This window comes from Xenopus laevis, chromosome 8S, assembly GCF_017654675.1.
Source record: "Xenopus laevis strain J_2021 chromosome 8S, Xenopus_laevis_v10.1, whole genome shotgun sequence".
NCBI lineage: Eukaryota > Metazoa > Chordata > Amphibia > Anura > Pipidae > Xenopus > Xenopus laevis.
In genome coordinates this window covers 32,950,721-33,086,396 of record NC_054386.1, presented here as the reverse complement: position 1 = coordinate 33,086,396, position 135,676 = coordinate 32,950,721, and the positions used below count along the sequence as shown (strand labels likewise).

The 135,676-nt window shown below is 42.9% G+C and overlaps 3 protein-coding genes across 23 annotated transcripts; all 3 read right to left on the bottom strand.

Moving 5' to 3' along the window:
- Nucleotides 1–15,081: 15,081 nt before the first annotated feature.
- Nucleotides 15,082–20,827, bottom strand: LOC108699946 (torsin-1A). The gene is made up of 5 exons (XM_018232693.2): nt 20,490–20,827; nt 19,106–19,371; nt 17,314–17,489; nt 17,027–17,154; nt 15,082–16,813 (listed from the first exon to the last, which is right to left on the bottom strand). The coding sequence occupies exons 1-5, from the start codon at nt 20,698–20,700 to the stop codon at nt 16,569–16,571; spliced, it is 1,026 nt and encodes a 341-aa protein (XP_018088182.1). The 5' UTR covers nt 20,701–20,827; the 3' UTR covers nt 15,082–16,568.
- A 4,269-nt stretch (nt 20,828–25,096) lies between these two features.
- On the bottom strand, nt 25,097–32,762 carry tor1a.S (torsin family 1, member A (torsin A) S homeolog). Its single transcript, XM_018232692.2, has 5 exons — nt 32,322–32,762; nt 29,784–30,049; nt 28,472–28,647; nt 27,375–27,502; nt 25,097–25,746 (listed from the first exon to the last, which is right to left on the bottom strand). Exons 1-5 carry the CDS (start codon nt 32,659–32,661, stop codon nt 25,502–25,504), a joined length of 1,155 nt encoding a protein of 384 aa, XP_018088181.1. The 5' UTR covers nt 32,662–32,762; the 3' UTR covers nt 25,097–25,501.
- Nucleotides 32,763–48,356: 15,594 nt separating this feature from the next.
- LOC108699944 (formin-binding protein 1 homolog) lies at nt 48,357–135,044 on the bottom strand. Of its 21 annotated transcripts, XM_041574785.1 has the most exons (20): nt 134,569–135,042; nt 120,080–120,250; nt 106,239–106,354; nt 102,690–102,746; nt 101,577–101,724; nt 89,818–89,880; nt 86,002–86,106; nt 72,396–72,524; nt 68,374–68,520; nt 66,496–66,687; nt 66,148–66,225; nt 65,032–65,208; nt 63,532–63,627; nt 56,913–56,927; nt 55,076–55,185; nt 54,835–54,967; nt 54,068–54,189; nt 53,696–53,835; nt 53,439–53,597; nt 48,357–51,932 (listed from the first exon to the last, which is right to left on the bottom strand). In XM_041574785.1, the coding sequence occupies exons 2-20, from the start codon at nt 120,128–120,130 to the stop codon at nt 51,925–51,927; spliced, it is 2,046 nt and encodes a 681-aa protein (XP_041430719.1). In that variant the 5' UTR covers nt 120,131–120,250; nt 134,569–135,042; the 3' UTR covers nt 48,357–51,924. The 21 variants fall into 21 exon arrangements, with proteins under 21 accessions (XP_041430719.1, XP_041430715.1, XP_041430716.1 ...); XM_041574781.1 differs by lacking the exon at nt 48,357–51,932 and having other exon boundaries at nt 52,540–53,597; nt 55,076–55,203; nt 134,569–135,044; XM_041574782.1 differs by lacking the exon at nt 48,357–51,932 and having other exon boundaries at nt 52,540–53,597; nt 134,569–135,043.
- Nucleotides 135,045–135,676: the final 632 nt, after the last annotated feature.

Here is a 135,676-nt window from a genome sequence, read left to right as displayed (position 1 = left end):
TTGAAATGCACTACTGGTGCTGACTCCCAAAACAATGTAGCAGATGCCATTCGTTTTACAGACCAGGAGTAGAACAGGAGTTCTGTAACAGTCAGAGCTCAAGAACAGAAAGGGAAACAAACAAACAAACAAACAAACAAACACTGCTTTCACTGGCAAATTAATTTACAAATCAGTATAAAACAAGTGGGAATGTATAATGCATGTATATTGAGTTAAGTTTGTTAGAATTATATTTTATTTCATTATGCAAAAACACTTGAATGGAGTTCCCCTTTAAATTACTTTATAGCTTTAAAGCTTATACTAGGGCCCCAGAGGAGAAGCTAAAGAGGAGCAAAGTGTTTACACAACCATAAAGTGAGGGGGGACAAGAGGAACATACACTTACAACAGCACTAATTTAAGGGCTCTGGCGTCAGTACCACTGTGCTGGTAAGCAAAGCTGCCATTAACCTGACTGCAAGAATGTAATTAGTGGAATCACTGGAGTGCTGCCTATATGGACTTGTCTCAGGTGGGACACACAATGTATAGTGATGTCTGTGATTTGGAATCTAAGCGGGAGAATGAGGCAGGTTGTTCATACATGATGATGATGATGATGACGTTACACCTACTGATACGCAACTTGGGAACTTGCTCAACAGCCTAAGCATAATGTATGTGTTACCTATAGCTATACCTTTCTTTATACCTCTTTTATTATTTTCTCAATGTAGTTCTTTCATGAATGTATGTCTATGTATTTATTTTCCTTTTCAACAATATTCCCATGCTTCTGCAATGCAGTCCTTTTCTCCCTGGCAGGCTTGGCCACAGCCCTCCTGTTGTTCCCTTGCTTTATTAAAAAAAAACAGATGAGGGTCTGGAACCACAACCCAGGGGAGAAATATGATGACATTGGGGGTATGGCAACTTACATGGCAGGATTAGAGAGATACCATAAAACTATACCAGCAGAATCCTAACGTCACGGATCAAAGCATGTATAGAGATATACATACCATACATCTTTGCCACAAAATCAATTTCCTTTTAGTAAGCCTGAAGGAACAGATCCCTAGGTTTGTAACAGCTTGTATAGTGGGATACAAAGTAACCTTCCAAGCAGACAGCAACAACCCCTTAATATTGCTCATAGCTGGTACATAGAGCCATACTATTAATCTATGTCTGCACAGGTATTCCTAATTCTAAAGGAACAGCCCACATACTGTACCGAAAGATACAATACACTTATGGCAGCATAGGTATTTTCAGTACTAAAATACCACCCCTTAAATTTGCTTACAGTCATATACAGAGGAAATATATTACTATGTTAGCAAATGTATGTATTCAACTGTTTAAAGCATGATTCTGCAGGAGAAGTCCCCTCGATTTGCTCATAGCCTATACAGAAAGATACCATACCAACTAAGCCAGCAAAGGTATTACACTAAACACAATTCTTTAGGTGATAATGCCCTACGTTGGGCAGATATTCATAAAATATTACAAGAGACATGAGAGACTATCATGTCTCTTGTAATATTTTATGAATATCTGCCCAACGTAGGGCATTATCACCTAAACAATTGGTGATTCACGACTCCTATTATATGTATAACATATAATAGGAGTCGTGCATTGCCCCAGATGGGTCATGTACAGCCAATCACACTGCAAAGAATTGACAGGCCTCGATTATGTCACCAGGACACTAAGGGCTGACACTAAGTCAGAGTTTCCTGGCCTTTTATCTAATTTTACGCAGATTAAGTCTAAGGTTCAGCATGACGACCCAAGAATTGGTCTGAAATTAATAATGCACTACATGTTAATTATTATTTTGCTTTGCTGGAATACGGTTCACTGTTTTTAACGGATGATGGAAACCCTCAAGAGCTGGGGGACCCAAACGTTAGTCAAACTTGACACACAGAATTATGTGCTTATGGCACATGAATGAAAACTTTCCGCCTGTTTCAGAGAATGCCAACATTTGCAATTCTGCCGTCTGAACGTATGAAGCAGGCAAGTTATTGTGCGCCACTGCGGCTGCTTGTGCTTCTCAAGCTTATCACAAGAAACAAGTGCTAAAGATGACTAACATCACTAACTGCTATTTGTGCTTTCTTAGAAAGACTCATATCATCTTAGCTATAATCCCTCTCAAGTGCCCATTTAAGAGCAAAGGTAGAGCTGCTGGCACGGAATTTCACGCCCTTCTTCACAACAAAACACCCTATGAAATTGTATTTTAAATCCACCGTGTCAGACTCAAAATATACACAAGGCTCATACTATGATGACGGCAGATATACGTACACATTTCTGGTTTCTGTGTGAAGACTGCTGCTCTCTGATACACAGGGCCGGATTTCAAGATGCTGCGCCCCTAGGCCCCTGACCATTCACACCTGGCTCCCCCAGTTCGGACCCCCTCCCCTTGTACCCCTCAATCCCACAGCATACAATCTTCACACCAACCTGCTTAATTCGCCAAATTTTTTCTGGTCCATTGTAGTTTCTTCCACTGGGGACTGGGTATTCTCAAATTGGCTCCTGATAAAAGCAAATCTAGTAAGGAAAATTAGCTTGTGAGCTCTGCTGGGCCAGGGACACAGAGGAATGTCATCAGGAATTATGAAAAGAGCACTGACCTGGTGGATCAGATAAGTGATTAGAATCACTGAAGGGTTCCTAAAATTTGGCAACCCCCCCAGTGACTGAAACCTTTCTTTCTCCTTTAAACATTCTTTGAAAATAATTGCCTTATATGTCATTGCTATACAAAAAAAATAATAATGAAGATCAGCAGCTCTTTCATCATCCTCAGAGGTGATCCCTGCATGGCCTGAGGTGGGATTATTCTCTAATCCGACCATTGCAAACAAGTTTGTCATGAATGCTTACTGCTTTTCAGATAGGGCTGGTAAAGTAGTCCTGGAGGTACTCTGGAGCAGGAATACAACTGTCATAGGGCCAAATAGTTTATATGTCAGACGTTACGACTTTTTAAATTAAACCAGTTTATATCTGATAATCAGAAAAGAACAAGGTACTTGAGCTTGAGGAATTTGTTATTTATTATGTAGGGTTATGTATCGAAAACAATAAAGATCCCTTACCAATGTCGGACTGGCCCACCGGGATACCAGGAAAACTCCCGGTGGTCCCAGGTGGGGCCCTCATGCTGCTAAACATTTGGCCTATTTCATGGTCATTCAATATTTCTAGGAGGAAAAAGAGGCTAAATAGATGGAATAATAGATTATAGTGTGTAAACAAACGTAACAAGGAGAATAAGAGGTATTACTGAGAGTGGGCTAGTGGTCTAAGGTTTTTTGGTGGGCCCCTGGTGTCCCAGTCCGACACTGTCCCTTACTAATACAAAGACATGCTCTAGGCACATAGCAATTCTGCTTCTGGTGACAATGGTAACTGGGGATTATAACTGGGGATTTAACCCCCTATGGTCCTGATTTACCCAAATGGTCAAAAAATAAAGGAAACTGGGAGGACTTGTGGTGATATATGCTGAGAAATGTTGATGGTTCATACAGCAATACAATACAATACAATTCTCATTAACTGTGCAAGGAGTGGGATCATTAAAGGCCTGGTTTTGACCAACTGCAAATTCATGTGACATTCCTCTTTAAAATATATCTGTGTGTGTGTGTGTATTGTGTTCCATTAAATTAAAAAAAAAAAAGTCGAGGACACTCCAGTGTACAGTTACCTGATTAAGCTCTGGAAGGGAAAGTATGAAATAACCAACAGAAGAGACTAGTTGGTACAAGCCTAAAGGTAATTGCGCAGTAGTTAAAAAATAGAAACCTCCAAACACACATAAAGAGCTTTCAATCAATCATTAACTTACTGTAAGTGGTGGAGCATTTCCTCCAGGGTTAATTGCCATAAAACACAAACGTGGTCACAGAAATGTGTGGAAGATGCAATAAAATCGCTGTAGCACATCGGAACTCAGATTTTATACGGGGAGACACATAAAAGTTACTTCAATAAGGACAAAAATTTGGGACTTCGACCATGCGAGAGCTGTTGACGTCAGTGCCAACTCCACAGAGAAGGCATGCGACTTGCTGTGTTCCACCTGCATTCCAGCACAGTGTGTACAGCCACCATTGGAAAGAATGGGCTCCATTAACTGAAGTTCCCTTGTAGAATTCACCACAAGGAGACACATGATGAAACTGTGGCTTGTCTATAAGATGCCAGAGGGACAACCATGAGAAGTTTCTCTTAAAAGGTAGCACTTGTTTCAGTCTCACCTGGTTTGCACAAAACCTCGCCCACAGCAAGATTCCTCACCATATCAATTTAGGCATTGCATGAATATTAGGCCCTACTATAGGGGCCTATATCTGGGAAGGCATTGCAGTCATACTTATTTCAATACACAGTTAGGAACCCAAGTTTTAATGTGTAAGTGCCTATTCCTCCTCCTTTCTTTGCCTCCTCATTTAGTGTGCTTCTCTAACCCTTTATTTTTTACTTACTCAATGAGCATGTTGACTTGAAACCCACAAGACCCAAGGATTTGCCCATGGGTTGACTGGGTTTTCGGCAAGAAGCTGAGCCCCAACTTCAAGCAGGGACCCTCCTCTTTGTTGACATAATAATGCTGATATCCCCCAGGCGCAGACTGGTATTCAAAATAGGCCCTGGCATTCCAAATAAACAGAGGCCCAAACAGCCCTCCACCAGACCACTAGTAGTGACTGTTTAAAGCATCTTACAGCAACCCCGCATTCACCAGAGGGGCAGTCCAGGCCTGCTAACTACTCTCATATGGTGGCCAATCCCATCCACATATGAGGCATCAGAGATTAGTCAGGTTGGGTGAACCTCATAAAAAAGATGATTTGGGCTGGGTGACAGTTGGCAAATAGTAGTTAGTGTTGAATTCTGGCTGAAAATTTCTGACCCATTCATGACAGTTTCACTTGTGCCTTAATTCTTACCAATTTTCCCTTCCGCTCTTCTGCTGTCTTGCTTGTTCCCTTTACATTCTGATTTTGTCCTTTACCGTGTTTGCCTTTTCTCTTCCCTTTATAGTGGAAATCCATGGTACAGTGAATGTTATCCTAAAACATTAACAATGAAATATTTAATTATTTTCAATACATGTCTGTTTTTGAGTCCCTAACTTAACCTTTTTCTCAGGAGACCCAAATTAAGAAAACCCCGGAATACTGGATACAACAAGAAAGCCAAAAGGAGATTGGTTAATTGTGACAGAAATTCAATTTCCTGTCCAGATCTTTGGTAGCTTGCATCTGTAAAAAAAATGAGTGTAAAACCCCTGCAAACCTGACACTAGGTTTTGAGTTTGCACAGGAGAACTTTCATGCAAGCTGGGACATACCAGACCGGTGTAGTTGAGAACCAGGAGCCAAAGATAAGCGTTTAAAAGAATTCATGTTTATTTTCCATTATTATAAAAACAAAAGCCTTACGCGTTTCGTGTCTCCAAAGGACACTTGAATGTGCAACTGACAAAGAAAGGAAGGAAGGCTGGTTTTTGGGTGTAGTTTCCCTTGCTTCAGGCATTGCTAATTCACAATCTATGAAGTCTGTGAAGCTTGTATAGTAAATGAATAATGCTAACTAACCCGCCAATGTTTCCTGGGCAAACAGACTGTCTACATACTGTATTTGATATAACAGTATTAAGAATGCATTGGTTTACATTCCCCTTTTAAGGTCCAATATTTGAGCAGGAGTCACTAAACTCAAAATAAGGGTAAAGATATATGAGAGTTTTGAGAACCATGTTTTATAAGCCAGTCGGCCATAGTTTCAAGAATATGTAGGGCAGTAAATATATATTTACCTCATATCATAACTCACCTTCAGTCTGAGCTAAAAACTCTTCCTAATTGGCCTTTACACAGATCCCTACCAGTCACCATTTCAGGGCCGCCAGTGGGGATCAACAGACATATTGGTATATAGCATTAACTGCAGCACACTTTGGAGAATATTAAATTTGGCAACAGGAGGGGTGGCTAAGTTGTAACAGTTCTATTAGCTGCACTCACCAATTTCAAGACAGTATTTTTTGAAGCCCTGGGATTGCCAGTCAAGAAATACCAGGGTACTGTTTACCAACTGCTACACATTTTCTGTACTTCTCAGTGATTTTACCTTTCTTTCTCACCTTCAGTCACCCTGCTTAAGAAAAATTAGCCATAAATCTTTAGGGGGAAAACTTGTGCCAGTTACACAGTCCGTTAGTTACCCCAGGTACCCATATTTAGTTTCAGTTTCATGCAACCTTACAGGACCCTAGATTAAAGGAACAGTAACACCAAAAACTGAAAGTGTTTTAAAGGAATGACAATAAAATGTAATATAATGTACTTTTGCCCTGCACTGGTAAAACTGGTGTGTTTGCTTCAGAAACACAACTATAGTTTATATAAAAAAAGCAACGGTGTAGATACAGTATGGGGGCAGCCATTCAATAACAGATACATTCTCAAGCAGCATAAATTCAGTGACATACAGCATTGCAAAATTCTTGGCTAACATCTTAGCCCCGTTGGTAGGCAATACAGTGCATCATATCCAGAATGCCAAAGAGTTTGTAACCAAGATTCACCGTGTTACACTAGAGGCAGAAGAAACAATGGTGTCAAATGATAGAAAATACTTCAGCAGCACTCCGATTATGGTGAAAAAATTGGTACTTTATTCGTGCCTCAAGCTAAGCGACGTTTCGAGCTTTTCCAGCCCTCTATCAAGCACTTCTTTGTGAATGGTGTCATATGATGTCACTTCATTGTTCACATGTATACTTGCGACAGAGGCGATTGAGACTGTAAAAAATCGACTGCAACATGATAACACCCTCAGCAGCAGAATGAAGCTCAGTCCCAACCAAGTTTGTTTGTTGCTAGATTTGTCTTAACATATAACTTTTTTATAGACAGAAACATGGCTGTGCAATGGGTTCTCCAGTCTCTCCCATTGTAGCAAACTTGTACATGGAGGAAGTGGAATGGAGGGCCTTACTTACTTTCCAGGGAACTACACCGACTCACTGGTTCAGGTTTGTGGATGATACTTGGGTTAAAATCAGATCCAATGAAGTGGCGGCCTTTACAGAACACATTAACTCAGTGGACAATAACATCAAGTTCACAAGGGAAGATGTCCACGAGAACAAACTTGCTTTTTTGGACTGTTTGATATGTATCCAAGAGGGGAGTAACTTGAAGACGGAAGTATACAGGAAACCCACTCATACGGATCAATATCTGTTGTTTGATTCCCACCATCCACTGGAACACAAACTGGGTGTCATTCGAACCCTGCACCATCGGGCAGAATGTGTGGCAACTGATACAGAGTCCAAAGACAAAGAGCAAAAACATCTCAGAGGAGCTTTGAAAGCATGTGGCTACCCAGAATGGGCCTTTGTCAAAACAGCAGCAACCAAGCCCAACAGGAACACCAAAGAAATAACCGGAGACACATAGTAGGCGAAACATAGTCATCCCGTATGTAGCTGGAGTGTCAGAGAAACTCAGGAGGATTTTCAACAAACACCATGTCCCTGTGTTTTTCAAACCTAGCAACACACTGAGACAAAAACTGGTACACCCAAAGGATCCAACACCAAAAGAAAAACAAAGCAATGTGGTATACGGAGTCCAGTGTAGCGAGGAGTGCACAGATCTATACACTGGGGAGACAAAACAACTGCTCTCCAAGCGAATGGCTCAGCATAGGAGGGAGAACTCTACGGGGCAGCTGTCTTTCTACACTTAAAAGACAAGGGACACTCCTTTGAAGATAGCAAGGTCCAAATCTTAGATAAAGAAGACCGCTGGTTTGAACGAGGCGTGAAAGAGGCGATTCATGTCAAGGTGGAGAAACCATCTCTGAACAGAGGCGGGGGCCTTCGACACCACCTGTCTGCTACATACAATGCTGTTTTAACATCTGTACCCCGGCGGATTCAGAACACTTCACACGTCCATTCATGCAATTCCCACAAGTAACACCTCTTTCTAGGAGTTGCATGACACATTGGATAATCCTATCACAGTAACTACACTGAATCAACACCTCTTTGAATTTCTTCAGATGTCACCTCTTTGAAGAGTTACAATGTGGCATTGCTATGTATACTTGAAAATACTTAATAAAAAATTATTGTAACCGTAAATGGATTAGTGGAAGAGTTTATATGCCGAAAACTTCCCACACCAGTCAGTTGAACTGAAGAAGCTGCTCGGATGAGTAGTGAAACGTCTTCATTGATTACTCAGCAAGTCCAGTTGTTTTTAGATTGACCTATATTAGATATACTACATAGCTTTCCTGTTATCAGTTGTGTATCCTTTGCCTTTTCTCCTTTTTCAGATTAAAAATGGCTGCCCCCATGGCTACACTGCAGCTTATTTATATAAACTATAGGTATGTTTCTGAAGCAAACACTTCAGTTTTACCAGTGCAGCACAACAGTACATTATATTTTGTTTACTTTAAGACTTTTAATTTTTTGGTGTGACTGTTCCTTTAAGCAAAGCCCGATAAAAAGACTGTACTATGCACCCCAACTTTAAATGAGAGGTCAATGAGTATGTATGAGCATCCGCACAAGTCAGTGACAGAATCGTTATTAAAAGGCATTTAGAATTGGACTTCTGCCTGGTGCAGCAGGGAGAGATATCAGGACTGTAAAACTGTCTCAGCATCCCGTGGAGGAGGGAGAACAAACAGACCGGTCACTTAGCCCTCTTTTCCTGTAATAAGAATAAAACAAAGCAAAGGCTTGCTGCTCCATAGATGGACATGTAGTTATATGTACAAATAGGGGTTTTGCTGGAATTTAAAAATACTATGTCCAAAAAGAATGTGAGTATCTCCAATAATGAGAAAACAAATATAAAAAGTAGAAAAATTTATTAGGACATAAAACCTTTTGCTGGAATTTCCCTTTAATGCACATTTTCAGATACACAATCTATTTCTATCAATACTAATTTGACAGCTTGGTTGACAGCTTCTGCTGACACATAACACAGAGGATGATGTATCCCCTCAGTGGGGAGTAACGTAATATCAGTATGTTTTATTATTGGCAATACAAGTCTCTGAGAAGTATCGTGAACTTATAAAGGCATGACTGTGTAAGCCAAGTGCTTTTTAAAAAAATATATAACTCCTAGATGATCTCTTATATTATTATATGAATTCAGTAAAAACATCTCTAAGTGTCAAATATAACTCAATTATAGACCTCACCAATAATTGACTATATAGTGAATAATGCACTCCCTATAGTTACAGAGTAGTACCATATAAAGGCATGAGGCCTTTATAAGGATATAATTTACGGACTATTCATGGATCTCGTGTACTAAAAATTATTATTGGTATCTCATGTGTATTATCATGTGTATTATCACAAGTCAATAAGGAGTTCCTGGACTCAGCCTGCAGCCTTGTGCCTTTATATGGTCACAGAACCCCCTCAGAGACTTCTAATATCCTTATCATTTACAGTAGGGGGTATATTATCCCTTATAGTTCATGAGTGATACTCAGAGTTCCCTGTATAACTGAGCCTGCAGCCCTGTGTCTTTATATGGTCACAGAACCCCCGCAATGACCTTTAATATCCTTATAATTTACAGTAGGGGTACATTATCCCTTATAATACATGAGTGATACTCAGAGTTCCCTGTATAACTGAGCCTGCAGTCTTGTGCCTTTATATGGTCACAGAACCCCTCAGTGACTTCTAATATCCTTATCATTTACAGTAGGGGGTAGATTATACCTTATAATACATGAGTGATACTCAGAGTTCCCTGTATAACTCAGCCTGCAGCCCTGTGTCTTTATATGGTCACAGAACCCCTCAGCGACTTCTAATAGCCTTATCATTTACAGTAGGGGGTACACTATCACTTTATGTTAATGTAAAAGCCAATGCTATATACAGGGATGCCTCTGTGATAGCACTTTTGCCTTTAATACGACAAAGGAATATATAATCCCTACCTCCAAGGCGTTCATTAGAGAAGTGTGGCCCCTATTACTGCAGACAGACATGGGGCCCACATTGAGACACATACTGTATAACTGAGATACAACTAACCTATGACCCCTCAGTGCTGCACTGCAGCTGCTATTGGCTGAGGAACTGCTCTAATATTTAACCTTCTAAAGAGCCTGTAACAGCTCACTTTAATGGATATTTGTTATAGGGGTGAAGATTCCTACTTTGCTGGACATATGGTCGAATGATTTTCTGTTTGTCCCCTGGCACCCAACATGACATTTTAAAGCTCAGAATACATGTCTGGGGTCCATTAGCTAGAATTTCTGGGACCTGAGGTTTGCTGGATAAAGGGTTCATTGCTTTAATTTGGATCACGATACCTCACCATAAGACTATTAAACATTACAACCTTTAATCAATCCCATACCGTTACCATCATGCACAAGGTACCACTGCTTTATTAATACAGAGAAAAGGGAATAACTGGAAAATTATTATTTGCTTAAAGGGGTGGTTCACCTTTAAGTTAGCTTTTAGTATGTTATAGAACGGCCAATTCTAAGCAACTTTTCAATTGGTCTTCATTATTTGTTTTTTTTTTAATAGTTTTTTAATTATTTGCCTTCTTATTTGCCTTTTTGCCTTCCTCTGGAACAACTAGTATTTATGGAGTTTATATATAGACTTAAAAGATTGGATTTGGCAGGCCACATACCTCCTAACTGGCCTGTTTTCTACAGGACATTTCCACAGCTCATCCCGCAGTCCCGGGTTTCTTACTGAATTGTATCTGTTCGAGTCCTATGATAGACCCTAACAAAATGTGGCATTGCATGGACCGCACTGACTTCCATGTTCCCAACCAATAGCCAGCTAACACCACAAAGAAAAGTGTTTGTCATTCATGATGGGAAGCACATTACCCAGTGCATTAAGGTCCTTTCATCTCAATGGTTCTCCCAGAGACGACTGCAGCAATCCCAAACAGCCGTGTGCCAATAGCCCAATATATAAATATACAAACACAACATGGACACATTGATGTAGCAGCATCTCTGTAGCTTCAACAGAGTATACTTATTTCTACAGGAATTGCTCTATCGCTGCTGCTGTCTGAGGAGCATCTCCCCTGCAGTCAGCAATACCTAGCCCCAATAATAATAGGTCTCATGGGCCTCCATTTAAAGAATTGCAGCCTTCTTTGTCATTAAATAACACAATACAGGCCTTGCCCAAGGTGAAACGATGTTCCTAGGGCAGACCTCATTGTGACCAGCTTTCAGAGGACTTTTTCATATCTGCATGAAGTTATCACCTGGGCCCGTTTTTAACAATTTCTTTCCCTTTTCATATACCCCCAATTCCCCTTATTAATGTAACCACCAGTCTCTGTGTTCTGAATCTCTGTGTTCCAGACTCAGAGCAACAGATTTATACTTTACAACCCTCACCGGCTCACATTGATGCTATAGATATGTCTATTACAGCAATTCCTAGATCAGGGATAGTGCAAACAACCCAGCACAGCTACACTGGGGGGGGGGGGACATCTTCAGAAATTCTGTATGGTTTAAGGTGTAAGATCTAGAGTTCTGAAAGTTTACCAATTCTAGTCTGCTATCAGCTAAAGGTCCATCTCTCACAGTCTGATTAAAATTAGACATTGCATGATAATATTTCATATTGAAAAAAAATCAAACAATTTGTTTTCTTGTTCCCCTATTCTTATTCATTTTAAGACTGGCGCATACAGAGGAACTAGAACTGCAGTTAAAGGTCAGTAATTGGGTTGAGCGATAGAGATATTCACTTCAAGCTTGGTCCATGAGACACCTCTCCAGCCAATCGGTGTAGAGCACATGCTGGATAAACAAAGCTCTCAGGTGGGTGGGACTGTTGGAAAGAGAGGGCGTTATGGAGAATTTTATTAAAAAGCGAAAGAGATTAGCTACCCCTGACAGCCAGGAGGGAAGGCATTATGACCATCGGTGCTACAAATTTACCAAGTATGAGAGCAACCGGCAAGGGACATGCAGAAGTGCATTTGCACTGGATCCATGGAGCACCTTTGGAAACCGGATACTCTGCAGACCTTCAAGGATTATGGAGAGATGTGCTACATGTTTAATAAGAGTCTGGAAGAGAATTACTGTGCACAGGGCCTTTAGACTGGACTTTGAGACCCTGCGTCTCGCTGTCAACTATCTGGAAAAGTTTCTGGCCTGCATTTTACCTATAATCTGCCAGCCTGAAGGTCATAGGTGCGACTTGTCTTTATTTGGCCTGCAAGGTAATGGAGAAAAGTCTCCCTAAAATGGACAAGTTTCTAATGGTGTTCTGTGAAGATGGATTCACAGCTCCCTTAATGTCCTATTAAGGAGGTTGTATTTCCGTAAACCTTTCCAGAGTTGGTTCCACCACCAACCAAGAATCCCAGTAAAGCAAACATGTAAGAAAGAGGCTCTTCCCAAAAGTCATCAGATGGCAGGAGATCAGTGGCAGTAACATGGAGAGGAAGCAGCTCATGGTGCTTGGAGGCGGCAGTGGCTTTGAGATCTGGTCAGCTCAGGAGTTAGCAGGTGGGAGTATTGTCATGTTACATTTATCCTTAAATACACTAACAATAGCATCAGGTATCTGCTGGCTCACTTCTGGTCTATTTGACCCTCACTGTAAAACCAGTTCCCATATTCACTCCTATGTATCAGAGGAGACCGGTGCAGGTTGAAAAAAAAAAGCAGTGGCTGATGTCAGAGATGCACCCATTTGTTACAGATATTTGTCGGAAGATCGGCCAACAAGATCAACACAGGAAGAACAGCACCCAGTGGAACAGCATCTTCCCAATGTAACATCTACAGAGCACCCAAGATGTTTTCCAGTTGGCAGGGTGATATGACAGGGTGTTACACACACTTCCCCTACATCCACACTCACAGCACATCATACAGGCGGACAGACACACACAAACACACACAGAGTGACTTCTTAAGCAGACACACAGGACTGCTATGACTGACTTATAACCTGATAGACTTCTTTTCCCCCAGTACAGGTACATTTATCATCAGATGGCATATGTACATAAGCCTTACAGCCACTAGGAGGCCTATGTATTCCTCTCCCGTCCATTTGTCGGGCAGCAGGTGCGGGGGTCTGCAGGTCACCGGGGAGGCAAATGGAGCTGAGAGGAATGCAAAGGACACCAAGCGGCTGGAAAGCTCATGTGCATGCAGCCATATTCTTGTGCAGCAAGATTAGAGCCATTAATCCTGGGAGCAAATCTGATTGCCGTTAAGGGGTCAGGAAGGAATTTTTCCCTCTAGTGAAGCAGTTTGGGCCGAGCTTCTCAGGTTTTTTTTTTGCCTTCCTCAGGATCAAAGGGCTCACTACCCAGCTGTGGCTTTCAGGGAAAGGACATAGCGGCCCCTCTCCCAAACTAAGCTCTGCCTTTGTGCAGCCCCTCCATCAAGAGTTTATTTGGGAGACGCAGGTGGGAGGGAACTCATTTACAGACCCCACTTTATCTTATTAATAAATCTGTGATTTCACAGGTTAAGTCTAAACCAGTTGTCTGTGTAATTTTTCTGGGGTTCAAGGGATTGTGGGTACAGTTTTTAATTCATTACACTGTTGGGGTCCCAAGGCTGATGTTAGAACACTTGGTTGGCCATCTTAATTTTGGAAAAGTAATGGGCAGTATTATATGCGGAATGTTAAAGCGTAAGTCATTCTGCAAGAAGCTGAGAAAATGTGCAACTGTTGTAAAAAAAGAGACAAGGCAGAAAGGAAAAATCTTAATGGCACAACTGGACAATAAAGGGCTTATGGGGAGAAAGGACAGGAAGGGGAAAACCAATATGTACAGGGCTAGTGATGAGGTCTCTGGAGTACATACGGATCAACTTGATCTGATTGCTGGGGGGAAGTAGAGGGATAGGTACATGGCTGCTGGGGGGCAGAGGGATAGGTACATGGGGGGCAGAGGGATAGGTACAGGGCTGCTGGGATATGGTTCAAGGAATAGTCTTTGCATGTATAGCCATTTGCCATATCGGAGCACTTTTTCCAGAATTCAGATTCAATTGAATCCTAATTATACAGCAGAACTAAATTTGAACAGCTCTAGACAAATTAAATATACAATTTTGTTCAAAATGCAGTTTTTTTAATAAATTGTTTCAAATTTGCATGTGCAAATGACAGATGTAGGATTTAGCATACGGTTGAATTCAAAAAAATGATTTGGTGCATCCCTAGTCCTTAAGGGATAACAAAGCATTTAATTTTTTTTTGGCGGGGGGTTCCCCTAGTGAAACAAATCTATAAATATATTTTCCCTCAGGCTGGTTCTCAGAGAAAACTATTAGAGGAGAAAACTAAGTTAGGAGGTGACATTTATTCACCTTCTATTCGTCCTCCCTTGGGCACATGCACATGGGCAGTAGAGTAGAACTTCTGGATTGCGAGAATATGACTCAGCGCTTGGGACACCTGGAACACTGGGAAAATGGAAAGGAAAATGTTAATGCAGCGCTTAGATTGTTTAGCACAGGCTGCTGCAGTTTTCTACAAAGAGGAGGGGGGCTCACATTTTGTCTAATCTGGTAAATTTTAAAGATTTATTTTTTCTTTTAACTCTCTTACACCTAAATTAAGACACATAATTGGGGTGCCAATTTGTTACTCACCTTTAGGAACTTTGGACACTGGCCTGATATTCTTCTATTCATCCCAGGATACTTTCCAGTAGCGCCAAACTGCCATATTTGTCTATAATCCCAATGTTTCCTTGCACCGCCCTTGGACCTCTACTAGTGCAATACAGTAAAATTAGCAAATTCACTACTCTGTGCATGCAATGACCTAGAGTAGTGCAAGGAAACACTGGGAACACAGACCCCATCCATCTTCCCAATGAATTGGCCTCCTGATGCCCTTTAATGCAACTTCTTTCCAAACGTAACATACTGAAACCAGTAATGATGTACGCTCAATGGTTTTTGTTCTGTGCTGTATTCTACAGCTGCAATAATAGTAGAAAATAATGAAAAAGGATTATGTTTTAATAACTAGAAAAGCAGAAAAATACTAACATTTATTTTAATCTGAAGAAAAACATGCCCAAATACCCCCTCCCCCCTTCAATTTACAATCATTTATTAAGTACCATATTTCTTTTAAAAATAAGCTTCCTTCCTTGGACTTGCTGCTTTACCATGTTAAATGCAATGCCCAAACTGACTGGCAGTTTTCCTCTTTCCTTATGAATAGGAAAACCACTGCCTACAATAGACCCTAACAATACAGTATGTGGCATTGTTTGGCCCGTGCTGTCTTCAATGTTAGCCAGCTAATACCACAAGGAAAAGTGTTTGTCGTGATTGGAAGCACCTTCCCCAGTACAATAAGGTCCTTTGATCTCAGTGGTTCTCCCAGAGATGACTACAGCAATCCCAAACAGCCGTGTGCCAACAGCCCAATATATAAACATACAAACACAACATGGACACACTTATGCAGCAGAATCTCTGTGGCTTCAACAGGGTATACTAGAACTTCTACTGGGGTTGAAATCAGTTCCTATGCATTCACTTTAATGTTCTGAGTTTAGCTACATGTAAGCAGCCACAAGGCACTATGGGAGAGTATGGGAAAGCATGGATGCATAAAGAAAGTATCACTAATGCATTTCCAACAAAAGGGGGGACCCAGCACCTGCTCTCTTCCTCGTGCAAATCTGCAAAGCTCACATGATATTTTCCTTGAAGTCTTTAAAATATATTATATATGCTTATAAGTGACCCAACCCAAGTAGGCCTATAAAAGTTAAATATATATATCTATTTATTTAACTTTCATAGGCCTACTTGGGTTGGGTCACTTATAAGCATTGGAGTCACACGAATATATCTCAGCATTGATGGTGGAGGGTTCAACTGTGGTTTGTTGTAACAATCAATTAGGCCACTGGCATTTTCAGGTCTTTTCTTTGGCTTTTTGTGCAAATAGAAAAGGAATAAAAAGAGTGAGAGTACCTAAAAAGGTTTAAAGTCATGTAAAGAAGAACTAATGCTCAGCAAAGAATATGGCCAGAAAAGCTACACCTTATGTCTGAACTTCTATACACACACACCTAAAGCTTCCAAAGCTCTTCAGTCGTGAAGATCTGTCCTTCCCAAAATGCCCCAGGTAGCTGCCCATGCCACAACATACTTTATGATATAAGGCTGAATAGTAATGAATTTGGACCTAACAGGGTTAGACAATAGCAATATCTGTGTACAGCGTTGAAGGCCTGAATTACTATTATAAATATCTGGACTGGTACAGCAAGTCAGTCATTAGACATATTTGTTGGCTTTAGTTCTCTTTTAAGAACCTTTCAATATCAATAAGAAGTGCCATTTGCAGTTAATTCCCATAAAAAGATTTTCTTTTAATTTAGTGCATAGGGAATAGTCTGTGCAAAGTCCCCAGCCCCATATTGTCCCATTTAAGGCAGAACCATAGCATTGTCCCCTGATGGGATTCAGAGATAAAAGTCTAATTTGGCCGACACCGTTTTACATCCTTTGTCAGAGAACAGTTTCTCCTCCTTTGGGTAGTATGTCATCTCTCTAGTCACTTTGTCCACCAGCTCCATGTCTACTGGGTTGCCTCTGTGTTGCATTTCTGCGATAACGCACTGCTTTACGTGCTTGTACTCCAGCGGCAGAAAGGGAACAAAGAAATCAATGAGGTTCTTGTCGATGAGGCTGCTGTGCCAAAATCCACCTGAGGGACAAACAATTGAGGGTGATACTTTCTTTGCAAATTAAATGTGACTTTATTACTAAGTGAATGAACAATGTACGCTTTTTCTTCTGTGAAAAATTATCTATGATAGTACAACTGAATGGGTTTGTGGGTCAGCCCTGGAACACGCGCAATTCACACACCCAATGGCAGTACCCCTATATGGTAGGCTGGGGAGTTCACAACACTTACTTTTTTGGTTGTTAAATATGCCAAGAGAAATCACACTCTCCAAGTCCTTTAACTGCAGTTCTTCCCTCTGCTTCCCTGCCGTCCAGAACTCCAGCACCTTCCGAGTAATTAGATCCCCTCCGGCGTTGCTAAAGGAAGACATGCAGGAAATGCATCACTTTGTCTTTATTTCTAATGATTCACATTCTCCCAGGCGCAGTTCCATCAGTAATATTCAGTCCTCCCGCAGTGCCAAGGAATCACACGGCATAATAAAACTTACACTAACTGCACCCTTTAGCCCTTACCTGAGGAAAATGAAGATAGAATTCCGATAGGACACGCCATCTATATTGTCATAATAATCCAAAAAAGGTTTGATGGCATCGATAAGTCCCGGGTGCATCTTGTCCATCTCATCAAATATAAACAAGTTGCGAGGACACTGAGTGACATTCCCCCGGATCCACATGTGCAGCTGATCCTGTACCAAAATTCAAGTCAATTACCCTTCACCTAAAAAAAGGTTTGTTTCCATTTACAACACTTCTGCCTTGAGATGCCGGTGAAAGAATCAATAATGAAAGCGAACGTACAACTAGTATTTTGACCGATGCAGTATATTCATTGGTCTATTTGGCAAGAGTCAAAACCCCACTCCCTGTAAGAAACTGCCATTTTGGTTTTGATATAATATATACAGGTGGTCATGGCAATTGTGCTTTACACAGAGTATGTTAATAAGAAATGTTTTAAGTTACACAAAATCAATTTATACATAAAAGGGTTTCCTGGGACTGGATGTGGGCCTGGGTGCTTGATACAGGAGATATAAAACAGATTGTGTATGCGGGGAAACTTTCTCAACAGGATGTGGGAAAGTTGGAGGTTTTTATCTCCACATCTTATCAGTTAGGAGGTTTGCTGTGGGGGACAGGTCTTGCAAACAAGGATAAAAGAATGAAGGGGGCCTGGAGAAGAGAGCAGCCAGAGAGGAGAAGAGCCTGGGACTGATGAGAAGCAGTCTGGGAGCAAGATGGGAGCAGGAGCTATCAGATGACCCAGAGAGATGCAATAAGGGCCTACTAGTGGTAACAATATAAACTATATACATCATCTGTAATTGTAAATATTGTAAATAATGCTTTAGTCTAATTGTAAATGGTTTAAGTGTAAACAATCCATTGATTGATTACTCAATATATAATCACTTGTTGGTGTGGATTATTTGTCTGCTTGCGCAAAAGAACCGTAAACCCTAGTAAAAGGGGTGGATATATTATTATTGATAATTTTACATCCCCACCTTTTAGCAACTTCAATTGAAAAGAATGGAAAATGCTCTGCACAAAACGGGACAAAAGCAAAGACTTTCTCGTGCTTTTGAGTAGGAAGAGAAAAGAGGCAGCAAGGAAGTTTTGAGACACATGGTATAAGTATCCTCTTGCCACATGCTTTTTGCTACAAGACCTCATTAAGCTACTGACAATGAGAAGATTATTCCCCTACTATTAATTTCCTAGCACAGGCGACCAATTTCCCCTAAATGCTTTTCCACCAGCAATAATGGAAATCACAGGTGGGAAAACATACGAGTTGCTTTGGTTTTCTGAAGTCACCCTAAGTTGCCTCGCAAGCTTCGGAAAGCTGAAACAACTTGTATAAGCAGGAGAGGTCTCATTCACTGATCCAGAGTAAGTATCTAGGATGCCTGCAAGACTGAACTGCTATTTATTTGTACCATAATATATATATATATATCTTTTTTTTAAATAAAAATATTTAACACATTTCCAGACTACATTGCATTACATAATATGTGTAACCACTTTTAGGCAATAGTACAGCACAATATAACAGTACATGGGGCTAATTTGGGCACTTTATGTGCCATAGTTACTAGCAAAAAAAAAAAAAAAAACACTGGCCAAAATGCATAATGTACCCCAACCCCCACAATACACTGACAAGACTGGATACAAACACTAGGCCCAATGCTTGAGCACACGAGTCGTATGTACACAGGTTCTGTATGGCTACATGGGTCAGTATCAGAACCAAGGATTCCCTGGGGCTGCTTTGCACAGAATTCAGGGTTACCTTATACTGATGAACCTTGCTGTCATGAGGGAAATGATGAGTAGCGACAAAAAGATGGACAAATTTACTGTTGAATCCCAGTTCGTATATATTGTCTGCAATGATTTTGCTGGCAAAATTCTTTCCGGTTCCAGTCCATCCGTGTAGAGACAGGGCCAGTGGCTTCTTAGGATTCTTGTTGCTCATGAAACCCAACACTGCTCGATACACCACCTCCTGAGCCAAGTGCTGCCCAAAGAACTTTTGCCTTAGATCGGCCTGTAGGGCTGAGAGAGAAGAATTACCTACATTATCATTCAGCTGTTACATTACTACCAATCTTTTTAACCAACAGCCCCTGTACAGCTACCTATCCTAGCACTGCCTGTGCCCACACAGCAACCAGGACAGGAAATATTGGTGGGGTTGCAAAAGTACCAATAGATAACCCTCAGCTTTGAAAGCACTGACTGACATGGATACTTATACCAACGGACTCTGGCGGGAGCACAGGTAAATGTACAAAGCTTTTGAGGGGAAGGAGGGGGGGGGGAGTTGAGAAAGCAGAGGAATATGTACATGGCAGCTGGTGGAGAGCAGAGAGATAGGCACAGGGCTGCTGGTGGAGAGTAGAAGGAAAGATACAGGGATGCTGGGGGAGAGTAGAGGGGTAGATACAGGGCTGCATGGGGAGAGTAGAGGGATAGATACAGGGATGCTGGGGGAGAGTAGAGGGATATACAGTATACAGGGATGCTGGGGGAGAGCAGAGGGATAGACACAATACAGGGATGCTGGGGGAGAGCACAGGGATAGATACAGGGATGCTGGGGGAGAGTAGAGGGATAGATACAGGGATGCTGGGGGGGAGAGTAGAGAGATAGATACAGGGATGCTGGGGGGGAGAGTAGAGGGATAGATACAGGGATGCTGGGGGGGGGAGAGTAGAGGGATAGATACAGGGATGCTGGGGGGGAGAGTAGAGGGATAGATACAGGGATGCTGGGGGAGAGTAGAGGGTTAGATACAGGGATGCTGGGGGAGAGTAGAGGGTTAGATACAGGGATGCTGGGGGGGGGAGATTAGAGGGATAGATACAGGGATGCTGGGGGAGAGCAGAGTGGTAGGTACAGAAGCTGCTTGGAGAGATCAGTGGGATTAGTATTATACATGTAATATTGCAGTGCGTTAGACTCTCCCTTCGCTGATTGGCGTGTGAGGCGAGGGGCGTGTCATTATGAAGGACTAACCCATTCGACTTTCAGGGAAATGTAGGTGTCCTGCACACCAATATGCGGTCAATCCAGTTGAATAACTCTGTGATACCTTCCCTCGCTCACTCTGCGGTGCTCTCAGCTGGTCACATGACTCTCTTCCCTTGTTCTTCACTATCTGCCCCTCTCACCTGTCTGGTTTAGCGGCCGCTCCGGCTCACAGCACTCGGACCAGTAGCAGTGGAAGCGCGGGTAAGACAAGTAGCCTGTAAGAACCGCAGCCGTAGCGACAGCGATGCCTAGAGTAATGGGCTCTGTATATACATGGGGGCAGAAGAACAGCAGCACCAAGAGCCTGTGCAGCCCCCTAGTCCCAAATACCCACTCCCTCTCTACAGCCATTAGCGCTCTCGGAGGCTAACCGTGACATCACACAGCCATGTGACCAAGTCTGGAGCGGGTGAGAGTCAAGTTCCATTTCCTGATTAGGCCACGCCCCGCGTAAAGACATTATTGGCCATCCAGAGAAGGGGGCGGGGTGAATTGAGTGGCGCCGAGTACAACTGGGAGGCATGAGCCGACTGCTTCTGCTACTTGCTGTATGTGGGACACGTGATAAATAATAAGCACCGTTTCCCACATATTTCGAAAGGCCTACTATGTGTATTGGTAACAGGCTCTGCGCAATGTTCCCCAATCGGCAAGTGCCAGCTGGGCAGGAGAAAGCAGCGTCGCAATGGCCAACTCTGACAGCAAAGAGCGTAGAGACTCCCCTGTGGTACCAATATTAAAGTAGCCTGTGATGAACCGCACAGAAGAACTTACCACTTTGGGTCTGAAGTGCAAAAGGAGACAGCACCCCTCTGCCCCCTTCACTTCAGCACCTTCTCATTAATCACATCCCCTCCAGTCTGAGTTGTTGAAGGAGTTCATTAAAAAAAACAACCCTAAAAATGAATATGACTGAAAATGCCATATTTTATATACTGAACTTATTGCACTGGCCTTAAGTTTCAGCTTCTCACTAACAACAATGATCCAGGACTTCAAACTTGTCACAGGTAGGGTTTCTACCTGGCCACTATTTTACTGGCCTGGCCGGTAAAAATGATGGTTGATCGCAATGTTATTAATAGGCAAAAAAGAAAAATATATAGGAAGGCCGGTATTTTTTTTCAGAAAAGGTGGCAACCCTAGTCACAGGCCCGGACTGGCAATCTGTGGGTTCTGGCAAATGCCAGAGGGCTGCTATAAGGTGCCATAGAAAGTCATTATTTAGTGGGTGGGTGGGGGCTGTTTGGGCCTCTGTGTGGGCTGATTGGGCCTCTGTGTCCCCGAAATGCCAGGGCCTATTTTACTTCTCAGTCTGGACCTGGTCACCATCTTGGAAAGTGTCTGCGACACTCACATGCTCAGTGGGCTCTGAGCAGCTGTTGAGAAGCTAAGCTTAGAGGTCGTCACAAATTGTCAAGCAGAAAATTAGGTTGGTCCAGGGCCGGAACTAGGGGTAAGCAGAAGAGGCACTTGCCTAGGGATGCAAACCTTGGGGGGCACCAGGCACATAGTTTCCCTGTAGCCTACTAGTCCAGCAGTATTACCTCACTGATGGGGCCAAGTGAGTTCCTGCTGCTGAGTTCCCTATCTGCGCATGGTCGAGCGCATGCTTGTTTGCAAGAACACGAGCAGGCGTGCTCGTTCGTGTGCAGCGGGGGACAATGCAACCGGCTGGGTTGCCCGGGGCGCCCAGCCTGAATGGCCCAGTACTGGGTTGGTCTGTTATATAAGATGATGCTACAGGACTGATTATTAAATTCTGATCATAGTTGCACTGGTTTCTGTGCTGCCATGTGGTAATTATCTGTATTAATTATTAATCAGCCTTATATCGTAACATTTCTATTCTATGGGTACTGTATATTGTGAGTGGGTCCCTGAGCTCAGTAAGTGACAGTAGCACAGAGCATGTGCATCTATATAGTCATGATAATCCAGGAAGAGTCTGATGGCATCAATAAGCCCTGGGTGCATCTTGTCCATGTGATTAAATATAAATAAGGAGTGAGGACACAGTGATTTTCCCACGGATCACTTCAGCTGCTCCTGTAATACAGATCCGCAGTTTGCTTTCTACTCAATTCTATGTTCTATTAATTCAGAGAACTACAGAGCAGCTGTGTCTATGGGGTCATCAGAATATATAGTATTAATGCTGTGTCTATGGCCTGGTGTAAAAGGCAGGGATCACCAGGTACCTTGCTTCATTGGTCCTTGCCTTTTGGTGCCAATGTAATGAGTAATGCAATTCCCGTGTAGCTGAAGTTTAAATGTACAAAGACAATTTATTACATGATAATAGACACCAACTAGGGTTGCCATCTGGTCGGTATTTTACCGGTCTGGCAGGAAAAAATGATGGTTGATCCCAATGTTATTAATGGGAAAATATAGGAAGGCCGGTATTTTTATTCCAGAAAAGGTGGCAACCGTAACACCAACATATATAGATATCCCCATCCTTTCTTTCCTTTGCAAAGGACTACATTTCCATGCACCCTCTGACTGCCTCCAGCTTTCTGCAAAAGCTCACTCTATCTGAATTCACCTATAGACTACAGGAAATGAGGGGCACTATAACTGCCATAACCCTCCTATTGTGTTATATTACCTTTACATGAAACTAGAAGGTGCATGGCTTACAGGCCAGGGGAGCAGTCTACTGCCACTAGAGCCACATTGGGCTGAAGTATCCATTATAGGAGTTGTTCACCTTTAAATTAACTTTTGGTATGATGTAAGAAGTGATATTCTAAAACAATTTGCGATTGGCTTTCATTTTTAATGATGATTCATGTTTTTCAAGTTATTTAGCTTTTTTTATTCAGCATTTCTCCAGTTTGCAATTTCAGCAATCTGGCTGCTAGGGTCCAAAGTACCCTAGTAACCATGCATTGATTTGAATAGGATACTGGAATATGAATAGGAGAGGGGCTAAATAGAAAGAGGAGTAATACAAAGTAGCAATAACAATGAATTTGTAGCCTTACAGAGCATTTGTTTTGTAGATGGGGTCAGTGACCCCCATTTAAAAACTGGTCAGAAGGAGAAGGCAAATAATTAAAAAAATACAAATATTTTGATCATTGCAGGGGTTCAGATGGTTCTGCATTTATCTGACACTTTTCAGTCAATGTGTTGCCATAGAGTTATGGCAGATGCTACATGCAGACAAGGGAAAGTTGTGCTCACCACTATTTTTTAAAACCATTAGGCGGGGGTGCAATGAGGGTGTGACCACAAAATACAACTTTCCCTTGTTTGTTATAGTTATACAAGAGCAGTGACCAGCTCCATGTTGTAGCTCCCACCCTTCCCAGCTATAGTCAGGTGATCCCACTGGTGTCTAATAAAAGGGCAGCCAAGTTTGGGAGTTTTACTTTGAAAGCAGCTAGTAAGTTGCAGGTAAAACTTAGTCCCTTTGTAAAATTTATAATTAAGCAATTGAATTCTTAATGAATCAGATGAAAATTAAGAGTAGGACTGGCCAGATATGGGATGACTTTGACGTAGTTGGCCAGCTTAAATATATTGCAATATATGGACAAACAATCCCTGTGTTGTTTAAAGGGTAAGGCATTTTTTAGTAGCAGTATGCACAAAATGTCTCTGTCTTAAATATATTGATAATGGGTTGAGTGCAGAGGACTCTTGTATTTGACTAGATGCTACATGCAGAACAGCCAGAACAGGGAGAATAGGGATCCTGCATACTATATGTTTACTATATATGTATATGTTTTAGGTCACAGTCTCACAGACGACCCCAAATTTAATATGATAGTTAATCCTGTCTACTGGCCACATATAAATCTTCTGTATGTCTGAGGTTATAAAGCTGCCCTTTCTCTACGATTTAGACCGCATGAGTGTCAGAGGATGGAAATAAGGGTGATATGTGGAATACAGGAATAACTCTGTACCCAATAGTGAGGATGAAAAGTCTTATAAGTGAAAAACCAAGTCCATCTAAACTAACCTTTGTAGTCACCACCTTTTGCCTTGTTTTTTTTATTTATAAAACTTCATCCTCACTATTGGGCACAGAGTTATGCCTGTATTCCGTATATATATTTTTTCCATTCTCTGACAGATTAAAGGAGACATATAGGATAAATGAAAAAAACCCTAATTTTGTAGGCAATTATAAGAAATATATGGTGTTGCTTTTACATGGTGCTAAAAATTATTATCTTTAAAAAAGCCCCTTTATTGGAGATTCCTATAGATGTTCTCTGGTCCCTGTCTGTGTTTCAAATGAGGGGTGGACGTGTCCTAATGGTCACAGTAGGAGGGGGGACAGCCAATCACAGCCCTTCAGTCACACAAAGGTTTCAGTTCCCTATCAGGTCCTGCTAGCTGCTGATTGGTTCCTGTCCTACAGTGCAGTGAGCTCAGTGGCGCCGGCTCCCCTGCACAGCCTGGTAATTCAAGGAGCAGGAAGTGGAAGGGAGAGATTATTAAGGTTTTTGTAGAAATATTCAATAAATCAGCCTGAAACACTTCTTTTTAAAGCACAATTCATCTGTATCTAAAGGAGTATAATGCACTGGTACATTCTTATTTTTTACACAAAATATTAAACATGGTGTGTAAATCATAGAGACATGCTGCACGACACATTCACTTTAGGCTGTTTGTAAGTGGGCCCTAATATGTGGATTAGTGGCAGTGTTAGGTGCCACTAACTAGCCACATCTAATAATATTATCCTGATTAAAGGAGACTGAAGGACACATAACAGTGAGAATAAATATATCTTTATCAAAGTCACATGATTTCTGGTAAGAGTTCAGAGGGACACTTCTGTTGTGTCTGAAGGGTGGACAGCAGTACAAACAACACGTCATCATCATTGTCCATTGGCACTGACGGAAATATCATCTTGATACAGCACAGAGGCTTGCACTCATATCCACAACAAAATTACCTTGTTAGAACAATACAATCCACTTGTAAGGCGGGAGGTGTAATTTCACACCCAAAATTACTCAAAAATATAAAAATAAACCATTATGTGTGTACACCATTATTTTGCCCCCCCCCCCCCATCCCATTAAAAACAGTGGGTAAATCCCTTCATTGTCCGTAAGGCCGCAATACTCTGCAATGAGTTCTACAATCTGTCTGATTTCTCCTTCCAGGTGTCTCATAGATAATATTCTAGTTTTGTTGACACGACTTTGCAGCCCTTAACAGAGAATACATTCTCATTCTTGGGGAAATAGGTCATTTCCTTGGCGACTTTGGTGACAATCTCTTCATCCACCTCATAGCCTCGCTCCCGCATCTCTGCCCTCACGCACATCTTCACGTGTTGGAACTCCAAGGGCAAAAATGGCACAAAGAAATCAATAAGGTTCTTGTCTATCAGGCTACTATGCCACAATCCACCTGTGTGTGAGAAAAAGCCACGTCACTATGAAGTATGCGATTGTGCACAGAGCACATGGAAACAATAGTTAGGACACAGGGCCAACAATAAGATGATGCAGCAGACCTGTAAAGACTCTTCGGGAGAGGGCCACACTAACTAACCTGCCCAGGGTGATATATGTTAGGTAACCTAACCTTTTCAAAAACAATTATTTCCGCTGCAGTTATATAGATCTTGTTTAGCTTGAAACAGTCAATTACAGGTTAGGTAAATATACAGCTAAATATTGGCTTATTCATTCAGGTCACCAAGCAAACACAAGGATTGGGCTACTAACAGGCTATGGCAAATCAAGATAACATGATTGTTTAAGTCCTAGGCCAATGATCAGATTACAATGGGATGCTCAGGAGCACCTGTTAGGAGAATCAGCGCTTTAATGTGGTCCTTTGATTGGTATTGTGGTATTGGTATTGGTTAGTAGGCCAATTGGAGGGCCCCATACACGGGCCAATAAGCTGACAACTAGGTCTGGGTGGGTCAAGTTGTCTGTTGTAAGTTAGCACCTATGTTAATAACAAAACTATATTTGCTTAGCAGTCTATCACATTTTGTTTTCAATGATATGTTATGGTACTGATTTCTAACACCAATTCTGAATTAATAAAGGCCAATGGTTAATAGTCTAGGCAGATCTTGTCTGTACTAGAAGAAATATAAAAGTAAATTGTTAGATTTAATCAGGAATGAGTTAATAAACTGCTGGGAATCCCTAGCTATTAGTGATGTACAGGTTGACCCGAAACCCAAGGTGGCCTGGGTTTGGGTTGAAATTTGGCAGACCATTGTTGGTTAGGGATTCGGTGCAGGTCAGACTGAGGAAGTACACTACTCCCAAATATTCCGTCTTGGATCTAGCATTAATGTATAGAGCAAGAATACATGGGTATGGGTCAGGTGAGGGCAGGGCAGCCATCGGGGGGGACAGGGGGAGCGTTGTAGGGGGCCCCGAGGGTAAGGGGGGCCCAGCCACGCCACACTTACTTGATTAGCCGGGCCCCCCATCTTTCTGAGAGCTGCTGACTTCGGGAAGTCATTGATGTTTAAGGGGCCCATGCCACCAATTTTTTTTTTCTCAAGTGGGGTCCTAGCCACCAATATTTTTTATGGGGGGGGCCCTGGCCACAAATGTTTTTTATGGGGGGCCCTGACCACCAGTATCTTTTTATTTTTTATTAACATGTGGGAACCCTAGCCACCAATATTTTTTTTTTTTTTTTTACTGTGTGGTGGGGGGCGGACCTGTAGGTGGGGCTTGCGGCGGGCGCAGCCCAGGGGGCTCAGGAAATTTTGCCGTACGGGGCCCTGCGATTTCTGATGGCGGTCCTGGGTGAGGGTCTTACAATGGCAATATTTTTTGGTTGGGTGCAGGTTGAGTTTTGACCTGCACATCACTACTAGTGATACTAAAATATTCCATAAATATGGCATTTAATAAATCATTTTCAACACCAAATGCTCATAGGCCCCAATTTATCTGAAATGAATCCACAGAATATGCGTGTAATTATTTTCCATTTTTGCTTTGATTTTTAAACTGATCCCACCATGTGCATGACCTTTAGGGATCCGGAGTAATACTCACCGTCTTTGTTATTGAAAGCAGCAAGTGATAATTGATGCTCAACTTCAAAGAGATTAATGTCTTCCCTCTTCTTTCCATTCTTCCAGAAATCCAAAGCCAACTTCGAGATGATTTCTCCTCCAGCGTTGCTAAATGCACAGAAATTTTACTTTAAAGGAAGTGTTCAGTATAAAAAATAAAAAAATAAAAATGTTTCCATTATAGTTAGACACAAATGTTATCTATAAATGCTGGAGTGACAGGATGTGTAACATAATAGCCAGAACACTAATTTCTGCTTTGCAGCTCTTTTGGTTTTCACCGATTGGTTACCAGGCAGCAACCAATCAATGACTTAATAGGGGGGGCACATGGGTCATAACTGTTTGCTTTTGAATCTTAGCTGCATGCTGAGGATCAATTGCACATTCACTGAACAGTTATGTCCCATGTGGCCCCCTTATAGTCGCTGACTAACTAAGAGTTAAAGAGCTGAAAAGCAGGAAGTTGGGTTCTGTTCTGTTGTAAGACATCCACTCATTCCAGCCTTTATAGATTAAATGACTATATTAGAAACATTTATTTTTAATTTTGCACGCCCTATTTACCCAGTTTTATTTTTATACTAAACTGTTCCTTTAATAATGGAAGAAAACTAAAAGTGAAAACTCACTCCAAGTCTCATCCTAACTGGCCTTGAGACTGGGCCCCCTTAGCTCATAACAAGGTTACAGATATATAGAAACATTGGGGGTAACAGTCACCCTGCTATAGTTCAAGGGGTACCCAGGGCACAAATAATCACTCACCCCAAATCTTTTCCTAACTGCCCCCCTTGGCTCATGGCAATGATACAACTCACCCTTTCATGATCCACAATTTGGACAGTAGTTCTTACCAGGCTTCTTATGATTTGACTCACTTATCTGTCCCTTATGATTGTGGCGGGTGTTTTAATACATGTGATTGTGTCAGACTACTGACTTTCTAGCAGTTGCATATTTTTGCTCCAATGTTGGTTTTATAGATTACATGCTGGAAATGGTTATTATGTAACAAATAGGCGACACAAACTGGCCCTAAAAAGTCCCATATCAGCTCCAGCTACATGCATGTACCTGAGAAATATAAATATGGATTTACGATAGGAAACCCCTTCCAGTTTCTCATAATAATCCAGAAATGGCTTGATGGCATCAATCAGTCCCGGGTGCATTTTGTCCACTTCGTCAAATATAAAGATAGAACGTTCGCAGTTGGATACATTCCCTTTTATCCACGCCTGGAGCTGGTCCTGTTAATGCAACTCAGTTAAATATCTAGGCAAAGACTTCATTTCAAACAACGTATCTATCTATCTATATATATCCTGATGACGATCTTCTGCAGATCAAAACGTGTAGACAATAATATGGACAAATAAAGCTCTTTCTATTATCATGTTCTAATACACTGACTTGCCATGCTCCACTCCAGTTTGTACGAATATATATATATATATATATATATATATATATATATATATATATATATATATATATATATATATATATATATATATATATATAGTGATTATTGTTGGTACACTAAGGTTTTCACTGTTTGTATATACTATACACTGTATTTTATTCTGAAAGGATTTTGGCACCATCTCATGTATTTAAACCTGGAGGGAGGCACTTTTCTGTCTGCAATGTCTTGAGAAAGGTCCAAAATGGGACCGAACTGTTAACAATAAATTTCTTCCTTAATTTCACCACATTTTGAAGTCTTGTGAGTGTGGGCTCGGTGACTTCTAATAACCTTATAATTTACAGTAGGGGGTACATTATGCCTTATAATACACTATGACTATTAGAGTCCCTTGTATAACTCTGCCTGACACAGAACCCCTCAGTGACTTCTAATATCCTTATCATTTACAGTAGGGGGTATATTATCCATTAGAATAGATGAGTGATACTCAGAGTTCCCTGTATAACTCAGCCAGCAGCCTCCTGTCTTTATATGGTCACAGACCCCTCAATGACTTCTAATATCCTTATAATTTACAGTAGGGGGTACATTATCCCTTATAATACACTACTGATACTCAGATATATGGTCACAGTACCCCTCAGTGACGTCTACAATCCTTATAATTTACAATAGGGGGTACATTATTTCCTATACATACTTCACTTGCCTAAAGAGCTTTCATTCAGGCAGAAAAAATCAAAACCAATTAAAATCATATGTTAATATAAAGGAATATGCATGACAAGTCTGCTTCTCACTAGAGGAAAAGACTTGATGGGTGCTGTTTGGCCCAAAACCACAGAATATGAAAACCCTTAACAGAGAAACATACCCAAGACCCCAAACCATTTCTGCAGCCCTGAATGGTGGGAAATGGCACTGCTATATTGGTACTGGCAGACTCTGGATTACCTTATACTTGTCAACCTGTTTAGCATGGGGGAAGTGCAGCGTGGCTACAAACTGGTGCACAAAATGACTCTCCATTCCGTGCGGATAGATGTTCCTGGCCAAGACCTGGCTGATGTAGTTCTTGCCGGTTCCGGTCCAGCCATGGAAAGAGAGGGTGAGTGGTTTCTTCGGCTGCTTGTTTCTCAGAAACCCAGTTACTCCTTTCAGGATCACCCTCTTAGCCAGGTGTTGCCCAAAGATATATTTATCGAAATCCAACTCTAGGGCTGAAAGGGGAACAGAAAAGTAACCCAGTAGCTTGTTGTGTGCATGTTGTGTAACCCCAGCTACCTAGCCAAGGCTTTAAAGGAACATGACTTATCTGTTATCTACTGTGTATCCTGTGCTTGATTGGCTGCCCCCATGGCTACATAGCAACTTGTTTATATTATAAACTATAGTAGTAGTACTTATCTATCTACTGTGTATCCTGTGCTTGAATGGCTGCCCGATGGCTACACAGCAGCTTGTTTATATAAACTATAGTAGTACTTATCTGTTGTCTACTGTATATCCCGTGCTTGAATGGCTGCCTCAATGGCTGCACAGCAGCTTGTTGACTATAGTAGTACTTATCTGTTATCTTCTCTGTATCCTGTGCTTGAATAGCTGCCCCCATGAGTACACAGCAGCTTGTTTATATAAACTATATTAGAGTGTCTGAAGCAAACACACCAGTGTAATTCCTTTAAAAAGGTTTCATTTTTTCGTGTTACTGTTCCTTTAAGCATTGTTCAATTCCCTATATGCAATTCTTTTGCTCCCTGCCTCAGATATCTGTTGTACAACCCAGCCCTCCTACATAATAAAGGGGAAAAGCCCTGGGGGGGGGGGGTCTCGCAATCCCTAGCACATTTCTGTCCTTCTTAGGTTGGTTAATCACAAAACATACATGGCATTATGGGAATTTAAGTCCCACAGGGCCCCTGACCAGAGTACCCCTCCCTGCCACAGGGTCCCTGACTGGAGTACCTCCTTGCTGACAGCTGGGTGTGCGCAGTGAGAGAAAGCAGAGAAGGGAATGGTATGAAGAGCGTGGAGCAGAGAATGGTATGAAGAGCAGGGAATGATATGAAGAGCAGGGAATGGTATGAAGAGCAAGGGTATGGTATGAAGAGCAGGGTATGGTATGAAGAGCAGGGTATGGTATGAAGAGCAGGGTATGGTATGAAGAGCAGGGAATGGTATGAAGAGCATGGAGCAGAGAATGGTAGGAAGAGCAGGGAATGGTATGGAGAGCAGAGAAAGGTATGAAGCGCAGGAATGGTACGAAGCGCAGGGTATGGTACGAAGCGCAGGGTATGGTACGAAGCGCAGGGTATGGTACGAAGAGCAGGGTATGGTACGAAGAGCAGGGTATGGTACGAAGAGCAGGGTATGGTACGAAGAGCAGGGTATGGTACGAAGAGCAGGGTATGGTACGAAGAGCAGGGTATGGTACGAAGAGCAGGGTATGGTACGAAGAGCAGGGTATGGTACGAAGAGCAGGGTATGGTACGAAGCGCAGGGTATGGTACGAAGCGCAGGGTATGGTACGAAGCGCAGGGTATGGTACGAAGAGAAGGGAATTAGGCAAATCAAATGTGTGCTGTGCCCGTTACACAATAAATACATAGTATGAAGAGCAGTTAATGGTATGAAGAGCAGGGAATGGTATGTAGAGAATAGAATGGTACGAAGAGCAGTGAATGGTATGAAGAGCGGGGAATGGTACGAAGAGCAGTGAATGGTATGAAGAACAGGGAATGGTGTGAAGAGAAAGCAAAAGTGTGAAGAGAAGGGAAAAGTGTGAAGAGAAGGGAAAAGTGTGAAGAGAAGGGAAAAGTGTGAAGAGAAGGGAAAAGTGTGAAGAGAAGGGAAAAGTGTGAAGAGAAGGGAAAAGTGTGAAGAGAAGGGAATTAGGCAAATCAAATGTGTGCTGTGCCCATTACACAATAAGTACATGGTATGAAGAGCACGGAAAAGTACGAAGAGAAGGGAAAAGTATGAAGAGAAGGGAATTAGGCAAATAAAATATGTGTTACGCCCGTTACACAATAACTACATGCCACCTTTAGACACACATGTAACAAGCAGGTGTGTTCATGAGTCGGCTACCGCCGGTGACTTCACATGGAGTGACTGAGCCAGTATTATGTCACCCGTCTGCCATGGACCAATGAGCAGCTCTGATGGGAGATATCAGATGTGTGGAGAATATGGGACACCCAGGATAGGGTAATTAAGGTCCTTGCTATATATCTATACAAAATAAAGGTATTCAGATGCACAAAGGCAGCACAGTATATACACAATACATATATAACAAGGTCCCGTTTTACAGCTGTGAGGGGGCATAGGAAGTTGACAGTACTCAAAAGCAATAACATACAGCCCCATCACCCTTCAGCTGCAACTGGCCGGCATGAGGCCAAAGCGTAGCACCTGTCTTTGCCCTGTTGCCCCTTTATGCCCCCTCTCCTCTAGGCTAAGGTAGAGATCATGTGACCTTGTGCCCACCTGTGGTGTTGATGGCTCCATTCTGCAGGCAGCACTCCTGGAAGTAGCATTGCAGTCCATAATACACAGCGCCACCCACTACAGACAGGGCACCGACTGTCAGCGTTATAGGTTCACACAGAACCAGCACAGGGAACAGGAGGCAGACCAGAGCCCGGAGCAGCTTCATAGCGCCTGTCAGTAGTGGCGCTTCCCGGGTTAGGGCTTTGGCTTTCCGAGAGATCACTTCCGGAAAGTTGTGGTCGACATTTTGCTTATGGGCAACTGCTGCGGCATTAGGGGCTGTCTGATCGATTGCAGATGAAACGCATGTCCGTTTTTGTTCGTTTAGGGCGGACATGATAATGTTTCTTTGACATAGTGTTTACTAAATTAATTCATTTTGGAGCTACCATTGAGGGCATCATGGACTCCAAGGTGTCACCTAAAAATATGGTAGCGGCCTAGGAAAGGACCTGATATCACGGTCATGTGATCCTACCATGTGACGTTCCACTGCGGCTTACCTATTAGTGAGCGGCAAATTCAAACATGGGAAAGTGGTAATGGGTTCTAGTGGCGGCTGCGGACTCTTGATTGGACCTGCAGCTTAAACCCCACGGTTGCCAACTTGTATTGTAGGTTTGGTACAGGATGTAATTACCTCTACCTTAGGTTTTGGGCAGTTCATTGTGTCGCTGGATGTTTGTTGGGGGATGATGGGATCGGTGTGCCGCTGAATTTCTGTGGGGTACAGTGTATGGCTACTTAGGGAAGTAAAAGTAGAGAGAAGTAAAGCTACCAAAGCTGTTTATTGCCAATAGATTAGCCACAACAGTGCAAGCTATAACACTATTGATTCTGTAGAGTGTTTTACCATACCTAAGTAAACAGCTCTAGAACCTCCCTGTTTGATTAGTATAGCAGCTGCCATATTAGCTTGGTGTGACATCACTTCCTGCCTGCGCCTCTCCGTTCTCACTTATAGCTCTGAGCTCAGATTACAGCAGGGGGGGAAGGGAGAGGAGCAAACTGAGCATGCTCAAGCCCTGGAGATTTAAGATGAAAACAGGAAGTCTGATACAGAAGCCCATGTGTTCACAATAGAAGGAAAGAAATGCTGTGTTTCTTTTGACAGGGGACTCGGTAGCATTACTTTGAGGGTTTACTGGTGTATTTATATAGACCTTTCTGATAAAGCTTACTTAGTTTAGCCTTTCCTTCTCCTTTAAGGCACTATCCATATGGAGTGTCTGTTTTTCCCTCTGCAAACCTAGTGATGACTTTATTGCCTCCTGAACTGAACCAACTATGCTTGTGCCACTGTGATAGGAAAATCAGTTCTACTGGAGAAGCCATGCGCTGTATAAAGGATAATAATGATGTTTCTTTCCCTCCAGGCTCCTCTCTCTGCAACCTCTCAGTTGGTCTGGTTTCCCTTATTCAGCTAATGACCATCTCCAGCAGGCTCTGGGTGAGAATGAATGTAACCGGCACAATCAGGCTGTGAGTTCTCGCCTTTCCTCCCTTTCTCATGTTAAAAGGGTTGTTTACCTTTGAATGAACTTTTAGTATGATGTAGAGAGTGATATTCTGAAACAATTTGCAATTAGTTTTCATTTTTTATTATTTGTGGTTTTTGAGCTATTTAGCTTTTTATTCAGCAGCTTTCAGTTTGGAGTTTCAGCAATCTGGTGCAAATAACCCTTAGCAACCATGCATTGAATTGAATAAGAGACTGGAATATGAATAGGAGAGGACCTTAATAATAAAAAATAGCAATAACAATACATTTGTAGCCTTACAGAGCATTTGTTTTTGGATGGGGTCAGTGACCCCTGTTTGAAAACTAGAAAGAGTCAGAAGTAGAAGGCAAATAACTTAAAAACTATGAGAAATAAAAGTAGATGACAAAGTGAAAAGTTGTTTAGAATTGGCCATTCTATAACATACAAAAAGTTAGTGCAAAAGCTGCTACGGGCGTAAAGCTGCTCAGTTATATACAGATGGAAACCAGGCCCCCGTGTTTATAATTCAGCGTAGAATTCATAATAATGTCATTAGTTTTCTGTTCTGTAAAATAAACTATTTTGTATGATGTTTCTATGTGTGTCCGTTTGTGGGATCTTTCATTATCAGATTTCAACCCCCTGCCACATGTCCTACTGAATATATAGATCTATACCCTGTGTTTGGATTTGCTTTTTTATTCTTTTTCCTGCTTAGATCTGATACCCAAAATATGCTCCCTGGCTCATTCTTTGAGAGGTGGACTAGTCTGGCCAATGGACTGTATGAGAGCAGGGCGCTAATCAGTGGCTACTTCAGTCAAGGGTCCAAATCCTGGTAAATCCAGGACTAAACATAAACTGCATGTATTAAATCAGAGCGGGGGGGCTGCTGTACTGCCTCTCAGCTGTGCCATTGGTAAAGTTATATCCCCCCACTTTAGCAGAACAAACCTTCCTGGTGACTCTGGACGGACCCTCCTCTTCCCATTTTCCCAAAGGGACTGATGTGTGCAGTGAACCTCTGGGGAGCAGGGTACTATGGTAAAATATTCACTACGAATCAAAATGTAGAGTAAATTATGTATGTCTTACTTTGGCCCAGGGCTCCTTGAATTTACAGTGGCCATTAATATCCCACCTGTTATCAGTAGACCAATCACGGGATGGACTGATGCCCAATGAAACATCACACAGTCCTGCCCTTCCTATGCCCAAATAATACCAAAGGCAACTTTATCATGGGACAAACGTCTTCTAATGACAGTGGCATGTTTATGGGTCAGCTCTTTCTAGACCCAATGAGTGTAATGGAATCTTCTGACCTGCTCCAAGATGGCGTCCAAAATGGCGATTCCTCTTCCCTGCACATGGTTCCGGCTGGTCGCAATCCTCCTGCATCATCTCCTTCTCGCCCTGTGATTGGTCGCCGGCGACGGAACGGACGCCGGCGTCAGAATCGGGCGTCAAGGCGTCAGCGTGGGGACGCTGGCGTCTGCGTCTGACGCAAGCGCGTCAATTTTGGCGCCAATAGACTGGACTATAAAGACCCTCATTTCCTTCCTGACCTTGCCCAATTATAGGTCTGTTTCATATAGTTCCTGGGTGCGATATATTCTGTCTTGATCTTCCGTGTTTTGAACCTTTGCCTGTTATCGACTTTGATTCTGTGCTGCCTGTCTTGACCATCCTGCCTGTTTGACGACCATTCTTTGATAAACCCTTTTCTGTACTGCGAACCTGATTTGTTGCTTCCTCTTTGGTCCTTACTTCAACTGCGCCTTCGGGCATTACAGTATAATTGGGCCATGGACCCTTCGGAGGAGGCCCAAGTACCCCTCGATGTCGGAGGGGCCATTCGGGGGTTGGCTTCTCGCATGAAATCCTATGAAGCCCAGCAGTCTCAAATTGGCCAGGCTATTGATGTTATCCTGGAGAAGTTGACTGCCATGTCTCCTGCGGCTCCTGCGGCTGTGCCTGTTCCTGCTCCTCTTCAGGTGTCTGAACCTCGTGTTCCCGCTCCACCTCTTTTCAGCGGAGACCCAAAAGCTTGTCGAGGTTTTATTAACCAATGTGAAATTCAATTCACTCTGCAGCCAGGCCAGTTCGTCTCCGAGCAAGCCAAGGTTGGTTATGTCATCTCCCGTCTGCAGGGGAAGGCTCTGGAATGGGCATCACCCCTTTGGGAGAAGAGAGACCCGCTGATCGACAACGCCGGGGCTTTTCTCCAAGAACTCCGGACGGTGTTTGATGCTCCAGGTCGTACTACTGCAGCCTCGGCTCGACTGTTCCAGCTTCAACAAGGCACTCGCTCAGTCCCCGAGTATGCCATTGAATTTCGTACTCTGTTGGCAGAGACCTCCTGGAATAACGATGGTTACCACGCGGCCTTTTACAACGGCTTGGCTATACGCATTAAGAATGACCTCGTTTCCCGGGAAATTCCTTCTCGGTGGGAGGATCTGGTGGCCTTGGCGGTGAAGGTGGATACCCGGCAGAGGGAGTTCCAGCTCGAACTCGACCGAGAGCGTACAAAAAGGTACCCCCGGTTCCAACCTTCTTTGGCCCCCCGCTTCCAGAGACCCCTGCTTTTCAATCCTGTTCCCCCAGTGCTTCCTCCTGCTCCTATGGATTCTGCTTCTTCCTCCTTGCCGGCTGAAGAACCCATGCAGATTGGGCGGGCCCGTCTGTCCGAACAGGAGAAACTCCGGAGAAGGGCGGCCGGTCTATGCCTTTACTGTGGGGGTAAAACCCACTTTGCCCAGGAGTGTCCAGTGAAGCCGGGAAACGCCAAAGCCTAGGTAAGCATGGGGAGACTTACCTGGGTGGGATTTGTCATTCTCCCCATTCCTCTGCTCTACGTTTCCTTCTTCCGGTGCAGATCCAGCTTGGCTCTCTAAAGTTTTCTTCACAAGCCTTTCTAGATTCCGGTGCTGCAGGAAACTTCATGGACCGAACCTTTGCAGGACTCCATTCCATCCCTCTTCAACCCTTGGCTGTTCCTCTTCGTGTCCTGGCGATTGATGATCGTCCCCTGTCGTCTGCCTTCATCTCGCATTCTACTCAGGAACTTTCCTTCAAGGTGGGCACCATGCATTTGGAGAGACTATCCTTCCTCCTCATTGATTGCCCTTCCACTCCGGTTGTCCTGGGTCTGCCATGGTTATGTGTACATAATCCAGTCATTGACTGGTCCTCATTGCAAGTTTCCAGATGGAGTCCTTTTTGTTTACAAAACTGCCTACCCACTGTTCCGGTTGTCAAAGTTTCTTCTGTGTCCTCTAATTCCTCTATTCCCTCTGTGTACCAAGCATTTTCCGATGTATTTAACAAGTGTTCCGCTGAGACTCTTCCTCCCCATCGGCCTTACGATTGCCCTGTGGAACTTCTATCCGGCTCTATGCCCCCCAGGGGCCGCACCTACCCACTCTCCCCTTCGGAAACTTCTGCTATGAAGTTATACATCCAGGAGAATCTCCAGAGAGGATTCATCCGTCCTTCCACCTCCCCTGCTGGAGCAGGTTTCTTCTTTGTTGAGAAAAAGGATGGTAGTTTGCGGCCCTGCATCGACTACAGAGGACTCAACAAGATCACAGTTAAAAACAGGTACCCTCTTCCTCTTATTTCTGAACTGTTCGATCAGCTTAGGGGTGCCAATATCTTTACAAAGCTGGATCTTCGGGGGGCATACAATCTTATCCGGATCCGTGAAGGGGACGAGTGGAAGACCGCCTTTAATACCCGTGATGGACATTACGAGTATTTGGTCATGCCCTTTGGTCTCTGTAATGCTCCTGCGGTCTTCCAGGAGTTCGTTAATGATATTTTTCGGGATTTGTTGGGTCTATGTGTGGTCGTTTATCTAGATGACATTCTTGTTTTTTCTAAAGACCTTTCGGAACATCGTGCCCATGTACGTGAGGTCCTCTCCAGACTAAGGAAGAACAGTCTCTTTGCTAAATTGGAGAAATGCACCTTTGAAGTCTCTTCCATTTCTTTCCTTGGCTATATTATTTCTCCTCTAGGTTTCAAGATGGATCCTGCCAAAGTGTCTGCAATCCTGGACTGGCCTCTTCCTACCAGTGTCAAAGCCATTCAGAGGTTTGTTGGCTTTGCCAATTATTACAGACAGTTTATAAAAAATTTTTCTTCCAGACTCTCTCCAATTCTGGCCCTGATTCGTAAGGGGGGCAAACCTCAACACTGGTCTCCCCAAGCCCTGGAATCCTTCAAGTCCCTCAAAGAGGCCTTTTCTTCCGCTCCAATTCTTCGGCACCCGGATCCCCTACAACCCTTCTTCATGGAAGTTGACGCCTCTGATGTCGGAGCTGGTGCAGTCTTATCACAGAGATCCATCTCTGACGGTAAACTTCATCCTTGTGCGTTCTTTTCTAAAAAATTTTCTGCCCCTGAACAGAACTATGATGTGGGGAATCGGGAACTACTCGCCATCAAATTAGCCTTGGAGGAATGGAGACACTTACTGGAGGGTTCTTCGGTTCCTGTGACGATTTTTACCGACCATAAAAATCTTGAGTTCATCCAAACCCTCAAACGTCTGAATCCCCGACAAGCCAGGTGGGCACTTTTCTTTTCCCGTTTTAATTTTGTCATTACTTTTCGTCCTGGCTCCAGAAACAGGAAGGCCGATGCCTTATCCAGAAGCTTTATTCCCGAAGATTCTGTGTCCAAGGAACCTGAACCTATTGTACCCTCTATCAAGATTATTGCTGCCTTGTTCCCTTCCTGTGCCTCCCAATTGTTGTCCGCTCAAGATTCTGCTCCTGCGGAAACTCCTCTTGGTGTTGCTTTTGTCCCTCCTGAATTTCGTCTTACTATTTTGTCTCAGTCTCATTGTTCCAAACAGGCTGGACATCCTGGAATTCAGAAGACGACCGAGCTTTTGTCTCGTCTAGTATGGTGGCCAACCTTAAGAAAGGACGTTAAAGATTTTGTCTCCTCATGTTCCACGTGTGCTGTGTCTAAATCCGGACATTCTCCTCCCAAGGGTTTTCTTCTTCCACTACCCATCCCATCTCGACCCTGGACTCATCTCGCCATGGACTTTATTGTAGATTTGCCCATTTCCTCCGGCCACACTGTCATTTGGGTTGTTATCGACAGATTCAGTAAGATGGCTCATTTCACTCCTCTCCGCAAACTGCCTTCCGCTCCAGAACTTTCTGAACTATTTATTAAACATATTTTTCGCCTCCATGGCTTTCCTGCAGAAATTGTGTCCGATCGTGGCCCCCAATTTGTGTCTAAGTTTTGGAGGTCACTGTGTAAAGCTTTAAATATTTCTCTTCAATTTTCTTCTTCTTATCATCCTCAGTCCAATGGTTCCGCTGAACGTGTTAACCAGGCCTTGGAGCAATTTCTTCGTTGCCATGTATCCTTGTGTCAAGACGACTGGTCGGACCTTCTTCCCTGGGCGGAGTTTGCTCATAACAATTCTTTTCATTCTTCTTCCCAGAAATCTCCTTTCTTCTGTGTGTATGGCCGAAACCCATTGGCATTCCCTCAGGATCTCTTACAAACGTTCCTGCTGCTAATGATCAAGCCGCTCATATGCTGGCCATCTGGCAGGCCACCACTGCTAATTTGGAAAAAAGTTCGTCCTCCCAGAAGAAGTTTGCCGACAGGAAAAGAATTGCCGCTCCACCCTATGCTCCTGGTGACAAGGTCTGGTTGTCTACACGGAATATTCGCCTCAAGATTCCCACTCCCAAGCTTGGCCCCAAATTCATCGGTCCCTTTCCCATCATCGAGGTCATCAACCCTGTGGCAGTTCGTCTTCTTCTTCCTCCCGAGATGCGGATCCCTAATGCTTTTCATGTGTCTCTCCTTAAACCTGCAGTATCTTCCTCCTCTTCTTCTTCCACAGCTCCTGTTGTTATCGATGACCATCTAGAATTTGAAGTCAGCAGGATTCTGGACTCTCGTTTTTCCAGGGGCGCTCTCCAGTATCTTGTCGAATGGAAGGGTTTCGGTCCTGAGGAATGCTCTTGGGTGAAAAAATCTGATGTCCATGCCCCCATCCTTGTTCGCAGGTTTCATAAGCAGTTTCCTTCTCGTCCTGGTCCCGGTGGTCCTGAGGCCCCCCCTAAGGAAGGGGGTACTGTAATGGAATCTTCTGACCTGCTCCAAGATGGCGTCCAAAATGGCGATTCCTCTTCCCTGCACATGGTTCCGGCTGGTCGCAATCCTCCTGCATCATCTCCTTCTCGCCCTGTGATTGGTCGCCGGCGACGGAACGGACGCCGGCGTCAGAATCGGGCGCCGGCGTCAAGGCGTCAGCGTGGGGACGCTGGCGTCTGCGTCTGACGCAAGCGCGTCAATTTTGGCGCCAATAGACTGGACTATAAAGACCCTCATTTCCTTCCTGACCTTGCCCAATTATAGGTCTGTTTCATATAGTTCCTGGGTGCGATATATTCTGTCTTGATCTTCCGTGTTTTGAACCTTTGCCTGTTATCGACTTTGATTCTGTGCTGCCTGTCTTGACCATCCTGCCTGTTTGACGACCATTCTTTGATAAACCCTTTTCTGTACTGCGAACCTGATTTGTTGCTTCCTCTTTGGTCCTTACTTCAACTGCGCCTTCGGGCATTACAATGAGTCTGTTTCTCCTTGGCCCAAAGGATACTAATGTCAGTGACATGTAAATCCAAGTCCCTGCTAGGCCCAAAATAACATATTAATAAGTCAGCACCTTCTGAACCCAGTCTCATAATGTACTAATCCCAGTGATATGTTTATATGTACCTCTGACATCAGTGCAGACCAGTAGGACTGGGTCCAGATATGGCTTATCCCCTTCTTATATTTCTTAATCCTTAGCATCTCCTTTCACCAATTTCTCCCACCCCTGCCTCTTGATTCCACCTTCACTTTTTAGTGACCCTTTTCCCTTGCACTAGAGGTCTCACTCCTCTGTAATGTTCCCCGGCAATACTATAGAACTATAAAAAATGCAAGAACACCAATGAAATGTGTATAAACATATTTATTTATGAATTGGATATTATATTTATGCATTTTAGATTAATTCATACTAATTTAAGTTGGGAAGGACTCACGTCCATTAGGTTCAAGTTTTAGTGTAAAAGGGATCTTCCTATTTACTAGTTGATCCAGAGGAAGGAAAAAAACCCCATCTGAAGCCAGAGCCAATTTGCCTCAGAGGGGAAAAAATTCTTTCCTGACTCCCAAAGGGCAATGGGACAAGACCCTGGATCAGCTTATACTATGAGTTTATGTCAGTATCAGTACTAAGAGTTTATGTCAGGGTTTAGAGTAGGAGATGTGACTGGTTGTTGAGTGGAAGGCTTGAAAGGATAGAATTTATAAAGGAAAGAATTTGAACAGGGGAAAACACTGAGGAATTGGTGTTAGGAGATTGCGGGTGGGGGCAAAATGAAAAAGTGGAGAAAAGAAGCCTTTGTGTAGGGGGCATCATTTTAGTGTGTGCTGTGTGGTGGTGACTAAATGTCTTGGTATTGGTGGAATGGAAGAACCAATGGAGGTGCAGGAAGAAGGGCAAGGATTAAAAGATATTTTAAGAGGAGAAACTCTTGATGATATGTAAATAGAATAAGATATTGGTGGAGGTGTGTTAGCACAAGGACAGAGCTTGCGGGTAGAGGTAAAATATGGGATAAGGGCTGGTGGTGGAGCTAAAGTTAAATGAAAAGTCATTGGGTGGAGATGTGGTAATGACATACTAATGAAAACTAAGGTTCTAATAGTGGAGCTATGGTGTTTGAAAATGTGAATGTTGCTAGTGGAGCTGTAGAGGTGGATATGAATGTTGTTGCTATGGTTCTGTGAAATGTAGATGCTTAAGGCAAGATGTCCGAGTTGTAGTAATCTGCAAAAAAAGGAAGATGGATGGAACTATGTCAGTTGGAACATGAGGTGGAGATGTGTGTTGGTGGAATGATGTAAACTGAAGCAAAGACACCACTGGTGGAGATGTGGTAGTCTGAAAAGAATATGATCATGGCGCTACAGAAGATAGAGATAAAGTCCCTGCTGGTGTAGTTGCAGGAATCTTGAAGTTACCACTTGCTGAACTGCATCAGCTTGAAAGGATGTTGCTGCTGGAGCTGCAGATGCCACTGGATCTGTCTGAGAAAAAAACATCAGTCAGTAATAGATCATCATTAATTCTCATTCAGAGGCATGGCATTTATGCACAAGCCTTATTCATTAGGGGTTCCAACATGTTAGGGAGTTTTTCTCCCAGGCTGATGCTCCTTTTAGAAATAAATGCATTGGCTATGGGAATTCGGAAATAATGCCTGAGCCTTCTCAATCACATTCTACCCTGTTGTGTTTTTGTGCGGCTGCTGCAGTCAGGCTAATGTCCAACAGCACAGAAAGCCTTGATTCAGCCACTACTGCCCAGTGTGTTTATTTGCTTCACACATGGGAAGGATTGTGACCAAGAAATATAAACTTGAGCATCTTCTAGCCGAAACCCACCTCTTGTGCACAATGAGGATTCGGGTCCTACCAATTTAGACACACACCAGGCAGCAGGGGATCAAATTGCTATTTGTCTACCAGCTGAGAACCATTGTACAGGGATACTGAATGGAGATGGGACCTTAACCTGTGGATGTTTCTTTTTCCTCGGCTGTGATTCAGGAAACTCATTCTGGGCTGTTGATGTTATTGGCCACAAGATCAATAACAGGAGAAGCCCCCCAGGGCCATTTGCAGAGCTGCTTCTTGTTCTGCCGATGTCTTTGTGCAGAAGTTACAAGCACGCCCCAGCTGTTTTAGGGTCCAGAGAGCTACTCCCTTCAGTCCTGTATAGGGAAAAATCATATTTGTGATTCATAAATACTAATTAGAGCTTGTATATGATTCATAAACAAAAAAATAAAGACTGAAGACCAAATGCAAGTTGTCTTAGAACACCATTGTCATTATACTAAAATATAATATTAAGCTAAAGTACCCATTAAAACATGTTTATTATTCCCAGTGCCATTATAATAAAACCAACTCTTGCAGCTGTTGAGTTACACTGTGTGATGGTGCAGTCGTATCAAATATAATGGATTCCCTCACCTTTCTTGGCCGGCAGGTTCTGCAGAGTCCGGAGATGTTCTCCAATCTCAGCCCTGATGATCTTCTTAGGTGGCAGTTGGGTGATGAATGGGTGCTGCAGGAGTTCTTCAGCACTCCCTCTCTCCTAAGGATCTATCTATCCCTCTATTTATCTATCTGTCTATCCCTTATATCTTTCTATCTATCATCTATTATCTATCTATCTATCTATCTACAGTATATCTATATATCCCTCTAGCTATCATCTATCTGTCCCTCTGTCTATCTATCTATCTATCTATCTATCTATCTACTGTCTATCTATCATCGATCCCTCAATCTATCTATCTATCTATCCATCCCTCTATCTATCATCTATCTATCTGTCCCTCTATATCTCTATCTATCTATCCCTATATCTATCAATATAGCTAACTATCTATCCCTAAATCTATCATCTATCTATCACTCTATGTATCTATCTATCTATTTTGATTTGATCTCTAGGGAGAAGTGAGATCCATAGTATTACAGCATTACACATTATAGAAATCTTCTCCCAAAGTCTTTTTCCTACTGACTATGCCTTACCTTGTGTACTTTTTTTTCTCCAATTTGTACTTGTATGTGTCAGGCCTCACCTGTCCAGAGTCCAGATGTGAGGAGACGAGGTCCAGCAGGAGTGTCACAAGCTGTAGCAGATAATAGTAATCAGAGGGAGTAGGCAGAAGAATAGTCGGAAGGCAAGCCGGGGTCGGTGCAGGCGGAGTTCAGTCGTAATCGGGAAAGCAGGCAGAGGTCGGATGCAGGCAGAGTTCAGTCGTAACTGATAAACAGGCTGGGGTCAAAGGCAGGCAGAGTTCAGTCGAAAGTCGATATCCTAAGCAGAGTCAAAAACCAGAATCAAGAAGTCAGGGTTCCAAAAAGTTCAGGAGAAGGTTAAATTATCAACAAGCACAGAGCCTTTCCCTGAGCGTCCTTTTAAAGGGGTATTTTGGCGCCAAACGTAATGACTCCTGCGTCATCACGCCGCGCACGTTCGCGTTAGCGGCCGTTTTTGAGCCCGCGGCCGTTTCGGCGCGCGACGCACATGCGTTTGCGCCGGCGTCCGTCTTGGCGTGCGCGCTCATGCGCGCTGAATCCTCACAGTATGTAAGCCTCCCATCCACTTAGACTGAAAGCTCTATTGGGCAGGGACCTCCTTCCCACTATGTCTCTTACCATATAGCACTTAAGCTCTTTGTTCTATGATTCTGTATATATTTATTATCCCCCATGGATACTTTTATATATATTGTACTTTTATGCACTCTACAGCTCTGCGGCTCCTTAACAGATAAAGTTATACATACATACAAGTGTTCCCCAACCCAAGATTCCCCACCACTATCCCAAACTGGTCAACAAGGGTATAACAAAGGATATCAGTGGCAAATCTAGATGTCTATAAGGCTACGAGGGACAATGTAAGGTCCTGTGATTTTCCCACACCCTCTCCTGACTGCACCATAGTGCACATGGCCTATAATCTCACAGTAGTTGGGCCCATAGTTATACTGTTATGCCCCTGAGACATAGACAGTGAGTAATAGCTTAAAAATGATAACTAAAGCAAGATATTGAACCTCTGAGTTGCTATCGGACTTGTAGTGCTAAAACTGTAACTAAAATGTTATATCTATCGCTTCAGTATTTCAGACGAATACTGAGTGGTGTAGAAAAACCTGTTTAATTTATTTAAATGTGTGGTAGTTCATTGGTTAGTCTCGATTCCTTGCATCACTAAGCACATGGTTCATATTCACCAGGCACACAGGGGTTCGCTTGTGAGACACACAGAATGGATATCAGGGTGGAAGTGTGAAGTTTTCAGGACAATATCTGCTGCAGATTCACGGGTGTTAAAGGATTTATATACCAGTGTTAACATGTTTTCAGAGACAATTAAGAGAAATATATATATATATAAAACAGTTTGTATAACAAATAACCAACCAGGCCAAATTCTTGTTCCACCTCATTACAAATACTCTCCTCTTCCAACCACGCCTAACCCCAACCAAGTTTTAACCCTGTCCTGTCTGATTTACAGTACCTGCCCCTGACCTGACCTGAGCATAGGACTGGCCAGATATGGGATGACTTTGACGTAGTTGGCCAGCTTAAATATATTGCAATATATGGACAAACAATCCCTGTTTTGTTTAAAGGGTAAGGCATTTTTCAGTAGCAGTATGCACAAAATGTCTCTGTCTTAAATATATTGAGAATGGAGAGGACTCTTGTGTTTGACTTTATGTATTTTGTGGTCACACCCTCATTGCACCCCCGCCTAATGATTTTAAAAACTAGTGGTGAGCATAACTTTCCCTTGTTTGTTATAGTTTATACAGGAGCAGTGACCAGCTCCATGTTGTAGCTCCCACCCCTCCCAGCTATAGTCAGGTGATCCCACTGGTGTCTAATAAAAGGGCAGCCAAGTATGGAGGTTTACTTTGAAAGCAGCAAGTAAGTTGCAGGTAAAACCTAGTCCCTTTGTAAAATGTACAATGAAGCAATAGAATTCTTAATGAATCAGATAAAATTGAGCATAGGACTGGCCAGATATGGGATGACTTTGACGTAGTTGGCCAGCTTAAATATATTGCAATATATGGACAAACAATCCCTGTGTTGTTTAAAGGGTAAGGCATTTTTTAGTAGCAGTATGCACAAAATGTCGCTGTCTTAAATATATTGATAATGGGTTGAGTGCAGAGGACTCTTGTGTCCTCTGCACTCAACAGTTAAACAGTTTGTATAACAAATTGTTTTTATAACAAATAACCAACCAGGCCAAATTCTTGTTCCACCTCATTACAAATACTCTCCTCTTCCAACCACGCCTAACCCCAACCAAGTTTTAACCCTGTCCTGTCTGATTTACAGTACCTGCCCCTGACCTATCCTACCATGAAACTTCCCTGCTTACCTTGACTGCCAGGTCCTCACCCACCCAGCCATCCCATGCCTACTTGACCAGTTTACCACTCCTCTAACAGTCAATGGCATACCTCTATGCACCAATGCCCCCATTTCCCTACTCTTTTCCATTGCTTTAAGGTCCAGTCAATTTCAGCTGACAACCAGACCTCCATCACCACATCTGGGAGTATAAGACTGACTCTGTTTAGATCCACCAACCCCATATTGTTGCGTCTGGCATGAATTACTAGGTCATCAGGCGGCCTCCCAGCCCACTTCATAGCTCTGTATCCAAACCACTTGATTACCACTGTGTCCTCTGGAAATTGCACCAGATAGCCATACCCCACCATACCTCCTAACAACACATTCAGTAAAACTACTAAACATCTCAAAAGTATTTGCTGAATATAGAATAGCCCATAGAGAGGCAGAGTTAAATGCAAAGGGGTCTGTCAAACCAGCTCCTGAACAAGTGATGGCATTCCCAGTGAACGGGGAGGAGGCGGAATGCGATGACCGAAACAAGTTTTTCTTTCCTTGTTGTGTTCTCACTCTGGTTCTTTCATGTTGGCAGCACCTGTGTCTGGCTGCTCCTCTCCATCTGCCCCAATCTTGCCTGACCCTGCGCTACCCCTGTTGGACTTGCCCCCTTGCCATCATCTTCCTGTGCCCCTGACACCATTGAACCTGGCATTGTGCCAGGCTAGTCCCAAAGCCAGGCCCTTCTGGTCCCTACTTGTGTCTCTATCACGGTGGTCCCCTGATGGCTGTTTATTGCTGCCTCTCCACCCTGCCAGTCAATTCCTCCTACTCACGCTGCCGCTTTGACTCCTGGCGTCTCAGACCAAGACTCCTAACCTGCCCCCACCTCCTCTGCTCAACTTGTCTGTGCCTCCTGGTGGGTCTTGCTGAGAACTTGGTCCCCTCCTCCCCTACATGTAGGGTTGCCACCTGGCCGGTATTTTACCGGCCAGGTAAAATGATGGTAAAAATGATGGTTGGTCCCAATAAAGGGTGATTGCAGACAAAAGTACTGCCTATATTCCAGTCTGTTTCAACTTTCTACTAATACACGGTGGATGGTGTGTATATGAAACAGGAAAAAAAGAATTATCCCACTCTGAAAAACAAGTTTCTTTAACAAGTTGATCCCAATGTTATTAAAAGGGAAAAAAGATAAATATATAGGAAGGCCGGTATTTTTTTCCAGAAAAGGTGGCAACCCTACCTGCATGGTCTGGAGCCCCCCGGTTTCACTCCCAGTAAGATGGGGCATCCAGGTGTGGTGTTCCCCCTTCCCCACCCCCTCCACTTGCCTGTAGCTGAGAGCAGTTGACGATCCTCCCTGGAAATCATCAGTCCTCTCTCTGCCAGTTCCTACACATCACACCTCCTGTACTTGCTGGCCTCCTTGATGCCAAGACTCCTTGCCGATTAACTGCCGCCTCCCACCAGATTTAGGGTTTGAGGAGGCCTGGAACGGCTGCGTAGACCTCTTTTCTCCCCGTCTCCTACATCTGCTCTTGCAATGGACCCACTGTTATTCACCCCACTGTTATTCACATGTTCAATGAAAGCAAACATTTGCCCATTGCTTATAAATGAGCTCCACTGTGTTTTACTATTTATATCGTTTGGAGCTAATGTTACAGATATTATGAAGATATATATAACGTCCCAGGTCTTTAGTTTACGAAACAGCGAGGTTTAAGGTAAAACTATGGGGGATATATATTTCCCATATATATTTCTTAAAGGGATACTGTCATGGGAAAAATTATATATATAGAGGCTTAATAATGGAAGAAAAGAATATAGTAAGGAGATATAAAAGACTAGGAGAATAAAGAGGTTGAGTGAGGAGAGGAGGAATAATCATTTGGAAAATGGGTCCACGGTCTAAGGTTTTCTGGTGGGCCCCTGGCATCCCAGTCTGACACTGGCAACTCCCATCCCTCAGCCGGCTTGTCTTAACAGTACTGCCTTTATATTATTCCCTCACATGTACTCGCAATCAGGCCCATAGTAAGGGGTATAGTTGTCTACAGAAAGAAAATAAGAAATACAGTTGGCATGTACCCTCAATGTCAGCGAGAGCGCCTATCTCTGGCTAATGGTAAGGACACTGTTTTCACATTTCCCCCACCCCTCTCTTCTTAGCTTTATGAAATTGGCTGTAACCTGCTCTTCTCTCTTCACTGTGATGTGCATGTTGTGTTGTAGTAACACCACCCTGTCCCGTCAGCATTACATTGGGCTCAGGCTGAGCGCCTGCTGCATAAAATCAAATAAATATATTCATCGACTTCATCTTTGCCCTCTGGGGTGTTTCTTTCTCATACTGCTGTTGTTGATGTGAGCTTCTCCCACTGGGTTTCCATGGGCCCCTATAATGATCCAGTCACTGGCCTGGGGCTGACTACATGCGTGGCAGAACTGGGTAAAAATCTAATTGTTCAGCAACATCACCAGCACCAGATGAACTCTATGAAATAAGACAAAACCATAGAAACCAGTAGAATTTTGTAATATTAGTTTATTTCTAGCAGTATCGCAGTTCTCAGAACTGAATGGCATATTGTATCATGCTTATGGTAATGGGTCCTCAAAGCTTCTCTGTCTTCAGACATTTATACAACCCATCAGAAAGACCTAGAACACAATACTACTGTTTGACATATCTGCCTTCAGTAGGCTACCAAGAACTGAATTTTTTTTTGTTCTAGATGCATGTACCCTCAAAAAGGGGCCTTCAGAATAGTGATGAGCAGGTTTAGTGGTGGGTCAAAATTCAAGCAGGTAACTGCCCCTCTGGAGGGCTAGCGCCTCCCCTATGGCAGTTAATTCTGCCTATATATATATATATATATATGAGAAATCAGAGGGGAGGTCAGGTACAAGTCATAAAGTAGAAGAGGACTTCAGACTGGATTGGGTAGGAAAGCAGCAGGTTAGGGTTGAACAACTTCTGACCCACTCATCACTACTTCAGAAGGCTACATTTCCTGTTCTAGATGCCTTCACTCTCAGAAAGTGACATATAACACAACTATAGTGTTCCAGGTGTATCTACCTTCAGAAGCCTACCTAGAACACAGCTGTTCTCTTCTAGGTGTGTGTAACCTCAGAACAGAGAACACAACCCTACTGTTCCACTAGCTTAAATCTTTGCTACTTAACAGGGCAAAAAGGCCCTGGCCAACCAATCACAGGGCAAGACTCTCTCTCCCACTCTTGGCAACTCAACTGCACAGATATTTCTCTTTCCATACATGAGTGATTAGAAACAAGCCCAAAACAAAGGAAAATAGGGAGAAAGGTGCTTAATATAGGTTAGTTTAAAATAGAATATGTACAATTTGGCAGTTTTTTTATAACTCTATTTGATGCGAGGGGGGAGGATTAGGAAAGGGCTGGGCTGTGAAAAGTTAAAAAAAATTAAAAAAACAGTGCATAAAAACGTAGTTTTTCAGTTTGGAAAAATACCTCTTGTAAGAGTAAGAGCTTTGGCAAGGGAATATCTTTCCATACAGTTTATTTACAGCCCGTGTTTGGGGTAACTCAGCGTAAAACCATAGCCGGGGGTTACTGCAGGGCTGTGTGAGTGGCATTTGGACTATTCTAGTGCTGGGAAACAGTCCAATCTTTCTTGTTACAGGCGGTTTGTAAACATGAATTACTTTCCTCCTCCGATTGCCTATACTCGTTACTACTCGGTTTGATGACATGGCGAAAGCAAAGTGATGCTTGGATGTGCCATCAGTCCTGACAATTATATACTGTCCACCTAAACTAGATAAGTACAAGAAGTGATAGGTAAGTTGTTTGTTTAACCACATAAATACACACCACTGATACTCCTTTGAAAGCAGAAGGTTCCTGTACAGGACAAGATCTCAGGATCCTTCAGCCATCACACAGATGAAGAATGGACACATGAAGAAGTTTTCCCCAAACCTTGGGGATGGTTTAAATGGCAGCAAGACAAAAAAACTTGGGACACTAACAGCTTCTTGGGTTGAATGGAAAATAAGAGTCCTTTCTTACTGATGGCCAGTTGATAAGGACTCCAATGTTGGGTTGGCTTGAGTCATTATCGGATGTTTGTCCTGGGAGGCTTAACTTAATATGAACCAACTTAACCACCATTAGAAAGTCGAGCTGATCTATAGTTGGGTGGCGGCTTCATCTAGTCGTTAGAGGGTGGTAGCTCCATCTGGTCTTCAATGCTTGATATGTGGTTAACAGTAAGCTTTGAAAGACTTATGAGAAGTGTTTAGGCAGGCGATGGCCATCTGAGCAAGGGAGTGATGGTTCCTGATTCCCCAGCAGCAGGTCTTCTCCACCAGCAACCACCATTGTCCCAACAATGTGACTTAGTAGTATCTACTAAAGGATGGTTGTTGCTTTTAGCTTTTATGCAGAAATAAGGTAAGAAACTCAAACAATAATTTAGAGTGACCCTTTAAGTGAGCAGAGGCAAGGAGACAGGGCGAGCATGCAGGCAGAAAAAAGAGAGTGACCAGATGAAACAGGTCCAACAGACAGCGAGTGATAAACCAAGAGGCAGAAGCACGAGGAGGATCCCAAGACAGGACCATACAGTATAGCAGGGAAAGGAGAGATGGAAAATGACTTTAAAAAAAGGAGAAGCAGAACAAAAATAAAATGTTGAGGATCCTCAACATGAGATGGTCTTAAGGGGGTGATTGGATAAATATGGCAGCAGAAGCATCTGTCATTGTGGAAATGGCATGGGGCACTAAAAATAGACTCTCATTATGCCGTAGACAGCAAAACAATGGTGCACAGTGATGTTTTGCATGTCCCATGACTCTAACACGTATATAATAATAAAAAAAATAGAGGCCTGTGACCAGTATAAAAGCGGCTGTGGCTTTGTGCCTTTACAGGGAGGCATATTTTGTAGCTAATAGTCTAAAACATATTGAGAGCTTTTGTTTTTAATCCATCCCTTTATGTTCCTGTGATTTAAAGGGACACTATCACTATTTTTGAATCTATGAATGAATTCTACATTTTGCCTCTAGGTGGAACGTGCAATATTACACCCAAAATTGCCCATACTGCTTCCCATTGCCTTTAAAGGACACAGCCGGTACAGTTCACTCATGGTTTAAAAACAAGCATTAGCAGGTGGTTTCCATTCAAGTCAAGGGGAAGCAGCAGGGTTGGTCCACTGGATGCACCTCAGAAGAGGAACCACTCTATGCATCGTGAGCCAGGTCAGAGTTTGAGTCAATGGCTGGAGAATGCAAACAAGAGAGACCTTGCAAGCATAAAAAATACAGTTTTTAATTAGTATAAGAGCATTTTTAATATATTTAAATACGTCCTGTTTATGTTAAATGATGGCTAGAACTTACAGTGTTTAAATAAAAATTATAATAAAAAAAGTAATAGTGCCCCTTTAATATTGTGAGACATTCTGCAGGACAGGGATGTTAGGCTAATGTGCTGAAATGACTGCAAAGCCCCATGGGACGCTGAGAAGCTGCCTGTTAGGACCAAGGAGTGCAACAGTTAGCGGAGAGCTGGTTTGTTTGTGTACAATAATATGGTGAATATTAAAGGGCAACTACACACAAAAAAAGTTAGTCTTAATTAACTCTTCTCTTGCCACTGCCTGTTTGCGCACAAAGCTGCAACCTTCTGATTTTGGTGAAAATGACTAAAACCTGATGTGTGGGTTACAACGGCGGCAGCGATATTCTGTGATGAGACCATATGAGAAGGGATAACGCAGGGCAGTGATACAGAGTATAGACCTGAGTAAATATAACATTTTGGAAGCAGTTAGGTTATGAGTTACATGTAAAGTTGTGCGCCGCACGGGGGAAAAAATCAGAAAAGTGCAAGTGCGATAAACAAAAGCAGCGGCAAGCGAAAGGCCAGAGAATGTGCTGTTAATTGAGCCTAAGCTTTTTTTGGGGTTGATTTTAAATAACCGTTGTGTGTGCAACTCCTGTTGGAACAGTCCGGAGGATTGGGGTTTGTGTGCGTCTGCCTGGGTGTTTCGCGTCCTGTTACAAGCTCGCCCCAGAGTCCTTGCTCCTGGCACACCTTTAGGAATCTAGAAAACAAAAGAGAGAGCCAGGTTAGGCAATTAAACAGCAGGGGGAAACCATAGGGTTATTTTGCCCTGGGATGATAGAACACAGTGCAGCCTTAATGCACCCTTGGTTACAATGCGGGAATTTGTGTATCCATATAGCACCCTTCAGTTACACATTGCTCCATACTGATAGGATGTGCCCAAGGAATCCCTGTGCACCATCCTTGCTGCCAACAGATGTTACCTGCAGACTAAGGGCTCCTCCTACTCACAGGTGTTTTTATATGCATTCCAATATGGTGGCTTTTTTGCACATTTCATTGCACGATCATGCAAGAGCTGACACAGCCCATTTTTCCCTATGTTGCCTCTACCTACAGGAACTGTAAACTCAAGCAGAGCCAAAAGTAAATAAAATTACCTGTATGTAGAAGCCCACACTGGCATTTGCAGGGTTACCTGTTATGCTGAAGGCTGCCTGCAATAGGTCAGAGCTGACTCAAGCAAACTGCCAGGCTTTGGAACTATTTAGATACCTATACTGTAAAGTATCTGTCAAGGCAGCAACTGTATGTAATAAACATGGCCCTGGTTTCTTAGACACATCATTACATGAGCCACAGTATTCTAAAAAAATAATGGACTTTATTATTCTTTTTATCAGTAGCACGTCTTTACAAGCCACGAGCCACAGCTGGACAGACATTAAGACTTGTGTCCTGGGAAACAAGCAGCACATTCATTTATGGGATGCTGTAAGATATGTGAACACGAGAATTCAGGGACCCTTTACAACCAGGCAAAGCTAGCAAGGGGTGGGAGTAAGCACTGAGATGCAACATGCAGTATAAATAAAGATCCCAACCACCAAGAACAAGAGCCATGGCTAAAGATGGCAGGCGTGCACATGGCAGGGTTGGATGGACACGCGCAGGCCCGGACTGGCAATTTGTGGGTTCTGGGAAATGCCAGAGGGGCTGCTGTAAGTTGCCATAGAAAGTCAGTATTTAGTGGGCTGGTGGGGGCTCTTTGGGCCTCTGTGTACCTGAAATGCCAGGGCCTATTTTAATTCTCAGTCAGGACCTGGACACGTGGGTACATATACAAGTGCTGGTCTTAACAAAAGAATGTCTGACTTTAAAATATTCCTAGGAACACAGAAACTTGCTGACTACACGTGGGTGGTGCTAGCATTGATACCGCAGGGGCGGGTACAATGTTGTCCCAGATACAGGAAGTCAGGTGGAAATTATATAGTTTTCTTTTCAAACATATAAGGAAAAGGCAACGTGGAACTGTCCAGTTTACATTGGCAGCCACAGATTGTCCATCTCTCTCAAAATATATCAGCACTTGAACCGGTTGTTTTTTCCAATATGCCTAATGCAACACTGATAACACAATCCCACCGCTTGCTGCTGCCAATGTGCCATATGAACAGATGCCAGCCACGGGCAGGGAGCTGAACACCCTGTCCTGAAAAAGACAGATGCAAATGGGGGGTTCAAATGTAAGTCATGGCACCTTTGGCATTTTTGTCCAAATAAACTTCAATGTAGGATGTTGGCACGTAACCCTCTTCCTCCTCATTTCTACGGATCCGTGTCCAGCCGTCTCCTTTGTCCTCCTCGATCACGTTGAGTATTTCTCCTTCTGCCACTGATATTGTTCCTTCATTTTCCCCTGAGACAAAAATCTAAGTCAGTACCCAGCGAGACTTAGCTCTAGGAACCTGCACACCCACACTGGCATCATTCCACATTCTATCAATGATGGCTTACCATCAAACGGGTATATAGCTTTACATGTCCCTATTGTCGGCAGGGACTCCTCATCATCAAAATCATCATCGAATTCGGTAGGTGTCACCTTCACTTCTGGCTCCTGGCTGTGATCTTCCGTGTAACTGCCATCTGGGCTGCTCAAGAGAGGAAAGCATAGAAACACTATAGCAACTGACTCCAGGAAGCAGTTCTTTTTTTATTATCTTAGGCCAAGCTCTGCACATAGTTTAAGGGGCCCCCTGAATGAAATAACCTAGAACTTTAAGACTCAACATATTGCCCCCCTTAAATGCCTCCTTGTAATGTGCCAGTGTTACAGAGCAAAGCCAACTTCATACATGCCATGGTAACACGTATACTATACTGTACCTTTCTCGATCCTGTGCACAGTTGTTGACTGTTTGTATGTTCTGAGTGTCATATAATCCACTTTGTCTGCGTGAACTATCATTTCGTGCTGGAAGCCTGCCCTCCACCTCTGCCAGCCAGCCCTGTGGAAAGACCTCACATCGTAAGTCCAAACATGTAAGAGAACCTCCCAGAAGCACAACATCGACCCAGTATGAAGGCACTGCTAATGGCGACCACTTGTAAGCTTGTTCAGCAAGATCTTGTCACTAGGGAAACTCTATTAAAAGTGACAGAGAGATCAAAATAGAAGTTGTGAATGAAGAGGACAAGATAGAAGAAGGGATGGAGACGAAGAAGCCAAGACAAGTAGTGATGGAGAAAACAAGATCTAGGTAATGAATTGAAAAGACAAGAGAGACAGGAAGTGATGGAAATAGAAGATATGGAAATATAGAAGATGCAATGGAAAAGCTGAGTTAAAAGAAGCGATGGAATGACTAAGATAGATGGGTATCACCATTTTGGGGCTGGGGTACTTGAGATAGGTTTATTATTGGAAAATATAAATAATGTAGGAGGGGATTGATGGTCAGTATCAGATCAGTGCAACACAAAGGCTGGAGACAAAAAGGAGAACCTAAGGAAAAATACAGGGAGTGTTTCTTCTCCTTTATTAACAGAGATGTTTTTATCTGCACTTACTACAGCAGAGGAATAAGCTAGCCAGGACCCTTATCCTGATCCATTTCCTGACATTTCCCCCCCCCCCCCCAAAAAAAACTCACCTCAAACTTATGGACTTCCACTCTCAGTTTCTCTATGTTATTCCCAATTTCAACCAACTTCTGGCCCACGCTGGCTGCGTCGCCCATCTGTGGATTCTTCGTATATACATCTCTCATCTTGGTTAAGGCGTCTCTGCCAGTGACAGGGGAGACTGTTAGATAATGGAACTGCTCCTTGAGAATGCCAGGATCTCTCAGAGGGAATTCTGGGCAGCCTTACAACAGGACAACCCTTGCCTACCTCTGATCAATTTCTTTCTGGATGTCTTTGTTTAGTTCATCCACCTTCTGCTGCAGCTTCTTTCTCCTCTGCTCCGGTGGGAGGTTGCTGAAGTCCTCGGGAGTCGAGCCCTGGCGGGAACCGAAGCACTGGAATGTCACTTTTACAATCAGCTCTTGCCGCCTGCACTGGTTATAAGCATGCAGGACATGCCAAATAAAAAGAGGCACTCACAATGGGAATACCACCCTATATGTGGCAATAGCAAACTACATTACTAGTAATTGTATTTTATTGCTGTGCTTGTGCAACCTAACATTTTTCCCTGGAGCAACCAACTTGTATTGCCTGGAAATATATAAACTTGGTTAGGCACAGGAGGCAGGGTCTGGTCACTGATTATCTGGGTGTGAATAAGTGAAAGACACTGTTGTGGGGACATTCATTGACTTTAATACCCAGTTGTGTCCCAGTCAGTCCCTGACAAACCGCATTAGATGGTTGCACCAAGTTGTGCTGCATTTACCTCCTTAGACACAAGGTGGTGCTTATGGGCTGCTGATCTGCTCAACAAGACCAATGGGTGGTAAACTAAGTGTCACACTTTTCTGGGCTGGATAGAAAATGCCGTAAGGCTATTTCTGTGTTTATATTTGTATTTATACGTGAGTGGGAGCTGCCATATTGTTTCCTTTGGTAAAGCAAGCTGCTTATAGTTTGCACAAAACACACTTTCCTCTTAGAATTGCAATGATCATGTAGAATAAGACAATCTCTATAGACACCAACAGCCACAAAAGTCAACCCAGAGAGAGTCCAAAGAGCATACTATAAGAGGAGGAGGGAAGGATTAATCATGGTAAAAATTCAACCCCCTCCAATGATTATTATGTTGGTGTAACGCTCCTTTCCATCAGTGGAGTATTAAAGGGTTAACTTTTAGTATGGCCAATTCTAAGCAACCTTTCACTTGGTCTTCATTGTTTTTAATTATTTGCCTTCTACTTCTGACTCTTTTCAGCTTTTAAATGAGGGTCACTGACCCCATCTAAGTGCTCTATAAAGCTACAAAATTAGTTATTGCTATTTTTTATTAATTGTCTTTCTATTCAGCCCTCTACTATTCATATTCCAGTCTCTTTTTCAAATCAATGCATGGTTGCTAAGGTAACCTGGACCCTAGCAACCAGATGGCTGAAATTGCAAACTGGAGAGCTGGTGAATAAAAAAATAAATAACTGAAAAAACACAAATAAAAAAAAATGAAAACCAATTGCAAATTGTCTCAGAATACCTCTCACTAAATCATATTAAAAGTTAATTTAAAGGAGAACATTCCCTTTAAAACTCTTGATAGGGAATGCAACAACAGTCAAACCATAGATACAACGTATATAAGACCCTGGATGTGCCTGGACCCACCAAGCAGCCTTGTTGTTAGGTACTTTTCCAACAGATCCAATGGAACAGAGTTTTGCAATATACATTGGGGTTATGTGTTACTTTTCATAGGTCAGAGAACACCGTAATAAACAAATACAGTTTATTGTGAATCAGCTGATTAATCCGACACCTGATTGGTTGGACAAAGGAAATATAGGGTTTAGAAGGAAAGGGGATTATACACAGCACACAATTCATGCAGTCTATGGGCCAAACCAGAGGCACAGGGGGGCAGAGATAGGAGACGAGTCTTGGTGGTCCCAATCACTTAGTTCCTCATATTCTATCCAATGAAAACTTAGAGACTTCTTTGGTGGGAAAAGAAGCCATGACGGTCAGTTCCAGGGGTGCTGGTGCCTCTGATTCGGCCTGGGAATTACTTGGGGGGGGGGGAATATGCTAAAATGGTTCTTACCAGCTTCAGAGAAAGCTTCATTTGGAAGGAGGGAAAGCGGAGAGAGAGAAAAAGAAAACAAGAGCACATCAGCAGATTGAGGTGGTGGTGCCACCGGTTTCCCCACTCAGGAGAGGGGACTAATACTATGGCACACGCTACCCCAACGAAAACGAGTAACAAACAGGTTACACCTGTGCTAAAAGTTCACAAGGTCAGAGGCTCACAATGCCAAAATGGCCAAACGTAGGTTAAGGTGGCACCTGGGGGGGCATAGTGCTGGCACAATGGAATACAAGCAAATTCCTGCCGGCATATTCCATCTCCTCTTTATTGTACTTATTCAGTATCAATTTATATTCATTCAATGGCAAGCCAATCAGCATTCTCCTTTCTGCCCCCTGCATGCTCATTGGCTGCACCATTCTCTCTGTTTGTGAGCATGACACCATGCCCTGCTGCAGGGAAAGTAGGTGACCCCAGGTCTTACGGCTATTCGTGTGAGTATCCATGTGAGTATGAATGTGAGTATGTAGGTATCCGTGTGAGTATGAATGTGAGTATGTAGGTATCCGTGTGAATATCCATGTGAGTATGTTGGTATCTGTGTGAGTAAGCATGTGAGAATGTTGGCATCCGTGTGAGTATGTAGGTATCCGTGTGAGTATGTAGGTATCTGTGTGAGTATGCATGTGAGTAAGTAGGTATCCGTGTGAGTATGAATATATGTAGGTGTCCGTGTGAGTATGAATATATCCATTTGAGTAGGAATGTGAGTATGTAGGTATGCGTGAATGTATATAGGTGTCCGTATAAGTATGAATGGGAGTATGTAGGTATCCATGTATGAACGGGAGTATTTAGGTATCCGTGTATGAATGTGAGTATGTAGGTATCCGTGTATGAATATGAGTATGTAGGTATCCGTGTGAGTATCACAGCATTACTGGCTCAGCTCATACTCTCCCTCTCACATTGGTTCAGTGACGCAAGGAAGATGGTGGACTCCCACTGGGGGCAGCAGAAAGGGGATATGGGATTCAGACTGAATAGTGAACGCAGGGGTACAAATAAATCTACACTGCTAGTGGCCCTTACTAATCCATATACCAGGGCTGCTACAGTCAGCCATAACCCAGAAGTCTTTCCAGTGCCGCTCCAGCCCCTGGTGTGTGACCTTCCCTAGATTTTGGAGAAGGAAGAGGTGGTCGCTCTGTAGAGCAAGTGGCGAGGTGACAGACGGAGAGCACTTGCTGCAGTGAAATGAAGGGGAGCATACCAAATACCCAATGCAGAAAGCTAATCACCGCATACAGCGGATGGGGACTCGGGACAGGGGGGTGTAGCTGATTTTGTCCTTTACCCTCTAGGGGCTTGTGATGTGGAGACTGCAGATGCTCATGCACGGGATGCATTACCCAAAATGCAATGCTACTAATGCTTTAGCAGTAACGGTGCTCATCGATGTGGGGGGGGGGGGGTTCTTCACCCACTTTATCCTGAATGAAGTGTCTTAATATCAACATATATATATATATATATATATATATACACATACCCACACAAGGACTCAGCAACCCCTTTAGAAAGAGCTGATGACTAAGATGCCAAACCTGCCGATGCATGGACTTGTAATTAGTTGCACAGTGACAGCCATGGCATGAGAAAGAACCCAGCTTTTTAAAGGATAACTAAAGCTTAACAAAGAAGTAGGATAGAAATGCTGCACATTGTGTTTTAAGATTCTGTATCAGCCCACAGCAATCCCAGGCCTTTAGCAGGGGAAGGTCTGTGCCTCTGAAAATGCCCCAATACAGTCAACTTGGACAATCAAAAGCCAATGCCTGTGTGCTGGTTAAGAAAATCAACAGTAATATTCAAAAGAGAAACCGCACCAACAGGACTTTATATGAAATAAACAAAAAAGTTTTATTGATCACGTTTCGGCTCAAACACTAGAGCCGTCTTCAGGAACTAAAAAAAGTTTTATATAAAAAGTTTTATATATAAAATACAGCATTTACAGCCATATTCTTTTTAGGCTTTCGTTCACTTTTTAACATTAATTTGATGACTAATGCTAAACACAAGGATGGTATGCTTCACGTTCTTCTGGAAGCATGTATGTTGGGTCATCTACTATCCCAGAAAAGCAGGAGGGCTGCATTGTGGAAAGAAGGTATGTTACAACGATGAGCAGCAGCACCTCCAGTTCCACCATGGGGTGGGTTGTCCTCCGGGTCTTGCTAATAAAACATGAGCCTCTATAGGGACCCACTTGTGAACTTTCGCATAGAGGGATGCAGTTCTCGATCTGAAATACAGATACACACACTCGGGCAGCCAGAAACACAGATATTTCCCAAAGGTAAGCGCTGTCTTGTTTTTATAGCTTGCCTGAAAGTATTGTATGTATGTGTGTAAATATATATATATATATATATATCTGTTATCCGTACAATAAGCTCTCTCCTATTAACCAGTATGCGTTTCAACTTTAGTGGCCCTCCCAGAGCAGCATTTTTGGACTGCAATCAGCAATGTTCTCATCTCCACGCATTTAGAATATGATCAGCTGTCTGATCTCTACCCACTGTCATAATAAAGCCACGGCTACACCCTAATGCGGTTAAAAGAAAATTATTTTTAGGAAAAAAGTCAGTCCTTTAGTTTTACTCTCTCTTGCTGATCTTCATACAGTCTCTCAGCTGTATCCAAAAATATACAGAAAATTGTATGTAGATCAGCACCTACGGCAACAGAGAAACCAGAAACCAAAAGATTGTGCAGCAAGTTTAGATATTGCGAAAGCACCCGGTGCTGAAAAATATTCTTCAGGTGTACTTCCCCTTTAAAATTCCAGTTTGAAGTAGTGATACATGCAGCTATTTCTTCACATCCAACCAATTAACACCACCTTTGGCTAAAATTCCTACTCACAAGATGGATATTAGGTATATTGCCCATAGTATTATCAGCGGTTTTCACTCTCCCTCGGGATCCGCTCTTGTGCTCCAATTCAGAGAAATACAAATCCAAAAATAGTGTAACACCATTAATTAAGTTAAAAAGACACTGGAATATTCTAGAAGGGGATGACCAATTAAAAGGGAAAATTCCAGAGAAACCTAAAGTAGTTTACAAAAGATCAAAAAAATCAAATATGAGACAAATATGAGTACGTAATCATATACCCACTGAAAAAATATAAAATAAAGCACAGTGGGAAGAATGGAAGGTTTTTTTCTCCTGCACTTTGTGTAAAGCTTGTAAATATGGGAGAAAAAATAAAAAATACAGCAAATAAAATGTATAGAATTGAACAATGTATAAAGTGCACAACGAAAAATGTGAAATATTGCTTGGAATGCCCTTGTGGCTTACAGAATATAGGAAAAACCAACAGAAAATTAAGAGAGAGAATTAATGAACACGTAAGAAATATATAAAAAGGAGTAGAAAATCACAGTGTGTCAAAGCATTTTAAAATATGCCACAACAAAAACATCAAAGGGTTAAAATTTTGGGGTATTATGACAGTTACAAATAATTGGAGAGGGGAGATATTATTAGGAGAACATTACATGAGGAAAGCAAGTGGATCTATAATATGCAAACTTTTTCTACGCAAGGATTAAACATCGACATTAACCTAGGGGCATTTTTATTGAAGAACCAAAGTGCATAAATATGGAATGGTTTGTCAAATATAAGGACATAAGGAACAGAAATAAAAATCGTGAATTCTGGGAAGTGAAGAATGAATTATAACTCCCAACATATAATCATCGTTATATATATATATATATATATATATATATATATATATATATATATATATATATATATACACAAACAGTCCAACCATATCGTAATGCACTCCCCCAGATTCAGTGCCAAGATATATAGGGTGCGTCCTGAGTCATGGTGAGTGTAACCATGTATCACATATATATGTTCCAGCTGAGTCGCACTCCAAAATAGTAAAACGTAGCATTTATTTTTGCATCATAAAAACATGTTCAATAAAGTATACTCATCAACACGGGAGACATCATATCATGGGAAACTTCACGCGAAGTTTCGGGGGTCCCCTGCCCCCTTTCTCAAGCGTGTCCCCGTAGTATCCCGCATGGAACAAGAAAAAGACCCGGAAGTCGGTCACCACTCTTGATATAGCGAGAGTTGCGTGTGCGGTCACTCAGACGCAAAGACGCAATGGCGTCAGTACGTCACAGAAGCGGGCACGCAAAATTCCGCTCATTGAAATCGTACACACCATATTGGTTATTGGCAATATTCACTCTATAAAACCACATAATCTATATGCATGATAGACATCAATTGGTGCAATATATATATATATCCCACAAAAGAGGTCTGCACTCTCAGGACTTAAACAAAAAATAAAAATGTTTATTAACTAAAAGACTAACATTTCGGCCTCTCCGAGGCCTTTCTTAAAGTAATGATGGGCACTCAGAAAATGCATTTTATACATATGATGGCGGGAAAAATTAATTGGCTGACATGTCATCATCACTGTGCGTCAAATAGTTACAACTCCACATATAAAAAGTCAGTTCATATTAAAACATTTAAAAACATATTTTGTAACAATGATATAGGAACAGGCAGCAATTGACACACACAGGGGCCCATTTACTTAGCTCGAGTGAAGGAATAGAATAAAAAAAAACTTCGAATTTCGAATTAAATGGTTTAATATTTAGAGTCACGTTACAAACACATATTATGTATACCTGTTTGGGGCATTTTAGGACCCCAACAGTGTTGGTTTACTGGTTACCTCAACGGTATATTACTCAGGGGTTAACATAAAAGGTAATGAGCATGCTGTGTAAGGGAGAGATAATGGTTAATTTATACTACAGAAACCAGACTTTTTCTGAGCACCTTAACAGTCACCCCTTAAAAGCAATACAGATCGTATTTCCAGTTATCGCTAAGGAGGGATCCCTAATACAGACCTTTCATCTGTAATCAAATGTTTTTACTTTGTAATATAAATAACATATTGCGTTGTGAAATATAAAAAGTGGCAATTAAGATTAACAACTGTTACAAAATATGTTTTTAAATCTCTTTATTTAACCTAAGAGGGGTGTTTTAATATGAACTGACTATTTTTGTATTTTTTTCTTTGGTGAAGCATTAATTTGTTTTTTATATGTGGAGTTTTAACTATTTGACGCACAGTGATGATGACGATATGTCAGACAATTAATTTTTCCCGCCATCATATGTATAAAATGCATTTTCTGAGTGTCCATCATTACTTTGAGAAAGGCCTCGGAGAGGCCGAAACGTTAGTCTTTTAGTTAATAAAACATTTTTATTTTTTGTTTAAGTCCTGAGAGTGCGGACCTCTTTTGTGGGATAGTTATTTCAAAAATTTTGGACACTGCACCCAGGCAAGTTTGAACCGAGTGACGCGAGTGCCGACTCCTCCGCAGGAGGAAAATTAAACAAAATTTGTATATTTAATTGGAAATTGATATAGTCTTAGAATAAATTCATGAATAGACATTTTATGCTGATGGGCAAGCATTTTAAATATTTAATAATTTAATATATATCAAATTAACTACTAATCAATTCATTCATACGGTAATGACTATTTTAATTTATTAAAAAAGACCATCAAATCAGAATTTGCAGAGATAAATAAATATTAGGGAGAACAGGAAGTTTGATCCCAAAAGAATGAGTTGATATACAATAACCGATCATAAAAAAATAGACAAAGCCAGGGAAAATGAATACAATCCAGGAGTGCACAAATAAATAATGTTTTTAACCTATTTATAATGTTTTTAACCTAAAGGAAATAGTAATAAGCCAAGAAAGCAGAGAAACAATTGGTTGCCATGGAAACCCAACTTTGGAACGAGAAACCAAAAGTTAATATTTTAAGATAATACTACGGGCAATATACCAAATAACCATCTTGTGAGTATGAATTTTAGCCAAAGGTGGTGGTAATTGATTGGATGTGAAGAAATAGCTGCATGTCTCACTACCCTAATGCGGTTACTATCCCACACAATGACACAGTGCCAGAATTGAAAAAAAACACATTTAATGTTATTTACTGGGGATGTCTGACTTTCAAACTGTCATTTTGGGCACTACGATTTCAGCCTGCCATGAGCAGACTAGAGCGGGAGGGTGGCACAGCTCAGAAGTACAAGATGGAGGGCAGAACGCCAACGGGCACAGCTCTGTGAGGTCAGTAGCACAAGATGGAGAGTAGAACTCTTGCAGGCACAGCTTTGTCAGGTTAGTAGTAGAAAAACAGGTGAGCAGAATGCCGGACAGGCACAGCTTTGCAAGGTCAGTGGCGCAAGAGACAGAGCAGGACGCCGTTTGTGTTTAGACGCACAAACAAATGCATCAATTTTGTGAATCCCAGTGATGGTTGAAACCCTTAGACTTTCATGAACCCCAGTCTGGCCATGCACTGAGGAGCAGAGAAGCCATGATGGGGAATGTAGGGTGCAGGGTAGCTGAAAATATTAGCGCAAACCAGCAGCGTAAGCAGATGCTGCAGTTGTCCCCCATAACTGGTGTTAGTGACTGCAAGAGCTGGCTGTCCACCTATCACAGCAAGACTCACAACATATTCCCTAGCCTCAAAGGCACACGTGGGCTTCCCTATAGTCCTCTTCATCATCCCTTTGTCAGCACAGCACACTGTGTCTGGCTGTGTCTGCTGGGGTGGGGGATTCAGCGAGAAAACAAAAGCAAGAAGGTGGTTAATAATATTTGTACTGTGTCGCCAGTGCTTCTGTGCCCCCTGCATCTGGGTTTAGCAGACACCCTAAAGGAAAACTAAAGTCTACAAAAAGCTGTCCTTTATATTATATTATATAATTATATAATACCCAGAGGTTCAGCAGCCCTGACAGTCACGATGCAGGCCTTCAAAACTCTCCACAGCAGCTCGCCATCATGGATCTTGCTAGAAGTGCCAGTGGCACTGCACATGCTCAATGAGAAACAATTCTATCTCAATACATTGCTAAGCTTCACATTTCTCATTTCCTACAGTAGCACTAATCAGAGGAAAATGGAAATACCTCAGAACAGTGACCTAGGGATGGGTAAAGGGCGGATGGTAACTATGGGCACCCTTACTGGTTAAGTCAAGGAGTTAATTGTAAGAGAAAGCACCAAGTGGCCATCAAAGTAAAGGCGTGTGGCAAAGGAAGGCTCACGTAAGGACACCAGGAAATCCTAATTCCTCTGGCCTACCTTCTCTTCGACTGACACAACGAATTAGTAACTAGGAAGTACTAGTGCTTTCATCTGACTCATGCTGTATGGCAGGAACAAGCATCATGAGTGACATGAATGCACCAGTATGTTTGCTAACTTTTCTAGGCTGATACACTGACTAAGAAATCATAGGCTGCTGATTTCAACAAAGGCATTTTTTGTCATTTCAAGCATGAACGTACTTCACAAGGTGAGATACTTGTCACTGGCTGCAGGGAGGATGGAATAAAGGACTTAATGAATGACAGATGAAGCCCTTTCACTAATACATGGTTTACTGAAGACACTGTTAGGCTTTTGTACTATGATTTGCACCCTTAAAACCCCTGCACCTACAACTTGTATATGTTTACCCTACACATCTTGCTCCAGATTGATAGCCAAGTGCAATGAATGGTGCACAAAAGCATAAGGCTCCCTTGCAATATGCATCCATCGGCAGATCTATCTCGTGTGGCCACAAGGTAGAGGCATTCCAGGGGATACTCACACCTGTCCCCAGTCTGATATACTCGTAGGGTAGCTCCCTGCTACTAAGCGCAAGCACCACTGTGCAATAAAGTGTTGTGCCTATAGGTTACAGGAGCAAATGCCACTAGGTGATAATTTAATTAGAGTAAATTGTGGGAGTCTGGTCCTCTTGTGTGTCACACCAGTCACCACAATGGAAAAAGGGGCTGTCATTTTGCACCATCAAACCATCTTCATCTATTGTTTGTAAGACAGCACTTCGCCTGGATTGCGAACTGATAGGACGAGCCCTAAAATAACTATTTGTGCCACAAGACTATAAAAGCAAAAGATGAACAGGGAGCATGAGAGACAGAGCACAACTTACCCCTCGCTTTAGGCTTCGGAAGCAGTGCATTTTGGGTTTGGAAGTCATGAAGTCGTTGAAGCGGTGGGAGAGGGGTTCCTTTTGCTGCTTGGGAGAGTGGGGGCCATTGGGAACAGCAGAGGGAGAGGAAGGTGGAGGAGGAGGGGGCTGATGAGGGGATGTAAGGAGGGACATAAGCTATGTATAAGAAAAGGAGTAGTGATAGAATATAAACAAAATAAAACAAAAAGGTATAGGGAAAAAAAACAAAGCAAAATCAAAATGAGGATTAAACAATACTTATTCCCAACAGAAAAAAAGGATAAATATGAAATGGCCATGGAGCGGAGAAAAAAGAAGAAGTTGGAGAGTGTTAAGAGGAGATAAATGGATTAGAAACACTATGGATGGAAAGTGGAAAGGGGAAAAAGGTCATGCAAATTATCCGCCATGCAAAATATGCTTTCATTGCTTTCTAAATGCCTCTTTTCTCTGGAAGATCAAGTTGGGTGCAACCAAAACCATTTGGTTGCACCCAAAACAATGGCTCTCCCTCTGTCTATTCCATGCAATATATCTGTGCTGACGAGGTATAGGCCTTAGATATGAGTAATGCTTATGAGCCCAAAGGTCAATAATACTGAGAAGGTATCCCCCCCCAAGTTTGCCAGACCATACATGCCCGAGGGAGGAGGTACATGACATCAATTAAAAATAAAAAGGCAGGTGAAAGGAATGGTTTTATACTGTCAGAAGCGCATCCACCAGTGCAATGTGTCGGATCAGAACCTGAATGAAGGAGGGCGGCAGGATAGGTGAAGCCAGAGTGAGACATGACCAGGAGACTTGAATGGGATGATTCCCTTCTGTGTGAAACCTGGGTGCCTCTTATCATGTTACCAAATGTTTAGATGGCAACAAGGCACTCCAAGACTCAGGCAGATCATTTCATTCAAGTGTGCCATGGCAGCAACCCCTTCATCCCTGAAGAATTGAGACATCAACTGAGCGCCAAGCACTTTGTAAAGGCTGTGCCCAACTCATTAAATAAATTGTAAGGACTATGGTGCATTTGCTAATCATGGCTGAAGGGGTCCTGACTGATGGTGCATTAAATGCGATGGTGGGAGCACATACCCACGTTCCAGACGCCCAGTTTGAGAAATGAAAGCCCCGGAAGGTGGCGTGTTTATAGCGAGTTGTATAAACAGCCGGCTGTAATGAGAGCGGTTAAGCATGCGGATTATTATGGAGAGCTTTGACTCAAGTAATGGAGGAAATAAAAACACGATGGAGGTATGAGAAAACCAAAAACAACATCAAAAAATACCATGAAACCTACAAAGAAAATGAAGATAAAGAAAATGAGGCTTTTCCTAGATGAATACTCACAAAATTAAAAAATAAAAAAGGCAAAACGCCACCAACCAAAAACGCTGGGAGATTAAGCAGTGGTGAAACAGCGTCAGCGCAGGGAGTCGTTACCTTGTTTTTTTTGATGAAAGGCCAAAGTTTGTTGCGGGATTTACTGGAAACCTTGGGGTCTGACTTGCTGTCAGTCTTTGTTAGACTGGTGTCAGACACTGTGCGCTTCATGGACTGCGTAAAATCTTCAAAGTCAATATCTCCTGGAGGCTCGAACCCAGATTTAAAGGATTCTACAACCATCTGGGAGTCCTGAAAACGAAAAATAAGCAGAGTAGGCAAATTAATCAGCACCGATAAGGTCATAATCAACCCAAACCATTAAGCACGGAAGTGCTGAGTTCAAGGCAGAACTCCCTCTCATCCCCCCAATGCAACCCAGTAATGAGCCCAGCCCCATTAAACAGCACCCCTGGGCCCTAGGTTGCAGGAAGAATGGCAGGATCAGTATAAGCACAGCAAGATTGAGGGGGAGAGGCATTTTGCTTGGGATGGTGCTTACATGTCAGGGCTCTGACCCACTTGACCGCCATGTGATTGGATTAGGAACGCTGTTAACCTATCATTAAGGTTTCTTCATGGGTCACTACTTGAAAATACAACAAATGAAGAGCAGCAGTAAGAGCCAGGCAGCGAGTCCCACAGGATGGCTCTGTTAAATTTAGGAATTCCATACAGGCTACTAATAAGACTGTAACTATTTCAGCTCTGGTGCTAATTCCATTCCCCCATCCCATTACAGTGCTGTCTGATATCTTATTAATGCCTTACTTAGCCTTTATCAGCCCTAGGAATAATCATGGCCTTTATCAGCCCTAGGAATAATCATGGCCTTTATCAGCCCTAGGAATAATCATGGCCTTTATCAGCCCTAGGAATAATCATGGCCTTCATCAGCCCTACGGAATAACCATGGCAAAAATGAGTCTGGTTGGTCCAAGGGGGCTTTATAAAAATTCTAGAACTGATCCAGGATTCAGCTGAATTTCAGCAAGTTTTGTAGGATTTAGATGAACCGAATCCAAGTCGTTAAAGTGATATTGATAAGTTTCTATGGAAATCAAAAGGAGTGTATCAGTATTGCTAGGAAAGTGTGCACACATGCCCAGCCCTGCTAACACGGCTTTGGGAGCCTAGGAGTAGAGAGTTGACTGCATCAGTGCTGCCATGCTGGAGGAGTTGTGATCACTGTTGGGCTTATACACAAGGGTTACCAAGGCACAACCCCACCCATGATGTTCCTGTTCATCACCTAACCAACCATACTCGTTTAACAATTTGAAACTGTTCCTTCCCCCTCCACTTGCAGCTCTGATGTAGTTACAGACAGCCAGAACTAGGGAGACTAGGGTATGGAGGAATTGCACTAGAGGGCCCCAGCCAAAAAAGTATTGGATTGCACTCATAAAATCACAACAATAAAAGGGAAAACCCCATAAAAGGTACAGTGAATTCAGGGCCTATTTTTCCATAGCAGGAAAGATAACATATTTTATCAAACTGCTGTGCTTCCTCGCTGTTGGTCAGGATTTGCCAGTGTCTGATAGCAGATAACAGGGTTAAAGGATGGAAGGTTCCACTGAGAGCAAATCCCGGCACAGGATGGATGTCAACAGTCCAACAGAGATATACGGCTATTTCTCTGACCAACATGGAAGCCGTGGTTTGGAAAGGTGCCCAAAGAGGAACCACTGGCTAAGCAGCTTGTTTTCATTTGGCTTATGGTACAGCCAGCATATGGGGAGTTTTAGATTTGTGCATGGGGAATATTAGGGACAAAGCAGTATAAAATCCATGGTTTTAAAGCAAAATGCATGTCATTTCTATTGAAAGCAATGTTTGTGTTTATTGCTGGTTCAGACTCTTAAAACAAAGTAGCAGAGTTCTCCTCCTGGTCTGTTAATCTAGTGTTTCAGAAGAAACCTGGTGGATACTCACGTGCTTCTCGCTGATGGATTCCGCGGATTTCGTTATTCCGTCTAGACACTTTCCAATGATCGGGACCACTTGACGATCTATGTCCGCATAGGTTTTCAGGGATTCTCCCATCCTTCCTATCCTCTTCTCCTCCATATCTTGTAGTTTCTAGGGGAAATTTACATATCATTATTACAAAGGGTTGTAAGCACATTCTAACACATGCCCAGAAGCATGTCCCTGTAGCTGGGTAGGCTCATGACCCATAAGGCCCTGATGCTCTCTAGAGAGAATTTGCTCCGGGACTTGTCTGAAGTAGAATTGCCATCAAATAACCAACCTCCAGTGCAGTTGAGTGAATGTTCTGTGTGATGCGCTCCAACTGTTGGACTAGTCAGCGTTGGACTGGGATGCCAGTGGCCCACCAGAAAACCTTAGACTGTGGTCCCACTTTCCAAACCATTATTCCTCCTCTCCTCACTTAACCTCTTTATTCTACTAGTATTTTATATCTACTCACTATACTCTATTCTATACTCATTCTATACTCATTATTGAGCTTTTTTTCCCATACAAAATAGGGAATGACAATGAAATAGGCCAAATGGTTAGAAGCAAGAGGGCCCATCGTGAGTTTTCCCAGTAGGCCAGTCTGATAGGGAAGACAGAGGGCTGGTGCAACAAAGATCACACTCTAGATGGGGTTTGGACTGGGGAGGCGTATTGATATATTTTGTTATAGATCCAACAAATGGGGGCATAGAAGCAAAGTCAATACAAGGAATATCCACAGGGAGCATGGGGTTTTATGGGGGATCAGTAAGCAAGAAAACCTAACATCACTATGTGTAATGCCAAGTGTCAGCTGGAGCATTGGAGCAGTGGCAACTGGACCTCTGGCGTGGCATTTCACTGTCTGGCAGTAGCCTGGTGCAAAAGTCTGGGTTTGGTGGAGAAGGAATAATGGTCTGGGGATATTTGGTTTCACGGAGTGCAAACCTTAAAAAATAAAGGTCCATCCATAATGGGTTGATGAGAGTGGAAGAACCAGATTGGCTGTCAGAGAGCCCTGACCTCATCCCAACTGAACCCCAGTGGGATGAACACCAGCTGTAAGCCAGACCTGATCCACAACATCATCACTAAGGCTCTTGTGACTTAATGGAAGCAAATCCCACCAACAATGTTGCAACACTAGTGGGAACCCTCCCATAAGAGAGTTGGACAGGCAGATGTCAGCAATCCGAAAGCAAAGAAAGGAAATGAAGTGTGCATTGTGGCTGAGGCTAAGACTAACCCAGAAAATATTAATAGTAAAAAGATACAAGTTGAGAGTGTTGCTCCATTAAATAATGGTACCTGTATGGTTGTAACAGATACAGAAGAGGCAAATGTGCTAAATCTGTTCTTTTCTTCAGTTTATACAACAGAGGAGTCTGAGTTCCCAGGCTCAGTTCACGGCTGCACTGATGGCTCAGCTCAATCTAGTCAGTGGCTGACTCAGGATATAATTCATAAAGCTTTAATAAAAATATATGTAAACAAGGCTCCAGGGCCTGATGGCATACACCCCGGGTTCTAAATGAGCTTAGTTCAGTTTTAGACCAGCCCCTATTTCTGATTTGCTTTCATCTGGTATGGTACCTATGGATTGGAGAAAAGCTGGTGTCATTCCAATATTTAAAAAGGGATTACGATCTCAGACTGGGAATTAAAGGCCAGTTAGTTCGACATCTGTGTTGGGCAAATTATAAAACCCTAGTGAATGGCATTATTAGCAGCAATGGCTTTATGAAGGATAGGTCATGTCAGACAAATCTGATTGCTTTTTATGATGAGGTAAGTAGCAGATACTGGACAGTGGGGGGGGGGCAGTAGATGTGATCTATTTGGATTTTGCCAAAGCGTATGATACCGTGCCCCACAAACGACTGCTTTCTAAACTGTTGGGCTTAATGAAGTTGTTTGCACATGGATAGGAAACTGGCAACAGGAACATGTACAAAGGGTGGTTGTTAATGGTATATTTTGTACTTGGAGTAAGGTTCTTAGTGGGGTCCGTCAGGGCTCGGTATTGGGTCCACTTTTATTTAACTTGTTCATTAATTACTTAGGGGAGGGTATTGTAAGCAATGTATCCGTGTTTGCAGATGACACAGAACTATCCAGACCAATTAATTCCATCCAGGATGCGGCATCCTTGCAACAGGATCTTGACAAACTGGCAATCTGGGCAGCTAAGTGGCAAATGAGATTCAATGTTAATAAATGTAAAGTCATGCACCTGGGATGTAAAAATATCCAAGCCACTTATACCCTTAATGGGACTGCACTAGGCAAATCCACTATGGAAAAGGACATTGAAGTCCTTGTAGATGATAAACTTGGCTGTAGCAAGCAATGCCAGTCAGCAGCATCGAGGGCAAATAAGGGCTTGAGCTGTATTAAAAGGGGGAATTAATTCACGGCAGGAAGAGGAAATTCTTCCACTCTATAGAGCACTAGTAAGGCCCCATCTATAATATGCTGTACAGTTTTGGTCTATCACTCAAACACGACATTATTGTTTTAGAGAGGGTACAGAGAAGGGCAACTAAGCTGGTAAAAGGTATGGAAAATCTTAGCTATGAGGAAAGACTGGCCAAATTGGGGATGTTCACGCTGGAGAAGAGGCACTTAAGGGGTGAAATGATAACTATGTATACATATATAAGGGGACCATATAATAATCTCTCTGATGCTTTATTTACCAGTAGGTCTTTCCAGCTGACACAAGGTCACCCATTCCGATTAGAAGAAAAGAGGTTCCACCTAAATATTCAGAATGGTTTTTTTACAGTGAGAACTGTGAAGATGTGGAATTCTCTCCCTGAATCAGTTGTATTGGCTGAGAGTTTTTTTGCTTTCCTCTGGATCAACTGGCAGTTAGGCAGGTTAAAAAAGTTAGAAGGTTGAACTTGATGGAAGTTTGTCTTTTTCAACCTAACTTACTATGTTACTTATGGCCCCAAGTGTACAAATAAGAGAGGTTCAGCGTGCTACATATATTGCCATTCCTGGTAGCACAGAAATAATGGATTTGTGCAAGTCAATTATTGGAAAGAAATATCCAACATAAAAAGCCTATTGCATTTTAATTACTACATAAACTGATTCCAGATCGTCTAACCTGTAATTACATTCATTTGACAGATGTGTGCTCTTTCGGGTTGGGGAAGTCATACCTGCTGTTGGTTCAATGCATTTAAGTATTGTCTTTATTTAACTTGAAGAAGAATTTCCTGAACGTATATTCTTAGTGAGTTTTTTTTCCTTTTTTTTTTGGAGCCCAGTCAATAGCTCTTTGTTCAGGATTATTTTTCCATCATTTAACTGGGGAATTCAGATATTTATAAGTGGGAACATGAAATCAAGATAAATTAAGTCTAATGCAGATTGCAGTTGGTCGCATTAAGCTGTTATTCACATTATGAGCATTTTATTGGACTATTCCTAGCTTTGTTTAAGCCTCTCTTGGAGGACCCAGCTTTGGTTAGGGCACAACAATGAGAAAACAGTCACCCTGGGGTTCCCAAGGCACAAATAAGCATTAACCCCAAATCTCCCCCTAAATGGCCTTCAGGCTGGACCTCATTAGCGCATTACAAGGTTACAGATATATAGAAACATTGGAGTAACAGTCACCCTGCTATAGTTCCAGGGGTACCCAGGGCACAAATAAGCACTCACCCCAAATCTCCCCTTAACTGGCCTTCAGAATGGGCCCCCTTAGCTCATTACAAGGTTACATATACATAGAAACATTGGGGTAACAGTCACCTGCTATAGTTCCAAGGGTACCCAGGTACAAATAAGTTCTCACCTCAAATCTCCCCATAACTGTCTTTCAGGCTGGGCCCCCTTAGCTCATAACAAGGTTACAAATATATAGAAACATTGGGGTAACAGTCATCCTGCTGTAGTTCCAGGGGTACCCAGGGCATAAGTTTTATGAGGAATGGTACAACAAAATAGCACTTCAGAGACAATTTTGGGGGGGTTACCTGAAAGATGCTAGGTATGTGCGTGAAGTAGTGCTCGTGCTGCTCATGATTAAACTTCTGTAGCACGGAGGAGTAGTCTCCTTTGCTGTCGTCCGACATCTGGTGCCGTATCTGCGCTTGTTGTCGAGCCTGCACAGAGGGAAGAGTATCTGGTGAGTAGGCAGCCAGTTGATTTTACTATTTCTCTACAAGATATCCGTAAACAATGACTAATGAGTGCAACATCCTGTCATAGAGTAAATAGACCCATCAGGATATTTTCTGGTACCCCGGTGGGCCCTGCCAAGAAACCAAAAAGCTCTTAAGTAGCTCAGTCAATATCAGTACAATTTGCATAATTAAAACAAAATTGTTTATTGGTTGATGTATTGATGATTGGTTATCTCAACACTTTTTGAACCTAGCCCCCCCCCCCCACCTCTGATATCCAAATTATAGGCTTTCATGACAAGGCATTAGATGATCCTTTTCAATTTTCAGAACTGTGAAGCGCAAAATGAAACTGTGTGATATCTCTATCCCTTTATAGCAGGCACAGAAATAATAATACACTGTAGGAGAAGTTTACTACGTTTTTTGGATTTTTAAGCTCAATGACAGTTCCCCTTTTATATCACAAAAATGTCCTCCCCTCCTTCATTGAGTTACCGGGGTGGTACTGGATCTGCGAGGGCCAGTAATGGGCTAGGCCCCATACTTGTTGCTCACTAGGAGTTCGTCGTCGGCCTCAGTCCATAGCCCAAATGCAGAGACAATAGTTTCCGAACAACAAATCTCTGACATTCCAACAGATGGAACAGTTTATTCACCAGAGATGGAAAGTTCACTCTGGTGCCAAAAGGTTCCAGACCTCTGCTGGGACAGCCATGGCGTCTCCTTTGAACTTTATCTGTGAGGATTGGCACATGGAAGGTAAGAGAAGACAAATCCCTGGCTACTGATTTTGTCACAAAGAACAAAGGGTTTTGGGCCCACTATAGCAATGTAACGCTGCCACCCTACCCGGGATTCAATATTTCCTTTCCCAGCTGTATATGGTGGCCAAGAAGGTATGGGGAAAAGGGATGTTACAATGTGCCTTATTCCCTTAAAGGAAAAGTATACCCTAAAAATGAATACTTGAGCAACATTTTTCACCATGAATCATACGATCCCAGGGAGCTGCCCTTATTTTTAAAAATTGCAGTTTTCTATTTATGATTACCCAATGGCAGATACTACTAAAAAGTATATTATTATGAAAATGGTTTATTTACATGAAGCAGGGTTTTACATATGAGCTGTTTATGCAATATTCTTTTATATAGACCTACTTTGTTTGAGGGGTTTAGTTTTCCTTTAAGACTATTGTTTTAATTAATGGTGGTGGAATCATGAGACATCTGGAACATTAATTAGAACAAATATAAGTCATATCTTAATTTAAAGAGATGGTCGAGGAGATGCAAAGCACAGAGGGAACAAGCTTCTCTTTTTGGTAATTACAACAGATGTGAGAGAGATAGGGAGGGATGGACATATATCTGATTGATAAATATTAGATATTATAAGTATAGAGCACAAGGCAGTGAATATAAACAGATCAATGTGCCCGGATGCCATTGGCTGCTTATATTCTGTAATAGAGTCCTGCAGCAGGTCGTGTACCCGCGGGTGACCTGCAAAAAAGCGGGCACCCTGTGGAACGAGGGGAGGATTTTAAGGTGCGGGTATACCCGCGGGTCTCATCTAAATGCAATATATCTATATTTTACTCCTTTTAAAGTTTTACAAAAGTTGTTTCTGTCCCCGCCCACTTTTGATGACGTCACTTCCAGTTTGCAGCACCATCACTTCCTGTTTGATGGAGGTCGGCGGGTTGTGGGTCGGGATGCGGGTAAGGCAGTTGCTGGTCTGGGTCGGGTAGCGGATCAAAGTGAGTTATAATGTGGGTTGCGGTTCGGGTCGTGGGCTATGGGTTTGGGTCGGGTACGAGTCTTAGAAATTGGTTCCGCGCAGGACTCTACTCTGGAAGGATGAAGTCTTTTTTTTTTCTTTTTAAATCAACACCCCCACCCCATTCAAGTTCACTGGTTTAGAAATTTACACATTCCATTCTAAAGAAGAGGAGAAATAAACTTGAAAAAATAAAAATAAAACAGAGTCCTGGAAGGGGTTGTTGGAACTTTTATCCCAAGACAATGCAGATCGCTGAGCAAGAAAACAACTTGTCCAGCCCAGTTCTCATTTCCAATGGGAAAAATATTATTATCCTTTATTTCTATAGACCTTTACAGAAATTATACATCACTCATCCCTGCCCCAGCCGAGTTTACAATCTAATGTCCCTTTCTGAGTCACACACACTAGGGGCAGTTTTTTCAGGAGCCAGTTACCTGCCTGTATGTGTATTGGAGTGTGGCAGTAAAGCAGCAATGGGATTTTCATTTTTTAAAGTAATGTTTAATATGATTTAAAAAGATATTCTGTTTCAATTTGCAATTGGTCTTCATTTTTCTAAGTTATTTCGCTTTTTATGTAGCGCTCTTCAGTTTGCAACTTCAGCCTTCTTGTTGCTAGGGTCCAGATTACCCTAGCAACCATGCATTGATTCGAAAAAGAGACTGGAATATGAATAGGAGAGGCTTTAATAGACTCCAGTCTGAAAGCCTGAAAGAGACATAAGTAAAAGGCAAATAATTTAAAAACTAGAAAAAATAAATAATGAAGACCAATTGACAAGTTTCCAACAGTTACCTTAAAGGTGATCTACCCCTTTAAACATCCATTCCAATGTTCTTGCTTCTCTGTTTCAGTTCAAAACATGATACTTCTTTATTTATTTTACATTTCTGTGTGTTCACTATTATGGTACAGAGTGCATGGATGGTTGTCATGGTTACTGGAGTACTCTATTCAGTTGATGTGATTTATCTGGGAATAAATGAATTTCGCCCTCCCAAATTCCAGACTAAACACAGTGCACCCTCTTCATAGCAAGCCCAGCCAATCAGATTGCGGCACCTCAGTTGTGTCATACCTTTGATTATGCACCACCAACATATTTTATATCTGTGTCAGAGTAGGGTATATGGGGGGGGGGTCACCACCCAAGCCAAGGAGAACCCCATTCCCCTCGCTGTATACTTCTTCTAACTGCTTCTGTCAGGGGCTGCAAAGATCAGGCCAATAAGTGCCTCCAGGGATCCATCCCGATGTCCCACCAACCCAGTCTGACTCTATATTTTTATAGATTTATTATCATATAATACACAAAAGTCATGAATATCCTGTAAAGTATATCCTTAGAAATGGCTCTTAGTGATGTCATCAGTTAGAATCAGAGCTTAGTGACATTTGACTCACTGAAACTTGTGTAACTTGTAATAAATAACGTAGCCCTTGTTGGAAAATATGAGGATATTAGAGGTCACCTCGGAGTTCCATGACTTGTATAAAAGCACTAACTCCCCGGTGACTTATAAATTCCTTATGGTTTACACTTGGGGTTAGTTTATTCACTATATTATTATTACTATTATTATTATTATTAATAATAATGCTTTTGAGGGGGGGTGGAGATTGGAGTCCCTGGTCAGGTCCCATACCCGTACTTTCATAATAGACTGCGAGGGGCTTCAATGAGACAACTAGGAGACTAATTATTTTAATTTTTAGTAGGGATGCACCGAATCCAAATACTAATCATAATTTGCATATGCAAATTAGGGGTGGGAAGGGGAAACATTTTTTACTTCCTGGTTTTGTGACAAAAAGTCACGTTATTTTTCCCTCCCCACCCCTAATTTGCATATGCAAATTAGGATTCGGTTTTGGTTCAGCCGGCAGAAGGCTGAATCCAAATCCTGCTGAAAAAGGCAGAATCTTGGCCGAATCTCGAACCCAATCCTGGATTCGGTGCATCCCTTATTTTTATGTGTTACGTGTCCTTTAAGCCTTTCTAGGCAAACTTAAGCCCCGAAATGACAAAGCTCTAAACAACTAAAAATGGAGTCCAATCCCATTGCAAAGCCACAAATTTTATAGTGAACGACAAACACATTTGGCTTTCCAGGAAGTGGAACATAGGACTCACACATGCATGCAGCTAAATATAAGGTGGGTGGGGGTAGAATTTGAGAGCAAAATCAATGTACGGCCTGTAATTATGTGACAAAGAAAATGCAAATCTCCTTTGTCTCGTGTTACTGGTACAGCTGCTCTGCCAGTGTGTTATCTCCCCCAGTGTTAGACATACAGTATATTTCATGGTACCCCAATAGACCTGCTCTTAAAGGGGTGGTTTACATTAGGTTCACTTTTAGTATATTATAGAATGGCCAATTCTAAGCATCTTTTCAATTGGTCTTCATTGTTTATTTCTGTATTTTTATAATATTTGAATTATTTGCCTATTTTCTTCTGGCTTTTTCCAGTTTTCAAATGGAAGGGGGGGGTCACTGCCCCCATCTAAAAACAAATGCTCAGTAAGGCTACAATGTTACAGTTAATGCAAATTTTTATTACTTATCTTTCTCTTCAGGCCTCTCCTATTCATATGCCAGTCTCTTATTCAAATTAATGCACGGTTGCTAGGGTCATTTGGACCCTAGCAACCAGAGTGCTAAAATTACAACCTGGAGAGCTGCTGGATAAAAAGCAAAAAATGTAACTCAAAAACCACAAATAATAATAAATGAAAACCAATTGCAAACTGTCTCAGAATTTCACTCTCTACATCATACTAAAAGTTATCTCAAAGGTGAACAACCCCCTAGACTGGCTCAGCGTTGCTCTTTATGCACAGACAGCAAAGGAAGAAGCTTGAGCCTCTCAGTCAATACAGCGAGCAGTGGCCGGTTGCCCAATCTCCCATCCAAGAATTCAGAGGCCCAGATCGTGCCTTTTTTTTCCAGCCATCATCTTCCAGCTCACAGATTCAAAGGGCAAAGCTGCTGTGTTGGAGAAACAATATGGCAGCACTGAGGGGTCATTTGCATTCTCATCTGCATAGCAATACCCAGCCCGCCCGCCACTGCTGCCAGCTCTGTGATTTAGCAGGGCAGGCGCCAAACCTTTAGAGCTGAAAGAAAAGGCCGGGGAATATTTAATGGCATGAAATCAGCAGTATGTTGTGGGAAAGAATAAAAAAAAAGTCCAACCTGCAGGGGACGGCTGAATGGATTCCCCTTGGGCATTCGTTATGAATGTGCCATGCCATAAACATCATAATTAAAAGGCCGATAAATAATTGTGTTCAACCCAAAAGCCCAATAAAAGGAAGAACCCCAAATGAATTCTCCATATTGTTCATTTTCTACATTAAAAAAAATCGATAGTTTTTAATTAAAATAAAACAATTCCTCTTTTTTTATTATGCCTGAGAGCACAGGCAGCAGGGGGAATATATAATTACATCCAATCTTGCACCGGGAGAGAAAAAGTGACCAATCTGTTCCCTTCAGGGGGAAGAAATCCAAGCAAATTAAATTGACCATCTCAATTTAATACTGCGTCAGTACTTGCATCAAATAACTATGGGCAAAAAACTATGAAAAAATGAAGACCAATTGGAGAGTTTCTAAAAATAGGCCATTGAATAAACTGACAGATAACATAATGGTGAACTGCCCCTTTCAAATGTGTTGTTCATCTTTGAGTTAACTATTAAGTATGATATAGAGAGGGATATTCACAATTAGTAATTAGTTCTGATTATTTATTATTAGTAGTTTTTGAGTTATTTCGTTTTGTTCAGCAGCTCTCCAGTTTGCAATTTCAGCAGTCTGGTTGCTAGGGTTCACATTACCCCAGCAACCATGCACTGATTTGAATAAGAGACTGGAATATGAAGAGGAGAAGCCTGAATAGAAAGATGAGTAATAAAAAGTAGCAATAACAATACATCTGTAGTCTTAAAGAGCATTTGTTTTTAGTTGGGGGTCAGTGACCCCCATTGTAAAGCTGGAAAGAGTCAGAAGAAGAAGGCAAATAATCAAGAAAACTAAATAAATAATGAAGACCAATTGAAAAGTTGCTTAGAACTGGCCACTCTATAACATACTAAAAGTTAACTTTAACACCCTTTAACATAAACTGACACTAGAAATACATTTGCGCTAAAACCAGGGGCCGAGAAGAAGTAAACAACAGTGCTAGTCTTTTTATTTGGAGTTATATATAAAGCAGGTGCACAACTCCCTACAGGCTCCTCTGCAGTAGGACTGGTCCAAGTTGCAGACCCATAATAACAGTGGTAATTTCTAGTGGGTGGGTTTTAAGAATGGACTGAGAGCGGTTTGGGCAAATCGAAGCCTACAATGCATATTTATATAAAGGTGTGTACTGTGCTATGGCAAGGGTTAGTTCCACTTTAAATTATATACTGTAAAGAAAAACATTCCACGGTAATTTGCAGATTTCCTCCTTTATTTATTATGGTCATAATGGGGAGAAAAAAAGCCAAGGGCATATATGTGGGGCAGAGCTGTGTGATAGGCAGCAGCACACACATATCACTTTACAACCAAACCCTGCTAAAGTAAAAGGATGATGGAGTCAGACATGTAATAGACAGGTGATAATCGAATCAGTATGTGTTCGGTTTCCCTGATGACTTGGAACATGAATCGTGAAATGGATACGATATTAGCAAGAGAAAAAGAAAAATTTAAAGGAGAACTCCACCCAAAAATTGCTTATTGCTTAATGAGCGAAAATGCTAAAACACTCCATGTAAACATATTAAACGTTAAATTTTTTTGATGATTCACTTTTAAGTTAACTTTTAGTTTGTCATAGAAAGGCTAATTCTAATCAACTTTTCAATTTTTTCTTTTTTTTTTTTTATAGTTTTTAACTTTTTAAATAATTTTCTTCTGACTTCTAGCTTTATGGGTCACTGACTGCCTCTAAAAACAAATGCTCTATAAGGCTACAAATTGATCAGCTTTCTATTTAGGTTTCTTCCTATTCATTTTCCAGTCTTTTATTCGTGTTTTCAATGCATGGTTGCTAGGCATATTTGGACCCTAGCAACCAGATTGCTGAAATTGCAAACTGGACAGCTGCTGAATAAAAAGCTTATTAACGCAAAAAAACACAAATACTAAAAAATTAAAAACAATTGCAATTTGTCTCAGAATATCACGCTCTACATAGTACAGGTATGGGATCCGTTATCCAAACACCTGTTATCCAGAAAGCTCTGAATTACGGAATGCCCATCTCCCATAGACTCCATTTTATCCAAATAATCAAAATTTTAAAAAATGATTTCCTTTTTCTCTGTAATAATAAAACATTAGCTTGTACTTGATCCCAAACAAAGATATAATTAATCCTTATTGGAAGCAAAACAAGCCTATTAGGTTTATTTAATGTTTACATGATTTTCAAGTAGATTTAAGGTATGAAGATCCAAATTACGAAAAAGATCCGTTATCCGGAAAACCTCAGGTGCCTGGGGTGCTTAACCCCTTCAGTGCTGTCAATAGGTCAAATCATGGCCAAGTTGTTTTCAGCAAGCCAACAGCTTTTTGTGCTGCAGCTGAGCCAGATGGCTATCAATACTAATTAATTAGTAGCCATCTGGCTTCTGTCACACCCGGGACTTGCCAGCAGGCTGTGGCTTACAATCTGCTCATTAGGCGAGTTAATCGAATCTATCTTTGCTTGTTTTGGTCTGCTGGAATTTTCTAAACACTCCCCAACACACAGATCAAGTCGTCATTTTATTGCCCAGTGTATGGGGCCTCAAACTGACGAGCGGTTGTAGCTGCGCTCCCCTGCATTCCGTTTTTCTGCGTTCAGCCGCAGGGGAGCGCAGGAATAGACGCATTCCATTTTTTCCAATGGGGCTGTACTCACACAGGCGCGTGTAGGCGCCAAATGCAGGAAAAATGCAGCATATTGCGTCTCAACCTGCATTCGGCGCCTACATGTGCCTTTGTGAGTACAGCCCCATTGGAAAAAATGGTATGTGTCTATTCCTGCGCTCCCTTGCGGCTGAACGCAGAAAAACGGAATGCAGGGGAGCGCAGCTACAACCGCTCGTCAGTTTGAGGCCCCATACACTGGGCAATAAAATGACGACTTAATCGTCCATTGGTCGCAAGAAAGATCATTTGTATTCAACACCAGCGTGCTGAATTCTCCGATATACAGGTAGAAACAATAGAATTCTACCTCTGTCTGAAGATTCAGCAGTTACAGTGGCCGATGTTCAGGTGCCTTCAAAAGCCTGCTCAAAATTTTCCGACTTGGCCGACTCAATGCATGGTTGCTAGGATAATTTGGACCCTAGCAACCAGACTGCTGAAACTACAAATTGGAGAGTTGAATAAAAAGTTAACTAACACAAAAACTTCAAATAATAAATGAAAACCAATTTCAAATTGTCTCCGGATATCACTCTCCATCATATTAAAAGTTAATTTAAAGGTGAACAACTTCTTAATGATGTCATCAGTTATGACTAATTTAAACTTGTGTATTATAAGTAAAGCACCTCCTGCTTTTATATAATCATGGAACTCCTCTGGCGACTAATAATATCTTTATATTTTACAATAGTGGGTACTTCATTAACTTTACATACAATCACATTGGGGAACGAATGTCTACCTGTGAAGCTTATCCAAGGGCAGCAGAACCTATGACTGCAAAAGGCCCATAAGTTATAGGGGGCCCAGCGAGACACTGGAAAAAAAGCCCAGTTTTGGGGCAGAGACAAACACCATGCAGAGAAGCCCAATAGGCCAGTGGGTGGAACTGGCAGGACACCTGGGGGGCAAAATCACTCGGAGCAGTTTGTTCTCCTGAATAATGAATATGGCTGAATATTAAATGGAGCAACGAGGGAGAAACCACTGTGCAGAGATACTGCTCATTCTCTCCATGAGCTTGTCACATTCATTTGCTCAGCCACGATATCAGATGTTCTAGCCAGTTCCTCCTTGCTGGATGCGACTCATGAGCCCAGATCATTCCCAACTGGCAAAGGGGCTCGGCTGGCTCGTGAGACTCCTAATTTCTGGGCCTAATGGAAAGCGTTTTAGAGGATCCAGAGGAGCAATGGCATCATGAGCCAGGATTGCACAAGGCCAAGCTCAGGGGAGTTATGCAATAGTTTCAGCAACTTTCAAAAACAAAGGGGTCTGAACTCATTAAATATCAGTTAAATTGTAACTCCAGAAAAGTGGCAAGTGGTAGGCTGTGCACGTGGGAAGGCTGAATTTTAGGGTGCTACAGCCATGGGTACTCATCCTCCGGGTTGGCACATGTGCTGAGCCCCAACCCCATGCCACCCTAGAACAGATGAGCATTATGGGAAGAAGAGAACAATGGAGTTCTAGGGAACGAGAGAACTGGGTAGTTTCAACTCTACTCAGGTTCTTTTTCATTTGTGCAGCTCTGCCTGTTGTCTGGCGACACATGAAGTGGACAGATCGGACACCCAGCACAGAAAGGGTTAATGCAGCGAGGAGAGCTGGGGACAGGAGAGGAGTTGCTCGGCGCTGAGATGCTGAGGATGGGAATGATAACCAAATCAATCTTCACACTCCACTAATTTGGAGCAATTATTCTTCAAATCTATTCTCCAGCCTTAATACCACGTGTGTGATTTAATATCTACGCTCCAATGAAGCAGGGAGATGTAACCATTGTACTGACACCGCTACCCACGCAGAATCAGTACTGAACCTTATACTGTATTGTCTAAGGGATATGGCAAACTCCCTCCCCTTTGTATAAATACAAATATACAGAGAATGAATGTTCTGGGCATACAATAAGCTATACCCTCATGCTATACTGTCTAAGGCAGTGATCCCCAACCAGTAGCTCGTGAGCAACATGTTGCTCCCCAAACCCTTGGGTGTTGCTCTCAGTGGCCTCAAAGCAGGTGCTTATTTTTGAATTCCTGGCTTGGAGGCAAGATTTGGTTGTATAAAAACCAGGTGTAATGGTAAACAGAGTCTCCTGTATGCTGCTAGTCCACATATGGGCTACCAATAGCCAATCACAGTGCTTATTTGGCTCCATCCAGGAAAATTTTTATGCTTGTGTTGCTCCCCAACTCTTTTTACATCCGAATGTTGCTCCCCAACTCTTTTTACATCCGAATGTTGCTCACGGGTGAAAAAGGTTGGGGATCCCTGGTCTAAGGGAATCAATATGGCACCTACCTCCCATATATATATAAATACAAATATACAGAGAAGGAATGTTATGGGCACACAATAAGCTATATCCTCATACTGTACTGTCTAAGGGAAACAATATGGCGCCTCCCTCCTCCCATAAGTATACATACAAATATACAGTGAAAAAATCCAGTAAATTATATTGTAGAAATAACTAGATTGGGACCCATTGGGATATCTGCTAGCATGTCAGTCTGCCCCAAACCATAATGAATCGAATATATTTCCCTGTAATGCAGCTCTACATACATACATACTATAAACGGAATAACATACTACAGTTAAGAATAAATGCATAAATATGTGTTTATATCAGAGATGTAGAATGGCAAATATGATCTATTAGTGCACAAATAGCCAGAAGATGGCGCTAGCTCTGTCTACAAGTAAGCAGCGTAGAGACCAAAAACCTCATAAAGCACATTAACCCCTTCTGACCTGCTGCAAACAATATTTTTGTCAATTATTTGGAATGTTAGAGGTCACTTGTGAAAATGTAATGTATCTGTTACACTACAGGCAAGTTCCTCCTTTTACAAAACCGTCTCGGTCCCAAAAATCAAGAAAATCCCTTGCATATTACCGAGAGTGTTGTCAGAGCCTGTTACACGGGAAACTCTAATCTATTTACACACCGGAAATATTTTCCTTTTATTTATTTTCAAAGAAACACAAGGGCATTACTTCTCAATATAATTGCATTCAGACATGAGCAGGAGCTGCCATGCTGTTTAAGTGGGAGTTAATTAGGGCTCTTACACATGAGCGTTCTGACCTGCGCTCCCCTGCGTTCCGTTTTTTGGCGTTCAGCCGCAGGGGAGCGCAGGAATAGACGCAAGTCATTATTTGAAATGGGGCTGTACTCACTCAGGTGCGTGTAGGCGCCGAACGCAGGTTCAGACGCAACATGCTGCATTTTTCCTGCGTTCAGCGCCTACACGCGCCTGAGTGAGTACAGCCCCATTTCAAATAATGACTTGCGTCTATTCCTGCGCTCCCCTGCTGCTGAACGCCAAAAAACGGAACGCAGGGGAGCGCAGGTCGGAACACTCATGTGTAAGAGCCCTTAGTCTGATGTAGAAAGTGATGTTCTGAAACCATTTGCAGATGGTCTTCATTTTTTTTTTTATTATTTGTGTTTTTTCCGCTATTTTGTTTTTTACTCAGCAGCTTTCCAGTTTGTTGTTTCAGCAATCTTGTTGCTAGGGTCCACTTTACCCTAGTAACCATGCACTGATTTAAATAGTAGACTTGAATATGAATAAGAGAGGCCTGAAAAGAAAGATGAGTAATAAAAAGTAGCAATAACAATACATTTCTAACCATACAGAGCACTTGTGCGGTCATTGACCCCATTTGAACGTTGGAAAAAGTCTGAATTAGTCAAGAAAAAAAAAAGAATACTATAAAGAATAAATAATGAAGACCAATTTAAATACTGCTTAAAAATGGTCATTCTATAACATACTAAAAGTTAACTTAAAGGTGACTCACCCCTTTAAAATACCACTGTATGACAGTATGGCTAAAGGAATAGACCTTAAACAGTTTGGAGCAGCCATAACAGTACAGTGTGAGGACAAGTAACATTCAGGGCACACAGTAATGTGTTGTAATACTTAATTATGCTCATAGATGGGGAAGAGAGCCCCTAACTGAAAACCAGGCAGAATGTCATCGACATGTGCAGCTGCAAAGGCTCATATCGCTTTGACGCATCTGCAAGAAACCACTTCCTAAAAGCTTCTGAGCTGACAAATGCATTTTAGACACACACACTGCCCATTTTGCAATCCGACTTCCCCATTTAAGTAACAGCCTATACGGGTCAGTACCATGGGTCAGATAAGCTCTGCAATAGCTGCACTTGACAAACGTGAGGGTAAGCCCCGTAGCTGCTGCCTCTGGTGATGTCATGAAAGAAAGTGAGCCTTGCCGGCTTGTGTGATAGACTTAAAGCAACATTATTCTCGCACACCAGCCCCATTTGTTTTTTTAAGTAGCGTGGGTGCCTATAGGATGTGGTTAAAGCACAGGTAGATGCAGTGACAGTCTGTAGGGCTGAATGAAGCGCTAAAGACTTGCACCCTATGCTGAGTGAGACGCACGCTCTTAGACAGTCTGCAAAGGGGTTAGACATACCTCCCAACATTGTGGAAATAGAAAGAGGGACAAAATATATTTTGACTACACCCATTATGTGGCCACACCCCCTTATTACCGTGTTCATTTTACAAAATTTGGCAGGTCAGGACACATTTCTGTGGTTTTTATGTGTTATTACAGTTTTGCTAATGAAGTTGAATTGCCCTTTAAACTGCAAGTCACAGTTTCCCCAAGAGACCTGCTTATCTTAAATTGTTACAATCATCTCTTTGCTTATCTTAAATTGTTACACAAGTGCACCTGCCATGTATTCTGGGCTCTCTGCTAAAAGCCAAATAAGTTTTTAAAACTTTTTGTCTTTTTCTGGCTGTTCAGTGCAGGAGAAAGTCGGGTCATTTCAGTAACAATCTGGGACTACGGGTTGAGCTGTCAAAATCGGGACTGTCCCCCGAAAAATGGGACAGTTTGGAGGTATGAGTTAAAGAGACAGACTCTGGGCATCTAACAATGCTGGAGGGCACCAATCCAAGTGACTCCCAGCAGCAGTGTCATGGGGCCACTACCAATCTCCCTGCGATTATGTTGGCTCTTCTAGGAACAATCAAGTGTTAGAATTCTGTTTCAACAGCCTCTTATTCTGTATGAGAGGGTTATGCAACCAAAGGGCAAGTCACATGCTGCAGCCCCTGGGCTAAAAAGAGAGCATTCATTAACCCCCCCCCCCCTTCCTGGTGCCACAGAACACTATCTCCCTTGCATACACCCAGCTTGGGGGGCACAAGCACCTCTGCTAGAATTTTGATAACAGCCCCCCCCCCCCCAAACACACACACACACTTCTGGGAAATAAAGATGAAAGTGGTCAGAACAGACCACCAGATTCATTAAGCAAAAGGCCACAGCAACCTTACAAGTAGTGTGGGAGTTAGCTTTGTGACCCTTAAAAATGTTTTAGGAGTTATTATTCATCTTATTTAAATTTCTATTGCAAATTTGGAGATCATGGAGACCCAAATTAGGCCACATAATAAGCTATACCCCCATACTGTACTGTCTAAGAGAATCGATATGGCACCTCCCTCGTCCCATATGTATAAATACAAATGTACAGAGCAGGAATTTTCTGGGCACACAATAAGCTATACCCTCATACTGTACTGTCTAAGGAAAACTGTGGTGAAACATAACAGAAACAATATGGCACCTCCGTCCTCCCATATGTATAAATACAAATATACAGAGAAAGAATGTTCTGGGCACACAATAAATTATCCCTTCATGGCTGTAGCCATGAAACAAATGGCTCATCTTACCTTTTCCACATCAGCTTTTGTCACATTAATATCAGCGTCCATTTTCTCGAAGTATTGTTGTGCTCGTTCACCCTCCTTGCAGTCCCGTTCAAACCTTCTTTTACTCTGAAATACAGGGACAAAAATTAAGTGTTTTCTAGAGTATTTACATGTTAGATAGTCAGACAGCATATAACGCAGTGATCTCCAACCAGTAGCTCGTGAGCAACATGTTCCTCACCAACCCCTTGGATGTTGCTCACAATGGTCTCAAAGCAGGTGCTTATTTTTCAATTCCAGGCTTGGAAGTAAGTTTTAATTGCATAAAAAATAAGTATACTGCCAAGTAGAGTCTCCTGTTGGCTGCCAGTCCACATAGGGGCCACCAAATAGCCAATCACAGCCCTTATTTGGTACTGCATGGGACTTTTTCATGCTTGTGTTGCTCCCCAACTCTTTTTACATTTGAATGTGGCTCATGGGTAAAAAAAGGTTGGGGATCCCTGATATAACGAATGCAGATCTCACTCAGCCCTGCAGCCGAGACTCAAATAAAAACATATGGCAGCACCTCACACTGCATATTATGGGGAAGATAACCCTTATTTAAAGCATCCATTCCATCTATATGTCAAAGTCAAGCAATATGGCAGCTCCTTTATAGGTTGGAAAGATAAGTAGGTTAACGGCCTACACGCACATTCTATGCCGGTGGATGTCAGCTCTACTGATCATGCACAGCAACAAGGTGACCCATTATGATAAGAGGGACACAGTAGTTTCACCTTCAGCAATGTACAGATCAATCACAGTCACTGTAATGGGGGGGGGCTTCTGCTGCTAAAAACCTTCCATTTGCAGGTTCAGAAAAAGAGGAATATCCAAGTTTATAATACAGGTATGGGATCCGTTATCCAGAAAGCTCTGAATTCTGAAAAAGCTGTCTCCCATAGACTCTGTAATAATCAACTAATCCAAATTGTTAAAAATTATTTCCTTTTTCTCCGTAATAATAAAACAGTAGCTTGTGCTTGATCCCAACTAAGATATAATTACTCTTTACTGGAAGCCAAACCAGCCAATTGGGTTTATTTAATGTTTAAATGATTTTCGAGTAGACTTAAGGTATGAAGATCCAAATTATGGAAAGATCTATTATCTGGAAAACCCCATATATTGTTACAAACCAACAGCTAACAAAGTTAGTTTAAGGTATATTAGTGGCAGGCCTTAACTGACCCCCATTAAGGTGCTGCATGGTGCTTGGTTGGACACCACTTTTGGAGCTATTTTCGTGGCTGCACTTCCTCTCCAAACCATTTCCTGCGCTTCTGTGTTGTTGGCTCTCTTGTTTCTGCTGGGTGCTACCGAGTCAGATTAGAACTTCAAAGGCCCTTCTGTAATAAGGAACCTCTGGTGCAAAAACAAAGGTTGCTAGGGAAGCGGGTTTTCCTTTGCACCACTGACTGCTATTGCTAAACGGTTGAGTTAAGAGGGATATTTGCCTTCTTCTCAGCTCCCTTAGAATCAGAGTTTGAAACAGTGTTATAACTAGAGTGCTCTGAGCCCCCCTGCAAAAAACTGTCCAAAGGGCCAAAGCACACCGATCCCCATCCTCCCACTCCACCCACACACCCCTCCATCTCGCCCACGTCCTGCCTCCCGGGAATAGGATATTGTCCTACACTAAAACTAATTAACACCCTTTTAAAGTTGTTCACCTTCGAGTTAACTTTTAGTATGATATAGAAAGGGATATCTCCTGCACATCCCCAGTTTTTCTGAACCAATGTGGGTGTGGTTGGGCAGCATGCTGCCCCTTTAGAATCCTGCCTCCCTAGGCCTATGTGGCCTTTCCACAAATCCGGGCCTGCATCTCTGCACTAATCAGGGGAGCAGGTTTGGGCCAGTGGGGGCCCACCGTGTTTTTTCCCTTCCCACCGGCCCAATTGCTTCCCTGTAAGAAAGCTGGAAAGAAGAAGAAGCAGGCAAATAATGAAAAACCTACACAAAAATAATGAAGACCAATTGAAAAGTTGCTTATAATTATCCATACTAAAACATAAAAGTGAACCACCACTTTAAAAAAAAACTAGAATATTGGCTGTTAAAGGGCAAGTAAAAATCACCAAAGGGGACCGAATTTTCAAGCACCCCCAGTGATAACAATTGCCAACCTTGTTCCTTTGGTCTGTGATCCTCTTTGTAAAAAAAAATGCACTAGCCCGGGGAAGAAGGTAAGCGATTGTAATCACTGGGGGTTGCCTAACAAATAGACGCTACAAAACAATTCAGTTTCATTTGGTTGATTGGCTATCCCTAGCTCAGCCTCACTGATATATAATGACATTAAGGCAGTGATCCCCAACCAGTAGCTCGTGAGCAACATGTTGCTCTCCAACCCCTTGTATGTTGCTCTCAGTGTCTTCAAAGTAGGTGATTTATATTTGAATTTCAGGCTTGAAAGCAAGTTTTAATTGCATAAAAACTAAGTATACTGCCAAGTAGATCCTTATGTAGGCTGCCAGTCCACATAGGGCCTAACAAATAGCCACTCACAGCCTTTTTTTGGCACCCCAAAGGACGTTTTCATGCTTGCGTTGCTCCCCAACTCTTTTTACATATAAATGTGGCTCGCGGGTAAAAAAGGTTGGGGATCCCTGCATTAAGGCATTAATATATCCCCCCCCAGGTAAAATTCAATATAGAAGCTCATTGATCTAAGAATGACCCTACTCTGCCCTGACACACAACCATCCTATACACTAGCTACAGCACAAATACATTGTCAAACGGCTAGGAGGAAATGGGCTAATAAGGTTATCCATGAAGGAAATCCATGTGACTATAAAGAGGACTTCCAATGCACAATTAGGCATTTTAATTGGATATGTTATTTAACGCAGCATGAAGCAGATTTCCTCTTTTCTGCTTCCCCCGCTTACTCCTGATACTTGTGCCCACTTCCTCCTTTGGAAGAGGGGCCTCTGCACTGATCCCGGCCCCTCGACCCCCCCCCAAGTGGATTAGGATCATGGTCAAATGTTCTATAGAAGTGAGCTTTTTTTTTTTTTATACTGCCCAGAGAGCTGGTTTTAATCTAATAATTTAGGCCCACTTGGGGAAGTAACATGAGGTCCTATGCAGGGGCATAACTACAGAGGAAGTAGACCCTGTGGCTGCAGGGAGCCCAGGAGGTATAGGGGCTCGACAAGGCCCTAATTGATACACAGTTTCAATAAATATTGGTAAAACAAGTCAACCTCTAGACATTTTGAGGGCCTGAAAAATAATTTGTGTGGTGCCCAGTAATATCTAGTTGTGCCACTTGTCCTATGATTTCTGCCAGCTGCCCTGTTTATGAAGTGTGCCCCTCTATATTTGCACTGGCGCATTTACATCACATTTGATTGGCTGATATCCCCAGTTACACATCTATGGACTTATCAGTCAGGGTCAGAGTTCTGCAGTGATCAGGGCTGGATGGGCCAGTTGATCATTCAGTACCATCCATCTAGGCCCCCCAAAATAGTTTAAAAAATTAAAAATAACCCTTGGTTTGTACAGTTTTAGACCTGCAAAGCTTGAATACACTGAAAACTTGTTTGTATGGATGATAATGATCAGTGCAGGACATAGTTCGGGGGGCGGAGGTGCTGTCACAAAAAAAAAAAAAATTATATATATAAATTAGAGAAAGCATTCTGCCAACATGCCCTAGGAACAGGGGCCCCCATCCTATCTGCTTATTTTGGGATGTTGTGACCCAGGGCGTCACTGGGAAATTAAAAAGCCTGGGAATTGGGATCGACCTCTGACCCCCATTTCCTCACTTACTGCTTCCAGCTGTTTCCAGCATGTCTCGATGTGTTGCTGAGCCTTGCGACCTTCATGGAAGTGCTGTGTGACAGAAAGAAAATAAAAAGGAAAACAAAGAATTAGGAGCTAGAAGTGACAAACATTTACACTATAAACACATCACATTTTCCCTTGCAATGTTGCCCTAAAGCAAACAACCTGTACAGAGAGATACCGTAAATCTATGGCAGCATAAGTATTCCCCTGTACTAAGCACAATTCAGCAGGAACAGCCCCTACATTTACTCATAGCCTGTACAGTGAGATCACATACTTGTAGAAGATCTCTGTATGGCTACTCTTTAGGAAGCGGTATGATAATGTTTTCATTAGAATTCATTTTATTCCTGCCTCCAGAATATGTCATAAGAGTTCAAATAAGTTTCTGACACTTCCTTGGCAAGAGGGAACATAACGTTGGCAGCATCTCCTATACCCACAGCAAAAGAGTTCTCCTGCGGGTTTAGTACTGGGATTTCTAGTACCTACGTTTAAGCAGTGCATTTGGGACACCTACAAAAAAGAAAGAGAGGGAGAAAGAGAGAGAGAGATCCTAGGAGGGTGACAATTACGGGAACTTTTGCTGAGCCGTGCATCTGAGAAGGATTTAGATGGGCCTGGCATGGACTGCACAATGGCCTGCTTATTGTCTCTTCCATCAACACAGGGGGCCTACACTGAATAGCCTCCCCCAGATCACAAGAGGAAGCATTATAGCAGGCATGTCCAAAGTTCAGATTTCAAATTTACACCGGCCCGCCAGCACAGTGCGGTCAGTAATCACGTAGCTGTAATATTTGGGCAAATCAGTGAAATGATCTGCCACTTGGTCTACTGCTGCCTGTGTGCTGATAGTGTTCGCAATAGACACGTACTGGCATGTAGTGACGCACTGCTCTTACATACTTCTAGGCAGATCATTTCACTAATGTGGCAAAATATTACTGCTACGTGATTCCTTGTTTAAATTAGTTAAATGATGTTAATGGTTCAAAGAATGTCAGGCTGAATAGTCGGCCCCCACACATTTTCACCTCACCAAATCTGGTCCTCGTTGTGAAAAGTTTGGACACCCCTGCATTAGAGATTACTAACTGTACCCCAATACTGAGAGGTGTTGTAGTGTGATATATTACAACCAGACTCTTTCTCTCTCTGCCTATCAAACCAAGTATAATGAAGAGAATTCTGAGCTAGAGTGCAGCACCCATAAAAGGCAATGCAGAAATGGTTATAATCCTGGCACCCGTACAGCTCTCAATCTCAGATGTGCTCACATTAGCGGAGACAGAAGAGCATCAGGCACCATTGCTGACTCTCATCATATTATGAGTCTGACACAATGCAGCAGGCTGTCCTGTTAAGGACTCCCTCATCCTAAAATGCTGGGGGGATGCAGAGTATTGTTTTTCTTTCCACTCGGAAACCATTCAATTAAGGCTTCTGTTTAGAATATGTCATACCTTCCACTAATGAGCTTGCACAGTGCACATGACATCAGTTTCAAGGGAAAATGACTTAATTAACTTTGGGTATAATGTAGAGTAGACAACTATATTCTAAGACAATATCCCCTTGGTCTTCGTTTTATTGTGGGTTCTAAAAGATTCCTCTGTCTCCACGGCTCTCCAGTTGGGAAATTCAGCAGCTATTTGTTTGCTAGGGTTCAGTTTACCTTAGCAACATGGCAGAAAGACTGGAAGATGAATAGAAGACACAGAGCTCTGATAAAAGTCAGTTTCTGCCCTAATATTCCACCCCCTTTTTTATCAACAGGAGACAAAAAATTGGCAGTATAAAAGTTTTATTGCAATTTGCACTTCCATTGCTCCCTCCCTTCTCCAATCTGATTTTAACATCTGGAAGCTGTGTTTCCTGCGTGGGCTGGTAGTATCCTCACATGGTGAAAACATTTCAAGCACAAACAAGTCACTGATCATCGGTTGGATTCTCCCACTGTGGGGGAGCAGATGCTAGTGCCAGAGTATGGAAAGGATGGGCATCCTGTGCTGTTAAATAAGGTGGTTCCTCCAGAAAGTGGTTTTTGGTCAGCAATGGTTGACTGTGCAAACTGGTCCCAGAATAGCTAGTTTCCCACGTGGACATTCAAACAATGCTCTATGGAGTTGGCGTCCTTAGGAGTCAGTGATGAACGTCCCTTTACCAGGCAAAGAAAGTCAAATGCAGATACCAGGAAGATGGCATGAGGTTGACCTCCCTCCAGTGATCACCATTACAGTTACTTACCCAATCACTGCTAAGCTTATGGATTTGTTAGGCTAAAGATTTTAAGCAATTTATGGTTGACCAGTCCTCCTAATTTGTGCTAGAGACCTGTGCAGGTCTAATTGGGTAGACCCACAACTATGTCCTTCCTGGACCTGACCTTATATCCAAATAAACCTGAAGGGTTTCATCCATGGGCAAGGAAAGGCAACAAGTTGAGATGGAAAAGTCCACTGTGAGAGCTGCCAACCAGCATCTATGCTCTCTTTGGCTATTCCCAACTACCTAATAACCAAATTTTTCCCCAGTTTGTTGCAGGACTCTAATTTGGGTATTTGGCCTTGTTAAGTGCTGTCAGCCAGTGATGCATTTACTTTAATTATTTTAACTGTAGCAGACCCATAAGAACTAATTTCAGCTTAAAGATGAGTTGAACTTGATGTGTATGCCAATAAGCCTATATTTGTCCTACTAAAGATTGCAAAAGTCAGTAACAAAAACTAAGATCAAAAACAAAGACAAAGGTCTCCAGTATCTTAGATCCCACTATGACAACAAACACTATTCAGCTGAAAGAAGAAAAAGTTTGTACCAGTGTCACGATGACAACAAACACTATTCTTTCTGGTCAACTCATTCTTTTTATATTCCAATGAGAAGAACAAAAGGTCAGTAGCCTAGACTTGGGTTCAGTTGAGTTGTAACCTGCTGAAATCCTTAGTGATATACAACCTCTACAGCTTTTTAGCTGATCACCAAAAAAAATAAAAATTGTGGCACATTGGTTATCATTGCTGCCTTCTGGCACTGGGGTCCTGAGTTTGATTACTTCCAGGGCACTATATGAAAGTTGTGTTGCCTTGTCAATCTGATCTTAAAGAGTTACAGACCCTGCTATGTGGATAATGTCCAATCAAAGCGGTTTCTCTGAGCGACACGTAAGAAGTGCAGGTGCAGTAGACCACAGCACCGTTTTAGGCATGACTTGTAGGCACGTACATATCAGTGTTTGCTATAATGTTTCAGTAAATAATTGGATCCCTCTAAGGACAAACAGGCCAGAAGATTGAGTTACAGTGTGGGCTGCACCGGTTGGTATGGAAAATATCTATGAAGACAACCAAATCACGGTCTTGCCCAAGTAGACCCCCCCCCACTGCAAACACAGGGATAACACAGCACCATAGTCCAGGCCCCCTCATATCCTAGCCGGGCGAGTTACTGAGTTAACTCTGGAATGCTGCATGGAACTTTAAATACAGCCAAGCCTACAAGCTACACCATGACCGCTGCTCACTTAAGAGAAAGAAGTCACATTTAAATGTGAGCATTTAACCAGGGCTCTCTCAAGCAAATTTCTACTGAAATTCCCCAAAATGTTATGTGAATTTTATGTGAATGTATGTGAAATTCCAAGCAGGACATAGGTTTCTGTTTTTGATTCATTTTACCCACAAAAGATAGCAAGTGGGGGAGATAGGAGGCGGCTCTCAAAAGCCGAGGGCAAAAATGTGATATTGGCTATTTCCTATGCAGTGCTGTTGGCTCAGCAAAGAGATCAGACAGGGACGGACTGGTTTTTGAACAAGAGGAACAGACAAAAAACACCCAAAATGCTCATGTCTGCACCCTTTAACCTAAACTGGGCACTTATGACAGACAGAGCTGTGCCTATGGCAGAAGTTTTAAGGAGGGGGGGTCTCTGGTGCCTAAAAAATAGACACCACCAGTTTTTAGACTTTGCCAAAGCAAACCTTTCCATCTAACACTAAGAATTTGTTAAATATTATTTTTAATATCAGCTTTGAAGAAGGAACTGCAATTTTCTGAAAGCTTGCTGTGATTATCATCTTAGTTGGCCAATAAAGGTATTACCTTTACATCACTTTTGTTATGCTTCATATCAAACGTTCTACCCTATAACTTTTTAAATGTTATTTATGAAACCAAACAGTGTTGGAGCCGTTTCCACGGCTATCTCACATATGCTATTATTGGTACTACTAGAGCTCCAAAAATAGCCTCATATCAGAGTTTCATTGTAAGTGCTCACATAACATCTGCATGACTCTCTTCATTGCCTTCCAGTTTACAGGGTGCCTGTGTAAGCACAGCTTCAATGCAAATGCCACTGTCTGCTTGGTCCACTTTAACACAGTTCCACTCCTGCAGAGGCCCCTAAAAAGCTTTCCAAAAGCAAGAATGCATCGGTTCCCAAACAGTAGTGGCCAAACATTGAGGGCCCTGCAGCAAAGGCTGGAGTAGGGAGGTAGCCTGATGTCCAATTAGAGATTTGGGGAGAATTCCTATTTGTTCTTGAATATACTCCTGGAGACTTGGCATGAACTTCAAAGAGTAGGATTTAGAAATGGTTTTATTATTAAATTATTAGCAGCCAAATGGCTTCTACAGCAAGTTTTATATCTGTAACCTTGTTTCCTATTAGAGATAAATCTGCTGAATGAACAACCATGGCGACTTCTTAACTATTTCTCTTCGTACCGAGCATTTCCTAGCTGAAAGCTATGTGGAAGATGAATGCTTCCTTTAGAGCCTTTCCTGTTTCCGTCTCAATGTGTCAGGCATGAGTGACATTGCACTAGACCTTGAACAATAGGTGAGATGCTCCTACTGACAATGGCGCCATGTTAAGAGTTTATCTGCTAGGGGAGGCTCCTTCACCTTCCTTGGGATAAGAGTTTCCTTCATCCTCGATATTTGTCCTTCCACATGCTGTTGCCCCCTAACTCATATTATGACAATTACACATACCTATAAAATACTCTTGCCCAGAACACCACCATATTGGTTTCATTTTCAAATATATTGGCAGTTGGACATAGTGCAGGGTAGCCATACCCAGTTGGCCAAATTAGATTGAATCAGCCAAAGAGGCAATCAACCATACTGCATCATAGACCCCAGCATGGAGATGAACGTTACTGGCCAATCAACTGTTTTGACCAACGAGCTATGGTATTTTTGCCCAAAATGCTCACACTGATTTTTTACTTGAAGGCAAAAATGTTCTATAACCCTAATTGTTAAGTAGATCCAGTAAGTAATGTAAGTAAATGCAGAAATACAACCAACAATCACATGTATTCTGGATTATCTTGGCCAACAAAATGCAGAACAGCACTAAATCTGTGTGCAATGAAAAGCCAGATAAAGTATGTAAAGGCATGGATTTTAAATAAGTAAGGGATCCTCTCCCAGTTTCATCACAAAGTAACTTTCCTGCATTACTCGGGAAGACAGAAGCCTAGCTTGCCTAGTTATTAATCTTGCCATAAAATCAATACTATAAGCTATAAACCATATGAGCCAACCTTTATATAGAGAGGTAATTTCCTTTGCTGAACCAGACTTACTAAGCATTGTATTATTTTTCTAGCCAACACTATCCATGTGAATTATCCTCTCCTCTCTTTCTCCAGCTAAATTGACCTGTTCAGTCACTCCACCAATCGCTTCAGCATTAACCAAGTCATTGTTCAAATCTGTACTGCAGGACAAAGCGTTCCCTGTGACAACATTTTAATAGCTATCCCTCTATATCGAACAGTTGCATTCTCAAAGTGTAAGTTGGCCTTTATTTCTATGTATCAGTCTTTATATTTATAATACACCCACACCATCCCAAGGTATTACTGTCTCAAAACCAAACCCAACGAAAATATTACCTCTAATCCCTCCCAAGTGATATCGTTCCTCATGTGCAGGTCACCTACACCCCATTACCAGGCAAATATTTACTGAGAAGCCATCTATATTTATTTTGCATTCATAGCATGCATCTACTAACAATACAGTATGTTTCCATTTAATACAGATCAGGTGCCAGAGACTATTTTAACACATGATCATAGGAGCTGGAGAGAGAGGGAAATGTTCCTAATACAAAGATAGCTATTCCATGTATCTAAGTGTATACCAGTGATCCCAAACCAGTAGCTTCCAAGCAACATGTTGCTCACCAGCCCCTTGGATGTTGCACTTAGTGGCCTAAAAGCAGGTGTTTGTTTTTTTTAATTCCAGGCTAATCGTGATTCCTAAAAAACAGGGGTACTACTCCTGTAGGCCACTAGTTCACATAGTGGCTACCAAATACCCAATCACAGTACTTATTCCTCAGGGAATTTTTTTCATGTTGTTTTGCTCCACAACTCTGTCTACATTTGAATGTGGCTCACAGGTAAAGGTGGCCATACACGGGCAGATTAAAGCTGCCGATATTGGCCCTTTAGACCAATTCAGCAATTTATCTGCCCGGGGGTGTTCAGACAGGTTTCCCCGATCGATATCTGGCTAAAAATCGGCCAAACATCAATCGGGCAGGTTTGATTATTTATTTTTTTTTGTGATCGAGGGCCGCATTGATGCAGTCCTCTTCCCGTCAGCGCCTATTCTCTTCACCCTGCCTTTGGTGGGAATATCAGGTAAAGATCCCCTCATTTGGCAACCTCGCCAAATGAGCGGATCTTATAATATATGATCACATTAAGAAAGGGGACCAGTAGTATAGCACATGTAAACTTCTAAATTGTGTTCTCCTTCTTTACAATCTTCCCTTCCTGCTTAGAAGGCTTTGTGGTTAATTAGTCAAATAAGGAAGTGATTGAATTAAAAAGACTTTCCTGCAACAGAGACGTACATGTGCAATGCCTTATCTGATCCTCTATAAACAACATGTTCCTGCAGAGCTGTCAGCGTTACCATATCATTTTGTATTTTAATTGTACTTTTCAGCAGTTTGACCAACATAAAGAAACAGAGATAAGATCACACACCCCACATATATATATTGTAACATGTACATGAGACACTGGTAATCAGTTAGATTGTTCTTTCTTTCCTTCTGCACCTTAAAGCAAAAAAGGTATATAGCAGACGTGGCACCGACAAATGGGCACCACTGGGGAATATTAACTTTGCCTGTGACAGGAAGCCCTATTGACTCAAGTGGTTTTCTCCAGCATCAGACTAGCCCATTGGGACACCAGGATACATCCAGGAAGACCCGATGGTTCTGGGTCCTTGTGTAAGGTTTGTGCGTGGCAGTGGGCAGGAGGCGGAGTGGTTTCTGGAGGTCTGATCCTCGAGTGGGCCATTGATAGTTCTGAGAATCCTATTAATGTCCAAATTCCACATACGCGAAAGAACATAAAAGTGCCTAGAGGTCCTTTTGATCTTTATGTGGTGCAGCATAAGTAATGAGGGAACCCCCAAACCATAGAATGTAAAGGGCTGGCATGACAATAATTTTATACACAGAACTTAAAAAGATTTAAATGCAAGGTAGAGGGACGCAGGTTCTACAAAACTGTGCAGGTTGTCTATCCCTTTATATAAATACTAAGTAATTTATCAGTGATTACACAAGGTTATAATCTTGCCAAGAGTTCCATTTTGAATCTGGATGCCCAGAGCCAAGAATTTGTGATAAAAATCTTTTTAAAAATTGCCCATGAAAGCTTCCAATGCACTCTACCCATGTGTGTAAGAAAGCTTCTAAGCATATTTGCTGTTTAATGCTTAATAGCCTACATTTGAAAGCCAAACATATTGTGTTTCCTAAAAAAAAAAAAAAAATATATATATATATATATATATATATATATATATATATACACACAACGTAAGGCAAAATGTTGGATGTTCAATAGATTCCACTTTTCACAGAAAATAAATTCAAATTCAATTAAACATCCAAAGGAAAAAGAAAAATAGCAATAAAGAATAAACGTGCCCCCCAATAAAGTCTCAGCTCTGAGAGCCTCAGGCTATTTCTATGTGTGTAACTTCCTTCCTCATATTTCATCCACTTAAGCATTCTTCTGCCAAGACATTTCACTTTTTATTGGAAAACAAGAGCTTTAAAGTTCTCAAATTGCATTGTACTGTTTTCTGTAGATGATGGAAGGGGTCTCGATAAAAATCCCATAGAAATGAATGGAGAGAGTCGGTATTTCACTCAAGCGGACTGTGGTGATCTCTTACTTCACTCTTTGATAAATATACCCCTATGTGTTTGAAAAATAATTTCCCACCTCAATTCTAGTATAAAATATTTAATCTGGAGCATTTCAGTGTAGTTTATGTAAAGAAAGATGTCCTCTTGGCCTCACCAGAATTGCAGCTGAGCTTCCCAACTCAATATGGCCTCAAACACTTTGAGAAACACTGGCCTAAATAGTGAGCTCACAACTAGTGAAATACCGGTTTGTGGCACAATACAAATTAACTGGTCTAATGTACACCAGACCCAGGTACTGCACATTAGTGGTAAACCCATAATCAATTCACCAGGCTTTGCATTCATACCACACCCCTAGAGACCGGAAGACACCTCAAAAGTTTAATACAGCTCATACTGGCTTTCAACATGGCCTTTAGTATCTCATGTATGAGATATTGATTAAAATGGCTTGGAAGTTTCATTAGAGGAGGACCTCACTGGGCTGTTGAAGAGGTCTTCACCCAACAGGTCTATAATCCAATCATTGACCTCCAAAGGACCACTAGATTACCAAAAAGACCTCCAAAGTCCCATCTAGGTTAACAAAAAGAAATCCCCATAAAGAACACCTGTTAGGCAGTACCATAAGCCCACCACTGACACACAAAGATAATTTCTTTGGCATTTTTAGGTTATAAAATATCTTGCCATGGTGACAACCTCTGAGAGATGCCAGTTTCTCTGCAAGTGAAGAGAGACTATGTCTTTACTCCAAATTGTGAGGTCATCTTCATGTGGAAATTCCAGTCAGGCCTTAGTGGACTTCTGAGCTCCTTATAAGATCCCTAACTTATGTCTTTATCTAGAGTCCAATGTTAGATTACAATGCCAAATTTTATAGGCAATCTATAAAACAACAAAATATACAGATACCCCTACCTGTACTTTTGTCTGTAATTTATTTAAGAGTGAGGCATGCATTTTTCCAAGTAGAGTGAACTGCAGAGGTTTAACAACTCTGCTGCACCCCTTATTTTATAGGTCTGAGCCACTGGAGCATTAATAAAGGAAACTAAACCAACACAAGAAATTCTAAGAAAATCTAACCGCACAGGAAAGATGTCTCTGCAAGCATTTCCACTGCAAGACAGTCAACCCTCTAGGGGCTTTTCCAGACCTCAGCCCCTTAGTGCCAGCATGGGCCATTCCCTTCCTATGGCCAACGTGGCTATCATTGAGAGGAAAGCAAAAAAGGGGAGACTCCGGTTCCAGACCTGCTGCTTTGTGTCTTACTGGCATTTCCCTGCAACATAGATTTTTAGCCACTTGCTCCCAGGGGAATAAAGTAACAAGCAGTGACATCCACTGCCAATTAGAGGCCTGCCGGATCGTCACTGGGCTGGCTGCTTTGTCTCGAGCAGCATTATGGCCAGCTGAGTAGACACAAATGCCATTGTCTTCTCCAAGCCACTATACTTTCCATTTACTATACATCTGCCCTAAAGGCACAAGGCTTGCTCAAAAGCTGCTGCATGTTTTGTGTGCTTTCGTTCATGAAAAGAGAGATTGGTGGAGCTTTATAATAACAGGGTCTGTGTCTACTCATATTTTACAACAGCAGAACCCCCCCCCCCCCAAGATCTAGCACAGATAGATGCAATGTAAGACCAGAGCCAACTGTGCTCAGAGCTTAGGTTAATGTCACACAAGGACACTGCTGCGTCAGAATGGGTACTTAAAATTGATTAACATCACAAGCAGAGATAGGCGGACACAGGGACACTCCTGCCATGAGAACCTTGCCTCGGGCATCAGTGCACTTTACCAGAAGAGTCGAAATTCCAGTGTTTCTGGGGTCTCTTAACTAGCGATATGAAAAGCCAGATTCGGCTGGCACAGAAAAACCCTCTGGACAGACATAGGTGTTTTGACAGCTGCTGTTCTCAGTCGAAGTCCATGTGATGCTGGCTTTACAGTTGAGTGCAGAGGACAAATGAATGCAGATTCTGAATAAGTAGGAGCTGATAAGATGGAATTCCTGTCTACAATAGTAATGCAAAGGCTGGCTCAGTACCCATAAGGTCATGTGTTTATTATAATGGACTAGCTGCAGAATAGAACTACTACTAACTGTACAGCTGATCTTCCTGCCAGTTGCTGATTGGATAGTACAGCCCTAAACCCACTCCCATGGGCGTAACTACAGAGGAAGCAGACCCTGCGGTTGCAGGGGGGTGGCAGGTGTGTAGAAGGCCCAAGTAAGGCCTTAATAAATGAGCAATTATAATATATCTTGGTAGAATAGGTCAGATTACTAATGTTTTAAGTCCTTAATTTAATTTGCTGTGGGGCCCAGTAACATCTAGTTATGCCACTGCCAACTCCTAAGTGAAATCATCTCTGGGCATGGGTAGAAAAGTCCTTACTCAATCTTAGGCCTGGTTGGGGTCAGGATGGGACATGGAGGACAGAGGTTGGGCAATTCCACTCATCACTAGTCTACTACCATTTTAAAATGAAAAGAAAAGCTTGGCTTATAAACTGTTACAATTGGTCAACAACCAGGCTTAAAAAGTTGGCCAAATCCAAGTAAGTGAGGCTGGCATCACACTGGTCTACTGAATATCTCATTGATCCATCCTTCAGGAAGACGATCCACTGTCTAATGGCAGAATCTCAGATAAACACTGCTGCTGCTGCATGCAAAGTTTGACCCCTAAATATAATTCTGTACAATTGGAGTGATGGCACAATGGCTAGTGCTGCTATCTCACAGCACGTGGGGTCTTGGACTTGCTTCAAACCACAGCACTGCTTTCTTCAAACCACAGCCCAAGTTGCCAGTGATTAAACTGACTTTATAATATAAGGCCCCCATTGGGACAATGATTTGTTACTGGTTTGTTATTCTTTGGGAAATTCTGCATAATAAAAATAATGATGCTAATTTTCCAGTTTATTAACAAGATGAAAGGCTCATGCGCAAGGAGGTTAATATGTGTCCGTCTTGAGTTTATTAGTCCTGGCCAGTCTTCAGTCACACAAGAAACCCCTGGCATGGAGTGTAAGAAGTGGAGGATGGCTGCTGCACTGCTATAGGGTTAAGTGTGGGGGAATGGAGATACAGAGGATGAGCTACGGCATGCTCCTTGGCCACAAACTTGGCTCTCATGTGACGCGTTCTTGTGTATTGCAGACATAGTTTAACTCAAAACCCTATTCCTCTGGCACAGAAGGATGGAGGGACTTGTGGGAATTCTGACCTGATTTCCTGGACATTACCCTGCAGCTTTTAGGAACGGCTGGCTGGGTAACATGCATGTTTCTGTCTGTCCTAGTGAAAATCTCAGACTTACGCTGCAGGGCTAACATCCATCTTGTCCCCAAATACATTTGCTTCCACATTACTAAGTTTGTTAACCCCCCTTGAATAAAACTCTTTGTTTTTATATGCTTACTCCTGAGAGCACAAGCAGCACAGGACTGCTCAACTGGGTGTTCAAATTGAAACTAATATTAAAAAAAAGACAATAAATAAGAACTAAACTACCTGCTTTCTCTCCTGTTTCAGCTCCTGCACGAACCGCGTTAGTTCCACGGTTATTAGGGACGCCATGTTTTCTGAAATGACCTCATGCTGACCAGCGTAGTCATTCATTTCATTCAGTGTGGTTTGGAAGGCTTTGCATGATGTGTATCTGTGAATGAGCACAAGAAATAGACGTAGGCTTAATAAATTAATAGTTAGGCTTCACAGTCACATTTAACAGGAAAAAGGCATGTCAATAAGAAGTCGAAATATTTTAACATTAAATCAGTAAAACGAAACACATTGCTGGAATCTCAGTGTTCCCCTTCCATCTGGTTCCATAGCTTCTGATGGTGTAAGTGTAGTAACTGGGGAATAACTGCTTTAAGTTTCTTGTTTTAAGATGAAACATTATCTATGCCACCAGACCTGTCAGGAGTCCCCTGTATTTATACATGGCAGGGGAGAGGTAAAAGTGTGGCTGGGGCATAATAGGAAGTGGTAGGGTGTATTTGGTTGTGGTAAGTCAATCACCTGGTACCTTACTAGAAGGTTGACGTCTTTCACCAGTACTGGATATTACCCTGAGCACAAGTTCTACTGGATGCTCTCTCCCTAGCGGAGGAGAGTTAGCCACCCATTCGCGCAGACCCACCCAGGGTCTCCTCCGTACAGGATATTATTCTGAGCACATGGTAATGAGATCATTGGGTACGGTTCAGGAGAATTAGGTGCCCATGTGGGGTGCAGACAAAACAAAGAGCAAACTCTAACCAGGAAGCAGGGCTGTATTTTTCCATAGACACCAGACCTAGGGCAACAGCTTCAGCAGGGAGGCCAACAGGTACCAGAGGTGATTCTAACCTCTCCTGCCATGCAGCATCCCCAGGGCTTACCTCTGTGTAATGGCATGTCCAGGGGGTGCCGCATCTCTAGAACAGAGAGCGCAATTGCTTTTTGCCACCCCTAGTAACTACCGCCGCTTCATGGCAGCTGTGCCCCTAGTGCCCATACAGAAAAAAATTTCTTCCAAGCCCCCAGGCCTTCCACCAGACACTTCCAGCAAACCATAAGAGCAAAACCTCTGTAGGGGCTTTTTATGGTAAATATAATAATAATAATGGGCCCACTCACTTTGATTCTTCCTCTTCTTTGGAGTTCTTCTTGGTTTGGTATTTTTTTGAAAGATTCCTACAAGAAAACAAAGACATTTCAAAAGCAGAAATAAAAACCAACCAGCGCCGACAGGTTTGTTTAATCACCTCTAGTTAGTTAGGTACAGGGAGACCCAAAATATGCCACTCAGCTGTTCTGGCGCTATTAATAAGCACCGGGGGAGAGGATCCAAGGCACCACCGCAACAACAAACTTGAATTTCATTCAGATAAACATATTCCTATCGACAAGAATCCCCAGGTTTAGCAGTGTTTTTTTTTGTTTTTTTTTATAAACAAAGATGTGATTATTAATTATTATTATTATTTTATTATATTATTTTATATATTAGTTTCTTGTCACCTTCGCCAATTCATTTGCCCTATAAATTTTGCCTAATTTGCTACTACCTAATATACACCCAAACCAGCCCAATGGTTCTTTATGAGCCACACTCAACCTGACTCCTGCTGTAGTATGCGTTGGATCAACTACCATGGGGGGGGGGAGGTCAGCACTATGATGTCATCAAATGAGATGCTTGAAGCTTAACCTCCGCCGGACGAAAGAAGTCAGCACTCACCTCACACAATCCGAAAATCGTACGAATCGTCGATTCATACGATAGGATCTGTGCGTCTATGGCCACCATTACAATAATACTGTATCAGCATAAGTATTTCCCTGTACTAAGCACAATTCAGCAGGAACAGCCCCCCTAAGTTTGCTCATAGCCTGTACAGAGAGATACCATAAAACTATGGCAGCATATGTATTTCATTGTACTTCAGAGAACTCAGCAGAAACAGCATCATAGGTTTGCAAGTAGCCTGTACAGAGAGATCCTATAAAACTATGGCACCATTGGAATTTCATTGTACTTATCAGAACTCAGCAGACAGCCTCATAAGATTCCATTAAGCAATTTTAGCATAGGTATTCCCCTGTACTAAGCACAATTCAGCAGGAACAGCCCCTAAGTTTGCTCATAGCCTGTACAGAGAGATCCCCTAAAACTACGGCAGCATTGGTATTTCCTTGTACTTAGCAGAATTCAGCAGACAGCCTCATAAGATTAAATTAAGCAGTTCTAGCATAGGTATTCCCCTGTACTAAGCACAATTCAGCAGGAGCAGCCCCTAAGTTTGCTCATAGCCTGTACAGAGAGATCCCATAAAACTATGGCAGCATAGGTATTCCCCTGTACTAAGCACAATTATGCTCACAGCCTGTATAGAGAGAGCAAGGAAGCTGGAAGCTAATTGGTGCTCATGTTAGTAAACTGCAAGCCCACATACTATAGAAAGGGGGCACACGAGCTTGAACGCCATTGCAGAATGAAAACAAAAACAAGCTGAGAAATTTTCTGTTTTGTTGCAGAAATGATTCGAGTGCTGTATTAATACAGCCCGATGAACCAATTTAATAAGCCGGAGAGCTGCAGTACCTGAATAATTCAATAATAATTAGCAGAATGAGGCTGTAATGATGGCTAACTACAGGCAGGCAGAGCTACTGACTCAGTATGTCAGTGATGTTTACAGGCTTCACATAAGCACTGCTATCTGGTTGAAAAAAGAATGAATCTATACCATGAGGATCAATATTTAGGGGTCTGCGTAGAGACAACTCTACAGGGTCCCAGCACAAAATAGTGCATTTGTCTGTAGTAAGAGTAGAGGTTAAAAGCTGGCCATACATAGAGAGATCTGCCCGTTTGGAGAGGTCACCAAATGAGTGAATCTCTCCCCGATGGTGGGCAATATTGGGCTGATCTGATCGTTTGGCTTACAATTAGCAGGATAAAGGTTGTCGGGTCGAGGATTGCATCAAAGAACCAATGGGAATTTTTAAATCTGCCCGACATCTGGCTGACTTTCAGGGAAGGGAGTGTGAATAAAAACCATGCGCAGAGGGGAGAAGAAAGCTTGGAAGCAATTCTCAGGACACCCAAGTTGAAGCACTGACACATGCCTTTGCTATTGGCTGAGCAGGGAGTAACAGGAGCAATCAACCCCCATATGAGACACGAGGCATTTACATCAAATTAACACGTCTTTACTCATCCCAAAACTCCACTTCCACATCGGGGCCTGCAGCCCCCCAGCAGGATGGGAAGAGTGTGTATGGGGAGGCGCAGGGCAGGGAGTGATTAGGACACTAACACACAGCATGTGTCCTTCTAGCTGAAGCAGCCTCAGGAATGTAATCTTGCTTTGCTAACTGTGCCACAAACTCTGATGGAATTTTTAAAAAAAGGGAAAGTAAACTACTACTGCCCCACAATGCCTTTCACACTTCTGACAAGTCGGAACATGCAAGGCATTGTGGGACCGGGAGTGTTGGCTGGAGAGCTTACTACCAATACAATGTTGCACTGGTGTGAGCAGTCAGGGAAATGGGGGATAGAAATTGGAACAGGAACTGCATTTCATGGCAATTACAAAAATAACCTGAAAAAGAGCGAAGATGAGCAATGAAAAAAAAAGTTGTTTGACTACGGAAGCAGAATGTAGATAAGGGAGCTAGCTACTATGTGGACAGACTAGCTACTGCTTCTCAAGCAAATGAAATAAATTTTTTTAATCAGAATGGAAATTTGGTAGCTGTCTCTTCATACAGAAAGAGCACACACGGGAAGTGAATCAAGCCACTTCCCCTCTCGCTCTAGTCTGCTAACCTAAAAGGAAACCACACTCCTCAGTGCTGCCATACTTCTCCCCTATAAGTAACAGGGTATTGAGGGCTTTAGTGTTAACTGGTCATCGGCACAAATAAATGCGGAATGGCTAAACTTATCGACTGAATTGTAGGGGGCAAGTTCTGAAATTTCCAGAAAGACTAGTGTGAAAGTCCCTTCCAACCTACCAATAAAGTCCCCTCTGTGGTTGTGTAGTCCCGATGGAAAAAATGGTGTTGCATAGTGTAAATCTCCAAGTAATGGCCCTTTGCATAGAACCTAGCCAAACTTTAACAGAAGGCAGAAATATGTGAAGAATGAAAAGTGCCTGCCTAAATGCTGTCAATCCTGGTGACAAAAATTCCTGAATCCCCATCAAGGAATTTCATCCTCAATTACAGAAATATTAATTCCCGAATGTTTAATTTGAATTGTCCTTTTAAATATTTCTGAAAGATTTTCTTTTTACATATCCAGTTTCCATAAAACTATGCACCTGCAAACAACTTCCTCTAAGTTTACTCATCTCAGTCAATCCCCTAGGTTACCCTGAAGAAGTTATTTTCTTGCCATTACACTAGATTGCTATGTTTTGCATGCTGTGATTTAAATACATACAAAAAGAAAGTAATTTTTGGAGCACTTTGGTACCCGCAGGTAATGCAATTTCCCACAGGCAAATTTCCAGTTGTCTCATTGCCTCTAAGCAGGGCCGGCTGCTGCCTTCAGTGAGTCCATATCTAGATTGGGGATTTTTCCCAAGTGTTTCGTAGCTCTGTGGACAAATCACTTTGATGGATCATTGATAAACTGGGCAGAAGGGTTAAGCTGGAACGGCCGCTACTTACCGCAGCTGTTTTGCATAGTTGCTTTCAATCTCTGCTCTCTCCTTTACAAACTTGATGTATTTTTCCAGCACTTCTATTCCCCACTGTGTGTGTTTTTCTAAGTTGTCAAACTGATCCTGCAAAATGCAAAGACAGAAAAAAAAGGTGTGACTGGCAGTGCACCAACGTGGTTAATAAGCTTAATGCACGCGCGTGGTTTCACAAGCGCCGGGACTTCACTCCACATAACTACAGGGCAAGACTTTGGGAACACATTGAAATGGGATTGTGCACGGGTGCCTGGATAGGTCTCAGCAGCCTTTTACAGTGCCTTTAGGTGATGACTCTAAGCACATAGAAACTATATAGTTCAGGCTGAACATACTGTGCTTCTTATGTAAGGTCTGGGCATCTGGCATGCTTTACCCCTCTACTTTCTATATGGCTGGCATACAAGTACTCATTGTACCAACACCATAGATTGCATGGATTCCAAGGTTCTCACTGATCCTGGCTGTTTATTGGCTGCATGAAAGAGACAAAGCACTGAAAGGGTTAAAGGGGTTGTTCACCTTTGAGATAACTTTTAGTATGATGTTCTTATGTTCTGCCTGAAAGCGATTGGGTATCACAGTCATTTGTTTAAAAAGTCCCCATATTACTTTAAAGGGTCAAATTTGAGGATATAGAGAAGGATATTCTGCGACAATCTGCAATTGGGTTTCATTTTTTATTATTTGTGGGTTTTTGAGTTATTTAGCTTTTTATTCAGCAGCTCTCCACTATGCTACTTTAACAAGCTGGTTGTTGGGATCCAACTTATCCTAGCAACCTTGTATTGATTCGAATACGAGACTGGAATACGACTAGAAGATGGTCTGAATAGAAAGATGATCAATGCGAACTAGCAATAATAATACATTTGTAGTGTTACAAATCATTTGTGTTTTTAGATGGGGTCAAAAGAAAAAGGGAAATAATTCAGAACTTATAACAAATAAATAATGAAGGGCAATGGAAAAGTTGCCTAGAATTAGCAATTGGCAAATGGCAGGCATAAAAGTGGCCACTGTGCCAAAGCCATAGATTGCAGGGTTTCCAAGGTTCTCACTGATCATTGCTGTTTACAGGCATCATCAAAGAGACATGGCACTGAAAGGGTTAATGGACTTTAAAGAAGTGCGGTAAGGGAGCAAGACCACCTGATACTCTGCTGGTTCCCTTTTCATATCGCCAGTTCCTTTTCCAACACAGATGAAACCTGTGTGCAGGTGCCATACAGGAAATGTTGCCCTATCTACAGACCTGTCGTGTCCATGATCCAGAGGAAAGCTATGGGTGACATAAACCGAAATGCTCTAATAATTTTTTTTTCTATCCTCTGCACTTCTAATTCCGACTCCTGAAACAATGCTGCAGAGAGCACCCGATTAACTGATCTGCCGAAGAGCTGAATTCTGCTCCATGGTTTCACAGAATGTTGAAAGCAGCATTTGTCCCTTTCTGTCTTATTGAAACGATGCAGCAGGAGGCAGTTCCCCTTTGGGTCTCTTAATCTACTACAACGTACTCCTTCTCTCCAGTGGTGATGAAAACTGTAATAAATACTGGTGATAAATAAAAAATAATATAATATAATAATAATAATGGTTTTAAATACTAGGGATGAACCAAATCCAGGATTTGGTTCAGGATTCAGCAAGGTTTTGGCCTTTTTCAGCAGGATTCGGATCCTTCTGCCTGGCTGATCCGAATCCAATCCTAATCTGTATAGGCAAATTAGGAGCTGGAGGGAAATCGTGTGACTTTTTGTCACAAAAAAAGGAAGTAAAAAATGTGTTCCCCTTCCCACCGGGGAATTCAGATTTGGTTAGTTTCAGCCGAATCTTTGTGAAGGATTCGGGGGTTTGGCCGAATACAAAATAGTGGATTCAATGCATCCCTAATAAAAACTGCCAATAAATACCATTTCAAACATGGGGATTCTCTTGTGACTTAGGTGGCCATACACTATAAGATCCGCAAGGTCGACAAACGAGAGGATCTTGACCCGATATGGCGATATTGGATGAATCCGAACGTTTGGCCCTGGGGCCGAACGATCGGATTACGATACTACGAAATGGGCTCAGACGGGTCGCAGGACCACATCAACTAGTGGATGCGGTCCTGGAACGTTCAAAAAACTTCACTGGTCGATATCTGCCCGTTTTTTGGCCTGATATTGATCGGTTGGACTAGTTGGGAGCCCTCACACATGGGCAGATAAAATGCCGAATCGGTCTAAAGGACCAATATCGGCATCTTTAATCTGCCCTGTATGGCCTGAAATGCTCTGCCTGAAATTGATTGGGAATCCTAGTCATTGTTTAAAAAATCCCCATGTTACTTTAAAGGGGTTGGTCACTTTTAAATTAACTGTTAATATGATGCAGAGAGTGATATTCTGGACAATTTGCAATTAGTTTTTTATTTTTTATTTATTTGCTATTTCAACAACTCGGTTAGGATCCAAATTACCCTAGCAACCATGTATTTATTTGAATAAGAGACTGGATTATGAATAAAAGAGGGTATGAATAGAAAGATGAGTAATACTAAGTAGCAATAACAATACATTTGTAGTCTTACAAAGGATTTGTGTTTTTAAATGGGGTAAGTGACCCCCATTTGAAAGCTGGAAAAAAGGAAAATATTTCAAAAACTATAACAAATAAACAATGAAAGGCAATTGAAAAGTTGCCTAGAATTAGACATTCTGTTACAAACTAAAGTTAAATTAAAGGTGAATTTCCCCTTTAACATCACCCTTATTAGTAAACCCCCCCCCCCCCCATAGTATCTCAAACATCTCCTGCCTGGTGTCTGCTATCACCTATTTCACTTAACATTACCGCTAGCTACAAGGACATAAAGGATAGATATCAATATATAGTATGTTTGATAGGAGTGGTGCCAGGCAGGCAAGTGGAACAAGTGCTTTACTGGAACCGAGTGAGAGTAATACTGAAATATTTACTAGCACCCACATACAATCTGATCCCGTTAGCTCACTATGACTCTTGGCCGAGGCTGCTGATGTAAGAAAATGCATTAGAACCATTCCGTGGTTGCTGAAACAGAGCCAAAATAATCTCACATGAGGTTCCCATCACTGCTAGTTTGGGCCTCTTATGAATCACAGTCACTGTCGTTACCACACAAATTCTGCAGTATTCAGTACAGAATGAGGTATAGCTTATTGTGTGCCCAGAACATTCCTTCTATGTATATTTTTATTTATACATATGGGAGGAGGGGGTGCCATATTGTTTCCCTTAGACAGTACAGTATGAGGGTATAGCTTATTGTGTGCCCAGAACATTCCTTCTCTGTATATTTGTATTTATACATATGGAAGGAGGGGGTGTCATATTGTTTCCCTTAGACAGTACAGTATGTGGGTATAGCTTATTGTGTGCCCATAACATTGCTTCTCTGTATATTTGTATTTATACATATGGAAGGAGGTGCCATATTGATTCCCTTAGACAGTACAGTATGAGGGTATAGCTTATTGTGTGCCCAGAACATTCCTTCTCTGTATATTTGTATTTAATGTATACATATGGGAGTAGGCATGCAGTATATTGTTTGGTTTAGACTTCACTGACAACTTCTTGTATGTCCTCTCTGCCCACTAATTTTCCAGCATTTGGTCCAGCCCCCTTTTTAGAAATATGCCTGAAATTAAAGAAAGAAAACTGATGTAATAAAGAATACTAATACAAAAATTAAGTGCCAGGGGAGTTTGTATTCTGATTTTTCTCTAAAAGGAATACTGCCAGATAGATTCCAAGAAACGGAGGGTGGCCCCATATACGGAACCTTTGACGTCACTATGCTTTTAAGCCGTTCTTCCATTTAGTGAGAGCCTGGCGCTCCATCCCTGCTAAGGAGTCAAACAGCACATCAGGTGAGGGCCTCAATAAAGGCAACTCTTTACAACCCCCCTTCTAAAGCAGCACAGAGCATGTGCCTTTCCAACAGGAGCTCTGCCTGCAGGCTGCACAAATTAAATAGCAGTGGGTGTTAAATGAAAACTAAAGGCAGATGTGCTTTAAATTTTCAGAATTCCATAGTCTTAATAATGCCAAATAGATTTAGCCTTTTTTATTGTGCCAGATTTCATAAACAACTGATTTTTAGAGGGGCAGTATCACTAACCAATAGGAAAACATCCTGCAAGCCTGCTTCAAAGGAACCAGACAATGATGGTTAGAAAGTAACCCAGGTGTCTATCATTGTGCCCTAATGTGCATCTAAAGGCAGCCATTATCCATAGATGCACAATATTGTACAAAACGATATACGATCTTCGGTGCGTGTATGGCAGGAGACAAGCCAACCGATATCGGCAAAAGACTTGATATCGGACATCTTGTCGATCGGGTTGGCCGGTATATTTTGATGGGGCCTGAATAATGGGCACTATTAAGTTGGCCATAGACGTGCAGATTTTACCATTGTATCCGACAAACAATCGCAATTTTCTGACCAGCAATTTTCCAGCCTGCCACTAACCATTAAGTTAAATAAAGTAGTGAAAGAACAAATCTTCGTAAAAGAACTTCAATTCATACAACTATATCTTTGCGTCTATGGCCAGCTTTAATGCTGAATCGTCAGATACAAGTAGAATTCTATTGTTTCAACCTGTATGTCTGACGATTCAGCTCTTACATGTTTGTACTGAAAAGAATGATCTTTTTGTCGCATCTATGGCTGCCTTAAGGGCCAGTGTGGCTCCATTCACCAATGAACCCAGATGAGCAGTGGTTATTCCCCTTTAGGTTGGTGGCACACAGTGAGATTAGTTAGCAGACAATAAATCTTTGCTGCTGCTGGTGACTAATTTCCCCAAAATGCCTTCCCACCAGCAAAAATGTGAATCGGCGGTGGGATGGCATTCAAATCTCTTCGTTTTCCAAAGCTGCCCAAAGTTGCTTCGCAAGGAAGGCATTTGTGGAGATTAGTTGTCCGCAGCAGAGATTTATCGTTTGGCGACTAATCTTCCCATGTGCCACCAGCCTAAAGGGGAACCTAAATAGGGGTTTATGGGTGAATGGAGCCACACTGGCCCTTAAGACCATAGATGCAAAAAGTACGATCTTTCCGGCGACAAAAAGATCATTCTTTTCAATACAAACGTGTTAGAGATAAATCGTCAGACATACAGGTAGAAACAATAGAATTCTACTTGTATCTGATGATTCAGCACTAAAGCTGGCCATAGACTATTAAGTAATGGAAGTCAGAATGCTCCCTGCCTATCACGCTACAGATTTATGGCAACACTTATCTCACCAGGGATTATTGTTGTGAAGGGCCAGATATACTAATATATGGGGAACAGGCCATTTAACAAGGTGTGGCAAACAATGGGAAACCGCAAGCTAGCATTTCTCTTTTTGCCAAATGAGCGGATCTCTCCCCAATATGCCCACTTTAAGGTGATCCGATCATGGGCCCTACGATCGGATCCTAACAGATGCAGCCGCGATCCGACGGGATTTTTAGTCCCGTCCGATCGACATCTGGCCAACTTTCGGCCAGATATCAATCGGGGAAGCCCATCGGAGGGCCCCATAAACGAGCCAATAAGCTGCCAACTCGGTCTATCTGCAGCTTTTATCAGCCCATGTATGGCCACCTTTAAACTCAATGTTCTTTGAATAGAGTATAGACCTGCTCTGCTAGAAGTACAATGGCTTTGTCCTCAAATCACTCTTCAGCAAATAAGGAGATTCCAGGAATATCCTAATATGATATATTGGCGTGGATTAAAGGGATAAATCAAAACTGAGTAGATCATGGGATAACATGGGGTTTAATTGTCCCAGATCAGTGGCCTATAATTACCGGTCACATATCCGCTGTCAAGATTCTTAACACCCATCTGCTTAGGGACTCTTATTCAATGTATCTTCATTAAACATAAATCACCAATTTGTTTCTATTTCACTTATTTTCAACTGTACCCAAACACTTTAGATTGTAAGATTTTGGGAATAGGACCCTCTAATTCTTTTCTTACTCTGTAAACCCTTGTTTGTTAATTTTTTTGCAAATCCTTGTCCATTCAGTGGCGGAACTACCGGGGACGAGACTGCACCAGGTGCCCGGCAGCAATTTGCGTGCAAGTGAAAGTGTCGAGAAAATCATCTTGGGAGGAGGGGCTGCACTGCCTGCATCCTGGCCCCACAGCATATAGTTACATTACTGTGTCCATTTAAATTCATGTAACGCTATATGTATAGAATATATATATAAATTATGAGGGTGGAGAAGAAAGAGAATTTAGACCACTGGCTCTTTCCAAGATAGATGGAGGTAGAATGGAGCAACTGGAAGAAAGTAGATAGGCCCCTGTATAACAGGAAATAGGCAACAGCAAAGAGGCTTGGTAATATGCATTAATTTCAGCCAAAAGCAAACACTAACTCTTGACATTAGTGTCCATTTAATATTTAGAAAGTGTCAGGAAACCTGAAAATCAACCTTTGAAAGGACTGAGCTTGCTTGAGTGACCTGCATTGGAAAAAGCTTCTGCCCTTCAGTCACACAGAGGGCCATCAGGGGCTGTGAATGTGGTTTCCCAGAAGCTTATACCCAGGCTGGAGCGGTGACAGACAGTAACAAATGGTGCAGCTCGATTTTGGAACAGGGGAGCGAAGGGACATAGAAGGGCAGCATTCATACGTTTCACAGCACAATCATAACGTATCAGCAGTCACTGCTCGCTTGCCTATGCACACAAGGCTGGCACATCTGATTGATGTCAAGGCAGACTGGGCAAACCAAACATTCCATAGCTCCGAGCTTTAAAGGGTAAATTAGAAATTAAAAAATGATGTGGGGCTTCTATGAAAAGAAATAATATATATATAATATAATTATATATTTAAAGATTTATATGCTTTTTTGGCAGAAATTATGTTATATGCAGTGTGTTATCTGCTTACGACTGGCAAATTACTGATCACACATATGGGGGCTGGCGTGGTTATGGTGGCATTACAAAAGATGGCCCAGGTCAAGGTAAATCTGGCTCTGCAAACCCACACTGGGCTGCATTGATCTGAACCTGTAGGGTTGCCACCCTTTTAGCCAAAGTATACCAGTCTGGGTGGGGACGCATCCACATGGGGTAGGTTGTGTTGTCGAAGCAGGGTTGTGCCATTGAAGGAGCATCATGAAACCGAGGGGCCAGAGCCTATCATGAAGAGTGGAATGAGCTGGGAATTAGGTAAGTTTAGTTACTAGGGAAGGCAGAAAGGAGCAGATCAGAGGCAGACTGGGTCAGATTTATTGGTAATTACAAATTTACCAGCAAATACATGGCTGGTGTTTTACCGGCTAGGCCTGTGAAACACCGGCCGGGTGGCAACCCTATATACCTGGAGATATGTGTATTCCTTTGCGTGCATATACTATGTACATATACACCCACCCCTTCAGCATGAAAATCAAGTGAACATTACGTGCATGCCGCCACAATGTGTAACAAAGTAACCTGTATTAATTAGCCCCAAAGAGCTCTAATAAAGTCTGTTCTTCAAACAGCAACAACAGATCGACATATTATACTACAGTTAAGGTTGCCATCTCATACTCAAAGCATATAAGGAGGCAATCTTTATAGAGGTGTGTAATCATTCTGGAGGAAAAAGGGGGGTATGACTTTTCTTCCATATCATGAGCACAAACTAGACTTCCCAAAACGGTCCTCCTCCGCAAAACAGGAGCATAACTGAAGAGGAAGCAGACCCTGTGACTGTAGGGGGGAGGACAAGAGGTATAGGGGGCCCCGTAAGGCCCTAATTAATAACAATTTCAACCACTTCATATGTTGTTTATTTGCTGTGGGGCCCAGTAACATTTAGTTTATGCCACTGCTCCCAAACTTGATCTCAGAAGGCATAGGTGCAACTGTCACTTCTAATCCCTTGCTCCCTGGCAATGATCATTTGAAAGGAGTTTGCACGCTGCAATCTTAACTGCTTCTGGTTTCTATTGTGCATGCTCCTGGTCAGAGCTAATGGCAAAAGACCCAGGCACTGGAAGAGATACGGCAAAAGAGCAACTCTGCCTGCTGAATCTTGGGAGTTTGGATAGAAATATTGTATTTAAGATTGTTGTGGGTAGCTAAGCTTTTGTTGCAATATATCAAACAGAAAATGAGGTTCCTCTGTTATAGAAGCAGATGCTACAGGGCTGATTATTACATTCTGATAAACATTGGACAGTCCTAAGCGCAGGTAAATAACAGCATCCCAGAATATGTGCAGTGAATTGACAAAAATAAAATGGGGAGATTCCGGGGGTATCTTCAGAGGTACAGATCTTCCTTTCTAAAGGGCTACGGTAGCACTGGGATGGTAAAAATAATTTGAAACATTTATATGCTATTTCTTTATGAGGTTTTAGTTCTCCTCTAGGGTCTGGGAACACAAGCAGATTCGGGGAGATTAGTCGCCAGGCGACAAATCTCCTCTATTTTGTGGTGACTAATCTCCCCGATCTGCCTTCCAGCTAAAATGAAAATTGCCTGGGGGCAGGCACACGGAGCGCTTCGATTTCCAAAGTCGCCCGTAATTGCCTCACGAGGAAACTTCGGGTTGAGCTTCTTTTTTAGCCTGAGCTACTATACTGTCACAGCAAGAAATAAGTGGCTTTAATCTTTACATTACATCTCAAAGAATGTTAAAGGGGTTGTTCACCTTTACATTAACTTGTATTATGACATAGAGTGGGATATTCTGAGACAATGTGCAATTGGTTTTAATTTTTTTACTAATTGTGGTTTTTGAGTTATTTAGCTTTTTATTCAGTGGCTCTCCAGTTTGGAACCTAGCAACCAGATTGCTGAAATTGCAAATTACCCTAACAACAATGCATTCATAGGATAGGAGACTGGAATATGAATAGGAGAGGCCTGAATAGAAAGATAATTCATAAAAAGTAGCAATAACAATACATTTGTAGCCTTACAAAGCATTTGTTTTTTAAATGGGGTCAATGACCCCCCCCCATTTGAAAAAAGAAAAAATGAAGGCCAGTTGAAAAGTTGCTAAGAATTAGCCATTCTTTAACAAACTAAAAGTGAATTTATAGGTGAACGACCCTTTAAGGGCACAGGATATTCGGCACAGAGAGCTTTAAGGCAATGAAACAAGAGCAGATTTTCAGTATATTGTACATTTAAGCCATACAAGCTGATTGTCATATTGTTCCAATCTCCACTTTACCATCTCAGTTACGAATGCCATTCAAGTGTGCATAGTGCCATTTCGGATGCAGGTATTTACCCATAATGCAGACCTAACCCCCCCCCCACCATAATCAATATGCTAAGCAAAAGCAGTTTATTCCCTACAAAGACCAAATGCAGTGCCGTAGGGCTAGTCTGTGGAATCTTTCTGACAATAAGCCCCACACAAGGGCCTAGCCATATCATTATTATATAATAATCTGTCACGGTGCCTGCCCAATGCCTTGGGTGAAAAAGGGAAGAGTAGTGCCATGCTGAAATTATATGGAGGCTGAATAAAGGGGCTAGAGGCTATGGGAGGCAATATAGGGAAACCTAAATATTTGTGGCTTTACTTGCCCTTTAATATCAGAATGTAAGCTTGCTCTATTCACCTCCCAGGGGGAATTCACAGAAACTAGAGGACGTGTGACTGGGGAGGTTGTTGGAGCCAGTGAGAAAAGATGGGGAAGCATAAGGTGCCAAACCATGAATCATCCCGAGAGGATTGCTCATGCACAGTCCCAATCTGTTTCTGCATATGATAACGGACACATTAGTACGGTCTTGTTTGCACAACAAGGAAAGGGAAACTGTACAAAGGAGCTGATTTTGTGACGTGAGGGAAATTCAAGTCACTAGCAATAATACATTTCACTCCCAGAGATGCCTTTTTGGTGAGTGCAAGCTCTTGGGCACTCTCATACTGTACGAATGTGAAACATATATATATATACACACACACACACACACACACACACACACACACACACACACACAGTATATAAAAGCAAGAGAGCATATTACAATGGCAGTGCACAATAGCTTCTCCTCACTGTTTATAAATAATGTAACACTCCATGAAAAGCTACATTGTATTTCAGATGGAATAAAAGAGGTAGAGTACTCTGCAAGACTCGGCACAGCACCCAATAGCGGGGTGGGCAGGGATGTAGCTACTATATAGGTGGTCTGTCTGTGTATGGGAGAATGGGATGGGTTGACTTCCAGTTCTTAGGGCAACACTGGAGCTAATACAGACCTGTGGGTGGGGTGTCACCTCTGCTGCACATCCCCAGATATAAACGTAGAGGTGGTTTCTAACCAGGGATGCTATATTGTATAGCATACCCAGCAGCTGAATAGCTGAGCTGTTATTATATGAAAGCGAAGCATGCAAAAACCAGAACAAACCATGGCATTTGTAAAATATATAATTCCTAAATAGGGATGGGCACATTTTTTGTCTTGTTTTGCCACGGAAATGACGCCCATAGACTTGTATGGCGTTGTGCGACAAAAAAAAAGCAGTGATGTCACAAAAGGGACGGGGCGAGTTTATAAATTTACACACCGGAAGCCAGCAGTGGTAGGTCGTGGAGAGCAGAAGAGCTCAACCCGGACCCGCCCGTCACCCGAAGATTTTGTGCAGGAGCCGGCCCGAAACCTATGCAAATAACCTTGAAGATGTGTCATGAATGTAAATTGGTTAAGTGCTCAGAATCAGCAAGACAATTAATCAATTTTTGGGCAGAGAACCAGTTTAAGGAGGTGCCTTATAGGGTTTGTTCATATTTTAGTATGATGCAGAAAGGGATATTCTGAGACAATTTGCAATTTAAATTTTTTATTATTTGTGGTTTATGAGTTATTTAGCTTTTTATTCAGTAGCTCTAAAGTTTGCAATTTCAGCAATCTGGTTGCTAGGGTCCAAATTTCCCTAGCAACCATGCACTGTTATGAATAAGAGACTGGAATATGAATAGAAGAGGCCTGAACAGAAAGATAAATAATAAAAATTAGCAATAACAATACATTTGTAGCCTTACAAAGCATTTGTTTTAGGATTCTGAAAACTGGAAGACAAATAGTTAAAAAAAAACCCAAAAAGAATAAAATGAAGGCCAGTTGAAAAGTTGCTTAGAATTCCATAACATACTAAAAGTTAATTTAAAGGTGAATCACGGCTTTAACAGCAAGCATGTCAAGTGTCTCTGCTGCACATGGATATTGTACAGCAGGCCCTGGCGTCATATTTACTTTATAAAATCCCCTGCAGAATCAACTTTTTGTGGAGTTTCAGCAGAGAGATAACATATTCTGTGTGACGCACTGCTGCCTTTCGATATCCTCCAAACAATTTGCTAAGGATCCACAAGACAGAGGGCTCCCTTTGTTCCAGCCCTGCAAAGGCTAAAGGGAGAAGAATGCGCCCAGTATGCGTGTAGGTGGGGGGACCCCATAAAGGCCAAGTTTTGCAGAAATGCTGACCCGCAACAAACAACATTCCACTTTTATCTAATCATGAATAAAACAACATATACAGTATATTATGTACATATGCCAGGCCAGCCTTTATACTGGCTAATTATACAAAGGGGGAGGGGGCATAGTTCTTCTGCACCCCATTTGCTTGTGCATTGTACTGTATGACAATACATGTGTGCGTGTTTTCCTGCCAGAATACTAGGGTTGCAATCTGCCCGGTTCTGACCCAGACAGCCCAGTCAAAAATACCTGCCCGGTTTTCCAAATGAGGAAAACCGGGCAGGATTTCCTATGATTGCCCAGTCGCCGCGCCATAGCCCCGCCATTGACATCACCGCTTCACCAACATTGTGTCACAGCCCCCTGCCCGGGTTGCACCAGGCAAAAAGGTGGCAACCTTACAGTATACTAATGATGTCCAAGTTGGCCAAAACCCACCACCCATGGATCACTACACATTAATCAATGTATACTGGTAGAGAGGGGGTGTTGTGTATACCCTGGAGACAGGCCCATTTAGGCAGCACTTTAACCTTGGCAAATTTAGGGTTAAGGCACATAAGGCAAAATGGAGCTGTAATTTGCCTCTCCCGAGACTTTAATGCGGGCAGCCTTGATTTAGGTTTGCCATGTTACCAGCCACAGGGGCTTAACTACAGAGGAAGCAGACCCTGCGGCTGCAGGGGGGCCCAGGAGGTACAGGGGCCACATGAAGCCCTAATTTATATACAGTTTCAATAAATCAGCTACGGAAAACTGATATCCAGAAAGCTCCGAATTACAGAAAGGCCATCTCCCATAGACTCCATTTTATCCAAATAATTTCCTTTATCTCTGTAATAATAAAACAGTAACTTGTACTTGATCCCAACTAAGATATAATGAATCCTTATTGGAAGCAAAATCAGCCAATTGGGTTTATTTAAATGGGTTGTTCGCCTTTAAATTAACAGTTAGTATGATGCAGAGAGTGATATTCAGAGACCATTTGCAGTTGGTTTTCATTTTCAATTATTTGTGAGTTGTATTTTATTCAGCAGCTCTCCAGCTTGCAGTTTCAGCAGCCTGGTTGCTAGGAATTACCCAAGCAACCATGCACTGATTTAAACGAGACTGAATTATGAATAGGAGAGGCCTGAATAGAAAGAGGAGTAATAAAAAAAAGTAGCAGTAACAATACATTTGTAGCCTTACAGAGCATTTGTTTTCAGAAGGGGTCAGCGACCCCCATTCGAAAGCTGGAAAGAGAGTCAAAAGAACTATAAAAAATGAAGGGCAAATGAAAAGTTTAGTATGAGTCATTTTATAACTTTCTAAAAGCTAACTTAAAGGTGAAGTTAAAGGTGTTTTATTTTTAGAAGACAAAGGTATGGAAAAATCCATTATCCGGAAAACTCCAAGTCCAGAGCATTCTGGATAACAGGTCCTTTACCTGTATTTATAAATGACAGATAAATGCCAGATAGAACCCTCAACTGGACTGCTGTGACAGTAGATCAGGCAATTATTGCTTGGCTTATGGATTATTGGGTCAAGCCAATGACCATGAACTACTGAAACTCAATATAGAGAATTTTGCTCAAATTTGCCCTCCATTATCCATTTTGAATAAAGAAATTTGTGTCTTTTGATGCAGACGGCATTACCCATGATAAACCTATACTGCACCCTTGCATTTGTATCCAACTACTTTTGCACCTCCAGTTCTTAGGAATAAATGCACAAGGTACAGTATATGTGCTCAAGTTCAGCTACAAGACAAAGCAAATGGAACTAACCCTACTTATAAATTGGAAATATTTTCCCTTTACCTTAGAAATATACTTTTAACCCCTTGCAGTGCAATAGAGAAAGTCAGAGTGTTGCAGTGACTTTTGGCACAAGTGATGGCAAAAGCCAATGGGAGGCAGCATTCAGCCCATATAAGGCAAGCCTTCAGCCCATATAAGATTCATATATGGTCTTTGCAGAAGCACCATTTTATATGGAACAAAATAATATCAATACAGTCATAGGTTCCATTATCCGGAAACCCATTATCCATAAAGATCACAATTACAGGAAGGCCGTCTTTTATTCAAACCATTCCAATTTTTAAAAAAACAATTGCCCTTTTCTCTGTAATAATAAAACAGTGCCATGTACTTGATCCAGTCCACGACATAATTACTCCGTATCAGAGGTAAAACAATTGGGTTTATACACCATACTAACAGCTGATCTCAAGCAAGTTCCTAAGATGCCCCACCGGCCATTCTGAAAAGAAATGATGGTGGTGCACCTGTACTGTGATAGAGCTCACCTTCTCCAGATCCGATCTCCTGAGGAAATTCATAGCACTCATCGTAGACATGTCTTGCTACCAAGCCGTCCCTAGGGTTATATGTACCAGGCCTCTGGTGGCCTCCTGGTGACTTCTCATTCAGAAAATACCTGAGGTTTTAAGCTCTTCTCATTTCTGCTCTCGGGTCTCCTATGGAGAAACAAAACCTGGGCCTTGATGTTCTACTTCTTAACAGAAGTCCTGATGGTTTATGTTGTGTGTTGTCACCCACACTTCTATATGAGGAACCATCTAACGGGCAACAGGACAAATGTAGGGAGGGTAAAGGAGAAAAGGGTTCCGTATTTGCCAAGGCCCTGAGGATCATATTTTGTATGGTTCAGTGCACAATAAATTGATGGGGCAGATTTTTTTTTTTTTAATTGTAGTATGGGTACAAGGGTGTCAAAAAATGACAAAATGCAATCCACTGGCTTTGCACAGGAACACTACTATTTAGTGGCACCTAAGACTGACTAAGCTACACATACAAACGCATGTAACTGAAGCAACTGCTAAGCCAATGCCATTTCTGTTCTGAAGCAGCAGTTCTGCCCTGCTTTATGGCTGAAATTTTAGCTATCTGTATAACAGAGCATTCTGCCCCAGTGGCTGCACAGATCCTATCTGATCCCCATTGGAAGCAGCAGCCCTATCCTGCTTTATGATTGAGGTTCCAGCTATCTGTATAACAGAGCATTCTGTCCAAGTGGCTGTTCAGATCCTATCTGATCCCACTTGTAAGCAGCAGTCTTGCCCTGCTTTATGGCTGAGATTCTAGCAGTTTTTAAGCACAAATGGAAACTAACATGGAGGCCTTTTGTAGCAATGACTAAGGTGCTGGAAATTCAGCAGGGTGACCCCGTCTATGGAATGATGGGGATTTACCGGAAAGGGATTATACTAAGAAATTCATGCTCTGGTTTAAGTAAACAATACTAGGGGTGAGTCAGGAGACACCCAAAATCTAAGCTAGCCTCTGGCTTTTCAGGAATATTCAGGATACAGCTAATTATACAGGAATCCTAAAGCACTAAGCACTGTGGGACAGTGACCTCTCCCATCCAATGCAGAAGCAGAGCACCTCGGTTACACAGTTGGTTTAGGACGTGTGGCTAATTTGCACATAAATTTAATTGCATTTAAACAATAATGCCACAGTAAGCAGTAGCTTCAGACGGATATTCCCTGGGTTTAAAGAAAGTAAAAATTTGTGGTTTTCAAAGGCCATAAGTTTATTTGCCTAAAAATTTGCATGATTGCACTTGGTAAGCCATAGAAAAATAAAGTGGCGTGTGGGGGTATTTTCATTCTCAATCAGAAGCAGGCAGAACAAGAGGTGCCTCTGTAGGACTTGGTCTCATTCCAATATCAGCTTTTTTGAGTTTCTAGACAAATCACTATCTACCCTGTGCCCTGGAGGCAAATCATGGGATTCCATGTTTTATAGGGCAGTTGTTGTTGTTCCACAAACAGTAGAGCTCTGCTATGCAACACAACCTCTATAACCAAGAGGCTTTGGCTAATTTGATGCAGCGCCTGGTCTCCTCGAAAGGTGGACATACACAGGCCAACAACTTGGCCACTTCAGACAGAGTTGGCAGCCTGCACGGGTGCCCTTCCCAATCACCTGCCAAGCAGTACCTGGCTGAGAATTGGGCAGATATCTAACAGGCAGGTCAGAAATCACATTGGAAAGCTGATGTGGTACCTTGATGGGCCCCCATAATGATACCATTCTGTTGCCTGGAAGTCAAAGATTGGATGAGGTTTGACCCAGCATAAGATATCCAAATAAGGTTAATGTTGTTAGTTGTTAGAGCCAAACAAGGAGCTCAATAGCTGTAAACACATTAAAATACATGTGCTAGTTTGGTGAGGTTACCAAATAGGCAGATTTTTGCCTGAATTTGCCACCAACATCGAGGGCCAAACCGGGCTGATTTGATGGTTTTGCCAACATCCTAATCGGTGCCTATTCACCTGGTGCCTTTTTTGAGAGGACTGCATTAACCCCTTTAGTGGTCCCCATCCAATGGTATTTTCAATTTTGCTAGATACCTATTGGGGAGGAAACATACATGTACAAATTATGGTGGCCATAGACGTTAAGATTTTTGTCTCCCTCCCTAAGACCGGTTTTAGTGCGATCTTGCGAGGTTAGTAGGCACTAAACAATTGTGCATCTACAGATTTTTCGTCCGACATCGGTCAGAAGATCAATAGGTCAGGCTAGAAGATTTTCATCGTTCCCAGTGAAATGTATCTACTGTCCAATTATTTGCAGGGCCAAGCAGGCAGCTATCCACAGTTTTCTTAACTTCAACTAGATGATATCTCTTGAAATTTTCTTTTTAATTGATGGACAAATCATACATTTATATGATCGTTTTAGGATAAGCTTGGTCTTACGATAATGAAAAAATCTGTGGCCACCTTAAGCTGCTGACTCAGTTCTGAAGGGAACATGTCCGGGTAAGGCCACTTTTACAGTGTATGCCCAGATTAAAGCATGTAAAACAAGGATTTTTCAAGATGGAAAGTCATTTTCCATTTAAGTCCGTTAGTAATTGTCCGAAAAACCTTAATGTGGGCTATTGATACATGGGTCAGGGTTGGGAGAGCAAGTAGTATGGCGAGGATTAACATTGCAGACGCTTTATGTCCTGTTTTGTAAAGAGGGACTTGGTGGCATTGCGTAGGAGCCATGCGCATTCTACATAGATGCTAAATGGGGACAGCCATGTCACTGGCACTGCTTCAGCTGCGAAACAGTGGTTGAACCAATCATGGCAAGAGAAGTGCTAGCACATACCTCCCAACATTATGGAAACAGAATGAGGGCTAAAAAAGTTGGCGTTTGTAGCACAGCAAAATTTTTTTTGACCATGCCCATTTTTGTGGCCACACCCCCTAATTACCATGTTCATTTTACAAAATTTGGCAGGTTATGAAAGCTTGAACACATTTCTGTTTTTTTCCCCAGTTATTACAGTTTTGCACAGTCCCACTCCCAGAGGCTCTTTACAAAATAATTTTCTTTTTGTTTTTTTGTAGTTTTTTGGGGGTTTTGTTTTTTTGTAGAATTTTTTTGTAGTTTTTTGTAGTGATATATAGTGAATAAAGTACCCCCTCTTGTAAATTATAAGGATATTATAAGTTACCAAGTTTCATTATAAGTTACGGAGTTTCATGACCATATAAAAACACAAGGCCGAAGGCCGAGTGTTTTGTATACACAAAAGCCATGAATATCTTATAAATTATATCCTTATAAACAGTGAGTACTGATGTCACATGACTCACTAAATCTTGTGTATTATAATAAATAAAGTACCCCCTGTTGCAAAATTTGAGGATATTAGAAGTTACCGAGGAGTTCCTTCGGCCTCAGAGGAGTTCCTTCGGCCTCAGAGGAGTTCCTTCGGCCTCAGAGGAGTTCCTTCGGCCTCATGTTTTTATATGGTCATGAAACTCCTCAGTAACTTATAATATCCTTATCATTTACAAGAGGGGGTACTTTATTCACTATATAATGCTGAATGACTTGTGCAGCTGAAGTAAAGTGTTAGTTGTGTTGAACAGAAGAGAAGGGAGCCTACATCCAGTGGTATGCCACCAAAACAAACTCAGCTCACCCTAATTATATTAAGTTTATTGTAATAAAGTAATAGCAGGTTGTGCCAGACTGGCCTACATCTAAATACAGGGAACAGAGACAGCCTGGCAGAAGGCTACAAGAAGGCAGAAGCACCAGTTAGGACTGATCTTTGTAAACATAGGCTCCAAGCAGGTACATTTCTATAGGACAAGATCTGTTGGTGGCCATTGTTCAACTACAATTCTAAGCACCCCAGAGCACTGGGCAGCGAGCAATTCTGTACAGCAGTGTGATGCGAAATAACACAGGTGTCCCAATGCAGGTGCACAAGCCAGAGAAACCAAGCCAGAGTCCGCGGCCGAATCCCTTCCCCCTGACAGGGTGCAGTCGCAGCAATGGGGTGAGGCGCAGTAATAACATGCTTTGGCGCCGTGATGTCAGCAACCAGTGCTCAAGGCCCGAGCCTAAATGGGCACATATAGTCTTAAGCCCACCCAGCACCTTAAAATGAAATAACAGTTAAAGGGGTAGTTTAACTTTTAGTATATTATAGAACGGTTTTATTCTAAGCAACTTTTCTACTGGCCTTCATTCTTTTTCTTTCATAGTTTTTGAACTATTTGCCTTCTTCTGACTCATTATAGCTTTCAAAAGGGGGTCACTGACCCCATCTAAAAACCAAATGCTCTGTAAGGCTACAAATGTATTGTTATTGTTACTTTTTATTGCTAATCTTTCTATTCAGGCTTCTCCTATTCATATTTCAGTCTCTTATCCAAATTAAAGCATGGTTGCTAGGGTAATTTGGACCCAAGCAACCAGATTGCTAAATATCTCTCTCTTATTCAAATCAGTGCATGGTTGCTATGGTAATTAGGACGCTGAATAAAAACCTAAATAACTGAAAACCTACAAATAATAGAAAATTAAAACCAATTGCAAATTGTCTCAGAATATCACTCTCTACGTCATACTTAAAGGAGAAGGAAAGCTACGTAGGCATTTTATTGCCAATAGATTAGCTGCAATAGTGCAAGCTAGAATGCTATATTTATTCTGTAGAATGTTTTACCATACCTGAGTAAAAAGCTCTTGAAACTCTCTTGTTTGTTTAGAATAGGAGCTGCAGTATTAATGTGGGGTGACATCACTTCCTGCCTGAGTCTCTCCCTGCTCTGGGCTCAGATTACAGTAGAGAAGGGAGGGGGAGGGGGAAGAGGAGCAAACTGAGCATGCTCTTGCCCAGGGCAATGAGGTTTAAGCTGAAGGAAGGAAGTCTGATACAGAAGCCCATGTGTACACAATAGAAGGAAAGAAATGCTGTGTTTCTTTTGACAGGGGACTCAGAGCAGCACTACTTTGGGGGTTTACTGGTATATTTAGATGGACCTTTCTGATAAGACTTACTTAGTTTTAACCTTTCCTTCTCCTTTAAAGTGAATTTAAAGGTGAACAACCCCTTTAATTTCAGGGGGTTCATATAATGGCTGCAATATAAGCATGGCCTATATCTGAAATAAGTTGGCCACACTGGGTAAGATCCAGGTAGATGGCAAGCAAAGGATGGCTGGGATGCCCAAGCAGAGGCCGACATACACACACACAGAAAATGTCCAAAAAAACTTGTTCAATCCTAAAAAGGCAATACAGTCATTTTGGTTCTATACACACTGAAGGAACCTCAGTTCTTGGAGCTGTGCCATAAAGCAAGAATAAACTGCTGATTCTAACAAGGAATTCAAATAATACTGATGAATTACTATCAGCCAGATCTGCGTGGCCACGGCTACATTGTGGCTAAAAAAACATGGTGATTTACATCTGGAAACTGCATTTTGCACTATGTATGCTTCTTTGTGCATGAGGCACAGTACCCTGGAGCATAGGAGGACTTATAGAATACAGCGTCATTGGGAAATCACATGTCGGATGGGCAGCTTACATCACCGTGTCACACTGTAACATGACTTTGGCTGGAACAGCTGAAGCCCGAATATCGGATGTAGCTGGATAGGCTAAAGGCCGACTCTCGTTTGGAGAGGTCTCTCTGCACTGAAATGAAGCATTCTTACTGCAACCGCATAATTCGGCACTCACAAAATCCACTATTATTAAGTCATAAAGAAAAAAACCGCAAAACATTAACAGAAAGTGTTATGTTTGGACGCGGCCTGATGTAGAGACATCCGCATATAAGGATTGCACAGTCAAAAGCAGCCGAACAAGAAGAAAATTACCAAGCCTCTTAATAGCAGAGCTAATTTCAGTTATATCCCCCATTATTGCAGATGACGAGCAAATCTGCCACCTCTGCCATTTTTTATTTTGCATTTGTACAGGAGCGGAAGCTGCCATATTGCTCGCTAAGGAATTCTCCATAGACTCAGATTTCACTGTGGTGCAAAGTTTTAGTTAAGTTCTAGCGAACCAATACAACTCATTAGCAAGTCCTTTCTTCTTCCATGTTGAATAAAAAGGCTAGTTGCTATGGGTATTGGCATGGAACGTTGCACCTATTATTACATTGCATATATGGTACAATCATGTGTTCTATTAACAGCCAATGCCCTCCCAGGGTCAACACAGGGGCAAATATACGCTAAAACTGCATGCACTTGGTGTTTACACAGGAGACACCCACATATAGCATAAGGCAGTAATAAATAGAGGGTGTATACTGTAATAACATTTGTATTAGGAAGAACCAGAGTGCAAGGCTGGCCCAGGCCTGTATCACTAATGCGCTATGCATATTTTCCCAGCGTGTGTAACAAGGTACAAGTTCTGCTTGACACATACCCAATTATCTGTCAGTAATTAATGCCTTTTTTCTTTAATAAATTGCACGCTGCGCTAGAAATAGATCAGATTCTCTGCAGATGAAAATTAAGTGTAAAGGTGGCCATACACAGGCATATCTCGAGTGGATCTCTCGAGTGGATCTCTCGAGTGGATCTCTCGAGTGGATCTCTCGAGTGGATCTCTCGAGTGGATCTCTCGAGTGGATCTCTCCCCGATATGCCCACATTGAGGTGGGCAATATCGGGTTGATCCAATCGTGGGCCCTTAAACCCAACATTCGGATCGGAATGGAGTCGATCGCGGGGACCGCATCCATGAACAAATGCGGCCACGTTCCGATGGTATTTTTTACCCTGCCCGGTCGTTATCTGCCCGATTTTCGGCCAGATACCGATTGGGGACCCTGGTCAGATAGGTTTAGTTTACAGTTATTGCACATATCGCTATTTAAGTATGGCCCTGGACTTTAATCTGCTTGTACGGTCCCTGTCCCCAGCACTTTGTTCTTTTTGTATAGTCCTTGCACTTCATTCTTTCAGTATGGCTCCTGTCCGTTGCACTTTATGCTGTCAGTAAGGCCCCTGCACTTTATGCTGTCCATAAGGCCCCTCCACGGCCCCTGTCCCCTGCACTTTAATCTGCTTGTACAGCCCCTGCCCCCTGCACTTTATGCTGTCCGTAAGGCCCCTGCACCTTATGCTCTCCGTAAGGCCCCTGCACCATATGCTCTCAGTAGGGTTGCCACCTTTTCTGGAAAAAAATACTGGCCTTCCTATATCTTTATAGTTTTTACCTATAAATAACATTGGCATCAAGCAACATTTTTACCGGCCGGGCCATTAAAATACCGGCCAGGTGGCAACCTTAGCTCTCGGTAAGGCCCCTGCACTTTATGCTCTCCGTATGGCCCCTGCACTTTATGCTCTCCGTATGGCCCCTGCATGTCTGCGTAAGGCCCCTGCACCTTATGCTCTCAGTAAGACCCCTGCATATTATGCTGTCTGTAAGGCCCCCGCTCTTCATAACTAGAGGGGGACCCGTCCGCAAATCAAAAGTCTGTATTTCAGCACCTGTGACCCCACATGTCCTTTGCAACAATACTGCAGGAAAAGAATGGTTTGGCCAAATCCCAGGGATTCTGAGGAATCTGAATCTCTCCAAAAATCTTCATTTTATGCCGAATCCCTGAATCAAATCCAGGATTAGTTAGATCCCCAAGCAAAACCTGTTCAGCCACTGGAAACTTGTAAAGGAGTTGCCACAGTTGATCAACAGTTGAACCTTTACAGGTTATATGAGTTTGGCATGGAACAAATTGCTGCTACCGCACTCAAGATCTCACTTGTAGCATAAATAAGCTCCGTGCAGAAAGGGCCCAGTGTGCAGCCATGATGCCCATCATGATCAGGCCGACGCACACATGGGAGGGGTTTAACATGACATATTACATTGTTATGATTACACAGGAGATCCTTGTTGCTGTCATCAGCAAAGCACAGCTGCTGTGCATCATGAGAAATATAAGCACAGCTCAGGCTGCGGCTAGTGTTCTCCTTTAAAAAAAAAAAAAAAAAAAAAAAAGGGAAAATGTTCCTTGTCCTGCTGCTTAGACCAGGGTCAGGGATCTCAAACTGTCAGCATTCCCTCCATAAGGCACATTTCTGCTTCCAAACAGGCACTTAAAGGAGAACTTAACAGCCAAGCTAATAAAATCCCTACTCTCCATAGCCCCCCCTCCCTGCTCCCCCCCCCCCGCACTGGTGTTCACACAAGTAAATGTATTAAACTGGTAATTACCCATCATTGCAGAGCTCACGGGGGCCATCTTTAGCACTTCGGGAGTCTTCAGTAAGTGCTGTATCGGCGCATGCGCAGTTGTAGCAATATTCCAGACCGAACAACTGCACATGCGCCGAAAGCCACGGAAATTGCAGAAGGGACCCAAAGATTACCGAAGTGCCGGAAGATGGCGCCCATGAGCTCCGCTGCGCTGACTCTGCAATGAGGGGTAACTACCAGCTTACGGCATTTACTTGTGTGAACACCTGTGCGGGGAGGAGCAGGGAGGGGGGACTATGGAGGGTAGGGGTTTTTATTAGCAAAGAGGTTTAGTTCTCATTTAATCTGCAGTGAAACGACTTCCGGTTCTGCTGTTATTATGGTTTAAGTCACACTGGGAGAGAGACCCCCCTCCAACCCACCTGGCCTGGCTCCTGGGAGATCATAAGGGATTTACACTAAGCCAGAGGCGCCCAAAGGCTGTTTCATAGGCCCTGAATTAGCAATCGCCCAGGTAGCACAGACAGATGCACCAGTGCCCAGACTTGGCCCATTCCTGTATTATACACAACGCACAGCTTCAATTTTCTCTGGTTCTGATCCGAGTAGAATAGAATGAGCCAGGTCTATTAGTCATGGTAACTTGGATCAAAGTTACAGTGCTGCTTTGATCATCTGAGCAGGGTCTGTTGGATCATGGACAGAGTTTTGGCATAATAAGGGAGTGGCCAAGAGTGTGACATTGAGGTCACTTTATTTTTCAGTGGGGCCCCATTATACTTGTTGGCAGAGTCCTGCTTAGTATGGGAACCCCATGAATAACGATGGCAACCCTGGTGTTCAAAGAGACTGTGCACCTTTCAACACTTTTTCCAGTACCTTTTAACTTTTCTAAATGATACATAAGTTGCTTTGTTTCTTATCTTTGTTCCAGAATCCCAGAGTTTCATTAAAGGTGGCTGTTAGAATTGATACAATAGTTGCTACTTTGATCCAAGTGACTTAGACCAGAATCAGAGATAATGTATCTGTGCGCTTAGGGCCTAAATTTGATGTCGCTAGGCATATTACACACATTATATATTGGCACAGGATTATTATAAACATTCTCTCCAAGTCACGGGGTACAGTTGCACAACGCAGCAAAGGTAACTAGCCCAGAGCGCTTATTAGAATGAGACAAGTCACTAACCATTCAGATTAAATAAAGTAGCAAAAGAACAAATTAGATGATGTTCTGGCCGTGACAGTAATTGTATGAAATGTTATGTCCGACAGACAGTTATGACAGCCACTCATTGATATCGGCAAATAGGCAATACATGCAGAGAAATTATCGTTATTCAACAGAAATCTTTTAACCTGTCCAATCAACTAAGTGACAGATCGCCATAGTACAAAAAAATGTTGGGTTGATACAAACACAGTCCAAAAATCAGACAAAACTTCATGCGACTATATCTTTGCGTCTATGGCCAGCTTAAGTCCCTTCCTCAGCTACATCAGCTAAGAAGATTAGCAAATATTAGATTCTCATGATTTGCTTGGAACCAATTCAAATTGTGGTTCTTGACAAAATACAAACAGGCAACTGAAGGCATACTCTGCTCCATCTTACGTATTTACAGAGACAGAGGTGCCTACAGGAAAAGCGGAGAAGGGAGGCAGGGATGAGCAGAGAGTGACAAGGGGGAAGGGACTAGCAATATGGCTGGGAATTAGAGACAGGGCAGGAAGCTTAAGTGGTTATATCTGGGGCAGCTTCCTCATTGTAAAGGGGTGAGCTGGGTGTAAGAGGGCAGATAGAAGTCTGGATATTGATGATGATAACACATGGGTGGATCTGCATGCTGAGCACACAAGTGGGGAGGCATTTAAAAAGGAGAAAAACAGTGTGTTTTGAAGGGTATATGTGTGTTTGGGGGTGACATTGTGCTCGGTAAGAAGGGCATATTGCAACACAGACATGGGGGACCGGAGCAGAAAGCTGCACAGACTGCAGAAGACAATGCAGACTAGTACACACAGAGACACACAGACTGGGGAACGATGGATGTGGAAGGGAGCTGAGCAAATTTCTCTGCAGACCGAGGGGAGGGTTAAGCAGCCATGCAGACCGAGGGGGAGGGAAAAAGAGCCACACAAACCAAACAGAGCCACACAAACCAAAGAGAGCCACGAAAAAACAAACAGAGCCACGCAGACCAAGGCACAGAATAATAAAAACAAAAAGAGCCATGCAGACAGGTAGGTGTAGTTTACTGGCCTGCCCATTGACTATGATACAAAGCCCACAGATAAAAAAGTAGGGTGCAGGCATTCATACAGACTATAGGGGAGGAGAAAGGAAACCATGTGGACAAAGGAGGAGGAAAACAAATCACAAAGAGGAGGAGTCAGGAATTGGGGAGGGAATAAGCAGCGGCGCAGGACCCAGGTGGAGGGAACGAACAGCCTCGCAGACCCAGGGGGAGGGAACAAGCAGCCGCGCAGACACAGGGGGAGGGAACGAACAGCCACACAGACCCAGGGGGAGGGAACAAGCTGCCACGCAGACCCAGCGGGAGGGAACGAGCAGCTGCACAGACCCAGCAGGAGGGAACGAGCAGCTGTGCAGACCCTGGAGGACGGGACAAGCAGCAGCGCAGACCCTGGAGGACGGGACAAGCAGCAGCGCAGACCCTGGAGGACGGGACAAGCAGCAGCGCAGACCCAGGGGGAGGGAACGAGCAGCCGCGCAGATCCAGGGGGAGGGAACGAGCAGCCATGCAGATCCAGGAGGAGGGAACGAGCAGCCGCGCAGACCCAGGGGAGGGAACGAGCAGCCGCGCAGACCCAGGGGATGGAACGAGCAGCCGCGCAGACCCAGGGGAGGGAACGAGCAGCCGCGCAGACCCAGAGGAAGGAACGAGCAGCCGCGCAGACCCAGGGGAGGGAACGAGCAGCCGCGCAGACCCAGGGGAGGGAACGAGCAGCCTCCCTGACGGAACGAGCAGCCGTGCAGACCCAGGGGGAGGGAATGAGCAGCCACACAGATGGAACGAGCAGCCGTGCAGACCCTGGGGGAGGGAACGAGCAGCCGAGAAGACCCAGTGGGAGGGAACAAACAGCCACGCAGACCCAGGGGGAGGGAACGAGCAGCCGCTCAAACCCAAGGGGAGGGAACGAGCAGCCGCGCAGACCCAGCGGGAGGGAACGAGCAGCTGCACAGACCCAGCAGGAGGGAACGAGCAGCTGCGCAGACCCTGGAGGAGGGGACAAGCAGCCGCGCAGACCCTGGAGGACGGGACAAGCAGCCGCGCAGACCCAGGGGGAGGGAACGAGCAGCCGCACAGATCCAGGGGGAGGGAACGAGCAGCCATGCAGATCCTGGGGAGGGAACGAGCAGCCGCGCAGACCCAGGGGAGGGAACGAGCAGCCGCGCAGACCCAGGGGAGGGAACGAGCAGCCGCGCAGACCCAGGGGAGGGAACGAGCAGCCGCGCAGACCCAGGGGAGGGAACGAGCAGCCTCCCAGATGGAACGAGCAGCCGTGCAGACCCAGGGGGAGGGAATGAGCAGCCACACAGATGGAACGAGCAGCCGTGCAGACCCTGGGGGAGGGAACGAGCAGCCGAGCAGATCCAGTGGGAGGGAACAAACAGCCACGCAGACCCAGGGGGAGGGAATGAACAGCAACGCAGACGCAGGGGGAGGGAACGAGTAGCCGGGCAGACCCAGGGGGTGCGAATCAGCAGCTGAACAGACCCAGGGGGAGGGAACAAACAGTCACACAGACCCAGGGGGAGGGAATGAGCAGTCGAACAGAACCCAGGGAAAGCAAGCGAGCTGCTGCTCAGAACCCAGGGAAAGCGAGCAAGCTGCCGCACAGAACCCAGGTTGAGCAATCGAATTGTCACACAGGACCCAGGGAAAGCAAGCGGGCTGCCGCTCAGAACCCAGGGAAAGCAAGTGGGCTGCTGCACAGAACCCAGGGGGAGGGAACAAGCTGCAGTACAGAACCCAGCGGGAGGGGACAAGCAGCCGCGCAGACCCAGGGGGAGGGAACGAGCAGCCGCGCAGATCCAGGAGGAGGGACTGAGCAGCCGCGCAGACCCAGGAGGAGGAAACGAGCAGCCGCGCAGACCCTGGGGGAGGGAACGAGCAGCCGCGCAGACCCTGGGGGAGGGAACGAGCAGCCGCGCAGACCCTGGGGGAGGGAACGAGCAGCCGCGCAGACCCTGGGGGAGGGAACGAGCAGCCGTGCAGACCCAGGGGGAGGGAACAAGCAGCCGTGCAGACCCAGGGGGAGGGAACGTGCAGACCCAGGGGGAGGGAACGAGCAGCCGTACAGACCCAGGAGGAGGGAAAAAGCAGCCGTGCAGACCCTGGGGGAGGGAACGAGCAGCTGAGCAGACCCAGGGGGAGGGAAGAGTACCAGCGTAGACCCAGGGGAGGGAACGACTGGCCGGGCAGACCCAGGGGGAGCGAATCAGCAGCTGAACAGACCCGGGGGGAGGGAATGGGCAGTCGCACAGAACCCAGGGAAAGCAAGCGAGCTGCTGCTCAGAACCCAGGGAAAGCGAGCAAGCTGCCGCACAGAACCCAGGTTGAGCAAGCGAACTGTCACACAGGACCAAGGGAAAGCAAGCAGGCTGCCGCTCAGAACCCAGGGAAAGCAAGCGGGCTGCTGCACAGAACCCAGGGGGAGGGAACAAGCTGCAGTACAGAACCCAGCAGGAGGGGACAAGTGAGCTCACAGAACCCAGGGGGAGGGAACAAGCTGGTGTGTAGACCCATAGGGGAAAGAAGCAAGCAGTCATGACATGCATGCTAGCAGGTCCGGACTGGCAATCTGTGGGTTCTGGCAAATGCCAGAGGGGCTGCTATAAGGTGCCAGTATTTAGTGGGCTGGTGGGGGCTGTTTGGGCCTCTGTGCACCTGAAATGTCAGGGCCTATTTTAATTCTAAGTCCGGACCTGCATGCTAGGGGGGCAACAGTGCAAACAGATGGGCAAGCCACGCGGAAGGATAGCTGTAAAACACAAACACCATCCGAGAGGCAGAAAACAGCCATGAAATCTGAAGGCTAAGGGGGAAAGAATCAGGTGGGGAGAATTAATTAAATATAGATTAAAAGAAATTTGCCATGATAAATCTTAAGGCCCCATAAAAATAACCGATCTGGACTCTTGTAACCAGTGTATTCAGTCCTTAAGTTAGTGCTACTGGGGTTGATACATTGCATGCCTAAGAGCAACTGAGCCCAATATTTCTGCAGACAAAAATGTGTTACTATCCAACCTCTCCAGCCTGAAAACAGAAAGACTAACAACGAACAGACAGACCTTCCAGAGCAAAGCAAGAGAGATACAGACACACATAACAAACAGACAAAGAACAGACCCAAGGACAAGGCACAAGACACATGAGGACTGGGAAAGACAGATGCACAGACATTAAAGACAGGGCAGTCAGATTAAGTAAGAAATGGGGCATTGAGTACAATTATCAGTGCATATAAATATGAGGCCGTTGTGGAGTAGCAAAAGCAGCACAAAGAGAATGGAAAATTGTTCAACCCCTATATGATCCAGGTAGGGTGTCAGAACACATTAGGAGACCTGGCAAGGGTGCCAAAGCCTTGAAAAGGGCAGATAGAGGTGTCCAAGCCCTGGGAGGAGCAGATATGCATCTTGGAGCCTTGAGAGGTGCAGATAGGGGTGTCAGAGTCCTGGAAAGAGCAGATGGGAAGCTCAGAGCCTTGAGAGGGGCAGATAGGGGTGTCAGCGCCCTGGGAGGAGCAGATAGGGGTGTCAGTGCCCTGGGAGGAGCAGATAGGGGTGTCAGAGCCTTGAGAGGGGCAGATAGGGGTGTCAGAGTCCTGGAAAGAGCAGATGGGAAGCTCAGAGCCTTGAGAGGGGCAGATAGGGGTGTCAGCGCCCTGGGAGGAGCAGATAGGGGTGTCAGTGCCCTGGGAGGAGCAGATAGGGGTGTCAGAGCCTTGAGAGGGGCAGATAGGGGTGTCAGAGCCCTGGGAGAAGCAGGAATGGGTACCAGAACCTAAGGAAGGACAGGTAGGGGAAGCAGAACCCCAGAAAGCAGCAGTTATGGACGGGTGCCTAACCCTGAGGAGCAGGCGGGGTGCTTAACCCCTGGAAAGAGCAGGTAGGGGCAACAGAAGCCATTGGAAGGGAGGGAGGGGCAGGTAGGGCTGCCATAGCCCAAGGAGCGGCCAATTAAGGCTATGAGACAAGCTGCAGGCGGTGGGGGGTTACAATGACAGAACACAGGCTATAGGTACTTACCCACAGTTCCGTGCCCCAGCTCATGATGCCCGGGGGCCGTGGGGTGGATCCCACCCCCTATGTACAGATAGCTGCAACCTCAGTGTCGGGAGCCGGGGAGGTGTGTCACTCAGTCCAGCCTGTCAGAGCCCCGTGTCCCGGTCTTCCTTTCTCCCTTGCTCCGGCGAGTAAATCCCAGTCAGCCCCGTCTCTCTGTCTCACACCGACTCTCACCTCCTCCTCCTCCTCTCCCGGGTGAAAAGCTCCGGCCACAGGCAGCCCAGGAGGCAAGGCGGGAACGCGCGCGCAGGCACAACAGGGGTCGGAGAGAGGAAAGCCAGGGCACGCTTGAGGGAGAGAGCAGGGGCGTGGTTCTGTCAGTGTGTCCGCATGCCGAGGGCGGGGTTGGGGCGCAGAGAGGAGGCGGGACTACAGTGAAATCTTCTGGTCAGTGCGAGAGTGACAGATTGAGGCCAGTGGATTCCCGGGACGTGCGCTGCTGGCGCTGGGAGTTACAGACACACAGGGGGTCGGGTATCAACACTGGACAAATTTGCCTATGGGCAGTAACCCATGGCAACCAATCAAATTGCTTCGTTCATTGTTCTACTTGCAGCTGGCTTTAAAAAGCTAATCACTGATTGGTTGCTATAGGTAACTGCCCATGGGCAAATTTGCCCAGTGTTGATAAATGAGCCTGACAGACACAGCGCTACCTGCCACTCGCCTTCCAACCCTGATGTGACGTCACTGTCACCCACAGCTCTAATCATAACTGGAGGCCAAAAGCGTAAAGTTTGGCTTTGCTTGCCCTTTGGTACTGTCTATATGTATAGCTCTGTCACCTCAACAGCAGACAGTCAAATGGCATGTCCAAAGAGTCATACAATGGCTACAGCTTATAGTCTATGCCTTCTCCAGATACAACTCCCATCACCCTTAATGGACATAGGCTGCTGGGAGTTATAAGCTGGCAGCTTTGGAGTTCCAGGTGTTCCAAAAATCTATACCCATGAATCAGTGTCATCCTGCAAGAGGTTCAGCAGCAGCTGTGTGAGGGGGAGGTTAATTCCTGCAAGAGGTTCTGCAGCAGCAGTGGGGGGGTTATGTCTGCTGCAGAAGTAAGTGG

Coding starts and splice junctions, on each gene's coding strand:
- LOC108699946 (XM_018232693.2), bottom strand. CDS start 20,700: ATGGCTGTAGAGAGGGAGTGGGTATTTGGGACTAGGGGGCTGCACAGG. Junction 17,490..19,105: donor GCAAGGTTCATCAGTATAAG/GTAACCCTGAAT, acceptor ATTTTGGTACAG/GATCAGCTGCACATGTGGAT. Junction 17,155..17,313: donor TCTATCTTCATTTTCCTCAG/GTAAGGGCTAAA, acceptor GTCTTCCTTTAG/CAACGCCGGAGGGGATCTAA.
- LOC108699944 (XM_041574781.1), bottom strand. CDS start 120,130: ATGTCTACGATGAGTGCTATGAATTTCCTCAGGAGATCGGATCTGGAG. Junction 86,107..89,817: donor GCTGGAAACAGCTGGAAGCA/GTAAGTGAGGAA, acceptor CCTGTATTTCAG/AGTAAAAGAAGGTTTGAACG. Junction 66,226..66,495: donor CTTTCATCAAAAAAAACAAG/GTAACGACTCCC, acceptor CTCTCATTACAG/CCGGCTGTTTATACAACTCG.
- tor1a.S (XM_018232692.2), bottom strand. CDS start 32,661: ATGTCCGCCCTAAACGAACAAAAACGGACATGCGTTTCATCTGCAATC. Junction 28,648..29,783: donor AACAGGTTGACAAGTATAAG/GTAATCCAGAGT, acceptor TTGCATTAACAG/GACCAGCTCCAGGCGTGGAT. Junction 25,747..27,374: donor TGCTTTCAATAACAAAGACG/GTGAGTATTACT, acceptor TCTCACACACAG/GTGGATTGTGGCATAGTAGC.